We start from the raw sequence: 144179 nt of genomic DNA on the forward strand, positions 1-144179 counted from the left end.
GGGCAGGTCTAAAGACTGAGGGGCTCCCTCAGTGCGAACGCGGACGGACGGACAGACGCGGGAGGCCCAGGGAGGAGGCGGCCTTGTCCTGAGGGGCTGGCCGCAGGTCAGCAGAGGGAGGATTTCCAGGGCACGGGAGGAGTCAGGGCGAGGAGCGTCCTCCCCGTCGCAAGGGCACCTCAGAACCCCTCCCCTGTTGTCAGCCGCTTCCTTCTGGCCACACACGGAGGAGGGAGGGCTGCTGTCTGAGAGGGGAGGTGCAGGCCCGCAGCAGGCGCGTCCCTAAGCACTCCCAAGAGTCAGCCCAAGCCCCTGAGTGAGGGCCAGTGGGGCCGCCAGCCACAGGGCCTCGACTGTCTGCCGCACGCTGCAGGCCTGGCAAAACTCTGCCACGTGCGGCCGCGTGGTCACCCTCACCGCCTCCCAATGAGACGCAAGGAGGTGCCGGCACTGGTGCGAGCAGATGGCCCCCGGGGCAAGAGAGGAGCTCCAGGCTGCACCGGCCGTCCAGGGAGGACCCCGAGTGAGGACTGAGGGAGTCACCCACCCCGAAGAGAAGGGACAAGAGAGAATATGGCCCGTCCCCTCCTGTCAACCCTTAGACTCCCAAGAAAGGACTGTCAGGCTGAGACTGCCCGTAATTTCCTCTGCCAGGTCCGAGGGAGGTGAGAGCGTTGTTCTGAAGGGGCAGCCACCAGGCAGCAGAAGGGAGGGTCCCAGGACCCTTCGGTGGTGGGCTGAACGCTCCCTCCTTTCCTCCTCCTGGGTGTCGTGGAAGATGGTGGTGTCAACTTCAGAGCAGCAGAGGGGAGGGGGTGGGGGAGTCTTGCCAATAACCATCATCCGGACTCCGAATGGGAACCGAGGGGACCTACCTCCCCTGCCAGCCCCCACTGTCACCCCCGTACCGCCCAGGCAGGGCTGGCTGGCTGTGCCCCAAGGCTCACTCCACCGTCCTCCACAGGGGTCTCAGGGGACAGGCTGAGCAGGAGAACAGGAGCCCTGTGGGTCCTCGGGCAGTGCCCTCCAGGACCCTGCAGAGGCGGCCTTGGTTAAAGCCAGGGAGGAATCTCCCCGCTGAGGGTGCTCACAGCATCTCCTTGTCCCTCCCCCAGGTGCCCTCGTTGCCTGCCTTCCTGCGCACACTCCCGCCTGCTGGCCCTGACCTGTGTCATCATGCCTCGGGGCCAGAAGAGCAAGCGCCGTGCCCGCGAGAAACGCCACCAGGCCCGGGGGGAGACTCAGAGTCTCAAGGGTGCCCAGGCCACTGAGGAGGCAGCGGAAGAGATACAAGAGTCGCCCCCCTCCCCCGCTTCTGTTTCTTGGGGTACTCCCCCGAGCTCCCCTGTTGCTGGCACTCACCAGGAGCCTCAGGGAGCCCCAGCCACAAGCTCTCGTGATGCAGAGGTTTCATGCCCAGGATCTGAAGCAGGTGCCCAGAGCCAAGATGAGAGAAGTGCAGGTACCTCCCAGGCAGCACCTTCCATTCGCAGCAGTCGCAGAGATCCTCTGACCAGGAAGTCCAGAATATTCGTGCGGTTCCTACTAGAGAAGTACAAGACGAAGGAGCCCATCCTGCAGGCAGCACTGCTGAAGACTCTCAGCAGGAAGTACAGGAATCACTTCCCTGAGATCCTCAGGAGAGCCTCTGCGATCGTAGAGGTGGTCTTTGGCCTCGAGCTGAAGGAAGTCGACCCCAGCAATCACTCCTACGCCCTCATCAGCAAGATGGCCCTCCCCAGCGAGGGAAGTCCGAGTGATGACTCGGGGCTGCCCAAGTCCGGTCTCCTGATGGTTCTCCTGGGCATGATCTTCACGAAGGGCAACCGTGCCACCGAGGAGGAGTTCTGGGAATTCCTCAATGCGTTGGGTTTCTATGCTGGGAGGAGGCACTTGATCTTTGGGGAGCCCACGAGGTTCATCCGCAAAGATTTCTTGCAGCAGAAGTACCTGGCCTACTGCCAGGTGCCCGGCAGCGATCCTCCGCGCTATGAGTTCCTGTGGGGCCCGAGAGCCCACCATGAAACCAGCAAGATGAAAGTGCTGGAGTTTGTGGCCAAGATCATTGGTACCATCCCCAGTGCCTTACCAGGTCTCTATGAGGCGGCTCTGAAAGATGAGGAAGAGAGAGCAAGATTGAGAGTCGCGGCCAGGGCTGCAGCTGCTGCTGCGGGCAGAGGCCCTTTCATAGCCAAGATCCACAGCTGCCCCAGATGTAGGGGGGGAGGCCGTGGACACTTTGCTTACTTTGTTTTGGCAGGGAGCAGTCAGGCTCCTAAATAGTGCAGAGTAGTAGGGGTGGAGGGAACAAAGTATAGATCTTATTTATCTTCCTGTTTTAAACTAGTAACTTCTATATATTATTGATTGATTGATTTAGGTTTTTTCAAATGTTTTTTTTCTTCTAATAGTGTGTTTTCTTAAGAATAGGAATTCGTGAATGACATTCCTTGCATATTTATTGCTGTTTAAAGAGTTCTAAAGTTACAGTTTTGGTATATGTAAAAGAAATTCACGAACCATCTATATTTTCTGTATGATCCAGAAGTAGAAAACATGGCACTGCAATAGAGATTTTCATGGAAATGTGAAAGGCGACCACAGAAAATATTTAGGAACAAAAAATGGAGAAAACAGAGAGTAAAAGCCATTTAACTCGTGGTTTGCCTTACTTCCTTTAAACTTTCATTTGGTAGAAATAAAAGATACTTTGACTGATTTAGCTCATTTGTGAGTATTTGTTTCTTTTGCCCTAGTGCACTGCATATTCTCTGCTACCTACTGGATTAAAAATAAACTCTGATGGGAGGGTGGTGCTTTGGGGTTCATAATAATCATATCATAACTGCCATTCATCAAAAACCCAATATTGCGTAATGAGTATGCCACTGCTTTACATGTAGTACATAACATTCCAACATTCACGCAGGATAGGATTTAGCAGACTCCCTTTACAGGTGAATAACTTGCAGGTGTCTCAAGTTCACAAGACTGATTAAGTGACCTTGCTGGGTCTAGTCCCCTGGTCTGGAATAGTCTAGAGCCTACACTCTTCCACTCCTCCCAGCCTAAGCCAGACCTTACGTCTTTTAATTCATTTTTCTTCTCACCACTCCAAAATGTATCTCATGGGATGAAAGGGGCCCTGTTCCCAAAGCACTGTTCTGGAATACAGTAACATTAACGCTGAATAAGTGAATGGTATGAATAAAAAGAAAAATTTTCGGTGACAATGGGGTCTTCTACATATGCAATGTCAGATACCCCGAAAAGATCAGCATCTCCTCATTTACTCTTCAAGTTTCTCAGGGACATAAAAGCCTTGGTTTAAGAGCTGTGTCCTCAGGTCAGTGGAGGGAGGAGTCCCAGCCTCTGATAGTTACTCAAGGTGAGGACCTTAGAACAGAAGGGGGCCCCACAAAGTCTACCCTGCTTTCTCCCTTGTGTGGCCATGCGCAGAGCTGCCTGTCTGAAGGTACCCCTTCTTTTCCTCCGGGGCAAGGGTGGAGAGGTTCTCAGGGAGGTGAGTTCCTTGGTCTTGTGGCAGCATCTCCAATTCTGCCCAAGTAGGAGATCCTAACAGGCCTTAATTTGCTTCAGGGTGAGGACACTGGGTGCCGATGAGTGGACTCCCCATAACAAAGGGGACCACACAGAGGCCCCCGGCAGGGGTAGCCAGGGAATAGGTCTCTTATCTCCCCTTCTGGTGTCTCAGGAAGGTGAAAGCCTTGGCCTGAGGCTGGCAGACAGACAGTAGGGAGGGTGGAGTCCCATATGCTACCTGAAGTCAAGGTAAGAAAACAGAGTTAGGACTGAGGGGCCACTGACTCCAGAAGAGTGGGGCCTTGTAAAGTCCTGCTCCTCAGAAGACCCCAACAGCTTTGGACAGATCTGGTTCATCCTGACTTCCAATTCAGAATTCCCAAGAAGGTAATGCCTTTGTGCTGAGGAGCACAGCTTCAGGGGAGTGGAGGCTGGAGTCCTGGGTCTGGTCAGGCATCACGATGAGGACCCTGAATGAGGAGCAAGAGGACCACTCACTCCAGAACAGAGGAGAATGCAGAGTCCCGCCCCTGAGGTCAGCCCCAGGAGGCCCAGGACAAAGCTTTCTGGCTGACCTGCCCCCTCTTTCCACTGGGGGTGGTCTCGGGGAGGCGAGGGCCTTGGTCTATGGGGAACAGCCTCACTCAGTAGAGACTGGAAATCTAGTGACTCTAAATGAGGATAAAGGGACTCCACCTAGAGCAGAGCCCTGCCACTGGATACCTCCCCTTGGCAAATCCAGGAATGTTGACATGATGCGCCCCACGCCTTTCCTTTTAGAGCGTCTCAGGTAGATGAGGCACTTGGTCCCAGGGGCCAGCCTCAGGGGAGCACAGGGAGGAATTCCAGGTCATGCCAAGAGTCGAGCAGAGGACCATGAGGACTGAGGGAACCACCCAAATCATAAAAGCGGGGACGCCACAGAATCCCTCCCTTACTGTCGGCCATGAGTGACCACAGGCAGTCATGCCCACGTGAGGCAACCCTCACATCCTCCTAGGTGGTCTCGGGGAAGTAAAGGCTGTAGTATGAGAGCACAGGCCTCTCTAGGTCACGGGAAGAGCCAGCGTAAGGACTCCGAGTGAGGACCAAGGGGAACGCACAACCGAAAAGAGAGAGGAACAAACGCATAGCCCCACCACCCTTTCGGCCCGGGGAAGCCCCAGGCAGGGGTAGTTCCATGTGTCACCCACTTGCCTCCGGCTCTGGAGGACTCAGGTCGGTAGAGGGAAGAGTCCCAGATCCTGACAGAGTGAGGACTATTGAGGTCACAAACCCCAGAAGAGCGGAGCCCGGGGAATCTTGCCCTCTGTGTTAGTCCTCAGAAGCCCCTCAGAAATAGCTGTGGCTACACGTGGCCTGCTCTGACTTCTACTTCTGGGGACTCAGGGTGGTGAGGACTTTGCTCCGAGGCTGGCTGACTCAGCACAGGGGAAATTTCCAGGTTGTGCTAGGAGTTGGCGTGAGGACCTAAGGCTGGAGTGGAGCATGAAAACCATAACAATGGGGGCAGCACATCATCTCTCCCCTGCTGTCAGTCCTGGGAGACGCCTCGAGAGATGTCAGGCCGAGCAGAGGCAACCCTTAACTCCTCCCAGGGTGACAGAGAAGTGGGGACGGTAATAGGTGAAGAGAGGGAGAAATTACAGGTCTTCCCAGGAGTCAAACTGAGGAAGAGCCTGAGTGAGGACCGGCGCGGCCAAGCATAACAAGGCCTGGATCTGCCGGCCCCAGTTTCCTGCCTTCAGAGACCACAGGTAGACGTGGGACATCAGGCTACCCTCACTTTCTTCTGTTGGCTCTCAGAGAGCGGTGGGCCTTTCTATGAGCACATGTCCTCAGGTAAAGAGACAGGAGCCACAGGCCTTCCCAGGGGTCAAACTGAGAACCCTGAGTGACGACTAAGGGGAACATGCCCCACCCGCTGAGCTGTGGGGACGACAAAGAGTCTAGCCTTGCCCCTGCTTTCAGCACTTGAAGGCTCAGGACAGGGCAGTCGGGCCGAGGCTCCTTTACATCAGGTCTAAGGGAGGTGAGACCCTTAGCCTGAAGGTAAAGCCATCAGAGGGCAGAAGGGTGGGTCCCAGGCCCTACGTGAAGCCAGCTGAGAGCACTGAATAGGGACTGAGGACCCAGTGATCCCAGGATAGAAAGGACTCCACAGAGCTGTCAGCACGGTGCTCCCCGTCAGGCCGGTGAGCTGGGCCACCACTCGCTTCCTCCTCGTGGGCCCCCGGGACCACTGAGGTGTCAACTGCAGAGCAACGGAGGGGAGGAAGCCCAGGCCCTGGCTGCCGTCCACCTAAAGATCCTGAAGATGAACTGAGCAGACTCCCCGCCCTAGGACACGGAAGGTCCCACTGGCAGCCCCTTCTGTCACCCCAGTGACACTCAGGTAGGCTGGCAGCCTGTAGCCCAAGGCTCACTCTACCGTCCGCCACAGGGGTCTCAGGGGACAGGCTGAGCAGGAGAACAGGAGCCCTGTGGGTCCTCGAGCAGTGCCCTCCAGGACCCTGCAGAGGCGGCCTTGGTTAAAGCCAGGGAGGAATCTCCCCGCTGAAGGTGCTCACAGCATCTCCTTGTCCCTCCCCCAGGTGCCCTCGTTGCCTGCCTTCCTGCCCACACTCCCGCCTGCTGGCCCTGACCTGTGTCATCATGCCTCGGCGCCGGAGGAACAAGCGCCATGGCCGCGAGAAACGCCACCAGGCCCGGGGGGAGACTCAGAGTCTCAAGGGTGCCCAGGCCACTGAGGCGGCGGAGGCGGCGGCAGAAGAGATGGAAGAGTCGCCCTCCTCCCCCGCTTCTGTTTCTCGGGGTACCGCCCCCGAGCTCCCCTGCTGCTGGCACTCGCCAGGAGCCTCCGGGAGCCCCAGCCACGAGCTCTCGTGATGCAGGGGTTTCATGCCCAGGATCTGAAGAGGGTGCCCAGAGCCAAGGTGAGGAGAGCGAGTCACACACGAGCGGGCCTGCCCCATCCTGGACGGTTCGCCTTTCCCTCCCCTACCTGGACACTGGTGGTTGCAGCATGCCCAGAGATCCTCCCTCTCGTGGTCAAGGACCACTGCTAGGTTTCCAGCCATACCAGGACCAAGCAAGACAAAACCGGCAGCACAGGTTGACGCAGGCGCACCAAGACCTACAAGGTGACTCGAGGTACCCCAGGGTTCATTACGCCTCACTTGTAATAACTTAGCATTGCGGCTTTTGCTTCCCCGCCCCACCCCATGGGTTCTGCTTGGGTGCTTATGGGTAAGTGCCTGCATACTAGCAGGAAAGTTATATAGCCTAAAGCTGTCGATCGATTTGTCAGTCAAATAACACAGGACACAGGGAGGGACCACCACTCTACAAAACACAGCCCTACCCCATCGCGGGGCTGCTTCTGGTTTCCAGACAGCCCGCTCTCCTGCTTTCTCGGGAGCGTACCTTTGCTCTGCTTAACTGAACTCTTGCTGCTTAAAACTGCTCTACACCTCTCGACTGAATTCTTCCTCTTTGGGAGGGCAAGAGCCCAGGAAATCGCCATTCTGCCGGTGACAGTATGGATCGCATATTCATTACTTTTATCAGGTACAAGTTAAAGTTTTCATATTTCATAAAACAAATTTAGAAACCTTCCATTCCTTTTTGTGACCTAGAACAAGAAAACACAGCAATGGAAGAGGGATTTCCATGGAACTGTGAATAGACTCGGCAGTAAAATCATGTGGGTCAAGTAAAAAAAGGAAAGAAAAAGCGTACGTGGTGGTACATTTTTGGTTTGTTTTATTCTTTTAGTGCTTCTTTTTGTAAACCTGAAAGATGTTTTCTTAGATTATTCAAGATTGTGAGAGAAATTAAACAGTAATAAAGTAGACATCCTTATCGTTGCCACTCTTATTCCCAACCATTAATTGAGCAGCTACTCTTTGGAAGGCTCCGTGGCAGAACTGGGGATGGGAAGAAAAAGAAGACTGAGCCACTGTCCATAGACCTTCGGAGCCTAGGAGCTGCTGCCATGTCAAGACGGTGAGACACACTCTGAGACCTAAATAAATGGCAAGTTACAACAAGGGGTGAGAAAGAGAGGAGGTTCCAGACGAGAGCAGTCAAGTGGAAATGCTCTGAAGCAAGGAAGCCTGGAGCTTTGGGACACTGCAGTTCCCTCGAGGAGGTGACTTTAAGTTAGGCGGGATGGTGGGCTACATGAGGCCGAGTGAATTGTGGGGGGGGAGGGTGGGACCCTTAGATGGTGGGCCTCAGAGCTGACAGACTCCAGACTGGAATGGAAGCTTACCCTGAATTTTTACTTTGCGACTGTGGGTAAAACAGAGAGAATCTCCACCCGGGGCAGGAATAAAATGGCTTCCGTGTTCCTGTCCCAGTGCAGGTGAACACAGTGCACAAACTAGGTGTTTTAATCCCATCGCCTCCAGGGAGTTTCTGAGAAACAAGGATGATACTTCCTTGAAGTGAGATGTCAAGAAGCCACTGTGATAGCACTCTTTGCACTGGGGTCAAAGGGCCAGAGGCCACTCCCTTAAAGGGATGTTCTACTACTTACCTTAAGTGTAATCTGGGGAACTCCAAAGGAAGGCTACAATTTTTGGTGGTGAAAATAGGGGTGGTTTGGATGAAAAGGCACCTGGGAGGGAAGTTGTTGGTCCTTGACGCAAATTCTAGAACCTCTGAGTAGCATCCAGCTGGGAGAGATTCCTCTACACTCAAATGACATATTTACAAATGGGGAAATTTTACATAGTTTCACTGTCTAAGCAGTTTTGTTTGTTCCAAAGGTGCTGCGTAATCGTATTTTCTGACATCTCATGAGATTAAAGAAAAAAATCCCCAAGAGTTGGTATTATGGTCTGGGGTCATAGTTATCGTAGTAATAAATGCCATTCTTGAAAGACCATTGTTGCAAGTGCTTTACAAACATCACGTATATTACAACAGCTCTACAAGATAGGGCTTATCAGACTCACTTTGCAGATGATGAACTTGCAATTTTCTCAAGTTCACAAGACTTGTGACAGAGCTGGGAATAGACCCTTGCTCTGAATTCGTCTAGAGGCCACACTGTTCCACTCTTCCCGGCCTGAGGCAGACCTAGTATCCTTTAATTCACTTGTCTCCTCACTACTTCAAACTGTATTTCAGGCAATTTAAAAAATAAAAAGCAAGCAAGCAAGCAAAAAACCCTGTAGCCAAAGGACTATAAACAGTCCTGATGAAGGAAGGTTAATACAAGAATAAACCGTAATTTGGGGATTGTCTGTGGGCTTCATTTATCTAGAGTCCTCCTGCCCCTCGCGCCAGGGTTCCTTGAAAGCTCACCGCCCTGGTCCCAGCACGTGTGTTCAGCTCCAGCACTTTCCCACGTTAGAGCTCCTTTCTCCTGAGACTTCCCCAGTGTGCCCTCAAGTCCAACTCTGGAATCTGTTAATGGTGTGTTGAGACTGGCCTCTGAATAAATACACCAATGAGTGAGCTTACCTAGGAGGTCAATATCCAAAGCCTCCCTCATAAGTTGGAGATGAGGACCTGAATAGACATTTCTACAAAGAGGGTATACCAGTGGCCAAACAGTACATGAAAAGATGCTCAATATCATTAGTCACTAGGGAAATGTATACAGAAAAGACAGAGTGGGATACCATTTCAGTAGGTTGGTTATAAAAATGGAAAATAACAAGTGTTTGCGAGGATATGAAGAAATTGGATCCCTCATACATTGCTGGTAAGAATGTCAAATGGTTCAGCCTCTTTGGAAAACAGTTTGGTAGGTCCTCAAATTTAAACAAAGAATTACCATATGACCCAGCAATTCCATTCCTAGGTATATAACCAAAATAACTTAAAAACTGTATTCAAACAAATCTTTGTACCCAAATATTCAAAGAAGCATTATTCATAAAAGCCAAAAAATGCAAACAACCCAAAATTTCCATCACTGAATGAACGGACAAACAAAATGTGGTATATTCTTATAATGGAATATTATTCAGTCATAAAAAGGAATGAAGTACAGATAACTGAGAGACCAGGGATGAACCTCGGAGACATTATGATAAATGATAAATGACAGGAGTCAGAAACAAAAGGTCACATATTGTATGACACCATTTACATGAATTGTCCAGGATAAGCAAATTCATAGAGACACAAATCAGATTGATGGTTGCCTCGGGCTAGGGAGAGGTATGAATGAGAAGTAACTATTTGAAGGGTAAGAGGTTTTGTAAGCAGAGATAAGGGATTGGGAAGATGGCGGAGGAGTAAGACGCGGAGATCACCTTCCTCCCCACAGATACACCAGAAATACATCTACACGTGGAACAACTCCTACAGAACACCTACAGAACGCTGGCAGAAGACCTCAGACCTCCCAAAAGGCAAGAAACTCCCCACTTACCTGGGTAGGGCGAAAGAATGAAGAATAAACAGAGACAAAAGTATAGGGACGGGACCTGCACCAGTGGGAGGGAGCCGTGGAGGAGGAAAGGTCTCCACACACTAGAAGCCCCTTCGCGGGCAGAGACTGCGGGAGGCGGAGGGGGAAAGCTTCGGAGCCGCAGAGGAGAGCACAGCAACAGGGGTGCGGAGGGCAAAGCGGAGAGATTCCCGCACAGAGGATCGGTGCTGACCGGCACTCACCAGCCCGAGAAGCTTGTCTGCTCCCACGCCGGGGCGGGCGGGGCTGCGAGCTGAGGCTCCGGCTTCGGAGGTCGGATCCCAGGGAGAGGACTGGGGTTGGCGGAGTGAACACAGCCTGCAAGGGGTTAGTGCACCACGGCTAGCCGGGAGGGAGTCTGGGGAAAAGTCTGGAGCTGCCGAAGAGGCAAGAGACTTTTTCTTCCCTCTTTGTTTCCTGGTGCGCGAGGAGAGGGGATTAAGAGCGCTGCTTAAAGGAGCTCCAGAGACGGGCGCGAGCCGCGGCTAAAAGCTCGGACCCCAGAGACGGGCATGAGACGCTAAGGCTGCTGCTGCCGCCACCAAGAAGCCTGTGTGCGAGCACAGGTCCTATCCACACCCCCCTTCCGGGGAGCCTGTGCAGCCCGCCACTGCCAGGGTCCCGGGATTCAGGGACAACTCCCCCTGGAGAACGCACGGCACGCCTCAGACTGGTGCAACGTCACACCGGCCTCTGCCGCCGCAGGCCCGCCCCGCACCCTGTGCCCCTCCCTCTGCCCGGCCTGAGTGAGCCAGAGCCCCCGAATCACCGGCTCCTTTAACCCCGTCCTGTCTGAGCGATGAACAGACGCCCTCCTGCGACCTACACGCAGAGGCGGGGCCAAGTCCAAAGCTGAACCCCAGGCGCTGTGCAAACAAAGAAGAGAAAGGGAAATTTTTCCCAACAGCCTCAGGAGCAGCGGATTAAATCTCCACAATCAACGTGATGTACCCTACGTATCTGGAATACCTGAATAGACAACAAATCATCCCAAATAGAGGAGGGGGACTTTGGAAGCAACGATATATATATATATTTTTTCCCCTTTTTCTCTTTTTTGTGAGTGTGTGTATGCTTCTCTGTGTGATTCTGTCTATATAGTTTTGCTTTTACCATGAGTCGTAGGGTTCTGTTTTTTTTATTACTTAAAAAATATTCTTTTCTTCATAATTATTTTTTATTTTAATAAGTTTAATTTATATTACTTTATTTTATTTTATCTTCTTCTTTCTCTCTTTCTTCCTTTTCTCCCTTTTATTCTGAGCCGTGTGGAGGACAGGCTCTTGGTGCTCCAGCCAGGCGTCAGGGCTGTGCCTCTGAGGAGGGAGAGCCAAGTTCAGGACACTGGTCCACAAGAGACCTCCCAGCTCCACGTAATATCAAACGGTGAAAATCTCCCAGAAATCTCCATCTCAATGCCAAGACCGGGCTCCACTCGACGGCCAGCAAGCTACAGTGCTGGACACCCCATGCCAAACAACTAGCAAGACAGGAACACAACCCCGCCCATTAGCACAGAGGCTGCCGAAAATCATAATAAGGCCACAGACACCTCAAAACACACCACCAGACGTGGACCTGCCCACCAGAAAGACAAGATCCAGCCTCATCCACCAGAACACAGGCACTAGTCCCCTCCACCAGGAAGCCTACAGAACCCACTGAACCAACCTTAGCCACTGGGGACAGACACCAAAAACAACGGGAACTACGAACCTGCAGCCTGCGAAGAGGAGACCCCAAACACAGTAAGATAAGCAAAATGAGAAGACAGAGAAACACACAGCAGATGAAGGAGCAAGGCAAAAACCCACCAGACCTAACAAGTGAAGAGGAAATAGGCAGTCTACCTGAAACAGAATTCAGAATAATGATAGTAAAGATGATCCAAAATCTTGGAAATGGAATGGAGAAAATACAAGAAATGTTTAACAAGGACCTAGTGGACCTAAAGAGCAAACAAACAATGATGAACAACACAATAAAGGAAATTAAAAATTCTCTAGAAGGGATCAATAGCAGAATAACTGAGGCAGAAGAACGGATAAATGACCTGGAAGATAAAATAGTGGAAATAACTACTGCAGAGCAGAATAAAGAAAAAAGAATGAAAAGAACTGAGGACAGCCTCAGAGACTTCTGAGACAACATTAAACACACCAACATTCGAATTATAGGGGTCCCAGAAGAAGAGAAAAAGAAAGGGACTGAGTAAATATTGGAAGAGATTACAGTTGAAAACTTCCCTAATATGGGAAAGCAAATAGTTAATCAAGTCCAGGAAGCACAGAGAGTCCCATACAGGATAAATCCAAGGAGAAACATGCCAAGACACATATTAATTAAACTATCAAAAATTAAATACAAAGAACAAATATTAAAAGCAGCAAGGAAAAAACAACAAGTAACGCATAAGGGAATCCCTATAAGGTTAAGAGCTGATCTTTCAGCAGAAACTCTGCAAGCCACGAGGGAGTGGCAGGACATATTTAAAGTGATGAAGGAGAAAAACCTACAACCAAGATTACTCTACCCACCAAGGATCTTATTCAGATTTGACGGAGAAATTAATAGCTTGACAGACAAGCAAAAGCTAAGAGAATTCAGCACCACCAAACTAGCTTTACAACAAATGCTACAGGAACTCCTCTAGGCAGGACACACAAGAGAAGAAAACGACCTACAATAATAAACTCAAAACAATTAAGAAAATGGTAATAGGAACGTACATATCGATAATTACCTTAAATGTAAATGGATTAAATGCTTGAACCAAAAGACACAGACTGGCTGAATGGATACAAAAAAAAGACCCGTATATATGCTGTCTACAAGAGACCCACTTCAGCCCTAGGGACACATACAGACTGAAAGTGAGGGGACGGAAAAAGATATTTCATGCAAATGGAAATCAAAAGAAAGCTGGAGTAGCAATTCACATACAAGACAAAATAGACTTTAAAACAAAGACTATTACAAGAGATAAAGAAGGACACTACATAATGATCAAGGGATCGATCCAAGAAGAACATATAACAATTGTAAATATTTATGCACCCAACATAGGAGCACCTCAATACATAAGGCAAATACTAACAGCCATAAAAGGGGAAATCGACAGTAACACAATCATAGCAGGAGACTTTAACACCTCACTTTCACCAATGGACAGATCATCCAAAATGAAAATAAATAAGGAAACACACAAGCTTTAAATGATACATTAAGCAAGATGGACTTAATTGATATTTATAGGACATTCCATCCAAAAGCAACAGAATACACATTCTTCTCAAGTGCTCATGGAACATTCTCCAGGATAGATCATATCTTGGGTACAAATCAAGCCTTGGTAAATTTAAGAAAATTGAAATCGTGTCAAGTATCTTTCCCGACCACAACGCTATGAGATTAGGCATCAATTACAGGAAAAAACTACGTAAGGAATACAAACACATGGAGGCTAAACAACACAATACTTAATAACCAAGAGCTCACTGGAGAAAGCAAAGAGGAAATAAAAATTACCTAGACACAAATGACAATGAAACACGACGACCCAAAACCTATGAGATGCAGCAAAAGCAGTTCTAAGAGGGAAGTTTGCAGCAATAAAATCCTACCTCAAGAAACAAGAGAAATCTCAAATAAACAACCTAATCTTACACCTAAAGTAATTAGAGAAAGAAAACAAAAAAAGCCCAAAGTTAGCAGAAGGAAAGAAATCATAAGGATCAGATCAGAAGTAAATCAAAAAGAAATGAAAGAAATGATAGCAAATATCAATAAAATTAAAAGCAGGCTCTTTGAGAAGGTAAACAAAATTGATAAACCATTAGCCAGACTTACCAAGAAAAAATGTGAGAAGACTCAAACCAATAAAATTAGAAATGAAAAAGGGTAACGACTGACACTGCAGAAATACAAAGGATCATAAGAGATTACTACAAGTAACTCTATGCCAATAAAATGGACAACCTGGAAGAAATGGACAAATTCTTAGAAACGCACAACCTTGCGAGACTGAACCAGGAAGAAATAGAAAATATGCACAGACCTATCACAAACACTGAAACAGGAACTGTGATTAAAAATCTTCCAACAGGGGCTTCCCTGCTGGCGCAGTGGTTGGTAGTCCTCCTGCCAATGCAGTGGATGTGGGTTCACGCCCTGGTCCGGGAAGATCCCACATGCCGCGGAGCAGCTGGGCTCGGGAGCCATGGCCGCTGAACCTGCAAGTCCGGAGCCTGGGCTCCGCAATGGGAGAGGCCACAACAGTGAGAGGCCCGCGTATCGCAAAAAAAAAAAAAAAAAAAAAAAAAAAAAAAAAATCTTCCAAGAAACAAAAGCAAAGGGCCAGATGGTTTCACAGGCGAATTCTATCAAACATTTCGAGAAGAGCTAACACCTATCCTTCTCAAACTCTTCAAAAATACAGCAGAGGGAGGAACACTCCCAGACTCATTCTACGAGGCCACCATCACTCTGATACCAAAACCAGACAAAGATGTCACAAAGAAAGAAAACTACAGGCCAATATCACCGATGAACACAGATGCAAAACTCCTCAAAAAAATACTAGCAAACAGAGTCCAGCAGCACATTAAAAGGATCATACACCATGATACAGTGGGGTTTACCCCAGGAATGCAAGGACTCTTCAATATACGCAAATCAATCAACGTGACACACCATATTAACAAATGGAAGGAGAAAAACCATATGATCATCTCAATAGATGCAGAGAAAGCTTTCGACAAAATTCAACACCCATTTATGATAAAAAAAAAAAAAAAAGTCCATAAAGTAGGCATAGAGGGAACTTTCCTCAACAAAATGAAGGCGATATATGGCAAACCCACAGCCAACATCGTCCTCAATGGTGAAAAACTGAAACCATTTCCACTAAGATCAGGAACAAGACAACGTTGCCCACTCGCACCACTACTATTCAACATAGTTTTCGAAGTTTTAGCCACAGCAATCAGAGAAGAAAAAGAAATAAAAGGAATCCAAATTGGAAAAGAAGAAGTAAAGCTGTCACTGTTTGCAGATGACATGATACTCTACATAGGGAATCTTAAAGATGCTACCAGAGAACTACTAGAGCTAATCAATGAATTTGGTAAAGCACCAGGATACAAAATTAATGCACAGAAATCTCTTGCATTCCTATACTCTAATGATGAAAAATCTGAAAGTGAAGTTAAGAAAACACTCCCATTCACCACTGCAACAAAAAGAATGAAATATCTAGAAATAAACCTACCTAAGGAGACAAAAGACCTGTAGGTAGAAAATTATAAGACGCTGATGAAAGAAATTAAAGATGATACAAATAGATGGAGAGATATACCATGTTCTAGGACCGGAAGAATCAACACTGTGAAAATGACTCTACTCCCCAAAGCAATCTACAGATGCAATACAATCCCTATCAAACTACCACTGGCATTTTTCACAGAACTAGAACAAAAAATTTCACAATTTGTATGGAAACACAAAAGACCCTGAAGAGCCAAAGTAATCTTGAGAAAGAAAAACGGAGCTGGAGGAATCAGGCTCCCTGACATTAGACTATACAACAAAGCTACAGTGATCAAGATAGTATGGTACTGGCACAGAAACACAAATATTGATCAATGAAACAGGATAGAAAGTCCAGAGATAAACCCACGCACATATGGTCACCTTATCTTTGATAAAGGAGGCAAGAATATACAGTGGAGAAAAGACAGCCTCTTCAGTAAGTGGTGCTGGGAAAACTGGACAGCTACATGTAAAAGAATGAAATCAGAACACTCCCTAACACCATACACAAAAATAAACTCAAAATGGATTAAACACCTAAATGTAAGGCCACACACCATCAAACACTTACAGGAAAACATAGGCAGAACACTCTATGACATAAATCACAGCAAGACCCTTTTTGACCCACCTCCTAGAGAAATGGACATAAAAACAAAAATAAACAAATGGGACCTAATGAAACTTAAAAGCTTTTGCACAGCAAAGGAAACCATAAACAAGACCAAAAGACAGCCCTCAGAATGGGAGAAAATATTTGCAAATGAAGGCACTGACAAAGGATTAATCTCCAAAACATACAAGCAACTAATGCAGCTCAAAATGAAAAAAACAAACAACCCAATCCAAACATGGGCAGAAGACATAAACAGACATGGCTCCAAAGAAGACATATAGATTGCCAACAGACACAGGAAAGAACGCTCAACATCATTAATCATTAGAGAAATGCAAATCAAAACTACAATGCAATATCATCTCACACTGGTCAGAATGGCTATCATCAAAAAGTCTACAAACAGTAAATGCTGGAGAGGGTGTGGAGGAAAAGGGAACCCTCTTGCGCTGTTGGTGGGAATGTAAATTGATACAGCCACTATGGAGAACAGCATGGACGTTCCTTAAATATCTAAAAATAGAACTACCATACGACCCAGCAATCCTACTACTGGGCATATACCCTGAGAAAACCATAATTCAAAGAGTCATGTACCAAAAGGTTCATTGCAGCTCTATTTACAATAGCCCAGAGATGGAAACAACCTAAGTGCCCATCATCGGATGAATGGATAAAGAAGACGTGGCACATATATACAATGGAATATTACTCGGCCATAAAAAGAAAGGAAATTGAGTTATTTGTAGTAAGGTGGATGGACCTAGAGTCTGTCATATAGAGTGAAGTAAGTCAGAAAGAGAAAGACAAATACCGTATGCTAACACATATATATGGAATCTAAAAAAAATAAAATAAATAAAGAAAAAAATGGTCAGAAGAACCTAGGGGCAAGACAGGAATAAAGATGCACACCTACTAGAGAATAGACTTGAGGATACAGGGAGAGGCAAGGGTAAGCTGGGACAAAGTGAGAGAGTGGCATGGACATATATACACTACCAAACGTAAAATAGATAGCTAGTGGGAAGCAGCCGCATAGCACAGGGAGATCAGCTCGGTGCTTTGTGACCACCTAGAGGGGTGGGATGGTGGGGGGAGGGAGGGAGGGAGATGCAAGAGGGAATAGATAATGGGACATATGTATATGTATAACTGATTCACTTTGTTATAAAGCAGAAAGTAACACACCATTGTAAAGCAATTATACTCCAATAAAGATGTTAAAAATAAATAAATAAATAAATAAAACCAATATGGTACTGGCACAAAAAGACATGAAGATCAATGCAACAGAACAGAGAGCCCAGAAGTAAAGCCCTGCACTTATGGGTCAATTAATCTACAACAAAGGTATTCAGAACATACAATGGGGAAAAGACAGTCTCTTCAATAAGTAGTGCCAGAAAACTAGACAGCTACATGTAGAAGAATTAAATCAGAACATTTGCTCACACCATATACAAAAATAAACTCAAAATTGATTAAAGACCTAAATGTAACACTGGAAACCATAAAACTCCTAGAAGAGAACACAGGCAAGGGGCTTCCCTGGTGGTCCAGTAGGTAAGACTCGGTGCTCCCAATGCAGAGGGCCCGGGTTCAATCCCTGGTTGGGGAACTAGATCCTGCATGCATGCTACAACTAACAGTCTGCATGCATGCTACAACTAAGAGTCCGCATAGCACAACTAAGACCCGGCGCAGCCTAAATAAATAAATAAATATATTTTTTAAAGTGTTTAAAAGAAACACAGGCAAGCACTCTGACGTTAATAGTTGCAGTATCTTTTTGGATCTGTCTCTTAAGACAAAGGAAACAAAAGCAAAAAAAAAAACAAATGGGACCTAATTAAACTTAAAAAGATTTTGCACACACCTGAAACTAACACAACATTGTAAATCAACTATACTCCAATAAAATCTTTTTTAAAAATAAAAAGTAAAAATTAGGGGCTTCCCTGGTGGCGCAGTGGTTGAGAGTCTGCCTGCCGATGCAGGGGACACGGGTTCATGCCCCGGTCCAGGAAGATCCCACATGCCACAGAGCGGCTGGGCCCGTGAGCCATGGCCACTGAGCCTGCGCGTCCATAGCCTGTGCTCTGCAACGGGAGAGGCCGCAACAGTGAGAGGCCCGCGTACAGCAAAATATAAATAAATAAATAAAATAAAAATTAAAAAAAATTTTTTAAAGCTTTTGCACAGCAGAAAAAAATAATGAAAAATCAGTCTACTGAATGTGAGAAAATATTTGCAAATGGTATGACTGATAAGGTGTTAATACCCAAAATATAAAAACAGATCATACAACTGAAGAGCAAAAAACAACAAAAACCTGACTAAAAATGGACAGAATGGAATAGACATTTTTCCAGAGAAGACATACAAATGGCCCAAGAGGCACATGAAAAGATATTCTACGTTGCTAATCAGAGGAATGTAAATCAAAATCACAGTGAGATGTCACCTCACATCTGTCAGAGTGCAGAGTGGCTATCATCAAAAAGACCACAAACAACAAATGTTAGAGAGAATGAGGAAAAAAGGGGAAACCTGGTTCTCTTTTGGTGGGAATGTAAATTGGTACAACCACAATGAAAAATTGTATGGAGGTTCCTCAAAAAACTGAAAACAGAACTAGCACATGATCCAGCAATTCCACTTCTGAGTATGTATCTAACAGAAATAAAACAAACATGAATTCAAAAAGATACATGCACCCCAATGTTCATAGCAGCACTTTTTACAACAGCCAAGATACCGAAGCAACCTAAATGCCCATCGACAGATGAATGGAAAAAGAAGATGTGGTACATATATACCATGGAATATTACTCAGCCATAAAAAAAGAATGAAATTCTGCCATTTGCAGCAACAAGGCTGTAACTAGAGGGTATTATGCTTAGTGAAATAAGTCAGACAGAGAAAGACAAATACTGTATGTTATCACTTATATGTGGAATCTAAAAAATAGAACAAAACAGAAACGGACTCACAGATACATATAGAGAACAAACTAGTGGTTACCAGTGGCTAGAAGGAAGCAGGGAGAGGCAAAACAGGGATAGAGGGCTAGGAAGTACAAACTACTCTGTATAAAATAAGCAACAAAGGTGTACTGTACAGCACAGGGAATATAGCCAACATTTTATAATAACTTTAAATGGAGTATAATCTATAAAAATATTAAATCACTATGTTGTACACCTGAAACTAATATTGTAAATCAACTATACTTCAATACCAACAACAAAATGAAGGATTCTGTTCAATGACAGAGTCAGCAGATAGATGACAGAACAGGAGAAATAATATATAATATCTAAAATGACAGGGACTAACATCTAGAACATAAAAGGAACAGCTTCTAAACAAAGACCCAAAAGGAAATGGGCAAATAAAATGAACAGGCAATTAATTCAAGAAAGCAATTAACTCAAGCATAATATGAGATGCTCAAGGTCGCTAGTAATTAGAGAAATTTATCACTTTACATTTATATCAGATTAGCAAAAATTAGAAAACTGGCATTCCTGTTACTATCACTGTATAACAAATTAGCACAAAACTTAGTTGCTCAAAACAACCACCACCATTTTATTATTTTTCATGGTCTTTGTGGGACAGGGATTCAGGAACAATTTGGCTGAGAGGCTCTGGCCCAGGGTCAAAGGTGTCTGGAGCTGGAGAAACCAGGAGATGAGAGACATCTCTCTCTCCTTGTATGGCCTTCTCCTTGTGGTCTATAACATGGGCTACTTTGGTATTCCTCAGAGCATGGCCTCAGGGAAGTCAGATTTTGTACATGGTAAGCTCAAGGATTCATGGCAAGTCTTCTACCAAGCAAAAGAGAAGCTGAACCACCTTTCATAATGTGACCTCAAAAGTCACATAGTATTACTTTTGCCATATTATTTTCGGCCAAAACACTCACAAAAGCCTCCCTACGTTCAAGGGGAGAAGAACTGGACTTGACTTCCTGACAGTAAGTGGCGAGTTTTCTAGAGAAGAATGTGGGATGGGAGACATTGTTGCAGACATCTTTGGAAAATGCAGTATGTCACAGCTGGATAGTTCCAATTGTTAAGGAACATAGGGTAATATAGAGTATAGACAAGCATGAATATTCTAGAAAGCAATCTGACAGTGCTGAGACAGATTAAGTGTATCTATACCATTTGACTCAGAATCCTCACTCCTGGCTATATATCCCTGAGAAATTCTCTTACAGTCTCTAAGAAGACATGTATAAGGATGGTTATCACAGCATTGTTTGGGGTAGCAAGGAGTTGGAGATAAGCTACGTTTCATCACCAGGGGACTGAGTAAGTAAAATATGATCAATGCTTACAATGGATTATGCAGCAGTTTGAAGCAACAGAGTAGATGTACACACAGTAACATGAATAGAATATTAAAAATTATGGTGCTGAAAAATAAGAAACAGAATGAGATGCATAGCACAATGTTACTAACAGTTTTGTTTATTAAAAATTCACGCACTTAAAACAATGTACGTTTTCTAGAGCACAGAGAAATGAAGGGTAGACCTTACCAATTAAATGTTTGCCTGTGTCCAGGGGAGGAGACTGGGAGTAGAAATTGGGGAGAAAAAAGGAAAATGAAGCGACAAAACAAGAGAGGGACATTACACTGGCCAATTGTGTGCCTTGAACTGAGGAGTATAAATAACTCTACTCTTTTTTTAAATATGTTTTATTTATTAATTTATTTAGGCTGCCCCAGGTCTTTGTTGTGGCATGTGGGATCTTTAGTTGTGGCATGTGGGATCTTTAGTTGTGGCATGTGGGCTTCTTAGTTACGGCAGGCATGTGGGATCTAGCTCCCCGACCAGGGATCGAAACCGGGCCCGCTGCATTGAGAACGTGAAGTCTTAACCACTGTACCACCAGAGAAGTCCCTAACTCTACTCTTTACATCTGATTTAATAACAATCTCCAAGGGCAAAGTGAGAAGGGTTGTACTAGGTAGGACTTTAGTCAATAACCTTCTGAAAACTTAGAGTGACACATAGACCAAGTTACAGATGTTTCTGTAACTCAGTCTATTCATCTTTTAAAATGTGATTTGAAATAAAGTCTGTGATTGGAGATCAATGAAAGGTGTATTTTCAGGCAGAAAAGGTTTTTCAGAAATCTTCAACTAACAGATCACATAGATGTCACTTTAATTAAGGCTAGAATCTGAGTATTTGAAAAAAAATTTAACAAGGTTTCTAAATATATGGTGCTAAGGAAAAAAGAAATGAATTAGATTTTTAAATAGCCTTTGAAGTAAATTAAATTGACATACGTAAAACAGCAATACATACTTTGCAATAAAAACACATTAAAATGGCTGCCTATGGGGTAATGAGAAGGGAGTATGGGGGAGAAATACTTCATTAACTAGTAAGTTGTCATACCTACATTTGGATTTTAGATGAGGCAAATAAATATTTTACTGAAATAATTACAATTCTGAGAAAAATATATTTTAAACATTCCATTATTCCTATTATTAAAATATTTTAAGTTCTATGATGTCTCAAGGGATTGAATCTGATTTAACACAGTTAGGAAACAACCACAGGCCCAAGGGCAGAAAGCTGGGAAACAGTCAAAGGCCTTATTTCATTTCCTTGATATAACCTTGACATCTGAGTTCAGTGTCAGTTTGACTGGCGTGTGCCTCTTTTTGCTTGGCATTCTCATTTAATAACGTAGTTACAGCTATAAAACTTGAGATACTGTCACAAGAGACAGAGAGAGCTGAAGCTGAACTAAAAAGCTATGAGAATATTAGCCCTATGGGGTGAAAGAAATATTAAAATGTCAACCATGGCCCTAGGTTTCCACACCAGAATCCTTTACAGATTTAACAAAAGGCTACTTTAATTTGCAACCCCCAGAAGACACCCTTAATGAGACTGGAACAGAAAAACTGCCCTGCATCTCTCGTTCTCTCCCATTTGAAACCTGAGAAAAACTGAGCAATTTGCACATTTAACCTCTTTCTCAAGGTCACTGACAGTAACATTTGTTTACTGGTTTTTATTTTCTAGGATTTTGAAGGGGAGGGAGAGGAGAAAAAAATCATAGATCTGAATTAGCTATACTTATGAAATTCTTTTAAAACTGCCATTGCAGCCCAGTGCTTCTAAGTGCTCTTATCGGAACATTTGTGATGGGCCTCAATTCAACACAAGCAGACAGCAATCCAGGAGATCCAACTTCTATTTCCAATTAAAATTTAACTTTTGTTTAAACTGACCTCACACTTTGAGTTGCCTCCTTTTAAGAGATATTAATATTTAACAATTCCTTCAACATTGTAAAATAATTTGAGTTGATATAATGTATGAAGGAGAAATACATTTTAAAAAATCTCCCCAAATAAAAAAGACATTTTCCACAAATCTCTTTTTTTACAGTATGAATAACCCTACCTTCATTCTTTAGCCTTTACTTGAATTAAAAATATAATATATATATTAGGGTCTCCTCAGGAAAAGATGCATCAAGAGGTAGGCAAAGCGAAATTCAGCAACGTGCACTTTTCTCCTGGCTGGTAGTTGCAATTAGAGGGGGAATTCCAATGATGATAATATGAACAAATAAACATGTATTAACTTTGGTAAGTACTTAACTATGTGCTAGACACTCTTTTAAGTACTGCAGTGTATTAACTCATTTAACCCCTACAACAACCAATGTTATCCCCATTTTACAGACGCTTAGGAACTGAAAGATGAAGTAACTTGCTCTAGGTCGCAGTGTTAGTAAGTGGTAGAACAGGGATGCAGCTCTAGGCAATAACATTCTTAATTTTTCCTTGTCTTCTATAACCACTGTCTGAATCGTGTATCCAGTAAGTTACTTAAAAATCCCAGGCTTTAGTTTTCTTATATCTAAAATAAAGATATCGCAGATCCACAATCCACAGTTCCAAAATCCAAAATGCTCTAGAAACCAAAAGAATTTTTTCATTCGGCTAATTCATCTGACCTGAACGCATTTGACAGTCCCCTCACCTTTCCTCCCTCATCCTCCTGTCCAATCTTATTTTAGGAAGCTTTCTCTGGAGCCTCCTGCTCTTTCCACGTTGAGCCAAGTGGGCCTCCCCTGTGCTCCAATAGCATTTCAGATTAGATTTTGACTAGGTGGGAGTGTGTTTTAGTCAACAGTCTTCTTCACCTACCTACTCTCCTCCTTTCCTCATCCTTTTAGTTAGAAATCATCCACAATGCTCTCCTCAGAGATAAACGATATTCAAATTCAGAGTTTAAGTTATCTAAAGTACAAAAATTGTTAGAGTATAAGTAAGACAAAATGTGGTCTTAGAGAACCCTAATAAAGTATCCCTGGATGCAAGGGCATGTAGGGAAAGCATCGCTTCTGTCTCTGAAACTAGCAGTAATTAGTTTCAATGTTTAATATGGTCAGAAGCCAGGGCACAAAATTCATGCAGGCACATTTCTACAACTTACACCAGATTGTTGGGCGCTGATGGAAAAAGAATGACTATAATAGTCAGAAATTATTACAGAAGAAGAATTCCATATTGAATATTCAAGTAAGTCAGGTAGGTGATAACCATTTTATTGAGAAATATTGTTTTCATTTTTTCCTAGAAAAAATAAATTACTCATAATTGACATAATTAAAAGAAAGTACAAAAATATCACAGGTTGTTACAGTTTCATCTGTGGACTATATTAGTTTTTTTTTTTCTTGACGTGCAATGATTTTAAAATGGCAGTTTGTTTTACAACCTGTAGGTTTTGTCATTTAATACATGGTAGTTTTAGTTTGCAGCTCTCAGCATGATCAGCACAAAGAGAATAAACTATCAGCTTTCGAAATTGTGACTTCACTGTAGTTCTCAATGCCTCTTTATTTTTATTTTCTAATTTTGAAATAGACAAGCTGGTTGCTTTTTTTCAAGTACAACGTTAGCTCATAAGTGATGCCTGTTCATGAACAAACCACATGTAACACTAATAGCATAAGCTGTAAAGTTTGAAAAAGCCTTTTGAGGGGCTGAATGCTGAATTTTTCTGCAAGGTACAAAATGACTCAGGTAATTCGGTTTATCTTAGGGAACAGTTGTTCAAAGTTAGCATCATATGAGATGACAAGTCCATAAGATATGGTGGTATATGAAGTCAATTCCTTTTAATACTGTTTCATTAGTTACAACATGCCATTCAAGGGTTGACTGCAGTTTGAAATTTGGTTTGCTCAGCTATGACAAACAAATGGAAATAAAACAGACAAATCTCCTTAATGAATTCAGTGGTCTTGTCTAATTGAGAGCCTTCCCTCCTTTGTTAATGATAAAATTACTTTCATGCTATGTTTTCCTAAGTAATGTAGCCAGTATCTAACCAATACGGTGGTTCTACTCATTAATAATGGGCTTACCTGTCTTGAATAAGTAACCTTTTGGTCTCTTTTCTCCTTGCTTCTACTCATTTTTCCCTCAGTGAGGAAAAAAGTCTTTGCAACAGAATGTCAATTTGCAAATGCCTTGTTTATATCTTTATGCACATTTTCCTTTATGTCGTAGTTCTCCCACCACTATTTTCTCATTTCTACCATGGCTTATTCTCTCTTCTCTGGTCACACTTCAATGTGTCATATGGGTGACGCAAAGCTGAAGTGGCTTAGTTTATAGACCATAAAACTTTGATGATGGTTAAGTTAATTTTGCATGAAGATCAAGGAGCCAAAGCTGCAGAAGTCATTCACAGAAAACAACTCTGCAAGTGATAGGTTACTGTCTAGTTAAACTGGGCCAGGCTCTTTGCCCAATATTATTTCAAACAGCATTATTCACAGTGTACCTCCTGCTTGTGACAGTGTTTGCCTTTCTAAAACTGTTATGGTTTAAAAAATAACTGTTTCTGTATGACTGATTCATTTATTCAGTCATTGAAAATATAATACCGCTCTCTAAAATAAAGTCTGGATCTAACTTGATAGTTAAGCAGGTGAAAATCTTGGCTTTTCTTCTTACAATTACCAAATTTTATTTTCCAAACACCCATAGGCTCATGACTTTCCCAAAGACTCTGTGTAATTAAGTCTAAGAGAACCCATTAGTAATTCCAGAATAACGGTTCTCAAGATACAATCAAATGACAGTGATTCAGTCATTCACTGATTTGTTTACAAACAAGGAACACAAATAATGCCCTTGGGGAAGCAGCACCCTAGTGGGGAAAAATTCTTTTATCCGTCATATAAACAAAATATTTTATTAGGCATTTATTGCTGTATTACAAATTACTTTAAAACCCACTGACGTAAAAGTAAACATTTATTATCTCACAATTTCTATAGGTAAGGAATTCAGGAATGGCTTAGCTAGATGGTTTTCACTCAGTCTCTCATGAGGCTGAGGTCAAGCTGTCATCCAGGGCTGTAGTCATGTTAGGTTGACTGGAGATTCCAATTTACCTGAGTCAATCCTGGTTATGCCCCTTTTCCTGGCATAATTATAATTAGCATTCCATTTCATTTTCAAAAGTGTCCTAGATTGTAAAATACATTAATCACTGAACTAATTAAGAAGCTATATCCAGAGCGGACTATTCCTAACATGAAAAAAATGTCTGCTCTTTCAATTTCTTATCCTTTCACCCCCTCTGCACCCCAAACACATACAAAGTAGCTTTCCTTCCTTTCTGATTTCAAGTTATTTCACCCTTCCATTAATTCTGAGAGCATCCAATATCCATTTAATAAATTTCCATTTGTTTAAATTAACCTAAGTCAAGTTCTGTTGCTTGCAGCTGAAGAATCCTAAACTGATAATGACCATGTTGTGGTTATTCTGTTTTATGCTAATAGCAATGTATATTTATGAAAAGGTTTTAAATCTATTGAGGTGATGGGAAGAATTATATGTACACTTTTAAACAGTTGCTTATTTGCTATAGTGCAGAGAAGAATTAGAAGGATGAGATCAGAAATGGGAGAGCTAGTTAGGAGCTACTGCAGTAATCTGCTTGATACCAGATGATGTTGTAGACCAGGATATGGGTTATGAAGACAGGGAGATGTAATGGCTTTAAGAGATTTAAGCGGTGAAACTGACAGGACTTAATGGTGGAATCAATACAGAAAGAAAAGGACACATAGATACTAAGAATGATTCCTATGTATTTGGCCTGTCTAGGGGATGTGTGATGAGTCTATTAAATGTAACAGAAGACACAGGAAGAGAAACAGATATGTGAGTTTGAGGTTCCTCTGAGATATTCTAGAAGGGAAATTGAGCAGGCAGTTGAACATACATAAGGGTAAGCACTGAGGAGTGGTCTGGGCTACAGAAATATTTGCATGTCATCTTCCTACAGACAGTAAAAAAAAAAAAAAAAAAAAGCCATGAATAGGGTGAGATCACCTAGATCAGTGCTTAACCCTGGCTGAACATTAGAATCACCTGAGGAGTTTTTTGTTGTTGTTTTGCTTTGTTTTCTTAAGCTCATGCCTGGGCTCAGAGATTCTGATGTAATTGGTTGTGGTAGGACTACTACGTTTAAACACCTCCACATAAATAAAGATTAGAGTAGAAATAAATGAAATAGAGAACAGGAAAACAATAGAAAAGATTGAAAAAAAAAACCAAGAGGTGGGTTCTTTGAAAAGATAAACACAATTGACAAACCTTTAGCTACACAATCCACGGAAAGAAGAGAAAGGACCCAAGTCAAAATTATAAATGAAAGAGGAGACATTACAACTGATACCACGGAAATACAAAGGATCATAAGACACTATTATGAACAACAGTTGACTCTTAAACAATACGGCTTTGAACTGCATAGGTCCACTTATACATGTACTTTCAATAAATACATTAGAAAAATTTTTGAAGATTTGTGACAACTTGAGAAAACTTGCAGATGAACCACATAGCCTAGACATATCAAAAAAATTAAGAGAAGTTAGGTATGCCATGAATGTATAAAATGTATGTAGACACTAATCTATCCTTACATAGGCATAAGATGAGTAATTTAATATAAAACTAATAAGGTGTTAGTTTTCTTACTGTTTTATAACTTTGTTTTCAAAGAATTACCTTACCTCATAGAACATGTCTCTCATAATTGGAAAAACTGTGTATTAGCCTATGGTCACAGGTAAGTTTATTTTTAATGTAACAATGTTTCCAATACTGTATTATGAATATAACTGTAATACTATGTATCATAAACATTTTATAATGATTCATTCACCAGTGAATAGGCTAAGCTACCATGAAGCAACAGTATTGAGTACACTAGGGTGCTATAAAGCAATCATATTGCTGCCTCTTTCTTGTCAATGCATGAATCATTAGACATGTAAATAAACATGAATTTCTTTTTCACATTATCTTTCCATTTTGAGTGTTAGTGACACATATAACATCTACAGTGTTTTGTTTAAGAAAATATCGATGTCGTCATTGATAGACGGTTCATCTTGTAAACAGACAACATAAACTTACAGTATCAGTAAATACAATACAGTACTATAAACGTATCTTCTCTTCCCCATGACTTTAACATTTTCTTTTCCCTAGCTTACTTTACTGTAAGAATACGGTGTATAATACATATGACATACAAAATACGTGTCAATGAACTGTGTATGGTATCAGTAAGGCTTTCAGTCAATAGTAAGCTATTAGTAGTTCAGGTTGGCACGAGTCAAAATTTCTGTGTGGATTTTTTTTTTTTTTACTTTGTGAGGGAGTCAGTGCCCCTAACCTCCATTTTTTTCAAGGGTCAACTGCACATGTCAACAAACTGAACCTAGAAGAAATGTATAAACTCCTAGTAACATACAACCTACCAAGACTGGATCATGAAGAAACAGAAAATCTGAACACACCAGTGATGATTAAGGAGATTGAATCAGTAATCCAGAAGCTCCCAAGAAAGAAAAGACCAAGATCAGAATTCTTCTCTGGTAAAATTTTACCAAACATTTAAAGAAGTATTAATACCAATCTTTAGCAAACTATTCCAAAAAACCAAAGAGGAGGGAACACACTGTCAACCTCATTTTAGGAGGCCTGCATTTCCCTGGTACCAAAGTCAGATAATGACATCGTTAAGAAAATTACAGGCCAATATCCCTGATGAATACAGACGCAAAAATTCTCAACAAAATACTAGCAAACCAAATTCAGCAGCACATCAGAAGGACCATATACTATTTTCAGGTGGGATTTATCCATGGATGAATAAACAGGATGGTTCAACATACATAAATCAGTGTGATATATCACATCAACAGAACGAAAGATAAAAACCACAAGATCATCTCATTAGATACAGAAAAAGCATTTGAAAAAATTCAACATTCATTCACAATAAAAACTGTCAACAAATTACGTATATAAAGAATGTACCTTAACATAATAAAGGCCATATGGCATAAGCCCACAGTTAACATCATACTCAACGGTCAAAGGTTGAAAGCATTTCCTCTAACTTCAGGAACAAGAAAGGGTGCCGACACTCACCACCACTATAACATAGTAGTAGAAAAGTCCTAGCAAGAGCCATCAGGCAAGAAAAAGAAATAAAAGGCATCAGAATTGGAAAGGAAGGTATAAAATTATTTGTCTCCAGAGAACATGATTTCATACACAGACAATCCTAAAGACTCCACTCAAAAATTGTTAGATATGGGCTTCCCTAGTGGCTCAGTGGTTGAGAGTCTGCCTGCCAATGCAGGGGACATGGGTTTGTGCCCCAGTCCGGGAAGATCCCACATGCCGCAGAGCGGCTGGGCCCGTGAGCCATGGCCACTGAGCCTGCGCGTCTGGAGCCTGTGCTCCACAACAGGAGAGGCCACAACAGTGAGAGGCCCGTGTACCGCAAAAAAAAAAAAAAAAATGTTACATGTAATCAACAGTAAAATTGCAGGATATAAAATCAACATGCAAAAATCAATATAATTTCTATACATTAACAATGAATTAACTGAAACAGAAATAAAGAAAAGAATCCCATTTACCACAGCATCAAAAACAATGCTTAAGAATACATTTAACCAAAGAGGTAAAATATCTGTACACTGAAAACTATAAAATACTGATGAAAGGAACTGAAGAAGACAAATTAATGGAAAGATATCCCATGTTCATGGATTAGAATTAATACTGTTAAAATGCCCATGCTACCCAAAGCCATCTATAGATTTAATGCAATCCCTATCAAGAGGTCCAGTGGCATTTTTTCTTTTCTTTTTTTTTTTTTTTTTACAGAAATAGGAAATACAATCCTAAAATTTGTATGGAACCTCAAAAGACTCCAAAGAGCCTAATCAATGTTAAGAAAGAACAAAGCTGGAGGCATCACACTTTCTGATTTCAAACTATATTACAAAGCTTTAGTAATCAAAACAATATGGTATTGGCATAAAAACAGACACATAGACCAATTGAATAGAATCAAGGGCCCAGAAATAAATGCGTTCATATACAGTCAAATAATATTTGACAAGGGAGCCAAGAATACTCAATGGAGAAAAGACAGTCTCTTCAATGAATAATACTGGGAAAACTGGATATTCACATGCAAAAGAATGAAACTAGACCCCTAACTTACACACTCACAAAAATTAACTGGAAATAGATTAAAGACTTAAATATAAGCCCTGAAACCATATAACTACAAGAAAACATAGGGGAAAAGTTTCTTGACATGGGTCTTGGCAATGATTTTTTGGATGTGACATCTAAAGCACAAATAAAATCAAAAACAAACAAATGGGGGCTTCCCTGGTGGCACAGTGGTTAAGAATCCGCCTGCCGATGCAGGGGAAATGGGTTCGAGCCCTGGTCCAGGAATATCCCACATGCTGCGGAGCAACTAACCCATGCACCACAACTACTGAGCCCACGTGCCGCAACTACTGAAGCCCGTGCTCCTAAAGCCCATGCCCCGCAACAAGAGAAGCCACTGCAACGAAAAGCCCGTGCACCACCATAAAGAATAGCCCCTGCTCGCCGCAACTAGAGAAAGCCCGCACGCAGCAATGAAGACGCAATGCAGCAAAAAATAAATTAAATAAATTTTTAAAAAATAATACATATCTGATATTAAAAAAAAACAGTGGGACTACATCAAACTAAAAAGCCTCTGCACAATGAAAGAAACAATCAACAAAATGAAAAGATGACAAATGGAACAGAAAAAAATACTTGCAAACCACACATCTGATTAGGGTTAATATCCAAATTATATAAAGGCACTCATACGACTCAATAGCAAAACAAACAAATAATCCAAATTAAAAATGAGCAAAGGACCTGAATAGACATTTTTCCAAAGAAAATAATTAAATGGCCAACAGGTACATGAAATGGTGCTCAACATCACTAATTATTAGGGAAAGGCAAACCCAAACCACAGTGGTATCACCTCACACCTGTTACAATGGGTTTCATCAAAAAGACAAGAGATAACAAATGCTGTCAAGGCTGTGGAGAAAAGCAAATCCTTGTGCACTGTTGGTGGGAATGCAAACTGGTACAGCCAGTATGGAAAACAGCACATAAGTTTCTCAAAAAATTAAAAACACAAGTACCATATGATCCAGGAATTCAACTTCAGGGTATATATACAAAGGAAACAAAAACACTATCTCAGAGAGTCATCTTCACTCCCATGTTCACTGCAGTATTATTTACAATATCCAAGACAGAAGTGTTCATTGACAGATGAATAGATAAAGAAAATGTGATTACACACACACACACACACACACACACACACACACAGAGGTACATATATACAGTTCAGCCTTAAAGAAGGAAATCCTGCCAATTGTGCCAACATGGATGGAACTTGAGGGCATTACACTAAGTGAAATAAGTCAAAGACAAAGACAAATACTTTATGATCTCACTTGTATGTGGAATCTAGAGAAACCAAATTCATAGAAACAGAGGTCATATTTGTGGTTGCCAGAGGTGGCAAGTGTGGGGTGGGGGATGGGGGATTGGGTGAAGGTGGTCAAAAGACACAAACTTCCAGTTTTAGGTTAAGTAAGTTCTGGGGATGTAATGTACAACATGATGACTATAGCTAACAATATATTTTATATTAAAAAATATTTCCTAAGTACATGAGGTGGTGGGTGTGAACTAAACTTATCGTGGTAATCATTTCACAATACACATAGATATCAAATAATCACATTGTGCACCTTAAATTTATACAAGATTATATGTCAATTCTCAATAAAACTGGAAAAAATCTCTATATGATTTTAATAATCATCCAGGGTTGAGAACTACTACATAGTAAGCATATAGAATGAGAAAAGGGCTAAGACTGAATCTTGAAAAACCTCAACATTTACTGGCCAGTTAAGACAAGCTGGCAAGCGAGACAGAAAGGAAGCAGCCAGAGAGATAGGGGAAAAAACAAATGAACAGGAGGTGTCAAACTGAAACCCTGAAAAGCAAAGAAAGCATGGATATTTAAGCATGGAGAAAATGGTCAATTTTTCCAAATGACTGCTGAGGCGTAAGCTCAGATGATAACTAAGAAATGTCCTTCATAAATAGTGATATTGTTGCCCTTATGGACAAAAATTTTAATTTACTGATAACACTGAAAGCCAGATTGAAGTGGACTGGGAGTACGTTGGTGGTGAAAAATGGAAAACGAGGGTAGGGACAACTCTTACTTGGAGAGAGAGCTGGAGGTAGCTGAGTAGTCAAGTAAGGTGTTCTGCTTGTTACATATGATGGACCTGAATTAGTTTAAAAGTCAATGGAATGTATTGAACTAACGGAAAATAAATATGCAAGAAAGGGATAAATACAAGAGAGCATAAAGATCGTGAAAATATGGGATCCCAAGAACAAGTGCAGGGCTTAACCTTAAGTAAGGAGAACATCTTCTCCATGCATCTAGGAGGGAAGAGAAGTGTGTAAGAGCAAATACCAGTGAATATATTTTGCAGTAGAAAGATAAAGTTCCCATGTGATAACGTACTTTTTCTCTAGAGTAGAAGGCCAAGTATGGTTTAAGAATAGGGTGGGAGGGACAATGTGGTGGGCAAAAGTTTGTGGAGAGCAGCAAACTATTCGAATGGTTTTTATGGTGAGGAATTGAGCTGCTCAGAAAAATGGAGTGGAAGTGCCAAGCAGTGTGGAAGACCCTTTTAAGAAAAGTTATCATTAATTTATAGAGAAGCAAGTACAAGAGAACCAAGTTCATCCAGAGAGGGATTTTTTCTAGATAGGAGCAACAAAAAAGAATGGGGAACAAGAGAGTTCCATATGGTAATGGAACAGAGTTATGAAAATGGCATGCAGTGGAAACTAAGTTGGATGAGGAGAGAAAGAAAAAACACAAGTGATGGACTGGGGGAAAAAACAGAAGCCCTGATAGGGTCTAGGAAGAGACAAGGTCCATATGGTTGTTTTGGGTAACTTTTTAATTATAAACCTCAGCAGTATTTCATCAAAGCTACTGATATTTAATCAACAGAAGAGCTTTCCTGTTTTGTTGTGACTATGACAGTGTGAGGAAGGAATGGGCAAAGAGTCTTCACTACCTTTCATCCAAAATTAGTGGAACTTTAAATCTCTTGACCAAGAAAAGTAAAGGAAGGAAGAAAGAAAGTAACAGGGAGAGGGACTTCCCTGGTGGCACAGTGCCTGAGAATCCACCTGCCAATGCAGGGGACACGGGTTCAAGCCCTGGTCCGGGAAGATCCCACATGCCGAGAAGCAGCTACGCCCCTGCGCCACAACTACTGAGCCCACACACCTATAGCCCGTGCTCCACAACAAGAGAAGCCACTGCAATGAGAAGCCCGCGCACCACAACGAAGAGTAGCCCCCGCTCGCCACAACTAGAGAAAGCCCGCGTGCAGCAACAAAGACGCAACACAGCCAAAAATAAAGAAAATAAATAAAATTCTATTTAAAAAAAAAGAAACAGGGAAAAAAGAAGAAAACTACAGTCCTATAATTTTAAGTGGACAATTCCAAATTAAACCAAGTGTAGTATAGAAATAGCAGAGTATTGTGTTGCTGTAAGCAGCCAAATTGCTTATCAGTCAGCCATTAAATATGTGTGATGCTCCTATGGAGTGCCTAGTTACAGGCTCTGCCGTACAAGCTAGGTACACAACATCCCATCCTGACAGAGACACAGTTTCAGGACTGTCCAGGAACCTAGGGATCAGAAGGCACCCCAAGGCCCACTACCACTAAAAAATAACTTGGGGCCTCCCTAATCGGAGCCTGTAAGATCCAGGATAGCTTTGGAGCTTCGTAGCTATTTTTTCTGAATAGTTAGACGTAAGAAATATAAGTGAACCTTGAGAAAGGCAGGTAAATATTAGTTGATAAACACTTTCATAAAATTTTCTATATTCCAGTCTTAATACTAGGTGCTAGCAATACTACAGTTGACAAGACAGAAATGGTTATTTTGTTCATGGAGCCTAAGAAATATACAGGAAGACAAATATTAAATCATTGCAAATATTAAAGTAAATAATTAAGCTGTCCAAAGGGCTACAGTGAAAGAAGATATACATTCAACCGATATTTAGGAACACTGGGGATTTATTAGTCCTGGAGTAAGTGGAGGAGGTAATAGAAAGAATTCAACAAGGATGCCTGGATTTGGGGATCAGGCAACTTGGTGGTGTGGGTGGCATTTACTAACATAATGAATCTAAAAGAAGAGCCACTTAGGGAAAGGAAAGTGCTGAATTCAGTTTTGAACATGTTACATTTGAGATGTTTGTTAAACAACCAAGTGAAGATATATACTAAATAGTTAGATAAAAAGGATCTAGAGCTCAGCACAATGATCTGGGCTGGAAAGATAGATTCTCTCCTCATTGCCACTTTGCTCAAAGGAGCCACAGATCTAACTACCGCTGCCGTCAATGTCCAAATGATGAATGAAGGCAGCGTGGGCAAAGAAGGAAGAGAGCCTCTTTCAGAATTCCTTTTACCACATAACAGTCCAGTTGAATAATCAAAGCTAGTCTTAAAGACAATCATGACAGAGGCAACAGGTATCTCCTATACATCCTCCAAGCCGTACCATGGTAATCTTTCTAGAACATAAGTTTATGATGTTACTTCCCCTCTGATCCCCAAGATAAAAATGAAGTTTCTAAATGCTCGGTTCAGGATCCTTTCTCACCTGGCTTGTTTCCTTCCTTCCCCCCTAATCTCCAGGACCCATTTCATGTCACACACTTGTCTTCTACAACCACATCAACCTCCGCGCAGTCCATTTAACACTCCACGCTGGCTCAGGCCTTTTTACCTTGTTCATGTTGGTACTTCTCAAGTATCTTTTGCCCCCTTGTTCTGCCTAGAAAACTCCCAGTCTTCACTTAAGTTCCTGTTTCATTTATTTACTCTTTCAAAGAATATTTTTAGCCCTTCCGGTATGTCATACACTCTGTTAGATCTCTGGTATATAGAGCCATACACAAGAAAGCTATTATCCACCCATCTTATGTTGTACGCAGCCTACCAGAAAAGGACACACAAAAGGGATGTGCTATATACTTCAGTTTTTCCCCATTGGGAGATGGTAAAAATCCTTATATGATATACTCAGAAACTTACTTTATTCCATTGTTTGCTTATATGTTCTGGATCTGTCTTCTCCTTGCCTTGTCCAAATTCTGGTGATCTTTTTTCATAAGTTTTTGACTCATGCTGGTCTGCCCAGCTTTACCATTTTGTTTTACCGGGTCATTTAATCTTACTATTTGCTTTTTGAATTGCTCAAAGTCCACTCTGACTTCTATGAAAGTTTACTGATTCCAACTTAACAAATAAAATGCCTGCCACTACTTACCTAGGGCTGGCCTTTTTTTTCCCCTCTGTTTGCAAGACTGCACTGACCAATATGTCTCTCTCAATCTCTTTCCCTGTGTATGTGTGTATCTGTCTCTCTCTTCTAAGTATTCTGAATTATTTCCTCATTGGACAGACACACGGACTATATACATTTTCATATAGCATCAATAGCCCAGGATTTCCAGGGTAACCGTTCAATGTCCTGTCAACTATGTCCTCATATAGACCACTGCCTTCTTTACCTCCTAGTAACACCAGCCTTATCAGTGTTGACCAATTCAATACACCTTGGCTCCCCCAGCCCCCCACCTCTCAACTCTCTATATTGGCCACAGACATACTATGTGCTCTGCTTCCTGGCATCAACAGTTGGAATCTGTACCACACTGTAGAGAATCCTACTTCAGCATATCAATCATGGAAAAAAGCCAAATGTAAAGTGAAAAACTGACTTCATTCTGTTTTTAAAATTACTGTCACATATTAAGAAAGATATATTTGTCTCTTGGTTGCTTGAGAAGCCCTGAATCATCAAATAAATGAGCTATCTGAAATGTAACAAAGACCATGTTACTCATGCACATTAAGGAGCCAAAGTCTGCATGTCATCACATGGGTCTCTGGGAATTTTAATAACATTTATATTTCAATGATCTTCACATTATATCTCTTTAAAGGTGCTTGGAAATAAAACTACTACAGAGCTGAACTTACAGACTTTGCTTATAGATTACAGCTCTTCTTCCCAGTCTAGTTATGTGAGCAACTTAAGAAATGGCAGTGACAGGAAAACTGTAAACATAGGTAATTTGTAGGAGGAGAGAATGACAATCCTGAAGGTCAAAATGTGGCCCTTCCTAAATAAGTGAGATGTAGAGAAAAGAAGAAAGGACGTATTTAGATAAGGGGTTTGTTTAAAGCCAACACCAAGTCTCTTCATGAAACTCAAAAGTTGATTTCCATAAGTCATCCTTTATTTCAAAAATCTAATGCTGATTCATTAGTTAGAACAGATGCTATTGTGGCTAATGTCATGTAATTAAGCCCCTGAAATGAGGATAAATTTCATTCTGTTTCAGAACTGTACCCCGCACTGAGTCAGTCATCTTGAAATTACATATCTTTGATCATACAAAACTGGACAGAACTGTCTGAATGATCTAAGTCCAAATCACTCTGGCTGAGCTGGGAAAACGGTCAAAAGTACCCACTTCTCGGGCTTCCCTGGTGGCACAGTGGTTGAGAGTCCGCCTGCCAATGCAGGGGACACGGGTTCGTGCCCCGGTCCGGGAAGATCCCGCATGCCGCGGAGCAGCTGGGCCCGTGAGCCATGGCCGCTGAGCCTGCGCGTCCAGAGCCTGTGCTCCGCAACGGGGGAGGCCACGGCAGTGAGACGCCCGCGTACCGCAAAAAAATAAATAAATAAATAAAATAAAAATACATTTCTGTTTAAAAAAAAAAAAAGTACCCACTTCTCAAGGTGGTGTTTTTTAATAAAAGAGAAAAACACATTAAAAACTCGTCTATCTACAGATTAGGTGGTCATTTTATATAAGCAATAAAAATAAGTATATACCCAACACATAAAATGCTTATTCTATCATGCAAAGTAACAGCAACAATAAAAACTGAACATATACTATTATTACAATTATTTTTAAAGTATATATTCAGATAAATACTGAAAGGGCATATATAAATATGAAAATGTAAGTTGCAGTATTAAGGAGGGCAAAATTATGGCAAAATATCCTCTATCTTCCAAAATGTTTATAATGCTATTACTTTGTCTATACAGAAATAAGTAAAGGCCTGCCAAACTGACAGGGCTTAAGGGGTAATATCTGTATATACCATAGTACTTTATTATTGCCAAGGGAAGCAGTGCTGCCATTCTATTTCCTTCTAAACTTTATTTTAATTAAAACGGGAGAATGATCCTGCAACAGTCCAAGACCAAATAAATGTCAGCTCAGCATTTGTGGAAAATGCTAAGACTAGAGGACAACAATGAATTAGCCTAATTCAGAGACTAATAACATTATAGAGTGAACTGTCATCTTGGTGCTTCCATGTAACATGTCTCAGAGAAGCAAATGTGGATGGATGTAGTGGAGGATTTCTACCTCCATTACCAAATGGTTGAGGTGTTGGTGACGGTTTATAATCACAGACCCAGATTTTATTAGCTTTAGCTATCACAAGCATCTAAGGAATAATTAAAGCTCACTAGTAGGAAATACTTTAAATTGATGGATGCAAGACTGACAGCACTAAAAATGAGGATTCTAGGTTTTTATGGAAAGACAACAATGGAAAAATGAGCACAGAATTACAGCTTTTATAGTCTACATACACTTAATATAATAGAATGCACACATCTATAGTTGTGGTAAGTCAACAGAAATAATTGTATCACTCTCTGCACTTATTTTTTTCTTGAAAAGCATTTAAAATCCTAGATTAGTGCCCATAAAACTTAATTTTTTTACCATTTATAATGGTACTGATCACTACATTTTGTAGAACACTTTATAGTGTTTAAATATATACACTTATTTTATCCCATATGATCATTTCATGAACCCTTTGAGGACACAGGGCAAGCACTGTTATTTACATCTTACACAGAAGAGAAAAAGAATTTAACTGACCGGCTGCCACTCAGCTGGAAAATGGCAGAGTGCAAAGTTAAATCCAAGGCACCTGCCTCCCACAAATAACATTAAAGCAAATCTAATTTCCAGCAAAATTCATATTTAAGCCACAGCTTTGACGCTCCTCTCAGCTCTCTTCCTACTCAGAATTCCTATACGCTCAGTGAGGCTCCTCCCTCTGTGAGGGAAGAAAACTCATTCACGCAAATATGTTAGGAAGATACTATGTCCCCAAGTTTGCCTTTATACTGGGGATGCTAGGAGACAGCATTCTTTAACAGAATGAAATGAACTAATGGTGGAATTTCTAGAACTACTAAAGACAGAGGAAAAACACTTTGGGGGTCTTCAAATCATACAACTGCACAATCATTTGTTCTACTTAAGAAGCTGATTCTGTACAGCATTGTCATCAGTTTGGGATGCCAGCTGTGATAAAGTACCAAGAAGAAAATAAAGTTTAGCCCTACCACATACAAGCAGTGTGACCAACAATAAACAAAATCAAATGACTGCAAGCCTCCATCTACTCATCTGAAAAATGGAAGTTTTTATTTACACTGTTGGAGTGAAGATAAAATGAGATAAAACTTCATCTCAGGACAGTAGTGATCATTACTCTTAATATTTTCAGCCGGTTGTTTTTAGAGGCTTTTATCCTCTAAAATCAAGTTACTTCCTCTACCAATGTTGTTTTTCTAGAAGCAGCCTCATAAATTTTACAATTTACTGTTAGCATTACAAAGAAAAAGCAACTCATCTAATATAATGAAAGTGTTATAAAATCCATTTTTATAACTTTGAGAATTATCTAGGAAGCTTGGGAATTTGCAGGACTTCAAAGTATTCAAAACATGTGGGGTTTTTTTTTTTTTTGCAGTATTTCCTTATCACAAAGAAGGCACCTAGCTTATTCAGAATAATTTATGGTGCTACTGATTTAAATAGATACATGTAGATATTATTATGTATATGTATCATACACACATTCAACTTCTAAAGTATAAACCCATCAAGTGTATTAACTCCATCCCATTCCCCCCCCCCCCCGCAGTGATTACCATGCTCCAACAGTCCTTAGAGCACACATCTGGCAATCTGTCTCACAATATTAATGTTCTCCAACTTTGATGGTATGTATTCATCTGCCTGTGTGGTATAGATTTGAGGATCCCCAGGAGGTATGTCCTATCATATAATTTCTTCTGTCTCCTGGCCAGCATAAGTCTTGTACCTTGGGTTAACTACCATCTACATAAAAATACAAATATTCCTTGAAGGTATTATCATTTTTTATCATATCTTATCCTTAACTCACATAGTTTTTTCAGCTCTTAACTAAAAGAGAGGTCCTGTGAAGATGGGACACAGAGAGGTACCTTTGAAATTTGGGAGATTAGTGAGTTAGGTCTAGAATGTAGGACACTTACAAGAGTAGGTACATATGGGTGTTTTAGTAAGAGTGCAGCGAAAGAGACGGTAACATTAAAGGTTGTAATATACAGTGTTTCCTTCCTACTCAGCATCTAGTCCCTGTTCCACCCTCCAAACAGCACCCCAATTTGGTCCCTTCTCCTTACATAGCCCAGTGTGCCTCAAGGGGAGCCAGATCCACCCCCTCCCAGGTCTGGAAATAGGCCGAACTGGGCTAAAGGTAATCTAGTCTTCTTCCTTGCAAGTGATTGGTTCAGAAATGGGCACCTGACTCCTTGAAGGCCAGTGAGATTTCCAATGATGGGTCTTTGGTTGGGGGGGGGGATCTCAAGACAATTATTCTTCATTTTTCTGGGACAGCTTTCATAGGAACTCTTTCTTCTTTTCCTTTTGCAAGCTGTCATGCACAAATATGTCAAATCCAGGAAGAAGCCCACACTTCGAAGGAAGCAGAGTGAAGAGAATCACGGGGAAATGGGACCAAAGACACTGGATGAAGCGTCCCTGAAGCCTGTCTCACCTTTGCATTTCTCTATGCGTGAGCTAGTCTATTTCTTCACCGTACATACCTGGTGGAGTTGGATTTTCTGTGACTTGCTGCCCGTGCGGCCCAAATGATATGGAGCCAAAGACAAAATGTGTTGTGTGGGTCCCACAACTACCATGCTCTGAGGAGGTAGGTTTTTCAAAATTCACAGGCATCTATACTATCATTTGTCACTTGTTAAACGTAAAAGCTAGGGGCTTCCCTGGTGGCGCAGTGGTTGAGAGTCCGCCTGCCGACGCAGGGGACACGGGTTCGTGCCCTGGTCCAGGAAGATCCCACATGCCGTGGAGCGGCTGGGCCCGTGAGCCATGGCCGTTGAGCCTGCGCGTCCGGAGCCTGAGCTCCGCAACGGGAGAGGCCGCAACAGTGAGAGGCCCGCGTACCGCAAAAAAAAAAAAAAAAAAACAAGTAAAAGCTAGACAGAGAAAAGTCACGTGACTGTCCAAAGCACTGCTGTGCAACTGACAAAATCTAGGTTGAAATATTCCTCTCTTTCCTATCTTGACACTTTCAGTCCCCTGGATTGCATTGTTTTCCACCATTAATATCATCTATAAATTGGGGAAATGTTCTACAAAAATGTCACCTTCATTTTGCAATAATTTGAATATACAATTATTCATCCATCTAAGAAAAACAATCCATTTTAGAAAATTAATTATTGAGTGTATAAAGTGCTTTCATTCTTAGAATCCATAATGTGAATTGGCTGGATCATAATTAATGCTTTCTAGCATTATTCTTATAAAGGTGTCTCTCCAATCAGACCTAACAGCCTACTTGCCCAACTTGGCTCTTATGCCTTGAAGATCTTAATAGAACAGAAATGAACTTGACAGTTGTTCCAAATAGGAATGTAAAATTAAATATAGCATTCTTACTTGATACCTAATATTTTAATTTATGTGATATTGCTAATGTCATAAGAAGAAAAAATAGAATTATTTTAAGTTGTTTTTGCCTACAGAGCTATACATTAATCCCTTACTAAAGGAATAGTTAGATCCTGAATGGGGGTAACCTTAACACAATTGTATTTTGCAATCTCTATTTTTTTACTCTATTATATAAGTATGGCTTTATTTTTATAGTAAAAGAACATTTATAATGGTTGTACCAATTAACATTTTGCAGGAAAAATATATAGTATAATAAATTACTAATAGTATAGTAAGTATATAAAATTCTATCTTGGTCCACATCCAGGGGACTTTAATTTATTAAGCTATTGAAATTGATTATAAGACAGGATTTCTGAGTAGCTGATACTCTCGTCATTGTTAACTATTTGGGAAAAGACAAGCAATATTTCAATATGTATCTATAATTCATAAATTTTTAAAGTTTTTTTAACTTTGTATAAATGCTGCTATTAAAATATTACACTTCATTCCCAACACCTCTACGCAGGAGCCTACATTTGGAGCCTTTACCTTAAGAGCCTTCCGGAGGCAATTCCATCTGATAATATAGTTTCCACACTTATAGTAAGCTCTTCGACTAACATTGCTCATGTGAGTTTATGTTAAGGTTCTGGTGATCCAATGTGCTACCTTGTCTAATGAGGATTTCTCTCAGTCTGTTGCTGCAGGTTGTATTTGTCTGGTTGCCTGTTTCAGGTAAGGACATTATCGTCCATCAGATTAAGAGACAGATGTTGGTGCTCCCAAAGGTCAACAGAGAAGTGTGAACTCTTAAGGACACCACCCAAATAGGTCCTCTATATCTTTAAAACGCAGGGACTCAACCACAAGTAAGATAATTCATCTGGCCAGGTATCCATGTCATCCTTAGGCCAAGAACAAGGCCATATTGGTCTTAAGCAGTGTTTAACAGTAAAAGAAAGAGAGAAGCAGTAACCCTTCAGGTAAATTTCCCACATTTGCTTGCAGTTTTCATTCCCTGTTTACATTCTTTTGTAGACAAGCTCAGATAGACACACTGACTCAGCCTCAGGAGTGAGTTAGTGAATGAGGCTGAGTGATAAAGTTGCAAGAGAAAACTTGGGATTTAATGTATTTGCTTTCTGCATCTAAAAGTCCTAAGTAAGTAAGTGTCCACAAGCAAGGGCCTCACTCCACATTATTCTGAAGGTTAAGCAAAACAGTGATGGAAGAAAACCTCAGTTATTTAAAACTTATCTTTTAAACATATAAAGGTTTATCCTCCAGAGATATAAAACATTAATTGCTACAGTGCAGGTGGTTTCTCTGTTCTCTAACTACCACCATCAAAATGACTTTGACAAAAATACTGCAGTAAGGGAATCTAATTAATCTAAAACCAGAGGGATTGGGAGTTGGGTATAAAAGATGATCTGCTGACTTATGATTTTAAACACTCAAGATATTTCAGAGGAAGAGCTTTAAGGATAAAGATATAGAATTACCTATCCTCTAAGAGTTGGGTCTACTACTAATCTAAGAAATAATAAATGAAATAGGATTCAAGAAGGATACCGAGACACTGCTTATGAAAACCAACAAACAAAAGGGAAACAACTTTTTATATTTCTATGAAACCTCTAGGGGATGTTACTTGGTATCCAATGGAACATTATAATCACTGTAAAACAGGATTAGCGGAATTTGCAAAAAAAAAAAAAAAGGTACCTACCCTTTAAGAAGTGGGGGGCGGGGTGTCAAAAAGATTTAGATAATTTGCTGAACACATAGCATTTGCCTTTCTATTAAAATCTCTATCATGACATAATCCATTAGCATGAATGCAGAAACCAAAAAGAAAATATTTTCAGAGTCATGCGTCAAATCAAATTACATTCTTTGGACAAATAAGGTTTAGGAGAAAGAGTCTTGTGAAAAATGCCAGGAATTGTGAAAAGAAACCTTATTATCATGTAAAATACAACCAATAAAAAAACATTTTTAAAGACAAATGCTGGAAATCTGCCACGTTTGCAATACAGATGAATTCCCAAATACCTAATGGTCCAGGTGTTTTAAGGTAATCCAGTGGTACCAAAACCTGTCAAAACATTGGATTCCATACCATATGCCCATTCTCCTAATACTGTAAAGTGTTAGTTCTTTCCACCTGCCTCAAGTCTTACCTGAAACTAGACCATGGAGAAAGAAACAAGGGAGGAGTTATAAATCACTGCCCTGTCAAGTCCAAATTGAAAGGCAAGTGTGTAAATTGCTGAGGCTAAAAAACGATTCCTCCCTAAGGCAGAAGAAGAATGTTTGCTTACACCTTTATAAATAAAGTTCTGTCAAGCTGCGAGGAAAATATACTCATATCCATAGGGGTAGCCAGGGAGGCAGCCCTGTGAATCTCCAACGCCATCTATTTCCACACAAAGGACACTCTCACCAGCTTCCTCCTGGGACAGTAAATAATCGCTAATCATCCCAGATGGTGTGACTCTAAATTTATCAGTGACAGATAATAAATCAGAGCATTCTGATATGTGCCATGCTATTACAGTTCCAATGATTTCACACCAATGGGACATTCAAACTGCTAAGTAGCGTAATTAGTTACACATAATTCCAAGACATCAATCATGCTTGGGATAAATCCTTGGAATAAACATTGAAAATATTCTTTACCATATATACAACTAAATGCCTGAAAGGGACTAATTTGGTACCGGGCTTATAAGCATGCAGGCATTTAAGATGAACACCACCTTTTTTTTTTTTTTTTTAGTAGGTACGCGGCCTCTCACCGTTGTGGCCTCTCCCGTTGCGGAGCACAAGCTCCGGACGCGCAGGCTCAGCGGCCATGGCTCACGGGCCCAGTCACTCCGCGGCACGTGGGATCTTCCCGGACCGGGACACGAACACAGGTCCCCTGCATTGGCAGGTGGACTCTCAACCACTGTGCCACCAGGGAAGCCTGAACAGCACCTTTTAATACCCAGAATTGATATTCCACAATACATTTTATAAAATTAAGTACTCTTCCACAACCACCTTTTTAATTTCTCAAGTTTTGCTCAAACAAGACATTTTATATTCAAGAGAATTTTAATTCTAATTTTATTCATCTCAACTATTTCATTAAAAAAAAAGGAAATCAGCTGTTCTCTGATCAAGGAATGCAACACCCACCCCGGGAATATTTGTAAAAAATGGGTTTTGTTTTGGCATCTCCTAGTGCCTACTTCAACATTCTAGCTTACTTTTGTGAAACATGTCCTGTAAAGCATACCTGGAGTCCTTCCACCTAATGCTCCATGCAAACTTGCTTTCTCTGGAATAGACCTCTGATCATTTACTGTTCTCAGTCTGCCTTCGAAATTCACTGCTCCTATGCCCCATTCTCTCAGAATCTTGATCTTCACTAGCTACTCTCAGTAACCAAGCCACAAGGTATTAACAACTGAGAACAATTAAAGCGTCCCTTCCAATATTATAGCTGCATTTTAAACTGTTAGGCTTGAAAATGAGAAGAGAGTTTGGGATACTTTATATTGGTCTAGAGGAACCCCACAAATCATGATACTACATGAGCAACTACCTTATGTCTAGAATTGGTCATGAAGTTATAGGCGAACCCAGGCTATGTGAGTTACCGACGTGAGATGTTGCAAACATTCAAAAGCTCTACATGCTGAGAAAGCCATAGAGCACTTATGTGTGTTTCCTCTAGACGTTCCATAAATTGTCTACCGTCCAAAATCCTAAATCTACTCTTCCAGCTCATGTATCCTTTCATGTAATTTATGGTGATTCCCTAATCCAGAACATTTTAACTTTTATGAAATTAAATCTGTTCATTCTTCTTCTTTAAACTTTGGTGTTTTAGGTAACTGTTGTAAAAGTCTCCCATAAATTAATGGAAATATTCCCTTGAGTCATTTTCTAGTAATTTTACTTTTGTAATTAATATTTAAATCTTCAATCTATCTGGTATTTATTGTGGCTATGACACGAGCCAAGTATATAACTTTATATTTTTCCCAATTTGTAGCATATTGTGTTAACACCTTTAATTTTAAAGAAGTCAACCTTTTGTTCCAAATTCCCATCAATAGAATATAGAGTAAGTTAATTAAAGCTTATCTACATGATGAACTACTATGTAGCTCTTAAAAAAAATGAAGTTGTTCTATATGTAATAATGCCGACAACATAGAGCTTGAACAGTTACAATGAGAAAAGCGTATATTGAAGAAAAGCACGTATGATATAATCCTATTAAGAGTAAATCAGGGGAGTTCCGGGAAGATGGCGGAAGAGTAAGACGCGGAGATCACCTTCCTCTCCACAGATACACCAGAAATACATCTACGCGTGGAACAACTCCTACGGAGCACCTACTGAACGCTGGCAGAAGACCTCAGACCTCCCAAAAGGCAAGGAACCCCCCACGTACCTGGTTAGGGCAAAAGAAAAAACTGAACAGAGACAAAAGAATAGGGACGGGTCCTGCACCAGCGGGAGAGAGCTGTGAAGGAGGAAAAGTGTCCACACACTAGGAGCCCCTTCGCGGGTGGAGACTTCGGGAGGCGGATTGGGGGAGCTTGGGAGCCGCGGAGGAGAGCACAGCAACAGGGGTGCGGAGGGCAAAGTGGAGAGATTCCAGCGCAGAGGATCGGGCCGACCGGCACTCACCAGCCGAGAGGCTTGTCTGCTCGCCCGCCGGGGCGGGCGGGACTGGGAGCTGAGGCTCCGGCTTTTGTCGGAGCGCCGGGAGAGGACTGAGGTTGGCGGCGTGAACACAGCCTGCAGGGCGTTGGTGCGCCGCGGCTGGCCGGGAGAGAGTCTGGGGAGGGGTCTGGACCTGCCGAAGAGGCAAGAGACTTTTACATCCCTCTTTGTTTCCTGGTGCACGAGGAGGGGGGATTGGGAACGCTGCTTGGGAGAGCTCCGGAGACGGGCGCGAGCCGCGGCTAAGAGTGCGGAGCCCAGAGACGGACATGGGACGCTAAGGCCGCTGCTGCCGCCGCCAGGAGGCCTGTGTGCGAGCGCAGGTCACTAGCCACACGCCCTTCCGGGGAGCCTGTGCAGCCCGCCGCTGCCGGGGTCCCGGGATCCGGGGACGGCTCCCCCGGGAGAGCGCACGGCGCGCCTCAGGCTGCAGCGTCACGCCGGCCTCTGCCGCTGCAGGCCCGCCCTGCACTCTGTGACCCTCCCTAACCCCCGGCCTAGGTGAGCCAGAGCCTCCGAATCAGCGGCTCCTTTAACCCCGTCCTGTCTGAGCAAAGAACAGACGCCCTCCGGCGACCTACACGCACAGGCGGGGCCAAATCCAAAGCTGAGCCCCTGGGAGCTGTGAGAACAAAGAAGAGAAAGGGAAATCTCTTCCAGCAGCCTCAGAAGCAGCGGATTAAAGCTCCACAATCAACTTGATATACCCTGCATCTGTAGAATACCTGAATAGACAACGAATCATCCCAAATTAAGGAGCCCTGTGGATGAAAGGCTCTTGGTGCTGCAGCCAGGACTCAGTGCTGTGCCTCTGAGGTGGGAGAGCCAACTTCAGGACACTGGTCCACAAGAGGCCTCCCAGCTGCACATAATATCAAACAGCAAAAATCTCCGAGAGATCTCCATCTCAACGCCAGCACCCAGCTTCACTCAACGACCAGCAAGCTACAGTGCTGGACATCCTATGCCAAACAACTAGCAAGACAGGAACACAACCCCACCCATTAGCAGAGAGGCTGCCCAAAATCATAATAAGTCTACAGACACCCCAAAACACACCACCAGACGTGGACCTGCCCACCAGAAAGACAAGATCCAGCCTCATACACCAGAACACAGGCACTAGTACCCTCCACCAGGAAGCCTACACAACCCACTGAACCAACCTTAGCCACTGGGGACAGACTCAAAAAACAACAGGAACTACGAACCTTCAGCCTGCAAAAAAAAAAAAAGGAGACCCCAAACACAGTAAGATAAGCAAAATGAAAAGACAGAGAAACACACAGCAGATGAAGGAGCAAGATAAAAACCCACCAGACCTAACAAATGAAGAGGAAATAGGCAGTCTACCTGAAAAAGAATTCAGAATAATGATAGTAAGGTTGATCTGAAATCTTGGAGATAGAATGGACAAATTGCAAGAATCAGTTAACAAGGACCTAGAAGAACTAAAGATGAAACAAGCAACGATGAACAACACAATAAATGAAATTAAAAGTACTCTAGATGGGATCAATAGCAGAATAACTGAGGCAGAAGAACGGATAAGTGACCTGGAAGATAAAATAGTGGAAATAACTACTGCAGAGCAGAATAAAGAAAAAAGAATGAAAAGAACTGAGGACAGTCTCAGAGACCTCTGGGACAACATTAAACGCACCAACATTCGAATTATAGGGGTTCCAGAAGAAGAAGAGAAAAAGAAAGGGACTGAGAAAATATTTGAAGAGATTATAGTTGAAAACTTCCCTAACATGGGAAAGGAAATAGTTAATCAAGTCCAGGAAGCACAGAGAGTCCCATACAGGATAAATCCAAGGAGAAATACGCCAAGACACATATTAATCAAACTGTCAAAAATTAAATACAAAGAAAACATATTAAAAGCAGCAAGGGAAAAACAACAAATAACACACAAGGGAATCCCCATAAGGTTAACAGCTGATCTTTCAGCAGAAACTCTGCAAGCCAGAAGGGAGTGGCAGGACATATTGAAAGTGTTGAAGGAGAAAAACCTGCAACCAAGATTACTCTACCCAGCAAGGATCTCATTCAGATTTGATGGAGAAATTAAAACCTTTACAGACAAGCAAAAGCTGAGAGAGTTCAGCACCACCAAACCACCTCTACAACAACTGCTAAAGGAACTTCTCTAGGCAAGAAACACAAAAGAAGGAAAGGACCTACAATAACAAACCCAAAACAATGAAGAAAATGGGAATAGGAACACACATATCGATAATTACCTTAAATGTAAATGGACTAAATGCTCCCACCAAAAGACACAGATTGGCTGAATGGATACAAAAACAAGACCCATATATTTGCTGTCTACAAGAGACCCACTTCAGACCTAGAGACACATACAGACTGAAAGTAAGGGGATGGAAAAAGGTATTTCATGCAAGTGGAAACCAAAAGAAAGCTGGAGTAGCAATTCTCATATCAGACAAAATAGACTTTAAAACAAAGACTATTAGAAGAGACAAAGAAGGACACTACATAATGATCAAGGGATCAATCCAAGAGGAAGATATAACAATTGTAAATATTTATGCACCCAACATAGGAGCACCTCAATACATAAGGCAAATACTGACAACCATAAAAGGGGAAATCGACAGTAACACATTCATAGTAGGGGACTTTAACACCCCACTTTCACCAATGGACAGATCATCCAAAATGAAAATAAATAAGGAAACACAAGCTTTAAATGATACATTAAACGAGATGGAGTTAATTGATATTTATAGGACATTCCATCCAAAAACAACAGAATACACATTTTTCTCAAGTGCTCATGGAACATTCTCCAGGATAGATCATATCTTGGGTCACAAATCAAGCCTTGGTAAATTTAAGAAAATTGAAATTGTATCAAGTATCTTTTCTGACCACAACGCCATGAGACTAGATATCAATTACAGGAAAAGATCTGTAAAAAATACAAACACATGGAGGCTAAACAATACACTACTTAATAATGAAGAGATCACTGAAGAAATCAAAGAGGAAATCAAAAAATACCTAGAAACAAATGACAATGGAGACACAACGACCCAAAACCTGTGGGATGCAGCAAAAGCAGTTCTAAGGGGAAAGTTTATAGCAATACAAGCCCACCTTAAGAAGCAGGAAGCATCTCGAATAAACAACCTAACCTTGCACCTCAAGCAATTAGAGAAAGAAGAACAAAAAAACCCCAAAGCTAGCAGAAGGAAAGAAATCATAAAAATCAGATCAGAAATAAATGAAAAAGAAATGAAGGAAACAATAGCAAAGATCAATAAAACTAAAAGCTGGTTCTTTGAGAAGATAAACAAAATAGATAAACCACTAGCCAGACTCATCAAGAAAAAAAGGGAGAAGACCCAAGTCAATAGAATTAGAAATGAAAAAGGAGAGGTAACAACTGACACTGCAGAAATAAAAGAGATCATGAGAGATTACTACAAGCAACTCTATGCCAATAAAATGGACAATCTGGAAGAAATGGACAAATTCTTAGAAAGGCACAACCTGCCAAGACTGAATCAGGAAGAAATAGAAAATATGAACAGACCAATCACAAGCACTGAAATTGAAACTGTGATTAAAAATCTTCCAACAAAGAAAAGCCCAGGACCAGATGGCTTCACAGGCGAATTCTATCAAACATTTAGAGAAGAGCTAACACCTATCCTTCTCAAACTCTTCCAAAATATAGCAGAGGGAGGAACACTCCCAAACTCCTTCTACGAGGCCACCATCACCTTGATACCAAAACCAGACAAGGATGTCACAAAGAAAGAAAACTACAGGCCAATATCACTGATGAACATAGATGCAAAAATCCTCAACAAAATACTAGCAAACAGAATCCAACAGCACATTAAAAAGATCATACACCATGATCAAGTGGGGTTTATTCCAGGAATGCAAGGATTCTTCAATATACGCAAATCTATCAATGTGATAAACCATATTAACAAACTGAAGGAGAAAAACCATATGATCATCTCAATAGATGCAGAGAAAGCTTTTGACAAAATTCAACACCCATTTATGATAAAAACCCTGCAGAAAGTAGGCATAGAGGGAACTTTCCTCAACATAATAAAGGCCATATATGACAAGCCCACAGCAAACATCATCCTCAATGGTGAAAAACTGAAAGCATTTCCACTAAGATCAGGAACAAGACAAGGTTGCCCACTCTCACCACTCTTATTCAACATAGTTTTGGAAGTTTTAGCCACAGCAATCAGAGAAGAAAAGGAAATAAAAGGAATCCAAATCGGAAAAGAAGAAGTAAAGCTGTCACTGTTTGCAGATGACATGATCCTATACATAGAGAACCCTAAAGATGCTACCAGAAAACTACTAGAGCTAATCAATGAATTTGGTAAAGTGGCAGGATACAAAATTAATGCACAGAAATCTCTGGCATTCCTATATACTAATGATGAAAAATCTGAAAGTGAAATCAAGAAAACACTCCCATTTACCATTGCAACAAAAAGAATAAAATATCTAGGAATAAACCTACCTAAGGAGACAAAAGATCTGTATGCAGAAAATTATAAGACACTGATGAAAGAAATTAAAGATGATACAAATAGATGGAGAGATATACCATGTTCTTGGATTGGAAGAATCAACATTGTGAAAATGACTCTACTACCCAAAGCAATCTATAGATTCAATGCAATCCCTATCAAACTACCACTGGCATTTTTCACAGAACTAGAACAAAAAATTTCACAATTTGTATGGAAACACAAAAGACCCCGAATAGCCAAAGCAATCTTGAGAACGAAAGAAGGAACTGGAGGAATCAGGCTCCCTGACTTCAGACTATACTACAAAGCTACAGTTATCAAGACGGTATGGTACTGGCACAAAAACAGAAAGATAGATCAATGGAACAGGATAGAAAGCCCAGAGATAAACCCACGCACATATGGTCACCTTATCTTTGACAAAGGAGGCAGAAATGTACAGTGGAGAAAGGACAGCCTATTCAATAAGTGGTGCTGGGAAAACTGGACAGCTACATGTAAAAGTATGAAATTAGATCACTCCCTAACACCGTACACAAAAATAAGCTCAAAATGGATTAAAGACCTAAATGTAAGGCCAGAAACTATCAAACTCTTAGAGGAAAACATAGGCAGAACACTCTATGACATAAATCACAGCAAGGTCCTTTTTGACCCACCTCCTAGAGAAATGGAAATAAAAAGAAGAGTAAACAAATGGGACCTAATGAAACTTAAAAGCTTTTGCGCAGCAAAGGAAACCATAAAGAAGACCAAAAGACAACCCTCAGAATGGGAGAAAATATTTGCAAATGAAGCAACTGACAAAGGATTGATCTCCAAAATTTATAAGCAGCTCATGCAGCTTAATAACAAAAAAACAAACAACCCAATCCAAAAATGGGCAGAAGACCTAAATAGACATTTCTCCAAAGAAGATATACAGAGTGCCAACAAACACATGAAAGAATGCTCAACATCACTAATCATGAGAGAAATGCAAATCAAAACTACAATGAGATATCATCTCACACCAGTCAGAATGGCCATCATCAAAAAATCTAGAAACAATAAATGCTGGAGAGGGTGTGGAGAAAAGGGAACCCTCTTACACTGTTGGTGGGAATGTAAATTGATACAGCCACTGTGGAGAACAGTATGGAGGTTCCTTAAAAAGCTACAAATAGAACTACCATATGACCCAGCAATTCCACTACTGGGCATATACCCTGAGAAAACCATAATTCAAAAAGAGTCATGTACCAAAATGTTCATTGCAGCTCTATTTACAATAGCCCAGAGATGGAAACAACCTAAGTGTCCATCATCGGATGAATGGATAAAGAAGATGTGGCACATATATACAATGGAATATTACTCAGCCATAAAAAGAGACGAAATTGAGCTATTTGTAATGAGGTGGATAGACCTAGAGTCTGTCATACAGAGTGAAGTAAGTCAGAAAGAGAGAGACAAATACCGTATTCTAACACATATATATGGAATTTAAAAAAAAAATGTCATGAAAAACCTAGGGGTGAAACAGGAATAAAGACACAGACTTACTAGAGAATGGACTTGAGGCTATGGGGAGGGGGAAGGGTAAACGGTGACAAAGCGATAAAGAGGCATGGACATATATACACTACCAAACGTAAGGTAGATAGCTAGTGGGAAGCAGCCGCATAGCACAGGGAGATCAGCTCGGTGCTTTGTGACCGCCTGGAGGGGTGGGATAGGGAGGGTGGGAGGGAGGGAGACGCAAGCGGGAAGAGATATGGGAATATATGTATATATATAACTGATTCATTTTGTTGTGAAGCTGAAACTAACATACCATTGTAAAGCAATTATACTCCAATAAAGATGTTAAAAAAAAAAAAAAAAAAAAAAACAAAAAAAAAGAGTAAATCAGGACCTCCCTGGTGGCGCAGTGGTTAAGAATCTGCCGCCAATGCAGGGCACACGGGTTTGAGCCCTGGTCCGGGAAGATCCCACATGCCGCGGAGGAGCTAAGCCCGTGCGCCACAACTACTGAAGCCTGCGCGCCTACAGCCCGCACTCCGCACCAAGAGAAGCCACCACGATGAGAAGCCCGTGCACCGCAACGAAGAGTAGCCCCTGCTCACTGCAACTACAGAAAGACCGCGTAGCAACCAAGATCCAATGCCCCCCTCCAAAAAAAAGAATCATCTCTCCAGATAAATAACTATATATACAATTGTCTAAATGTTTTTAAAAATTCTAAAGGCATATAAACTGTTAATAGTTTTATCTGCGGATCAGGATTGGGGATGGAGGAGTCTACCAACTATTTAAACTTATATAATTTAATAAATGCATTTATAGAAGCATATACATCTTTTGCATTTTAATGCAAATTTTGCAAACCAGAAAAATTCGTTGAAGTTAACCAATAGTATAGTCAAAAATGTATACCCTCCACGCCACTACATGCATAGAAAATTTGATAAGAACCTCCTATCTCTTTCTTCCTCTGCTGGACTGTGACTTGAACGAGAAATTCACCTTTACTGAGTTTAGCCTCAGAGGTTTTGGAGTTGTTACTTCAGTTAGCCTATGGTGACTACTTAAATACGATGTAGGAAAATAAGATATGCATATGAAAAGTTAAGAGATCAAAGCAGTATATGTATATAACACTCCCGATAGTAAGGACTATAGGAATGAGATTAGGAAGAAACCCCCAGTAGAGTTTCATAGAAAGGAAGGGATAGAGCTGGTCAAGTTTTGGTGACACGAAAACGAATTGTGGAGAAAGAGTGTGAGAAAAGTTCAGAATCAGGAAAGTAAACATATTAGATATGTATGTGTATAACTGAATCACCTTGCTGTACGTCTGAAACTAACACAACATTCTAAATCAACTATAGTCCATATATAAAAATACAATTAAATAAAAATTTAAAAATGGTAAAACAAAAAACCCAAAACTCCATGCCCTCCTTATATATTTCAAATAAAATCCAAATTTCTTAATCAGAAAAAAAAACAGATGAGTCTCATTGGAGTATTTTTATTAAGAAGCAGTGGAGTTAATTCTGAAAATGTAGGTTAGAACTTAATTACAGAGAACCTCCAATGTCAGCCCAAGGGTGTTGAACTTTGTCATGCAGAACCAGTATGACAAATAGGTATTATTTCCTTTGTAAATGCAAATTGCTGCGTGTTGGGGGGGTGGGGTCTACCTTTCAACTAGGTTGAGAAAGATTCTCAAGTTATAACTCAGTAGGAAATATCTTCCTGATCAATTTAGCAAGGTCTGATATGGGCTAGTGAGAGGGGCGCTGCATATCTGCTAACTCCGCTGGAGGCAAGGAGGTTTCTGAGATGTGGAGAAATGGATGTGACAGTTTTCTTGAAAAATAAAATAAAAAGGACTTAACGTTGATGAGACAAGAGAGGTGGTATAATAGGACCTGACGAGGCTTGAGGAATCAAAGGTGAGCCTAGGGTTTTGAGCTTCGAGTCCTTAGAATGTTAGCAGCATTTTAAGAAATAGATAATTTAGAAGAGTTCATTTTCAGGGAGAAGGTAAATGAATTCATGTTTATTGAGCTGGTGGCCTTGTGAAAATGCCTTGCAAGACGTTTGGTGCAGGATATTGAAAATGCAGAATGAAGAAAAAGAGAAACTTTTTTTTTCCTTTCCTCTTCAGGAAGGCAGATTGTTGGAAGAGAAAAAAATTCACAACCTACTTACGAATCATCCCAATTTCGAGTTCCAAGGAGGGGATGGTTTAGCAATCCACTGGGTAGAATACAATAGAAGACTGTATTTTTCCCTCTCAAAAAAAATTTTTAAAGGATCACAGTTTTGCAATGCAATGATAGTTCTTTTTAAATTTTACTACAAAAATTACAAATAAGCTGTTTTTATAATTTCCCAAGTTCATATTACTTAAGTTTAGCTTGGCTTCCTTTTAATCAAATTGAAGATTTATCTCAATTTTAAGTTTACAATTGGAAGAAAAATCCATCTGTAATTAGGCCATATATGTGCACGGTGCATGGTACAATTCAAAGTCCTTCCACAATTGCTTGTGTGATCTTCACAAGTCTCCATGAGGGAATAAGCCTGCAGTTATAACCTCCACTATACAGATGGATTCAAGTGGTACCTCGAAAGGGGATATTGTTCACCTAAAGTCTACAAAATAAGTTAGTGATGGAATCAGGTAAGAATTGAGGTCTCCTAACTCCAAATCCAGTGTTGTTTATAGAACATCACAGACTTTCTTCCATATTGAAATATTTAGTTTCATATTGGCCTTTTAAAATGTTATATATTCTTATTTTTCATAAATAGGCTGATAGTGGGTTCCTCTTCTAATTTTTCTATTAAATTGTGTTTACTTGCCCCCATAAGAATAGTTATGCCCTTTATGAAGCTTGAGGCATAGTCTATAATGCTCTCAAGAAAGATTTATGATCTCACACAATATTTAACTGCTATCATTAAAAATAAGTGGTGAGATAGAGCGGTTTCAATTACACAATGAAAGCGTTGCCCTATTTCAAAGGCAGACTGAATTCAAACTGCTTGAAACAATCAAGTTACTGTTTTCTCTTCTGTTCCAAAATATCTAACACAATCAGAATGAATGATTTTTTTTGTTTCTTCTATTGTTTATAGTCAACAAATACTGCATATACTGGAAAAATAGTAATTCACTACCAAAGCGTGTTTTTTTTTTCTTTTTGCCGTTACACCATTGCTCTATGGCTAAATGGTACAGTTAGGAATCTCCAAGGCTGTTTTTCTACAGGTTTTTAAGTGGTCTGTTTTCCTCATATCATAAGGTTTATTTAGAATCTCTTGTACTTTACCTGACAGGATGTGACCCAGGGTGAAGGACAGAAAAGCTGATTGAAATTATATACCTGAGACCTCCAGAAGACTGACACCTATTTTCAGATTTGTTTACAGTTGACTCTGAGAAATAAAATGCTTCCATTTTTCTCTGGGGTTAAAAATATCATCTACAAGGGCAGAGACCATTACACATGTGCCTTTGAGGATTATTTTTAGTTTCTAATACAGTCCTAAATATATGGTGACCACTCAATAAATGCTTATTTAATTGATTTCGATAATAAAACTTAAAAGCTTTTGCACAGGAAAGGAAACCATAAACAAGACCAAAAGACAACCCTCAGAATGGGAGAAAATATTTGCAAATGAAGCAACTGACAAAGGATTAATCTCCAAAATTTATAAGCAGCTCATGCAGCTCAATAACAAAAAAACAAACAACCCAATCCAAAAATGGGCAGAAGACCTAAAGAGACGTTTCTCCAAAGAAGATATACAGACTGCCAACAAACGCATGAAAGAATGCTCAACATCATTAATCATTAGAGAAATGCAAATCAAAACTAAAATCAGGTATCACCTCACACCAGTCAGAATGGCCATCATCAAAAACTCTAGAAACAATAAATGCTGGAGAGGGTGTGGAGAAAGGGGAACCCTCTTGCACTGCTGGTGGGAATGTGAATTGGTACAGCCACTATGGAGAACAGTACGGACGTTCCTTAAAAAACTACAAATAGAACTACCATACGACCCAGCAATCCCACTACTGGGCATATACCCTGAGAAAACCATAATTCAAAAAGAGTCATGTAGCAAAATGTTCATTGCAGCTCTATTTACAATAGCCCGGAGGTGGAAACAACCTAAGTGTCCATCATCAGATGAATGGATAAAGAAGATGTGGCACATATATACAATGGAATATTACTCAGTCATAAAAAGAAATGAAATTGAGCTATTTGTCATGAGGTGGATGGACCTAGAGTCTGTCATACAGAGTGAAGTAAGTCAGAAAGAGAAAGACAAATACCATATGCTAACACATATATATGGAATTTAAGAAAAACAAATGTCATGAAGAACCTAGGGGTAAGACAGGAATAAAGACACAGACCTACTAGAGAATGGACTTGAGGATATGGGGAGGGGGAAGGGTAAGGCTGTGACAAAGCGAGAGAGAGGCATGGACATACATACACTACCAAACGTAAGGTAGATAGCTAGTGGGAAGCAGCCACATAGCACAGGGAGATCAGCTCGGTGCTGTGTGACCGCCTGGAGGGGTGGGATAGGGAGGGTGGGAGGGAGGGAGACGCAAGAGGGAAGAGATATGGGAACATATGTGTATGTATAACTGATTCAGTCTGTTATAAAGCAGAAACTAACACACCATTGTAAAGCAATTATACTCCAATAAAGATGGGAAAAAAATTAAAAAATAAAAATAATATATAAGTAGGTTCAGGGTAGCAGCACACTCTACTGGGTATGGGTGGAGCTGTTCAGGAGTGGTAGATCCATTGTAGAAACAGTCCCAAATCTCTGTCTTTTACTCTATTCCCACCCTTTGCAACGTGGTTTGGAAGCTTCTCCAATCCAGAGGTGGTGTCTATTTCCCTATTCTTTGAGTCTGAGTTGCCCCTGTGACTGGATTTGGCAAACAGAAGGTGGCAGAAGTGACACTGTGCCACTTCTGAGCCTGGGCCTTGCTCTCTTGCAAGTAGTTACCACCTGAGCAAGCCTGGGGGCTGAGAGACCTCATGGAGCAGAGACAAGCTATCCCAGCTGATGTCCTCCCAGACCAGGCAGCAATCACCCAGTTGACCCAACAGCTAACCACAGACACGAGAAAACTCAGCTGAGACCAGCCCAAACTGCTGACCCACAAAATCATGGTTTTTGTTTTAAGCTCCTAAGTTTGGAGGTGGTTTGTTACACTGCAAAAGCTAATTAACGCATAGGAGAAAGACTGGCATAAGAAGAACCCAATATTGCTGTTCAGAAAAGAGCTTCTGCCAAGAATTTCACACTTTCCCAAAGGCCTTAGGGAGGAAACCACCATCTTTCTCTCTATCCTTTATTCATTCCTTCCCAACAGGCATAGCTAGCCTAAATGGTGAAAAGCTTGACGTTGGGCTACATTTTCCGGCAACAGGAATAAGAAAGTTAAAGATGGCTGGTCTGTGCTACTGCTTTCACCAGCTTCCTCTCAAGTGGAACAAGCCCTCCTTCTCTTCTGCTCCCTAATGCTTTACGACACATCCTTCTGTGTTTGTCGGTAAGGGCAGGGGTCCACCAGTGTCACTCACTGTCCTGCTGGTTATGGTGTGTGGAGCAGGCCTGTGGTCCTTCCCAGTGGCCTCTGAAACTGCCCTACAAATCCAGGTCTCTTCACAGGCAAGTCCAGATTCAGGGTGGAAGCAGGAGTGACCAATAAACTTCAGGTACAAACTACATTTGCTAACACACATCAGCAGCTGGATGCCATTATGTCCATTCTGACCAACAAAACCCTAAGAGGAGAAGGGACTGGACTTAGCACTTCCCTTTTAACATCCAATAGCTATGAATATCAACCTGAAAATTTTAAATGTATAATGAAATGGAATTATTGCTTGGATTTTCTAGGTTACAATTCCACTATTTTTCATTTTAGGTTTTATGGGATTATTATTATTAGAATATAACCTTAATTCTTTTATATTCAATTTTTCTATAAAATGTCTAGGTAAGAACCACACAAATTTCCAATCACTCTATTTTGGCCCTTTTATATGTAGAGATGAGAAGTTACTTCGATCAAACAAAAGCAGCTCTTCCTTTCCAATTGTCAGATTTCTGCTCTATTTTAAAAACTCAGCACTTGGTAGCGTAACGTGATTTTTTTTTCCCAGAAAGAGAATAGCATATAAAATTAGGTAATGGATAGCAACTCAATTTAGCATGTTAAAAATGTTTGTTTCACACAGGAGCACGCACACACACACGCACATACACACACAGCGTTCTTTTGGAAAGTGTACTAATGAACAATACAAAAATAGACCTTTATGTATTTTTGTTTCACCTTCCAAAAAGTTTAAGGATATGATGTAAGGAAATAGTTGACAGTGTGGAATAGATGACACCAATATCGGGAGAAAAGTAGCCTAGATTCCCACTTCATGTTCAGTTCAAAATTGGACATTTTCTACATCCCAAGAGATGCTACTTTTGGTCTTTTATAACCTCTGTGCATATGGAATTCAAAATAGAGCCATCAGAACTTCCTTTTAAGAAAGCAGTCGCATTTGCAAAACCAGCCTAAGCATGTCTACTTCTCTCTACTGTTTACATTTCTTTAATATTGACGAGTCTATTTTTTTCTATTTCTTCCTCAGTTTTGGAAAACTTAAGTTGTTCATTCTAATATTCAAATTTACTGACAAAATTGTTCAAGTGTACTTTATCTCAATATTATTAGTAATTATGTCTTCTTTTTCTTTCCTAATATAATGGATTTAGGTTTTTCTCTTGTTCATTATTTTTGTCAATCTTGGTTGAAGTTTATATATCTATTAATCTTTTAAAGGAACTAACTTTGGATTTTTTGATCCCTAATGAATTGCTGTTTTCTCTTTCATTAAATTATACAATTATCCATATATTATTTCCTTCATTCTACTTCCTATAAGATTATTCTCTTTTTAAAAAATCTTATGTTGTCTTTAGATGCTTAGTTCATTGATTCTCAGCCTCTTTTTCTAATATAAGCATGTAAGGCTGTACATTTCCTTTTCAGTATCTATTCAGCTGCACCTCACATTTTTGATGTATTCAACTTTTATTACATTTTATTTGTAAGTATTGGTAAGTTTGATCCATAATTCTTTTTTAACCCAATAATCATTCAGAAGGATATTTAAATTCTTGAAATAGAAAAAGGTTTTTTAAATTATCTTTTTATTTATCCTTAACTTAATGGCATTGTGATCAGGCTTGTTTTATGAATTAGCAGATAGTCATTTTGTTTAAATTGTATTCTGCAGGACTATATTCTGCAATTGTTGAGTGCAGGATTTTAAATATGTCTATTAGATCAAGACTGTTCACTGTGATGTTAAAAATTCTCTATTGTTAACAATTTGTTTGATCAATTACTGAGGGAGTTGTATTTGTCAATTTGTGGAACTTTCATTGCATTTCTACCCACTTTTGCTATATTGAGGTCATGTCGTTAACTGCATATATTGAGGCTTATATATTCCAGATGAACTGAACACTTATGCTTATGTAATGATCTTCTTCACGTAAGGCTTTTTGTTTCAAACTGTCAGACGTTAATATATGTACTGTCCAGTTATTTTAGTTTATATTTGTCTTATGTCAGGTAGTAATACATGCTCTGGAAATAAAACAGAGTAAGAGGATAGAGAGTTATGGAGGTGTGCTCTGGGAAGCCTCCCTGCTAAGGTGAGTTTTGAGCAAAAAATCTGAAAGAGGTCAGGATAAAAGCCATGTGAATATTTGGGAATAAAAGGTTTCAGGCAGAGGGAACAGCACAGGCAACTGCTAGAACATGCTTGGTGTGTGTGCAAGCCAGCAAGGAGGGTAGTGTGGATGCAGAGGAAGAAACAAGGTAAAGATGCCATCAGAAAGGAAAGTGGGCTCAATCAGGTAGGGACTTGCAGGCAACGGGAAGATTTGAGAATTTATTCTAAGAGGCAAAGCTGTTAGAGTGTTCTGAGCAAAGAACAGACATGACCTGACTTACATTTTAATATTATCAACGTGACTGTCATGTTTAGAAAAGATTATGGGGCTGGGGTAGGGCATGGGTCAAGAGTAGCATCGGATTAACTAGTTGGAAGACATCTGAAATAATTCAAATGTGAGATAATGATAGTTTAGATCAGTGCAGTAGCAGCAAAGATGATGAAAAATAGTCTAATTTGGGGGGTATATTTTGAAAATTAGAACTGGCTGGACTTGCTGATGGACTGATATGGAGTATGAAAGAGAAATCAATCCTATATGCTTGATATGAACAATGAACACCACATGGCACTGACATTTACTAAAATAAGGATGACTATAATAGGAGCTGGTTTGCATAAGGGAAATCAAGACTTTATTTTATAACCTGCTAAGTCTGAGATGCTTATTAGTCATCCAAGTGGGGATGTCTGGTTGGCACTGGAGTTCAGTCTAGAGATGCAGGCTAAAGATACAATTTGGGAGTCATCACATATAGGAACAGTCTTTAAAACTGTGCAATGTATGAAAAGCACCTAGGGAATGAGAGAAGATAGAGAAAAGAAGAGATCTAACGATGGAGCCCTAGGGCACACCAATGCTGAGAAGCAGGAAGATGAAAAGAACACAAAGGCAAGTGAGAGAGAGCCATGTCCTGAAGGTCAAGGGGAGACAGTGATTTAAGAAAAAGAAACTCCACTACGTCTGAACAGAGATGATAGGTCAACGTAAGATGAGAACTGAGAATGTTTAATTCTCGGGCTGGCAATGTGAAAGTCACTCAGGCAACTTGAACAAAGTCATTTCAGAGGAGTGATTAGGAATGACCACCACACTGCAATGTGTTCAAGTGAGAAAGAAGAGAGAAAGGAAGGATAGAAAGTAGAGAAAACAAGTTTTTGGTTTTGGTAAAGGGGAACAGAAAAATAGAAGAATCAAGATAGGTATTTTCGGGGCTTCCCTGGTGGCGCAGTGGTTGAGAGTCCGCCTGCCGATGCAGGGGACCTGGGTTCGTGCCCCGGTCCGGAAAGATCCCACATGCCGCGGAGCGGCTGGGCCCGTGAGCCATGGCCGCTGAGCCTGCGTGTCCGGAGCCTGTGCTCCGCAACGGGAGAGGCCACAACAGTGAGAGGCCCGCGTACCGCAAAAAAAAAAAAAAAAAAAAAAAAAAAAGATAGGTATTTTTGTTTCAAGACAGCAGAAACTACAGCCTGCTATTGGCAATGATGGGAAAATTGATTATGCGGAAAGAAAAATAATTACAGGAGTGAAGTCCTTCTATTCCTAAGGTCCAACTGTTTCCTGCTAAGGGCCAAATAGTAAATATTTTAGGATTTATGGGCCATACTACTTAACTCTGTCACTGCAACCCACAAAAGCAGCCACAGACAATATGTAAACAAATCAGCATGGCTATGTTCCAATCCCACTTTATTTTCAAAAACAGAAAGCCAGCTCGAATTGTCAGTAGTTTGCCAACCCTTTTCTCGTCAATAAATATTTTCTGGAGTGGAATTAAATTCCTTTGAGTAAAATGGAAAGCTATTTACTATATTAGATGAAACTAAACTCTGTTTTATAAGATTCTAGATTAATGAGTTGTTGTCACCCTACAGGGAGGTTCCTAGATCTGGACCACATCACTCTTAGTCCAATTCAGTTTAATTCTCATCAGTACCTATCATAAAGGTAAAGAAAATGCTTAAGATTACATACAGCTGAGAAGAACTTTTTTTGACACTAGAAATATAAAGAAGTCAATTAAGCAGAATACTAGGGCAGAAACTAACATTGTAGAATAAAACTTAAACTAAAAAATAAATCACACAATTTCAGTAGACTTAACATAGAAACCCCTATACAAAATACATGATGGTCTCAGCTGACTGGAATTTAAGCTCCATATTACTCAAAAGAGTGACCTAATTTCCAAAACGGATCACATTCAAAATTTGCCTACACTGACAAGTATCTAGCATCCAGGACAAAAGAGAGAATCATCCCAATGTGGAGATTTACACAGTATTATAGAAAGTACATTTTAAGGGGGGGGAATCTGATTTGTTAGAGCTCATTCACAGGTGAATGGGTCAGAATGGTGAGAGGTAATAGGTGCACAATAAATGTTAATATCACTAAGATTGAAAAACAGGCACAACATATATTGTCTACCTCTTAAGGAATTTGCTAATTGATTTGCAGAGGCTCTTTTGATTTTTAAAAGGGACTCCAGAAAGGTTAAGATTGGATTTAGGCAGCCCCTAGGAAGTAAACAAACCATGGAAAATAAAACACTCAATTTTTCTTTTGTCATTCAAGAGGCTCTTCCATCATGATTTTGTTCTGCTCGTTTTTTAGATCTTTCTGGAAAACTCCACTGGCTGGAGCTCTGCCTGGGCTGTCTGCCGTAGAGTTCAGCAACGCAACCACCATGCCATCATTTTTCCAACTCATTAGACCATATTATTAGAGCCTTTGCCACGATGGCTTTCATACCTTAGGGCATAAATGTCTGAGCCTAAGTTTGGGAACTTAGAGCTTATCCTTTGTTTTCTTCAAGTTTATTTTATTTTACAACACAGGAGGAGGATATTCTCTCAAGGCTTGAAATTATGAGTCTTTTGTCTTAACATGTTTTTGCATAACCAGACTATTTCTAGGAGAGGCAGAAGCAGCATCTTCTTGGTGCTTCTCCATTAAAGCAAAGGGCAGCTCATATATTGCTGGTAGCCTAAGGTGGCTCTGAAATCATCTGTCAAGCGCGCAGAACGCCAGGCTTTGTTTTAACATCACAGAAAAGCGAAGCTCCAGTGGGCTCTGTTTGGCACTTTCCTGTTCCAAATGCTTTTCTTACCGTTTTATTTTATGGCTGAATTTTATAACAAGATGCAATTGTAAGGGCTGACTTTCTTCAGGGGACTTGCTTAGATGTTCACGTCTCACCGTTATTTGCTTTGCCCCTGGAATCACCCAGGGTAAAAATCTAATTGCAGTTGTTGACACTCCTCTGACCACTCAGTTTTCAGGTACCCAACTATAAAACTATACTAACACAATCGTAACTAACAGTTGCATGGAATTTTATCACTGATAAAGTTCTTTCATGTACATCATCTCATGCGAAATCCCAGAGGTCGGAGCTCATTCGATCAATGTTATCATCAGAAAAGCATTTGTCAGAAGACCCCACAGCAGAAATAGTTGAGGGTATTTTAAGGACAAGCTAGTGAGATGAAATCTGTACTACCTATCACAATAGTTCACATTAAACAACATATAAAAGGCCAATGTGCCTAGACAGATTCTGAGTCAATGCAAGTGTTTATTTTATGTGTGTCAGCCATATGTCCCAGCTATATTAGTTTCCTAGAGCTGCCGTAACAAAATACCACAAACTAGATGGCTTAAAACAACAGAAATTTGTTCTCTCACAGTTCTGGATTCCAAAAGTCTGAAAACAAGGCCTTGGCAACGTGGGTTCCTTCTGGAGGCTCTGAGGGACAGTCTAGCCCATGCCTTCTCTTAGCTTCTGGTGGTTGCCAGCAATCCTTAGCACTCCGTGGCTTACAGATGAACCATTCTCATCTCTGGCATTGTCCTCACATGGCCTTCTCCCCGTGTCTGTCTGTTCTTCTTATAAAGGATACAAGTCCTATTGGACTAGGGCCCACTCTAATGGAGAACCAACTCATCTTAACTTGATTAAATCTGCAAAGATCCTCTTTCTTAATAAGGTCACATTCACAGGAACGTAGTTTGGGACTTCAACGTGTCTTTTGAGGGGACGCAATTCAACCTACAACCCCAGCCTTACCAGTGACAACAAAGTTCTCTCTTGTTATACTCCAAGTGTTATAATCCCTTCTTGCCACAGACCTACTTCTTGTGACTGCCCTGAGTCCCTGCCATCTTTGTATTCTGGAACACAGAATACTCTATCAAGAGCCCTCGCGTTACTTCTGCTCTCGCCTTCCCATCCTGTTGCCATTTGGCTACCCAGGGTTCTGATGATCTTTGTGAGAAGACCATTCTGCCCCACACAGCTCCATATGCTGGCGATTGCTACCAAGTCTCATTCTACCTCAGGTTTGGGCATATTGTTGATAGGACTGGAGCTCAGATGCACCTGCTTGAGGCTAGAGGCTCCAAAATTTCTGCCTTGCCAAATCCTTTTGGGCATATTGCTGCTACTGCTACCTTTGCCTTCAGTGACAAATAGAGGCGGAAGGTTGACCAGCCTGGGTCTATCTCTTTATGTTCAAGGTAACTTGACTTACAGCACTGAAATCGCACCTGCCCTCTTTACACCTTAGAGTCTGCGCCAAGTTAAGGCTCCTTGCATACCAGAACAATAACCCACTTCATTTCTTGTCCTAGGATAAACAGCTTTTCAGGGGGACAGACACTGTGAACATCAGTTGCCCTTGGAAGAAGCCACCACTCCCCATCAGGATGTGATCTTCTCCCATGGTCTCAATCAGAAATGAATCTGCTATTTTGTGATTTAGACAGTGAGTTGGCTATGCAATATACATTCTTCCGCTTTGCTTGGTAACAGAACAATTATTTTGTTGGGTGTGGAAAGAGGCCCAGCAATAAAATATGTATCCAAGCTTCCATTGCAGATAAAAGTGGACAATGAGATGTAGACACAAGTCTTTCAGCAGGGCTGCTGGGAAATGTCTTTATAGGGGCCTGACTCAGCTCCTTCTTTTTCTCTCCTGGAACATATGGCTGGAGCTGCAGCAGCCATCTTCCCACTATGAGGTAACCTTGAGGATGAGAATACCACATTAAGGATGGCATAGTAAAAATAAATAAATAAATAAAAGGAAACTGATTATCAGTGACATTGTGGAGCCACCAAAAGGAGCCCTGAACTTCATTTACATTGTCCCCCAGGGCACATTTAGCAATGTCTGTTAACATTTAACAATGTTTTAATTGCCACAACTTGAGGGGAGGGGTGGGTGTTATTGGCATCTAGTAGGTAGAGGTCAAGATGAAGCTAAACATTCTGTAGTATACAGGACAGCCCCCACGGCAAAGAATCATCCAGCCCAAATTGTCAATAATTCTGAGGTTGAGAAGGCTTGCATTTAAATATTAAAAACCTCTGTTATGTCAAACCTATGTTGTTAGCAGTCAAATGTAATTCCTGGTACGCACTGGAGCAATTCTCAAAATCGAGGTTGTTTCATCTTTCTTGCTGTTATGCTGTCACATACATAAGAACTAGAGTGAATGTTAAACAAAATGTTTGCATTGTGTGACTCAGGCTTCTTTTATTTAAATTTAGTATTTCTACTGCCAGGAGAGAACAATAATTATGAACGCTTTAAAGTGCTGCCAGGTAAGGCATCATTAATAAAGTTATTGTATCACTGCTCTCTGAGTTCAAAGCAATAGGCTTGGTGCCTCAACAAGTTAAACATAGCATTACCATACAACTCAGCAATTCCACTCCTAGGTTTACATCCCAAAGAATTAAAAACAGGTACTCAGACAAATACTTGTACACGAATGTTCACAGCAGCACTATCCACAATAGCTAAAAGGTAGAAACAACCCAAATGTCCATCAATGGACATCTGATACATACATAGAGTGGGATATTATTCAGCCATGAAAAGGGATGGAGTATTGACCCATACTACAACATGGATGAATCTCAAAGACATTATGCTAAGCGACAGAGTCAGTCACATATTACACCCTTCCACTTGTATGAAATGTCCAAAATAGCTAAATCCATAGAGACAGAGAGCAAATCAGTGTTTGCTAAAGGCTAGAGGGAAGGAGAATACGGAGTGACTGAGTAATAGGTACGGGGTCACCTTTTGGGGTGATGAAAAGGCATTGGTATTAGATAGAGGTGATGGTTGTACAACACTGGAGTGTACTAAAGGCCACTGAATTGTATACTTTAAAGTCGTTAAAACAAGATCCTACTGTATAGCACAGGGAACTATATTCAATATCCTGTGATTAAACCATAATGGAAAAGAACATTAAAAAAGAATGTATATATAGGTATAACTAAATCACTTCACTGTACAGCAGAAATTAACGCAACATTGTAAAACTATACTACTTCAATAAAATTTGTAAAAAAACAGTTAAGATGCTCATATTTATGTTACATGTATTTTACCACAGTTTTTAAAAAGCAATAGGCTAATACTGGTTGCCTCTGGTTCTCAGAAATAGTTATTTGGGACCCACCAAATTTCCTAAGGGACCAGAGTCTTTGCCTAGAAATTAGATTGACTGAGGGAAAATTCAGAGTAATAGCATTTCAACTTGAAAAAATTAAAAGGTCTATAATAGCAGTAATTTGTAAAGTTTGGGAATTGGTCATCTCTAATTCCCAAACCTTATCACAATAACTGCTTCTTCACTGAAGGGCTGACGGGCAGAAACTGGTGGAGTGGAAATTTTGAACCTGAAACATATTAGCGGCAGAATCTTTGCTGGGAGACTGGGTGAGGGTCCCAAGCACCTCCTTCTACAAGGGTCTTCCAAATTCCAGCAGACTCACACTGTAACTTGGTGATATTAAGGTCATCTCAGTCTAAATAAATCATGCTTTTTATCATTCTGGTAAAATTCCTTCATGTTATAAGAGCTCTATTTAAAGGTTCTGTTGAGCACATTTCAGAAATCTATGAATAAGCTAGGTTTGCATGTCAATCTATTTGAAACTAGAATTAAATTCACTTTTCAAAGAGCTTTTTTCCAACTAGGTTGTTGGCGTAACTCTTAATTTGAACTGAAGTGGGAAAATGCGTAAACCTTCTAACTTCTTTTAGTTATTTATGGATAAGGAATCATGGGAAGAATGTTCATTTCCTCCAATTCTGCAGAAGAAAAAACACCCCCATGTTGACCTCAGGATTTAATAACTGATTTATGTTTCTCTTCTTTCAGAATGTGACTTCAAACAGGAACACCTTGCATTTTGAGTTTTTTTCTGCCTCCATCCAGTGACTGGTTGTGGCTACATTCATACAGGAACAATTAAAAAGAGCAACGAAAAAAAAAAAGAGCAGAGGGGAAGATGGAAGGAGTCTGGATCCCTGAATGACTGTGTGGAGGAGAGAAGCATGCCTTTCTTAACCCACGTGAACTGTAATGTGATCTTACAAATTAACTGTGCCACTTAGATCTAGAAGTTTCTTAGCATTATTAGCCTACATTGACTAATAAAATCAGAAATAATGAAAAAAATAAAAAGAGCAATGCTCATATGAATATATAAAGGCAAATTCTAGTTTTCAAACCAGCCCACATGAATCACAATTGACCAAGTATTGCTATTGCCTATGATTCTTGGAAAGAATTTAAGTATTAATTGGTCATACCAAACACTGTATACATACATGTATTTCTAACCTTAAAACAGTTTTAATTTTACCAAACTACATTATGAGCTGGAGATAAATGAGTCATCAATTAGTTACTTTAATGAAGTTTAAAAAAATGAAGAACCAACCAGCACTGAAACTAAATCTGAGATAGTTTTTACCACCCCATCTTTTGAAAATTCCTTTTAAGTAACTCAATTAAATCTGTCAGCACTCAACCACTCAGCCCCAATTATTTTGCACCCATCCTCATTTAAGTAAAGCATGTGAACCCAGATTCAAATTTTTAAGTTTAATTTTTGTTATATAATTGGTCACTTTCATTTTAAAACCAAGAGTTTTTATGGCTCTAGGTTGTTTAAGGGCAGAATATATATTTGTCTCTTCACCGTTTAACATTTAAGGTTTGGTGCATGAATTGCTGGTAGTTGACACAGGAAAGCTGTAAAATCAATGGTATGCCAACAACTTGGGAGGTAAAATGCTGTACCAGATGTTGTCAGTGTCCCACCCATAATGGCCACCCTTATCAGTTCCGACTGCCAGCATCTACATTTCTTTGCCTGAAGGCTTTTTCTGGCCTCTAAAGCTCACACTTTCCGTGTGCAGAAAAGAAGTCAGAAGTGTCAAGGAATTAGCACTTCACCAGGAACAGCCCTCAAATAATGGCTGTCAGGAGTCGGTGTGTAAACACCCCTGCTCTCTTGTCTCTCGGATGTTATGTTGGAGGCATGTTCTATACTGCTAGTTACACACATACGCAAACATGACTTGCCACAATAGAGTCCACATTTCCCAGTCTCCCTTGTGGATAAGTGCGGCTGTTTCCACAAGCTGTCTTTCTTCCTCCCTGCCAACAGTAACATGGATGTTCCAGAACCCAGCTTCAACCAAGCAGATGAGGACCATGTTTTAGTTGACGGAAGAGGAATGACATCAAAGGTCCCTGAAATGATGACATAGAACAAAAATGTCTTGCAACTGTATTTTGTTCTCTTTGTTAGAGTCACTTTTCTTTTACCCTAATACAGTATTCCAAGAACAGAAGAAATCTTCATCCACAAGATAGCATTTCAGGATATGACATCATTATAGGGTGAACCTCTAAGGAAACGCCACATCTACACAGTGATGCCATCAGCTCTGTGACTCTCATTTCTCACTGTCATCACATCTTGACTCTTCAATAGTCTCCTAAGTGTCACCTCCAGCTCTCAGGAGCTTTGACATGCTGAGGGAAGCATGAGGCCCTTTGCAGGTACTTTAGCCACTCAGTACAGACTTCAGGCTTGCTTACAATCCCCCAGATCCCCCAAGGAGCTAAGCACAAGTAAGAGGACGATATGGAAATGTACTTCAACTTGTTAAACATTTCTCTAATGTGCTCATAATGTCAGTTCAACCGAATTAGCCACATGCTAACACTGACATCATCTGAAATGATGTCATTCTCCCCACTAAAAGCCTGCATCTGAGTGAAAGGCTATACTCATCGAGATAGATGGCTAAGGAGGAGAGAAGAGATATTCATCAACAAAACTGTTTTCTAAACTAGACCAGAGGACTTCTGGTCGCCCAAAAGAGGAGAGTTCCAAAAGGCAATAAGGAAGGATACGTGAAATATGCCGAGCAGGTACAGTACTCTTCTGTAAAGTAAGGATACAGTTCACAACTGTACTATTTATAAGTAATAGCTTTAATATTGATAAATTGTGTACTGATCTCTCTTCCAACAGAAGAAAATAACCAAGCCAGTTTGATGAAGCATAAATACTTAATGAAATTCAACTAAGAAATTTGTTTAAGTTACAGTTCCTCCCAAGATTTAGTGTCACGCTTTACTCTCTTGACCAAACCTACGCCTTTCTACAATTACTCTATATGATTAAGGTACAAAAAAACAGAACCTATTTGCTTACTACAAATACCAAATATTCCAACACTGTACGGACACACAGACCTAGCCCCAGTGCCACTGTATCACAGCTCACTAGGTACTAATGACAGAGACTCAAGCTTATACTCCTGAGTGGTTTCAATATTTTGCTCATCCTGGAACCTAGTAATTCAATTATTCAAAAAGCTTTTTGGAAGATTATTTCTAGGGCAACAGGTCTCAACCTTGACTGTACATTAGAAGAGAAAATTTAAGTTGCTACTGCCCAGGTTACACCTTATTCTAATTAAGGAAAAATTTCTATGAGTGGGTAGTAGCCAGGTATCAGTATTTTTTTTAAATCCTCCCAAATGTTTCCAATGTACAGCAAAGGCTGAGGATGCCTTGAGTAGGTGAAGTTCTATATTTAGTTGGCTGTAACTCCTGGGCTTCCTAACATTTCTAAATGAGGCCTTTTGACTAGATCTCCAAGCACTGAGAACCAATTCATCAGTCAGTAAATAATCATAAAGTTCCAACTATCCTCGAGGCTCTGTGTTCAGTGCGAGAAATGCAAGAAGGAAAAGATGTCTTGGGTGAGATAGAAAGAACAGAGCTTCTCAAACTTTAATGTGTACATGAACTTGGGGAACTTGTTAAAATGTAGGTTCTGATTCAGTAGGTCTAGGGTGGAGCCTGAGACTTTATTTCTAACACGCTCCCAGGTGACATGCCAGTGCTGCCGGTCCATGGACTCCACTTTGAGTAACATGGAGAACTGCAAGGTGAAGCAATGAATACTATAAAAAGCACAGGGTGCTCTGGCATGCCTAAGTATGAACAGAATCTACAATTCCGTGAATTGCTAGTCTCCTGCAGTTATCACCTTTACCTTACAGAGTTTGCAAATCTTCTTTTAAATTCATTTGTATACTATCCCTGGTCACCTTTAGAGAAGGTTGTAAGGATTTTATGAGTTGCTCAACAGTAAGTCCACATACATTTCCACAAGGAATATTTTAGGAAACAGTGTAAGAAGTTAAGATTTGCCAAAGCCAACATGTGTGAAATTCAAAAGGGAAAGGCAGGCAGGCAAGATTTGGAAAGAGGAAGTGTGTGGCACAGAAACACAGAGCTGGAGGGTAGCTGGAAAGTCAGCCTGCCCATTTCCTTGTCCTGTTGGTGAGTCCATAACTCATACTTTCCCCTTTGTCTAAAGGAAATGAAAGGTCATTTGCACCTGAAGGCGACACTTAGAAATGTGCCTTCAAAATCCCCAACAGCTAGGTTTTTGCAGTAACTTTAGAGCGATGCAAATTTTTCAAGAGTTCAAACTAACATTTCAATTAGAGTGAGAATTCTTAATAACGATTCACCTTTTTATATTGATTCTTCAGGCAAAGGAATTGCCTGATTGATAGAATTGGATCCTTAGTATCAAAAACTGAAAGCCAGATGGGAGAGGAAAAGGAGGAGGGGGAAGAGGAGGAAGGAGTCCAAGAAGATGAAGACCTCTATAGGAAAAAACTCTTTTTCTAAGGAAAAAGATTCTCGTGGTGTTTGTGGTTGGAGAGTTCTCTTTTGGCACACAGATTTGCAAGTTAATATTAAATTCTTGTAACTTGTCATTAATGAAAAGAGATTCCTTCCTGACTTGTACTTAGTATTCACTGGATTGAGTTCTAGCGTCAAGGGCAGTATGACGTGGTAGAAAATGAGTGATCTCTGGTTCTAATTCCAGCTCTGTGTCTTCCTAGATATGTGTGGTTTGCACTTGAGCCAATTAGTTAAATTAATTCCCTGCGCTTCAGTTTCCTCCACCATAAACTGGGGGTAAACATAGCTGGATTGTTGTAAGAACTAACAACTCTACATTTAAAGTGTCTGACACTTAAAGTTCTTTAAAATTGTTATTACTATTTTCTAATAAAGATCATAAGCTTGTTTGTTTTGTCATTGTAATGCCCTTTGCATCAGGTGAACGTAAGGAATTAATGATGTGGATAACCCAAGCATGTGTCTAACTATGATATCCTCCTATTGTCTCTCCACTCTCACTGACATGAAGCATTTAGGCACCGAAGCAGGCAAACAGGAGGCTTATGGGCCCAGTACGGTAAATAAGCTTTGTTTGATTTGCACAGTGCTCATTACAAATGTTAAGGTAGTTGATGGCATTCGAAAATCAGAAGATTTATTATCAACGTCTACATTTCTAGCTTCTTTTGAAAAATCAGAAAATCGGGCAACATTTCTCTAGCAATCATGTTTGGCTGTCATCGGTTGGAGCTGAATAACAACTACTGACCCCTTGAGATAGGACACGGTTTCTCCAATTTGCCCCTGTCTCCACGATTCATTTTATTCAAGTTAGGTAAGTGGCCCCTGTAACAGTCATTTGAGTTTGAGACCCTTAGTCTAGAGAGAAAAAAAAATATTCAAAAAGCCTATAAGACAATTTGACAACAAAAGTGCTTCTCTGATATGGCCCAGTTTTAAGGTGAGTTTGGAAACACGGGGGAATTTTGGAGGAGTATGTTTTAAGAGGAGCTAAGGAGTTCCACAACAATAGGAAGAGAGACTCGAGTATTGTCTATCAATTCAAATTATCTTCCCTGGCCCTCCATCCCTATACTCACGGCCCACATTAGAGTGAAGATTGCTTATAAAGAGAGGGAAATAGTAAAAGAGCTGCAGAGCAGGCTGTCAGCCGTTTTGATGCCATTAATCTCAGTAGCAACAGAGGCTAATGCCCTTAGTACAGATGACAGCACCTCGACAGCTATCATGGCCACCCTTGAGGTAGACACCTGGCCGAAGCAGAAGGGTGTGACCTCTTTGTGGGCACTAGAAGCTCCAGAGCCTTCAGTGAGCCTTGTTAGCAATAGCTTTTGACATTTTCAGCAGTCACCATAAACGAGAGAGGAAGAAGAAAATGGCAGATGGGACAGAGAACTCAATGGGTTTGTATTTGGTGCACACGGTCGACATCCTGAACCCTTTCAGAATTATTTGGGCTGAATCTGAGAGCTAGATGCCATTTGACTGGGGAGGGGACTGGAGCTAGAGAAATGCTGCTCAGTGATTATGATCCAGGCTCTAGGCTCACCCACAGGATAGGGTACAAAATTAAGATGCAGTTCAGCAAATTTTATCAGTTGCTTTGCTAACTTGTCACTTGATAATTACCAATCTCCTTTGTTTTTAAGTGTGCTTAATGAGGAGTGACTTAAGTATTAATCAGAAAAATTCTGACTTTCAATGCCTAATGGTCCATCCTAGATCGTCAATACACTGAAGGTTTTCCCTTGTTCTGTACTGGCAAAGGGCTCCACTTGGATTTTGGTCAAGTTCAAGAGTAAACACTGTGCCTTTTCTTCCAGTTCTTTCCTTAGCTTGTTGGAAAGAAAAAAGAGGAAAAGGTTTGAGTCCCATTGCTTCGTAGGAAGTATCCTTGGTGGAATTCTTGAGAGTTTCCTTCTAAACAAGTCTTTTTGACCCAAGTCTGCCTAATTCATTGTGACCAGCATCTACGGAAATTCTAGGAATAGGAATAACTAAAGGGTAAAAACTACCTCACAAGCTGGGTGAATGGTATAGAGGAACTCACTGTACTATCTTCTTTAAGTTTACAACTCTTCTGTAAATCTAAAACTATTTCAAAATAAAGTTTTTTAAAACTTCAGTTACTTCCTGTTTATGTTGGCAAGGATAAGATTTACAGCAATGGAGAGACTAAAGAAGCTGGTTAGAAATTTTTTCCCAACCAATGTTTAAATGATGTATTTTCATTGTCTAACAACAAAAATGTATCTGCTATTATCACTCGCATTATATTTTAAATTATACTACAAATCAATCTTTGAGACTCCATCATAAAGCAAACTCCCTGTGGTTGATGAGTTTAACAGTAGATTAACCCTCAACTGGGGGAGGGGAACTGTGGGTGCAGGGGGGCCAATTGTAAATTATACGACAATTTTCGATTATATGGAGCGTTGATGCCGCTAATCCCCACGTTGTTCAAGAGTCAACTGTAATATTTGGAAAAGCCTTACACAGAAACTTTTTCCTTTTGGACTCTTGGCAGATACCACCACATTTTGAAAAGCAATACTGGAGGGGCTTACATTCATTTAACACTGGAGCAAAGTATGCACATTACTAATCTATCAAGGCACAGGGCAAAGACTGAAGGGCCAAGAATTAAGATTCAGAAAAGACCTAAGCTATGGAAGGAAAGTGCTGGATACAACAATTTTATTTTAAAGTAGCTGTTCTAAGGAGAGCTCTAAGGATATTCTGAAATTTCTATTTAGTTCTCCCCTGTCCTGATGAGGGTAGACATATTTGAGACCTTAAGTATATTAAGGGACAGACATTGTGCTAATGGTGTCAACTACATTATTTCATTTAGCTCTTGAGACAAACTATGAAGTCGGCAATGTTTATCGTTCCTATTTTATCTAGTAAGAAACTGAGTCAGTAAGATTTTGTTGCATGACATGTGCAAGAATGCCACATTCCTTTATTTTTCTAAATCAAATTAAGTCTGGTTCTGAATGTCCATCTGTATGGTCAATTTGTGGGTCCACTGAGGCTTTAGTGGAGCCAGGAAAGAAAAGGAAGTCCCAGAACCTTCATTCACTGTGGTGGTATCTATGATTGTCACTGCTTCTTCTGCTTCAGTAGGGCTCTGCCAGCTGCTGGCTACTGCAGAGATCGCCTTGTTGACCACAGGCTCCTACAGAGATCTTCTCAGCATAGGGTTGGCAGGTTAACCAAAGGAAAATACAGGATGCCTGGTTAAATCTGAATTTCAGATAAATACTTTTTAGCATAGGTATGTCCCATGCAATATTTGGAACGATTACTTGTTTATCTGAAATATAACTGGGCAACTTGGATTTTATGGAACGACCCTGTCAGCAGCCATCAAGGCCAGAACGCTTAGCTTCCAGCCTCTTCTTCATGCACCTCTCAGCCATTTCGCATCGAGGGACAGATGCAGGAAGGGCCATGTGATTCGGAAAACACCCGGGCTGTATCCAGTGCTCTGTCCCCCACCAGCACAGCCATGAGGAGATCAAAGGCCTGATCAATACTGACTAGCCAGCTACGTGCTGAAAAAACAAAGTAGCAATGGAAGGAAAATCCCTCTGTTGAAGCCTGGTGTCAAGGGGTTAACTCTGTGAGTTTGCAGAGGCCACATGGCAGAGAACTCAAGCAAACCTGCCTGAACCAGATTCAGGTCTGATCCCCTAAGGACTCTCTGCTGGCGGCTCTCAGACTAGGAACATTCTGAGTGTCGTCTCCATCCCCCACCCTGAGAGCTCACCTGGAAGCTCAGCCCTGCAAATGCACTTGCTGAAGACCCCAGCTGGCCATTTAAAGCAACAGCGACTCAAAACAAACCATTTTTCCTACTGCCGAGTAGTAGATGTGTGGAAGTTTTTAGTATTTGGTTTCCATCATGTTACTCTTTTATCCCTGTGTGTGTTCTTCTAGCGTTCCTTTAAAAAGCTTTTGCCTTTCACATTTAAATCGGCCCAACAGAAAGTACTTATATAAAGGATGCATGAGAGGGATCCTAATCAAGGGACGCTAGAGAAATACTTTCCCTCATATCGCTCTCGGGTGCTGCTCCGGGACCATGACAATTCCATCCCTAGATAAATACATGGACACTAAGACTAACCACAAGGACAGGCCAAAAGGATCATCACAAGAATCACCTTCACTTACTAATCTATAGAGGGAAGCCCTAGACTTCAAACTAAATCATGATAACAATGCTCTAAATAAAATTTGGCTGATTTCTTAAATACTAATAAATATACGGACCACATAGCTCTAGCTACAGGACAAATACTGTAGCCAGTCTCTCCTTAAAGACAACCTAGATCATAGTGTAATGACTGTTGATCTAGTGATGGCAATTTGCTTAACCAAACTGGAAGACTTTGCAATCATCTGGTCAACTGTTCATACAAACTACCTTTTAAAAAATTATCCCAACAAACGTAATTTATTGTATTCAGGGAATCTGTCTCTAAGGACTTGATTCAATCTCTTTCTTAATCAGATTCTTTAAACATTTTGGGGGAAAAAATGGCCAGTAGTAATGAAATCTTTCCCTTGTAACAGAAAAAATGATCCATCTTCTATTTTGTCTCTTTTATCTTATCATTTTTGGCCTTTTCGGTTGGAGAACAATGGCAGACAAGAGGAGGCGATTTGGCAACTTCAGCATGTGATGAATATATTGTGCATTTATAGGCCCCTTTAACGTGTGTGCTCTGGTTTTGAATCAGGTGGTGATGACCATTCATGTAAGAGTGATAGAATACTCGTGCAGGTTTTTTTTTTTTTTTTTTTTTACCAGAGTTCGTCATTTCAGGCATTATCCATCCTTGCTATTCTGTTCTAGATTCCAAATGGCAACTTCAAACAAAACGTTGGGAAAAAAAAAAAAAGCATGTTGGAAAATAAATTAGAAGGCAACAGAAGGAAAAGCTGAGAAATTCAGCTGTTAAGAGTTCACCACGTTTTTTTTTTTCCTTAGCCTTTCTTCTCTCTCAGCCATGGTGGGATCTGACTAAAGTCCATTATTTACTGTCAATCACAAAACTTTTGTTAAAATTATCAATTAGGTAAGGAAAAAAGATAGGGGGAAGATGGAAGGAATTAGAAAAACACTTGGACGATTTACATACCATAAATCTTTCCAATTTTATCTCTAAGCAGAAATCCTCTGCAAACTTCCTGAACCAAATTTCTAACTGTTGATCCTCATGCTTCGTGATGATCTAACAAAAGCTAGAAGGGCATCTCAGTTAATCATTTCCATGTACAGTTTTATAATTCATTGATTTGACAATTTTACCGTAATCAGTGATGTCATGATAATTTAGTATAATAGAGGAATCAAAACCTGAACTATTAGTCTCTGTAATTATATTTATTGACTTGAAATCTATTCTAGAAAAAAGTCTGGGCCTTATACTAAACATGTATCACTTGGTAATTAGTCAAGATTATTGTTACTATCTTCAAAACAACTAAAATCAAGCTGATTTGTTTCTTTCAATAATAGCTACATTTCCAGCTAACGGTAGCCTGAGAAAATCAATTTAGCCTCTAATAGTTTGCCAACTTCCTCCAAGAGTCTGCCAAATTCCAAATTCCTGGGGGAAGGGTGGTCCTTCAAAATTTTTTAAAGCCCTGGAACACCTGCTTTAAAAAAATGTACACAGGAGGCCAAAGCATAAAATAAGTAAAGCAGGCCCCTGTGACTGAGATGGGGAAGCGGAGCAGAGCAGATGCTAGTAGCGCCCAACCCTACCTGCTCAGCCTCCCTTCAGGTCCCTCAGAAGGTTCCCATATACTCAGTGGCTTCCTGCATATCTCCACTGGTCAACATTTTCCACCCTCAGCAACATGTTTGGTCCATGCATGGGGCAGCCTGGAGATGCTCAGCGACTAATACCCCAGGAGCCCCCTCCACCAGTGAGGGATGCGGGGTGGGTGGGCAAATACCCCACCTTCCTCACTCCTCAGTAGAACAATTCTGAGGTGTGTTCTCTAGAGTTTCTCAGAGACCGCCCAGAGGAATTGAGCCCAAGTTTTCCATAGCAGCATCTTGCTCATTAATGTACCTTTTATTGGCTTCCTCTCTGCCGCATCTCACCTCTCCCAGGATCACCTTACAAACAAATGGGGAAGTAGACAGAGCCATACCCATCCTACTATCACACCCCAGATGGCCCCTAGGAGTCCTCCGCACTTTGAAAATCAGAGCTGCTCTAGGTCACGTCCTTCATCTTACAAGTGGAATCAGGCCTGCTACCCCGAGCACTTGCCAGGTTCACAGCACAGGCCCAACTAGTATGCAACCTTGCTGTCTGTTGGCAGGTACACCCTCCTCAAGTCCCATCACTTCTCTGGAGGTAACGAGTGCCCTACATCCCTCAGCTACCTCCACTGACAGGCTAGAACAGGCCAAGCAATCAAATGAAACAGTTATGACCTTAAAGGAATACAGACATCTACCTCAACATCAGCAATAAATTCCTCAGTTTCCCATTATCTGTTCTAGGACTTTCTCATTATTTTAAATGAGAAAATAAGTCACATGTTACATTTCAACCTAAAAGCCCAACCAATTTTTTATAGCATACATGAAACACAGTAAAATGCATACACACAAACGATAGGATGTACAATGCTCACACTCTTGCTTTATGATCACCAATTCACAGAGTTGTTAGCACATATTTTCTCTGCAGTAACACTGACCTCTCTCAGCAGAGGCAACACAAAGCCAGCACATCTCTTTCTTGACATTTTGGTGCATGTTTTCAAACTTTTACATGTGATCCTGACATTCTACCATATTTTTGGCACCCAACTTTGGCTACCTATTAGGATAACCTGGGGACCTCTTAAAAATCCCAATGCCCAGGACACATCCCAGAACAACTGACTCAGCATCTCTAGGTGGGGTCCCAGGCATCCACATTAAATGATTCCAACGTGCAGCCAAGGCCAAGCACCACCATGCCGGATGAATTTGGAATGCAACTCAAATCCTGCACATCTTTTGTTAACAATGCCGTATTGGGTTTGGAGGACAAGATGTAAATTTTGCCAAAGGGATCACTGCTAGCAAAATATTGGGTTGAGAGATCCATGCATTCTGTGAAATGCTGTAATAAAAAGCAGGAAGTGTTCTACCATGAAAATAGTAACCAGGACGCCTTCTGTGGGGTATGTCTGTAATTGTTCTATGGAGGCTTTAATTAACTGTAGCAAGGGATTTTGATTGTGGTTATTATAAATTACTAGTAAATCTTTTTATTTTTTTTTGCTCCAAACTCATGTTTGGCTTATCTCTTCTCTATTTTATTCAGTCTCCTTTTTAAAATAAGTTTTATCTGAGTGCAACAGTAAACTACTATACTTGAAATCTTACAAATGGGCCATATTCTCTCTCACTTCCAGGCCTTTCCCCTGCTTCACTATCTCCTTCTCCTAGACCACTCCTGCTCATCCTTCAAGCCTCTGCCTACAACGTACCCACAAGGGAAAACTTTCCCCAAAACTGAATGTTAGATTAAGTGCCCCTCTCATGGGTTCCCACGGCAGCCTGCACTCACCTCACTGTATGATGATTGCTTTATCACCTTTAAGCTCCATGTGGTCAGGGCTTCGGGGGCCTGGCCCACAGGAGGCATCATGTTTGTTAATAACTGAATCAAGGGCTATTCATCTCCAGCACCACTACCACCAAACCCCAACCTCACCAACATCTCAATCAAATAGTGCCCCTTGAGTCACATGTCCTGGCTACAGTTAAATCACACGTTATAACATTCAAACGCTTAATCACTCATCTAGGTAGTATGATTCTTGCTGGGGATGTGTCAGCAAGCAATGATTTGAAACTATACTTCTACATATCACTAAAGTATTTCTTCCACTCCCCAATTTGTGTTAAGTCCCTTCTGTAAGACTCTCCATGACCAATGTCTTATTGCTATCTTTGGCTCAATTGTCCCAGCCCTGGGTAAGATGGACAGCCTTGGTACTTATTATTCCAGGACATCATTCCTGCCGAAGCTTTCCCACCACACACGCTAGTTAGTACAAACCCCTGACCCTCTGTCAGTTCTTGACTTGCTCAGGTGGGACATAAAACACAAATACTAATTCATTTTGTGCTTGATACCATCAAAGCCCATCTGCCTTTCTTAGGATAAAAGAGATTTCATCCTTAAATTCTTGATGTCTCTGGTGATTACAGTATTGTAGTCAAAGGCAACATCAGGCCACTAACAGCGCTGAGCTGTACCCAACAATGAAATTCTTAATAATATAATGGTGAAGGAAAAACTGAGGAAAAAGGCAAAAGGAAGACATGAATGAGCATGGAATAAAGGAACATATTTTCCCAAGTTGAGAATGAGTTGGAACTCTGCAATATTTAAGTTCATGATTCAAATAAAGTATTTAGTGCTCAATCTTATTTCTTGCTGACAAATTCTGCCTCTTCAAACTAAGGATAAAAGCTGGAAAAGCTTTTTCACAAGTTAACTGCCTACGCAAAACATCCTAGCCAGTGGGCCAACTCGGCAACAAAGTCTTCATCAGGAAGAATATCATTTGTACATATACATTTGTTATTTGACTCATGGATTCCTTTTCTCAAAAAAACCACAAAACAAAACAGGAGGGGCTTCCCTGGTGGCGCAGTGGTTGAGAGTCCGCCTGCCGATGCAGGGGACACGGGTTCGTGCCCCGGTCCGGGAAGATCCCACATGCTGCGGAGCGGCTGGGCCCGTGAGCCATGGCCGCTGAGCCTGCGCGTCCGGAGCCTGTGCTCCACAATGAGAGAGGCCACAACAGTGAGAGGCCCACGTACCGCAAAAAAAAAAAAAAAAAAAAAAAAAAAAAGGAAAAGATGGAAGGGAAAGGGGGCTTGGGAACAGGGATTTAGCTCTATCTATCATGTTTTATTTCTTTAAAAAAGAGATTTGAAACAAGAATGGCAAAATAACATCCATCAAATCTGGCTGGTGGGTATGTGTGTGTCTATTTTATTATTTTCTATATGTTTGAGAATAACAAGTTTTTGATAAAAGCATGCAAACAATATATCATGGTAAATAAGACCATGGGACTTGGTTTCAGTTATCTGGTTCAGCTGTTTACTAGTTCCATGACCTTGGCAATCTAAGTTTCAGTTTCCAAATCTATAAAATAAGGAAAATATGAACTGATTCCCATCCGAAGGGTCAGTGCTATGTATTATTTGGAGAAAAGACGTGTGTATATGTCTTAGGTTACATTCCCCTTAAAAGAGACTTTCAGACAGATTTGTGTGGGACTTTCACTGGGCAGTGCTCTCAGAAACACCACCAGTGGGAGCGTCAAGGACACCAGAGGAAGACAGACAAGTTGAGCTGCAATGCTCCTGCAACAGAGGCCTCAGCCGATCCCATGGGGTGACAGTGGAGCTGAAATGGCCCTTCAGAATTAGCTAGAATCGAGGTAAGGGGGCCATACCTTTGTACCTCTATGTCAAGCTCCCAATCATTGGATGAAGGCTACCCGTAGGGAAAGGACATAACCTTGGGTGAGGCAGAGCCCGTCAGCCAAGTACAACGTCTAGAGAGGAAGTAAGATGACAACCATCAGCAACCACCAGCTGGGGAACGAGGGCCTCAACCCTGAAGGCAGGATCTCGGTGAAGCACCGCAACATCCACTACAGTCAGTGACTGGGACTCATCCTCAGTAATGGAAGGAACGTGGTGCAGAAGTGGAAGAACAAAGAGCCAAGGGATGAAAGGGGCAGGCAGTTAGGTCCCTGGGCCCTAGGTGACACGGGACGGCGTCTGAAAGCCTGCGAGAGAAGGTTGGCTATGACAGGATCACAGTCTTGTGTAAGTCACACTCTTCACATTCCTTGTATCTGTGGTATCTCCCTGCTGTCCTCTACTATCAAATTTACGTGCAAATTCCAGCCAATTGTTCCTCTGGCCACAGAGTTGAAGAGAGAAGCACCAGACACACCTACTGTCAGTGTAACAGTGTCAACCAGAAGCCAAAGCAAAGAACCCAAGAGAAAGGTGAAATTCGGGAGACCAAAGCAGGCCACTGAGTTAGCCATCCCTCCTCCTCCCACCACACCCATCTGGGGAGAGACACTTTCCAGAGCTAAGCCTTGGAGTCCTGCCTTCTGTATTTAACAAAGAGGGGGCTCTATTTATAGTACTCCGTTGTCATTGAGAATTTTATCGGTAAACTGGGGCAACCATTTCACATTTCAGGAGGAATGGAGTATTTCTCATTTTTTTAAACCACTTTGAAACATTCATCCTTTTCAGAAAAGAAAAAGATATTTAAAATTTAACGCTAGACTATATTTAGCCAAAAACTCGCCTCGAAAGTCAGGGCTGCTTTCTCAAGCAGACTGTGGAATCAAAGATAGCATGGCTTCCAAGGAAATAATTTGTACATGAAATTCAGAAATTGCATTTAATTCGGTTTTTAAACACCATATTTGAACCTACCAGTTTTATTGTAACTAATGCCTGTCACTTACTTCAGACCAATGTCATGTGCTCATTTGATTGCTCATAAATTGATGACTCCATTTGGATTCAGTATGTTTTATTTATTTGTAAGGCCTCTGAGAACTTTGGAATTAAAATAACGAAACATCTGAGAGAAAGGCCATGGAATAAAGAGGAGGTTCTGAACCAGTCAACTAGTGTGCAATGTTTCCAGGGGCTTTTAACTAATTATGCAATCCACTCAGTCCACACTACTGATTGAATAGACTTCAGTTTAGTATTTCATTCCTGATAACACAATCGTTAGCCTGTCATCCAGCTTGGGTGACTTAATTACCTACACAATTCAAAGCCAAATACATTGCATGCCTGTTCCTGTAATTCATTCATACAAATGAGAGGAAACAAATAAGCCACCATAAATTTCACTTTCTCAAGATGACCCATCTACTCCCCCTCCCACCTCCACCACCACCACTGGGAGAAGCTCGACAAATCCACAGTAAAGCTTTTGTCAAAGAGAACTATGCTTTCCAGCTCTGCTGAAGCTAAGCTGCACATGTACACACAAGACTATCTAAGAAGAAACACACTGGAAAATTCTTTCCCCTCCTTTAGCTTTTCAAAAGCTTTGTAAAAGCTATTGTTCTTATCATACTCAATTATGGTTTTCCGCTTTGCTAAGAGAAAGCAAGGATGTGGGTGGCTTGTTCTCACTAATCTTTTCAACATTAAGTGTCTGACCTGACATGCTCATACACAATCAAATACAGTGGCCATAAAATCCGGTTACCACACTGTCCCTTTCCCTAGGAGCTACAGTCTTATAACACCACTGATTATAGAGAGCTGTCATCAAGTAGTATTCTTCTCGGGATATTTTTTCAACCATTTAGAAATGTAAAAACCATTCTTAATTTGCAGGCTATCCAAAAACAGGTGGGCAATGGGCCAGATTTGGCCCATGAGCCATGATTTGCCAATCCCTGATCTAAACCACTGATTCCCCAAGTCTGCCCACAGAATCACTCATGGAACATTTTAAAATTAATACTCAGGTCACACACCAAACAAATTACATTAAGTCCCCTGCATATGAAACTTCAAGTCGAAAAGCAGCAGTGATGAAGCTGGTACTGCTAAGAAACACCAGCTGTTGTACTGTACTACTGTACTTTAAGGTACTAAACTGTAAGATTAAAAATGTTTTCTTTATTTTTTGTGTTTTTTATGAATCATTTGTGTGAAAAGTATTATAAACCTATCACAGTACAGTACTGTATAGCCGACTGTGTTAGTTGGGTACCTAGACTGACTTTGTTGGACTTACGAACACATTGGACTTAAGAACTGCGCTTTCTGAATGGAACTCATTCATATGTAGAGGACTTACTGTAAATCACAATCTCTGGGGGATACAAGCAAGCATCGATAATTCTGAAAGCCCCTCAGGTGATGCCAGGGTGCAAACAATTTGGGATGCACTGATCACTAGATGATCCCTTCAGGTGCTAACCATGTAGACAGTTTGCTTTGGCTTCCTTTGTCATTCCTAATATCGCAAACAAAAGACCCTGTGTTACCCCAGTTTCACCAATGGACAGATCATCCAAAATGAAAACAAATAATGAAACACAAGATTTAAATGATACATTAAACAAGATGGACTTAATTGATACTTATAGGACATTCTATCCCAAAACAACAGAATACACTTTCTTCTCAAGTGCTCATGGAACACTCTCCAGGATAGATCATAGCGTGGGTCACAAGCCAAGCCTTGGTAAATTTAAGAAAATTGAAATCATATCAACTATCTTTTCCGACCACAACGCTATGAGACTAGATATCAATTACAGGAAAAAATATGTAAAAAATACAAACACATGGAGGCTAAACAATACACTACTTAATAACCAAGAGATCACTGAAAAAATAAGAGGAAATCCAAAAATACCTAGAAACAAATGACAATGAAAACACGATGACCCAAAACCATGGGATGCAGCAAAAGCAGTTCTAAGAGAGAAGTTTATAGCAATACAATCCTACCTTAAGAAACATCTCAAACAAACAACCTAACCTTATACCTAAAGCAATTAGAGAAAGAAGAACAAAAAAAAACCCAAAGTTAGCAGAATGAAAGAAATCATAAAGATAAGAAATAAATGAAAAAGAAATGAATGAAATCATAGCAAAGATCAATAAAACTAAAAGCTGGTTCTTTGAGAAGATGAACAAAATTGATAAACCATTAACCAGACTCATCAAGAAAAAAAGGGAGAAGACTCAAATCAATATAATTAGAAAAGAAAAAGGAGAATTAACAAGTGACACTGCAGAAATAAAAATGATCATGAGAAATTACTACAAGCAACTCTATGCCAATAAAATGGACAACCTGGAAGAAATGGACAAATTCTTAGAAACGCACAACCTTGCGACACTGAACCAGGAAGAAATAGAAAATATGAACAGACCAATCACAAGCACTGAAATTGAAACTGTGATTAAAAATCTTCCAACAAACAAAAGCCGAGGACCAGATGGCTTCACGGGTGAATTCTATCAAACATTTAGAGAAGAGATAACACCTGTCCTTCTCAAACACTTCCAAAATATAGCAGAGGGAGGAACACTCCCAAACTCATTCTATGAGGCCACCATCACCCTGATACCAAAACCAGACAAAGATGTCACAAAAAAAGAAAACTACAGACCAATATCACTGATAAACATAGATGCAAAAAATCCTCCGCAAAATACTAGCAAACAGAATCCAACAGCACATTAAAAGGATCATACACCATGATCAAGTGGGGTTTATCCCATGAATGCAAGGATTCTTCAATAAATGCAAATTAAGCAATGTGATACACCATATTAACATATGGAAGGAGAAAAACCATTTGATCATTTCAATAGATGCAGAGAAAGCTTTTGACAAAATTCAACACCCATTTATAATAAAAACCCTCCAGAAAGTAGGCATAGAGGGAACTTACCTCAACATAATAAAGGCCATATATGACAAACCCACGGCCAACATCGCCCTCAGGGGTAAAAAACTGAAACCATTTCCACTAAGATAAGGAAAAAGACAACGTTGCCCTTTCTCATCGCTATTATTCAACATAGTGTTGGAAGTTTTAGCCACAGCAATCAGAGAAGAAAAAGAAATAAAAGGAATGCAATTCAGAAAAGAAGAAGTAAAGCTGTCACTGTTTGCAGATGACATGATACTATACATAAAGAATCCTAAAGATGCTACCAGAAAACTACTAGAGCTAATCAATGAATTTGGTAAAGTAGCAGGATACAAAATTAAGGCACAGAAATCTCTTGCATTCCTATACACTAATGATGAAAAATCTAAAAGTGAAATTAAGAAAATACTCCAATTTACCATTGCAACAAAAAGAATAAAATACCTAGGAATAAACCTACTTACGGAGACAAAAGACCTGTATGTAGAAAATCATAAAACACTGATGAAAGAAATTAAAGATGATACAAATAGATGGAGAAATATACCACGTTCTTGGATTGGAAGAATCAATATTGTGAAAATGACTGTACTACCCAAAGCAATCTACAGATTCAGTGCAATCCCTATCAAACTACCAATGGCATTTTTCACAGAACTAGAACAAAAAATTTCACAATTCGTATGAAAACACAAAATACCCCGAATAGCCAAAGCAATCTTGAGAAAGAAAATTGGAGCTGGAAGAATCAGGCTCCCTGACTTCAGACTATACTACAAAGCTACAGTAATCAAGACAGTATGGTACTGGCACAAAAACAGAAATATACATCAATGGAACAGGATAGAATGCCCAGAGATAAACCCACACACATATGGTCACCTTATCTTTGATAAAGGAGGCAAGAATATACAACGGAGAAAAGACAGCCTCTTCAGTAAGTGGTGCTGGAAAAACTGGACAGCTACATGTAAAAGAATGAAATTAGAACACTCCCTAACACCATACACAAAAATAAACTCAAAATGGATTAAAGACCTAAATGTAAGGCCAGACACCATCAAACTCTTAGAGGAAAACATAGGCAGAACACTCTATGACATAAATCACAGCAAGATCCTTTTTGACCCACCTCCTAAAGAAATGGAAATAAAAACAGAAATAAACAATTGGGACCTAATTAAACTCAAAAGCTTTTGCACAGCAAAGGAACCCATAAGTAAGACCAAAAGACAACCCTCAGAATGGGAGAAAATATTTGCAAATGAATCAACTGACAAAGGATTAATCTCCAAAATTTACAAGCAACTCACGCAGCTCAATATCAAAAAAAACAAACAACCCAATCCAAAAATGGGCAGAAAACCTAAACAGACTTTTCTCCAAAGAAGATATACAGATTGCCAACAAACACATGAAAGAATGCTCAACATCATTAATCATTAGAGAAGTACAAATCAAAACTACAATGCAATATCATCTCACACTGGTCAGAACGGCCATCCTCAAAAAATCTACAAACAATAAATGCTGGAGAGGATGTGGAGAAAAGGGAACACTCTTGCACTATTGGTGGGAATGTAAATTGATACAGCCACTATGGAGACCAGTATGGACGTTCCTTCAAAAACTACAAATAGAACTACCATACGACCCAGCAATCCCACTACTGGGCACATACACTGAGCAAACCATAATTTAAAAAGAGTCATGTACCACAATGCTCATTGCAGCTCTATTTACAATAGCCAGGGCATGGAAGCAACCTAAGTGTCCATCGACAGACGAATAGATAAAGAAGATGTGGCACATATATACAATGGACTATTACTCAGCCATAAAAAGGAACGAAATTGAGTTATTTGTAGTGAGGTGGATGGACCTAGAGTCTGTCATACAGAGTGAAGTAAGTCAGAAAGAGAAAAACAAATACCGTATACTAACACATATTAATGGAAACTAAAAAATAAATATAAAAAAAAAAAGATGGTCATGAAGTACCTAGAGGCAAGATGGGAATAAAGACGCAGACCTACTGGAAAATGGACTTGAGGACACGGGGAGGGGGAAGCGTAAGCTGGGACAAAGTGAGAGAGTGGTAGTGTATATATGGACATATATACAGTACCAAATGTAAAATAGATAGCTAGTGGGAAGCAGTTGCATAGCACAGGGAGATCAGCTCGGTGCTTTGTGACCACCTAGAGGGGTGAGATAGGGAGGGTGGGAGGGAGGGAGACGCAGGAGGGAACAGATATGGTGATATATGTATATGTATAACTGATTCACTTCGTTATAAAGCAAAAACTAACACACAATTGTAAAGCAATTATACTCCATTAAAAACGTTAAAAGAAAAAAAAAGACCCTGTGTTAGTGGAAGGGTAGGTTACACGATCAAAATGTCATACTTACAAAGTAAATTCAGTCAAGTTTGAAGTATGGTAGGTGGGGAGGTTGGCACATTTTTTGTCTTAGCCTAGCTGTCCCTCTGCAGTGCCCCTCAGAAAGCAGAATGTGAGACAAGGTAGTTCATTTGGGGGCATGATTCCAGGCATTAAGAAAGGGGGACTGAGCAGAGTAAAACAGAGAAGGAAAAGAGCCAAAACAAGGACAAGTTATCCAGCTGTTCACTGCAGTGGGCAACTGACCTTAATCCCACTGAGATCCAGTGAGAAGCTGTGTAAAACACATTTCAGAATTTTCTGTCTGGGAAAGGGAAGAGAGGAGCAGTTACCCACTGACTCCTATCCCCTACTTACCAAGGGCTGCCCCAGGGATTAACTCCTTTGTACTTCCTAGTTGTACAGACTAGAGTGCAACACAGCCAAGTGCCAAGCAGCAACCTCTAGGCAGCCAAGGCCACTTGCTGTAGGGTTACATGTGCCAAAAGCAATGGCTGGAGAGAAGATGGGCTAAGAGGATAAGGGAGGTTCACGAGAGGAGTACAAAATACCACTCAAAAGTCATCAGAAGCCAATGTTTTAGAAACTTATGAGTACTGCGATACAGGACTCAATATAGGCTTAGTACAATGCCATCTTAAATAAATCCTCTTTCTCTGAAGAAAACAATGTCAACAACGATACACCTCCAATTTTAACATGAAAAAAATGTGAACGTCAGACACAATTTATCCAAGTTGAATTTAAACTCTTCCCTAAATGCCCCTGTCTATTGTCATTATGCCACTTAACAGTCATATCAAGCTTCAGTCCAAATCAGATCATAAAGTCAAAAGAACATAAAATACACACTCAAAATCCTTGCACATGAAAATAACTACTGTTAACAATTGGCCTTTTTTTCTTCCAGTCTTTGCCCAGATATGTTTACATGGTTGAGATAATTGTGTGTCTGTATACATTCTTGTTGATTTCCATTTTAAAACATAATTAAAGTTCTTAACTTTGGATCTTGGCAGACACATCATTTCCCTCGGTACTTCCTAACTGCCCCCTCCCACATCTCCAAATGTGTTGACCATTCCTTCCTCCATAGGAAATCTACACCCTTTTAGACTCCTACCTCCCTTTCAAGACCCGGATAAGCTATAACTTCCTAATGATCGTTTCTTCCAGCTCCCTCCTCTTTGGTTATTTCTCTCTCCTTTTAATTCCCACCGTCTTTTAAACTTTCTGGTTTTTATAATTCTATTCCAATCACAGAACACACAAGATTGCTGTATATATTACAGTGTCTGTGGACTGTATCCTCTTCCCACGCCCAGTCCCCCATCTGTATCTTAATTGATTGCATTTCTGTGAGGGCAGGACTTGTATTATCCACCTCCTCTTTTCCCCCCACAGTGCTTTAGTGCAGTGTCCTGCCCATAAAAGCACCTCCATAAATCCTTGCTGAATTAATGAATCAATTTTAAAATTGTCTCAGCTGTAAGCAGGCATTGCCAGCCTTGATACTTGTTAGCTATACCCAGGCAAATATTAAAACCCTGAGGGACAGTATCTGTGTGCCACTGTAGATATGAAAAGCCACAGGGTTTCCAAATGCATTTCACTTAAGAGGGTTCCTGTGGTAATATTACAGTATGCCATGGATGCCATTAGGACAAAAGCATTCAGAGCAATACTGCTTATACCTGTTTTAAATGAACTATTTCCCCACGTATAAAGCCTAGATGTACAAGGGCACTCTTCACAGATTTCAAATCAGCAAGCAAGCTAGGCAAGACCACTTTCTTCTCCCACCTTCCAATCTCCTATAGGGGCCTCTCTTTTGCAGAAGCCAGCCAGCAAGGGAGTCTGGGTGGTACAGTTCAAAGAGGTCCACCTCCGTGGGGCACACAGCAGGGCAGATAGAAGTATAGAAGCTATTTTTGGACAGAGGGAACGCAAAGAGATTAAGAGCATAGTTGATTGTGGGATTCATGGCTTCCACAGTTGCATATGAGCTGGAGCTTCTCATCTGGATAAGACATCTACCGTGGTTAGACTCTACTGTAAAGTGGTTAACACAGGACCTGTGTGTCTTACGTGCCAATCCTGTCTCTCTCAGGTCAGTATATGGTCATACTGATGCTTTACATCGGGTCATGACTATTGTCATGCAGAACAAATTCCGGTCATGTACCTATTCAGTTTTCAGTATTACAACTATGTGATCCTAAACCCAGAAACACATCACGACACACTCTATTCTGATTGTTCATGATCCATCAGGTAAGGAAGAACACATGAACATTCCTGTGAGCCGAAGTCATGGCCTTAGTTTGGAGTGCAGTAACTTGCTGTATTGTAAGTTCAGCATGTCAGCTAGCTCTTCATGGTTTTGACACAGCCCTTGCCCCAATAGAAGTTTCTCCTAATCATTCCTCCCTGGGTTTTCCATTTTCCAGTCATTCCATCAAACCCATTTTAACAGCCAAGATACCTGGATATCATGGTGTTATGATTTCCTCTTAACTGGTTTCTTCACAGGACTGTAACAATTATCTCTGTCCACTAAACTGGTTTCCTTGTCCTCCTATCTGTCCTGGGGCATCAAATTATTGAGCAGTTACAGCCTTCCAATAACATGCACTCTGAAGATGCCTTGTTGCCTCATCAGTAAACCATGCTAGCTCTTGCTGTTCCACAGCCAATGTCATTTGGGGGGAGGGGCTTAAGGAGGAGGAGACATGGAAGGCTCCAGTGCTCTTCCATTGATATATTATCTGGCACTTTTCTGGAAGGCACAAACCTCTGTAGGAACAGACTTAGCCAGTTCCTGGGCATACCATTTCTTCTTGGTCATGGAAGGCGTTTAGGTCTGGTCAACCTTGAGTGAGAAGGCTCCTGCATTGCCTAACCCAGAATGGAAATATCCAACTGAAAGGCTATGGAATACCATTAGTATTCCTTCCCACAGAGACCCATAACCAACAACATACTCAACAGCTCTCTCAAAATCTGAGTTTCCATGATGTGTCAGATTCAGCACTCTAGGGGTCACTGGTTTAGCTCTCCTTACTGGATTTACCAAAAAGTCAAGTAGGCCTGATTGATATCCACTTAGAGCTGTGAAGTCATGGTGTACATGTATGTACACTCTGCTTTAATTTTTTTTCTAGAGCAGTGACCTGTTCCACTACCCACTCAGATTCATGTCTTTTCAAAAGAGGTCAGTGATGGCGGCCAGGAGTTCCCCAAATGGGGTTATGTGTTCTCCAGAACTCACAATCAAACGTGTTTTAAGGTGGGTACTATTAAAGCTCTTAATTTATTCCAACTGGTAATAGTTTGCTTTTCCTATCCACTGAATTTCAATGAATGTAACAAAGCTTGAATTTATTTAATTTTCCATTCTCTGCACTGTATATGGTCCACCACTATGCTAGACTGTGTAACACCGTTATCTCCACCTCTCCATTGATTAGAAGTTCACTGGTGTGGTGACAGACTTATCTAACGGAGAGTAGTTTGTGTCCTCTAAGTCTCAAAGAATGTTTTCATAACCCTGTGGCATAATGATAAAAGGAATATTGTATACTTTCCCATTTAAAGGCAAAGTGAGGCTGTCTGACCTCTAACATTGAGACAAAGTAAACATTTGCCAAGGCAATTACTTCAGGCTGTGTACCCAGGCCTGGGTGACCTGGTTCTCAACCATGATCACGTTGTCCCTGCAATTAACAACATTCAAGAGTAGAAGATGAGAACAGCAATACATCCTTTCCAACTTGTCCATCTGTTTGCTCAACAGCCAGTTTCTCTTTCTTAAATTTAGGCTAATGAAATATAAGCCAGTAACTCCTGGGCAGAGAGAAGAATGTTTATTTTCAAAGTTTTCTGTGAATACTGGAATCTTCCTTACATAAACCACATGAAATCGCCGGTTTTCCAAGTTAAAGAAAAGTGTTTGAATATTGGCAATTACATGTAGCTCAACTATGTTCTCATCACAGGAGACTGACTACTTCACCCAACATGCATGGAAGTATCAATACTACAAGAATGGATTTGTTCCTGAGAAAAAGTAACGATTTACGATTAACCTGTTTAATTAACGATTAACCTGTTCCAGGCTCCATGTTTTAAATACGTTACCTGTTTTGTTTTGTTTTCAAATAAGTGTTGGGAGAAGGGGATACTTTTTGAAGAAGGAAGTACGGATAGTCACCATAAACTAGATATTGATTATAAAAGGGTAGAAAATCGCTAACTGGAAGTTTTTCTTCAACAGTAATTTGGTCTTTGGTTATTCTATTGATAGTTGAGGTTATTACATCTTATCAGATACATATTTGGGAGGACTTCCCTGACAGTCTAGTGGTTAGGGCTCCGTGCTTCCACTGCAGGGGGCACGGGTTCGATCCCTGGTGGGGGAACTAAAATCCCACATGCCGTGTGGTGTGGCCAAAAAAAAAAAAAGAATTAAGTGATTTAATGAATGTGCTTGGTACAATGTAAGCCCTCAATAAGTGGTAACTATTATCATTATTAGTGTTTTATTTTGGAAATATGCTCAATCCTTATTATTCATGGATTCCATATTTACACATTTGCCTACCTGCTACAGTGTATCTGTAACCCTAAAATCAATACTTGTGGCATCCACAGTTATTTGCAGATACGTGCATACACAGAGCAGTGAAAAATTTGAGTTACCTGAAGTGCATTCTTCAACAGTAATTTGGTCTTTGGTTACTCTATTGACAGTTGAGGTTATTACATCTTATCAAATACATATTTTGGCCTAACAAAATGGATGAAAATTATGCTACATCACGTCTAAATGTATTGGCTCAGTGCAGCCCATATACACATTTTCTCCTCACTGGAACGGCAATTTTAGTAATTTTGACTTTGCGCACCTTTAGGTCGGGCATCTATTTTCCACTTACCCCTAGTCCTTACCACTCCCTATTGCCTTATATGTAGCCACTTTACATACTTGTTAAATGTATGACCCATGAAAGCATTTGAATTTGAAATCCTGCTATTCATAACGATGTGCACATTATGTAGGAACTATTGACTTGATTAAAGTGCCAATGCCATTCACTAAGCCAAAGAAAATACGAAGAGCTTTTCCTTAAACAGCAAGCTCCTCCACTGATTTACAAATTGGTTCAACTTGAAAATGATTTGTTTCACACAGAACTTCTTAGAAACACAACTACTGCATGAAGTGAAATACTTGGGAAAGGTAATCAAGAGAAAAAATAAATTTGAAAGTCAGAACTGATGTGTTATCAAAAAAAAGACAAAGACAAAAGCATTTAGAAAATCAAATTTTACTTGCAATAAAATACAAGTCAGACTTCAGAAGGAATAGTTTGAAGGGGTGTGTATGTGTTGTGTGTGTGTGTGTGTGTGTGTTAAAGAGAAAAGATTGCCATTAGTCTGTTCATGGTAGAAAAATAGCAACTTTCTCATGTGATTATCATATCCACAAAGGTTGTACCATTTCTTCAGACATCAGTGTTACTAAAGTCAAGGCTAAAGTTCTAGCCAGATGAGTCCAGTCTTACAGGTAACGTGCAAGATGTCATTCACTGGGGGATCAGAACTAGACAGGTAATCTTATTTTGGGCTTATTGCAGGGAACAAAGTGGTTTTTCCCCATAACTGCTAAGCATGTTGCACATGCTTATTTATAAGGGAATCAGGGCAAAATGTCAGTTTTGACTTCACAATGAAGAGGGCTTTTGAATTAGATAACTGCGAGTTTGGGTCCCAACTCTGCTGCTTACAAGCTGCTAGTATTCAAAAATATCCTTGCTCTCCTCTCCTTCCCAAGTCCCACATCTAGACCGCTTTCCTCAGCCTCCATCATAAGTCTACTGTGGCGCTGTGACCGAGTTCTGGAATAGAAGTGATGTGTCCCTTTCCAGGTCTGGCCCATCAAAACCTTCCAAGACCCAGAGGAAGGTGGAGACAAGAGGGAAAGAAGCCTGAATAGCTGCATGGAACATAACTCCATTTCCCTCAGTCCTCCCATCCCTACTAGCCTGCATGGGGCTGGATATGAGCAAGAAATAAACCTTAAGGCCACAGACATACTGGGGTTGTTTGTTACAGCTCTTGGCCTATACTGAAAAATACATTGTGTGATAGTAGTAGAGTTACTGAACTTCTCTAAGCCAAGTATCATCATCAATAAACTGAGAACAACAGTGTATCTAATTTGGGGGGTAGAGGAGGATTTACTAAGAAATTGTCTAATACTGAGCATAATGCTTGGCACACTGAATAGCCAATAAATACTACCTACTAGAATGGTTCTAGATAGGTGTTAGCTATTACAAAGTTACATGAATTGCAAAAAAAAAAAAAAAAGGACGTCATTTCTTCTGCTTGGTAATCTCCCTCTATACTTGGTCACATACAGAACCCAGTCCTTACATGTAGCCAGTTCTAATATACCATATACATACATACATACATACACACACAGAGACACATACATGCTGATTAAGTACTCCTTTGAAGATCTGGAGTCCCACAGGGCTGGGATTAATTTGAACTGGATAAGTCACCATTACAATAGCTGCGTGAACCACCAGAGTGCACGCAGTCACTCTCCAAATTGAAAACTCTGAGAGGTCACTATTAGGCATTATATCCTCAAGCACAAAAGCTCCCATAAGCTTCAGGCCACCATGGAGTCAACAGAATACCAGGCTACCCTGAGACAGCACCAACTAGAAAGATGCTGCCTCTGCTGTCATCAATTACAGTGTATTAAGGTCCCACAGGGTGCAGTACTTAATAAATGGCCTTGCTTAATAGATGTTAACTAATTACACCTAGAAAATCCCCATCCACCCAAGGCAAGTAATACAATATGTCAGGTGGGGAAGGCTGGATTTCTCATTTGGATCCTTTGAATGCCTCTGTGTGTCCCTGAGGTAGGGAATGGAGGCAAAGGAAGAGCTTTCCTTCTTCGAAGGTTGCCCTAATCTAATCCCTACATCAGGCACCTGCACGCCTTGATGCAAACTTCTTTATCACCAGGCTCTAAAATCAGTTTTTAGAGAATGGAAATCAGGTTAAATTCCTAAAAGAGGAGGAAAGTAAGCTACACCCCAACTTGATGTGGTTCTCAGCTTGATTTCATCTGACTTCTCAGGTAATGGGCTGTTCACGGCCCATTATGATTTTACTTGGGCACAGAGTTCTGATCCTCATAGTGTAGAACATAAGGGAATGATTTTAGCTTCTAGTGGGAAGCAGGATCAGATTTTTTTGAGCACTTGATCAAAGTGAGGAATCTCTCTAGAAAAAAATTCAAGGAGTTTACAGACCCTCCCATTCTCATCTGTAACTGGCAAAAGACGATCTCACGCTTAAGCATGAATGTGAATGAAAATCTCTGGAGGGCTTCTTATAAGAGAGGGCTGGGAGCCACAGCTCACGATTCACTGAGTGGCTGGGTGCGGCCTGATAATTTGCATCTCTAACAAGTTCTCAGTGTTGTTGCTGCTGCTGCCATGGCCCTGGGAACCATCGCTCTAGGACTCTGCAGGCCAGGTTGCAAACAGCTACTCCAAGGAGGCTTCTTGAGAGCATTCCAAATGCTGAGAGCAGGGACCCATCAAAAAGTAAGTCACAGGGCGGAAGATATAACATGCAAACTCTCAGCAACACTGGGCTCTGATCTGTGACCTCCTGGCAACACACCCCTTAGTTAAAAGTGAAATCTGTGGCTTTGCCTCTGATTCCTCTCCTTCCCCTCTCCCTGTCCTCCACCTTTCTTTCCCCATTTCTGTATCAGGGCTCCTTCTCCTCCCCCCATCTGTCCTAGTGTGTGCATGTGTATGTGTATCTAAATGACTGAGTATGCTTCTGTCCCTCTGTTACTCTCCCTGATTTCTCTCCCTCTGCACATTATTATAATAGGAAATGAGTTTCAGATTTTACGATTTGTTGTAGCTATTCAATAAAATTTTATGACTCATATTCTTAATTTTGAAGCAAGTAAATGGAATATTTTATATTCCTCTCTAAGGACATAAAATTCTAAAGGCTCTTGATATTTTTCCTAGGCTAACTCACATCTTGCTTAATGGAGAAAAATACTCGCATCTCTCTATATCCAACAGAACTTTCTGTGATGGCAGAAATGTTTTGATTATGCACTATTTAACCCAGTAGCCATTGGTCACATGTGGCTACCGAGCGCTTGAAATACGGCTAGTATGACTGAGAAAGTGAATTTTTAAGTGACGTTAAGTAAGCCACATGTTGCAAATAGATACCATATGGAAGAACACAACTCTGCTTTATATACCTTAAACATTATAGAGGACCTTCAAGATGGCAGAGGAGTAAGACATGGAAATCAGCTTCCTCCACACAAATATATCAAAAATACATCTATATGTGGAACAACTCATAAAGAACACCTACTGAACGCTAGCAGAAGACCTCAGACTTCCCAAAAGGAAAGAAACTCCCCACGTACCTCGCTGTGTAGCTGACAGGGACTTGGTGCTCAAGCCTGAGTCTCTGAGGTGGGAGAGCTGAGTTCAGGACACAGGACCACCAGAGACTTCCCAGCCCCACGTTACATCAAACAGCAAGAGCTCTCCCAGAGATCTCCATCTCAACGCTAAAACCCAGCTCCACACAACGGCCAGCAAGCTCCAGTGCTGGACAACCCATGCCAAACAACTAGCAAGACAGGAACACAACTCCACCCATTAGCAGAGAGGCTGCCTAAAATCATAAATTCAAAAACACCCCAAAACACCCCACCAGACATAGCCCTGCCCACCAGAAAGACAAGATCCAGCCTCATTCACCAGAACACAGGCACCAGTCCCCTCCACCAGGAAGCCTACACAACCCACTGAAATAATCTTAGCCACTGGGGGCAGACATCAAAAACAACGGGAACTACGAACCTGCAGCCTGCGAAAAAGAGACCCCAAACACAGTAACATAAACAAAATGAGAAGACAGAGAAACACAGCAGATGAAGGAGCAAGGCAAAAACCCACCAGAACTAACAAATGAAGATGAAACAGGCAGTCTACCTGAAAAAGAATTCAGAATAATGATAGTAAAGATGATCCAAAATCTTGGCAACAGAATGGAGAAAATACATGAAACGTTTAACAAGGAACTAGAAGAACTAAACTGCAAATAAACAGTGATGAACAACACCAAAAATGAAATTAAAAATTCTCTAGAACGGATCAATAGCAAAATAACTGAGGCAGAAGAACGGATAAGTGACCTGGAAGATAAAAAAGTAGAAATAACTAATGCAGAGCAGAATAAAGAAAAAAGAATGAACAGAATTGAGTACAGTCTCAGAGACTTCTGGGACAACATAAAACTCACCAACATTTGAATTATAGGGGTCCCAGAAGAAGAAGAAGAAGAAAAAAAGAAAGAGACTGAGAAAATATTTGACGAGATTAGAGTTGAAAACTTCCCTAATATGGGAAAGGAAATAGTTAATCAAGTACAGGAAGCACAGAGAGTCCCATACAGGATAAATCCAAGGAGAAACACACCAAGACAGATATTAATCAAAGTATCAAATTAAAAACAAAGAACAAATATTAAAAGTAGCAAGGGAAAAACAACAAATAACACACAAGGGAATCCCCATAAGGTTAACAGCTGATCTTTCAACAGAAACTGTGCAAGCCAGAAGGGAGTGGCAGGACATATTTAAAGTGATGAAGGAGAAAAACCTACAACCAAGATTACTCTACCCAGCAAAGATCTCATTGAGATTTGACGGAGAAAATAAAACCTTTACAGATAAGCAAAAGCTAAGAGAATTCAGCACCACCAAACCAGCTTTACAACAAATGCTAAAGGAACTTCTCTAGGCAGGAAATACAAGAGAAGGAAAAGGCCTACAATAATAAACCAAAAACAATTAAAAAATGGGAATAGGAACATACATATCAATAATTACCTTAAATGTAAATGGATTAAATGGTCAATCCAAAAGACAGAGAATGGCTGAATGGATACAAAAACAAGACCCATATATATGCTGTCTGTAAGAGACCCATTTCAGACCTAGGGACACATACAGACAAAGTGAGGGGATGGAAAAAGATATTCCATGCAAATGGAAATCAAAAGAAAGCTGGAGGAGAAATTCTCCTATCAGAAAAAACAGACTTTAAAGACTACTACAAAAGACAAAGAAGGACACTACATAAGGATCAAGGGATCAATCCAAGAAGATATAACAATTGTAAATATTTCTGCACCCAACATAGGAGCACCTCAATACATAAGGCAAATGCTAACAGCCATAAAAGAGGAAATTGACAGTAACACAATTATAGTAAGGGACATTAACACCCCAGTTTCACCAATGGACAGATCATCCAAAACGAAAATAAATAAGGAAACACAAGCTTTAAATGACACATTAAACAAGATGGACTTAACTGATATTTATAGAACATTCCATCCAAAAAAACACTTTCTTCTCAAATGCTGATGGAACATTCTGCAGGATAGATCATATCTTGGGTCACAAATCAACCCTTGGTAAATTTAAGAAAACTGAAATCATATCAAGTATCTTTAGCGAACACACCGCTATAAGACTAGATATCAATTACAGGAAAAAAACTGTAAAAAATACAAACACATGCAGGCTAAACAATACACTACTAAATAACCAAGAGATCACTGAAGAAATCAAAGAGGAAATCCAAAAATAACTAGAAACAAATGACAATGAAAACACGACGACCCAAAACCTATGGGATGCAGCAAAAGCAGTTCTAACAGGGAAGTTTATAGCAATACAGCCCTTCCTCAAGAAACAAGAAAAATATCAAATAAACAACCTAACCTCACACCTAAAGCAATTAAAGAAGAACAAAAAAAAAACACCCCAAAGTTAACAGAAAGAAAGAAATCATAAAGATCAGATCAGAAATAAATGAACAAGAAATGAAGGAAACAACAGCAAAGATCAATAAAACTAAAAGCTGGTTCTGTGAGAAGATAAACAAAATTGATAAACCATTAGCCAGACTCATCAAGAAAAAAAGGGAGAGGACTCAAAACAATAGAATTACAAGTGAAAAAGGAGAAGTAACAACTGACACTGCAGAAATACAAAGGATCATGAGAGATTACTACAAGCAACTCAATGCCAATAAAATGGACAACCAGGAAGAAATGGACAAATTCTTAGAAAAGCACAACCTTCCACGACTGAACCAGGAAGAAACAGAAAAAATAAACAGATGAATCAAAAGCACTGAAATTGAAACTGTGATTAAAAATCTTCCAACAAACACAAGTCCAGGACCTGACTTCAAAGGTGAATTCTATCCAATATTTAGAGAAGAGCTAACACCTATCCTTCTCAAACTCTTCCAAAATATAGCAGAGGGAGGAACACTCCCAAACTCATTCTACGAGGTCACCATCGCCCTGACACCAAAACCAAAGATGTCACACACAAAAAAGAAGACTACAGGCCAGTATCACTGATGAACACAGATGCAAATATCCTCAACAAAATACTAGCAAACAGAACCCAACAGCACATTAAAAGGATCGTACACCATGATCAAGTGGGGTTTATCCCAGGGATGCAAGGATTCGTCAGTATACGCAAATCAATCGATGTGGTACACCATATTCACAAATTGAAGGATAAAAACCATATGATAATCTCAAAAGATGCAGCAAAAGCTTTTGACAAAATTCAGCACCCATTTATGATTTTAAAAAACTCTCTAGAAAGTGGGCATAGAGGGAACCTACCTGAACATAATGAAGGCCATAAATGACAAACGCACAGCCAACATCATTCTCAAGGAACTTTTAGCCACAGCAATCAAAGAAGAAAAAGAAGTAACTGGAATCCAAATCAGAAAAGACATAAAACTGTCACTGTTTGCAGATGACATGATACTATACATAGAGAATCCTAAACATGCTACCAGAAAAATACTGGAGCTAATCAATGAATGTGGTAAAGTAGCAGGATGCAAAATAAATGCACAGAAATCTCTCGCATTCCTATACACTAATGATGAAATATCTGAAAGAGAAATTAAGGAACCACTCCCATTTACCATTGCAACAAAAAGAATAAAATACCTAGGAATAAACCTAACTAGGGAGACAAAAGACCTGTATGCAGAAAACTATAAGAAAATGATGAAAGAAATTAAAAATGAAACAAACACATGGAGAGATATACCATATTCCTGGATTGGAAGAACCAACATTGTGAAAATGACGATACTAGCCAAAGCAATCTACAGATTCAATGCAATCCTTATCAAACTACCAATGGCATTTTTCACAGAACTAAAACAAAAAATTTCACAATTTGTATGGAAACACAAAAGACTCTGAATAGCCAAAGCAATCTTGAGAAAGAAAAACGGAGCTGGAGTAAGCAGGCTCCCTGACTTCAGACTATACTACAAAGCTACAGTAATCAAGACAGTGTGGTACTGGCACAAAAACAGAAATATACATCAATGGAACAGGACAGAGAGCCCAGACATAAACCAACACACATATAGTCACCTTCTTTTTGATAAAGAAGGCAAGAATATACAATGGAGAAAAGACAGCCTCTTCAGTAAGTGGTACTGGGAAAACTGGACAAATGCCTACATGTAAAAGAATGCAATTAGAACACTCCCTAACACCATACACAAAAATAAACTGAAAATGGATTAAAGACCTAAATGTAAGATGAGACACTATCAAACTTTCAGAGGAAAACATAGGCAGAACACTATATGATAAAAATCACAGCAAGATCCTTTTTGACCCACCTCCTAGAGAAATGGAAATTAAAAAAAAATACGGGCTTCCCTGGTGGCGCAGTGGTTGAGGGACTGCCTGCTGAGGTAGGGGACACGGGTTCATGCCCCAGTCCAGGAAGATCCCACATGCCGCGGAGCGGCTAGGCCCGTGAGCCATGGCCGCTGAGCCTGTGCATCCAGAGCCTGTGCTCCTCAATGGGAGAGGCCACAACAGTGAGAGGCTCCCGTACCGCAAAAAAAATAAAAAATAAAAAAAAAATAAATAAACAAATGGGACCTAATGAAACTTAAAAGCTTTTGCACAGGAAAGGAAACCATAAACAAGACCAAAAGACAACCCTCAGAATGAGAGAACGTATTTGCAAACGAAGCAACTGACAAAGGATTAATCTCCAAAATTTACAAGCAGCTCATGCAGCTCAATATCAAACAAACAAACAACCCAATCCAAAAATGGGCAGAAAACCTAAAGAGACATTTCTCTAAAGAAGATATACAGATTGCCACAAATACATGAAAGAATGCTCAACATCATTAATCATTAGAGAAATGCAAATAAAAATTACAATGCGGTTATCATCTCACAATGGTCAGAATGACCATCATCAAAAAATCTAGAAACAATAAATGCTGGAGAGGGTGTGGAGAAAAGGGAACCCTCTTACACTGTTGGTGGTAATATAAATTGATACCGCCACTATGGAGACCAGTATGGAGGTTCCTTAAAAAACTAAAAATAGAACTACCACATGACCCAGCCTTCTCACTACTGGGTATATACCCTGAGAAAACCATAGTTCAATAAGTGTCATGTACCACAAAGTTCATTGCAGCTCTATTTACAATACCCTGGACGTGGAAGCAACCTAAGTGTCCATCGACAGATGAATGGATAAAGAAGATGTGGCCATTATACAACGGAATACTACTCAGCCATAAAAGGAAATGAAATTGAGGTATCTGTTGTGAGGTGGATGGAACCAGAGTCTGTCATACAGAGTGAAGTAAGTCAGAAAGAGAAAAACAAATACCATATGCTAACACATATATATGGAATCTAAAAGAAAATCGTTCTGAAGAGCCTAGGGGCAGAACAGGAATAAAGATGCAGATATAGAGAATGGACTTGAGGACACAAGGAGGAGAAAGTTAAGCTGGGACGAAGTGAGAGAGTGGCATGGACATATATACACTACCAAACGTAAAACAGATAGCTAGTGGGAAGCTGCTGCGTAGCACAGGGAGATCAGCTTGGTGTTTTGTGACCCCCTAGAGGGGTGGGATAGGGAGGGTGGGAGGGAGATGCAAGAGGGAGGGGTATGGGGATATATGTATACGTATAGCTGAGTCACTTTGTTATATGGCAGAAACTAACACAACATTGTAAAGCAATTATACTCCAATAAAGATGTTATTAAAAGAAAAAATAAGATTGTAATGAATTTTAAACAAAAGTTTCTTAGTTAAATAATATCAAAACATGTACTAATGCCTAATGTTAGTTTGTTTTTAAAGAAATTATCTTTACAATGAAAATAAAAGTATATATATAGGGTACTGATGCCTTTTAAAATGTCTCAAGCTATGCTAGATCACCTTGACATCAAAAGAGAAATTGGAAGTGCATCCATTTCTGTAACACTTTCATGAATCTAATTCATAATTGCACAAGGAATTATTTTTTGATTTAACATAAGACTTCTAGTAGTAGTACTACTAATAATGTAACTGTAAATAAAGCCATTTCACATGATGAAGAGATTTTTGTACCCAACCCATCGGAACTGAAATCCTTTTCTCCAGGGAGTAATATAAGCATATGTGTGCATCAGATGGACCAGCTCTGATTGTTCCACTTGAACAGGGCCTGGGAATTGGCAGCACGAGCAGCCCAGTCATCCATTAGTACACACAGCCAATCACTCTGAAACCTGCTGGTCACTAACCAGCGAGTCTTGTTGTAGTCTCTAAACAAGTGACCTCAATTCCTGTTTTGGTGATGCCCTGGGCTCTCAAGGGATGTCAAAAATTCTAAGAACTCCTCAAAACAAAATTACTTTGAGTTCACTTTACTTTCAAGGTAAATAAATATACGCCATGCAGCCCCTTTTCAAAGTTAATGTGAGAAATGAGGTGAACTGAAAAGATGTTATAGTTTCAAAAGGATAGTGGAAACACTGTCCAGTCTCACTTAAAAATTCCTCAAAAAGCAACAAAATGAGAAAGAAGTAAAACTATCACTATTTACAGATAACATGATATTATATATAGAAAAGCCTAAAGATTCCACCAAAAAAACTGTTAGCAATAAATGGATTCGGTAAAGCTGCAGGATACAAAATCAATATACAAAAATCTGCTGCATTTCTATACACTAAAAATGAACTCTCAGAAAGAGTAATTAAGAAAACAATCCTGTTTACAATGGCAACAAAAGAATAAAATATCTAGGAATAAATTCAACCAAGGGGGTAAAAGACCTATACATTGAAAACTGTAAGACATTGAGTAAAGAAATAAAGACACAAATAAATGGAATAATATTCCATGCTCATGGACTGGAAGACTTAATATTGTTATAATGTCCATACTACCCAGAGCCATCTACAGATTCAATGCAATCCCTAGCAAAATTGTAAAGGTATTTTTCACAGAATAAACCTTCCTAAAATTTTATGGGACCACATAAGACCCCTAATAGCCGAGGCAATCTTGAGGAAGAAAAACAAAGCTGGAGGCATCGCACTCCCTGATTTCAAATATCACAAAGCTACAGTAATCAAAACAACATGGTTTGGGCATAAAAACAGACCCATAGAGAAATTGAACAGAATCAAGAACTGAAATAAACCCACACATACATGGTCATTTAATTTACAACAAAGGAGCAAAGAATACAATGGGGGAAAAGACAGTCTCTTTAATAAATGGTGTTGGGAAAATTGGACAGCCACACGCAAAAGAATGAAATGGGACCCCTATCTTACACCATCAACAAAAATGAAGTCAAAATGGATTATTAAAGACCTACACATAAGACCTGAAACCATAAAACTCCTATAAGTAAACATAGGCAGGAAGCTCCTTCACATTGGTCTGGATCAAACTAAAAAGCTCTGCACAGCAAAGGAAACCAACAAAATGAAAAGGCAGCCTTCCAAATGGGAAAAAAATATTTGTAAATCATGTATCTGATAAGGGGTCAATATCCTATATATATAAAGAACTCACACAACTCAATAGCAAAAGAAAAATCTGATTAAAAAATGGGTAGAAGATCTCAATACTTCTTAATACTTCTCAGTACTTCTAAAGACAACATACAGATGGTCAACAGGCACATGAAAAGATGCTCAATATCACTAATCACCAGGCAAATGCAAATCAAAACCACAGTGATTCCCTCACACCTGTTAGAATAGCTATCGTCAGAAAGACAAGAAATAAATGTTGGTAAGGATAGGAAAAAGGCAATCCTGGTGCATTGTTAGGGAGAATGTAAATTGATGCAGCCACTAAGGAAAACAGTATGGAGGTTTCTTAAAAAAAAAAAGTGAAAACAAAACAACCATATGATCCAGCAATTTTCCTTTTAAGTTTTTTACTCAAAGGAAACAAAAAACACTAACTCAAAAACATGTGTGCACCCCTACATTCATTGTGGCGTTATTTACAATACCCAAGACGTGCAAGCAACCTAAGTGCCCATCAATGGACAGATGGATAAAGAAATTGTTTATATATATATATATATATCATGGAATCTTAATTAGTCATAAAAAAGAAGGAAGTCTTGGCATTTGCAACAACATGGATGGACCTTGAGAGCATTTTGCTAAATGAAATATATCAGACAGAAAAAGACAAACACCAAATGATCTCACTTATGTGAAATTGCAAAAAACAAACAAACAAACAAAAAACCCCAAAAAACTCATAGATACAGAGAACAGGTTGGTGGTTGCCTGAGGCAAGGGGTGGGGGGTGGGCAAAACCAGTGAAGGAGGTCAAAAGGTACAAACTTCCAGTTACAAAATAAATCCTAGGGACATGATGTACAGCACAGTGACTATAGTTAATACTGTATTGTGTACTTGAAAGTTGCTAAGTGAATAGATCTTCAAGTTCTCATCACAAGAAAAAACTTGTAACTATGTATATGATGGATGTTAACTTGGCTTTTTCTGGTGATCATTTCCCAATATATAAACATCAAATCACTATGTTGTATAACTGAAACTAATAATGTTGTGTGTCAATTATACCTCAATGAAAAAATTAAAACAATAGAAAACCTCTTAGATGGTGCAGGTTCCGATTCTCAGTCAAGCAACTGCAATTCTTCCTGTCCCTTGAGTTTTGAGCTCGTTTAGAAAATGTAAAAATTAAATCTTGTTAGAGACTACACCTACCTGTGAAGGCCTTGAAATCCATGCCATGAAGATGAAAAACAAATCAGATCTCACTCCCTATCTTTAATTGTTGTCCAAGAGTTCTGCCCACACCAAGGATTCACACCACTGACCAAAGTTATTTGGGAGAAAGCTGAGTTTTCCCAATGCTTACCAGAATATCTCTGTTTATGGTAAGACCTTATGCTTGCATCGCACTTAACTTATTGATCACTGTCATCTCTGCTGACCTTCAAACCTCACCACAATTCTGGGAGGTGGGTATTACAGCCTCACTTACACAAATGAGGAAATTTAGGCTCAAAGGGTCTAACTGATAGGGAAATGATCCAATGACATAGACTGGTAGTTAGAAATGAAATCTAGTTCTAATTTACAGAAAACTAAGCTTGGGTTAGAGGGCTGAGGAATCATATCAAACTCCTCACTGTCTTAAACATAATACGTTTTGAGAAGTGGAATTGCCATTTCACATCGAATTAACCACATGGAACCCAGCCCAGGTTATCCCAAGGCAGATTAATGGAAGCAGAATTTGTTAAAATGCGTTTGAGGCTTCTTGAAGTACATATTATCGTATGTAAAGCTTTTACAGATTTTTTTTTTTTTTTTTTTTTTTGCGGTACGCGGGCCTCTCACTGTTGTGGCCTCTCCCGTTGCGGAGCACAGGCTCCGGAAGAGCAGGCTCAGCAGCCATGGCTCACGGGCCCAGCCGCTCCGCAGCATGTGGGATCTTCCCAGACTGGGGCACGAACCCGTATCCCCTGCATCGGCAGGCGGACTCTCAACCACTGTGCCACCAGGGAAGCCCAAGCTTTTACAGATTTTTGCTTTTAGTTTTTTGGTTTTTTCGTAATCAAGGATTGGCACATTGTATGATCTTTATATAAAGGCAGGGCTCTTTTCCCTGATAAGAGTCAGAAGCCTAAAACTTCATTAAATATTTACCATAATAAATCGCTTTAACATATCTCAGTTTGCTAAGTTGTTATCCATTAGTGTAATGTAAGCCAAATCTGTGGAAGGAGGTAGCTGAACTCAGTTTAAACCTATTAAGAAAATTTACTTACCCCTGAATTGACCTGTTTTGAACACTGAGCCCTATTTTCGGGAACAGACTAAGAAACAGATTCCAGCCTGAATATAACAGACTCTTTTTCCTTTAAATCTATGTGAGAAGCATAGAACTTTTACAGCTTTTATTTGAAGTTGCAACATGAAGTGATATTCTGTTGAACATTTTTCGGGTAGCTATGGCAACAATAATTATCACCACATACTACCAACCAAAATACCACCTGCATCCACCGTCTATTCTAAACTCTTAATTAAAAAGAAAAGCCCAGTTCAAATTTCCAGTTGGTAAATTTGGGAGAAAACTTCAAAAAAATGTTGGGAAACCTATTTAGGCTTTGCTTCTGTGTTTGGTTCATGGAGGTTTTTTTTTCGTCTCTCCCTTTCAGGACAACTTAAGTCTGACTATCTCTTCCTGCCCACACCAGGCCCACCCACACTGTTAAGTTTCTGGAGAAATATAGGTTTCAGCATTTCCTTTTCTAAGGAGTTAATCAGTAATGAAAGCTCCAGGCACCAAAAGAAAAGTACTCCTTTCAAACAATTATCTATGTGCATATGAATTTTAGGTATGTTTTTAGTTTCTCTGTAGGAAGGAAGGAGAGAAGGTAGGGGGATGGAAAACAGGAAAAGGAGGTGAAGACTGAAGAGAAAGGAAGCTAGGAAAAGGAAAATAGAGAGAAGGCAATAGGGTGAAGGCAACAAGGAAAAGGAGCCCATGATCAAAAAAGGGAGCAAGCTGTTTAAATCTGTGAGGGCAAGGCAAGGGGGGAAGCATGCACGATCCATGGCAAGTCACAACAGGCTTCAGACAGGCTGAGAATGGAAGATTCTACACCAGACTGATTGCAGAAACTGGATCTCGTTCTTCACTCCACCCAATTTCTGTGCCCTTTGCTCCGTAAGTTTCCAGTACCCACCTACTCCTACTCACTTTGACTTGCATTCGCCAATAGGATATGAACAAACATGATGCAAGCAGATACTTGACAAGTGCTTGTGCAAGTAGGCTTGCTTGCTCCTGTCCTTTGCCATTGCTTCAAGAACATTCTTGGGCCAGCCTGCTGGAAAATGAGAGACACGTAGAGCAGAGCTGAAGTGCTCCTGTCTTTCCAGCCAAGGCCATCTTAGATCAGCTAATAGCCAGCATACCAAGATATCTCTGAGCAAGCCCAGCCAGTATCAAGAAAGCTGCCTTGGTTAAATGTCACCTGACTAGAGACACAGGAGCAAGCCCTGCCTGGATCAGCTAAATAAATGTATGTTGTTGTATGTCACCAAAAACTTTATTATGCAGCATTACTGTGGCAACAGATAACTGATTCAGGTACACACCCTGTTAATCAAGGACTTTCATGCTATCCCCAGTACATTAAATGCTTTCTCATGCATAATGTTGTAAATCAGTGTCAGAAGTTCATAGGGGAAAAATAGAAGATAGAATGATCCCAAAGTAAGTACAGTAAATGCAAATTTTTGAACATGATAGGTGTTGCTAGCCACCAAAATAAAACCCAGGGCATTCTCCAAAGTAAGGTCATTAAGATTCTAGAACTACATACAACTTGGAAAAGACCCAGCCAATCCTGTTGGAGGTTAAATTGAATTTAAGTAATTAAAAAGATACAAGCAACCTTTACTCGCAGACACTAATGCCGCAGCAACTAATGGACTGAAGAGTTCACAAATTCTCAGGTGCCCTCTTAATTGCAGCTGAATAGCTTTAACAATAAAAGCAGTTTTCTCCAACTGTGGGCTTGAGGGTGAACAGGGTAGGTGATCTCTGGTGAATGTGCGCTGCCAACTGCAAGAACAGAGGGTAGCAGCTGTGACCAACACCACACTCCCGAGCTTACCGTATAAGAAACAAGTGAATTGTCATTGGAGCAAAAACATACCTTGAAAATATATGTGGAAGAGCACCTGCATTCACCTTCCAGAAAGTGTACTGTACAAAGAAAAACACAGCTGAAAATAGACAATATAAGCAAGTAGGATGAAAGTGTTTCTTTTCCTATAAAGCTGGGTTAAATTTTCTTTCAAGTGAGAAGTGCTTCTGGGGGTTGGGGGGGGATTAGAGGGTCATCTGCAAAGGGGAGGTCTGTGTACGAAGTACGTAAGACAATATTCGCTCAATCCCAGACCATGTGCTTAATCAAAGACCCTCTTAGGTATGCAGCTGAATAAACCAAGCACCATCGTGTTGCAATAACATAAAATGGATTTTTGATTGACTGCAGTAATCAGGGAACAGTGGCATGAACAATCCCTGCATCATTTTATTATGACCTTGGAATGCACTTCTTTGATTGACAATAACTTGAAAGAAGGAAAAAAGACCTTCGGAGAATCTAAAGCATTTCCAATTTTGTATTCTGAGCCTTGTACAACTCATATGTGGCCCCCATGGCATGGGAGAAATCACCAGTATCTCTCCTCAGCAGCTGGAACCCTACTCTGTCTTACACCTTCCTTGGGTAGGTGGTAGAGGATGGAGAAGCTAACTGTTGGGTTTACAAGGTCTCTTCTAATGTTGTGACGGGTGGCAAGACGGCTGACTCTCACTCCTTGAACCCCTTTCCTTCTTCCCTAGTTATTAATGGTTTCCAGATACCAGCAAAATAGTTCAGAGGACATCAGAGGACTCCACTGAAAAGCAATGAAGCTTCAAACCCCTTAAGATTTGTTCATTCTTCCATCCAACCATTCAGCAAACTCAGTTCAAACACTGAACACCTACTGTGTGCCTACCACGTGTAAAGTGCTGTGGAAACACTGATGGACAAAGCTTATGACCTTTTTGGAGGACATACTAGACAAGTGTGTGTTTGTGCCGGGCTGGGAGAGAGACAGCAAGAGAAAACTAAGTACTTACAATACAGTACTGGGGTACCACAGTGGAGAGTGTATAAGTGGTTATGGAGGCATTAGGGAAGGACTCCCCAAATTCACCTGAGGAGTGGCATTAGGGAGTCTTCAAGGTGGAAAAGAGAAAAGAGGGCAGGCCGTTCTTTAAGAGTAAGCAACAAAATCAGGCAGAAAATGAAAAGCTGACATAAATGATACATTAAAGTGGGTCTGGTCTCAGAAGTCCAACCAACTGACCAACCCATATTGCCCTTAGACCTCCATTAATAGGCTCTAAAACCTCAAATTTTATAACTTAGAACTATGGATGTATGTGAATATAGAAAAGTTTTAGCCTGAACAACTGCTACAATTACGTCGGCCTGATTTATTTGTTGGGGATCTGTTAGATTCCAGAAACTGTGCTAGTTATGGTGCCTTATTTGTTTAAAAGAAGGGTGGGTGTTTTGTTTTACTTCCTTCAATTCACATGAATGAGATTTACAATGATAGATTTAGCAGCCTTTTCATAACTATTTGAACAATGAAATACTTTAGATTTAAATTTTGCTCTCTAAAAATAAGATACTGCTTTTATTTTGGGGGAAAAAGGTAGGTTAGTAAAGAAAACTAAATGAGGAATTTTCTTGCCGCTGAAAGTATGACTTTAAGGTTGTTACAGGGCTAGTCAGGTAGACTTTTAACCCCAAATATTTCTTTTTCTTTTTCCCCGGTGAATAGGTTTTCTTTTTTTGCCCTTAATAAAGGCCAAGGAAACTTGCCACTGGCTAAGGAGAAGGCACACAGACTCAAATACAGTGCCTTTTCTTAAATGAGGTCCTTGGATTTATGGGTTAACTGCATTACAGGGCCAGGCAAGTGCATTTTGTCATTACCACCTGACTTTTCTGCTTCTTCACTTTGTGGAGAGCAAATTCAAAGCTGACTACAAAAAGCCAACTGCGACACTTTCAAGAACATTCCCAAAATACACTATGGACCATAAACAAATTTAAGCCAAGGAAAAGATAAGAGGCCATATTTTACAGAGTAGAGACTATAATTTAGTGTTTATGGGATTTCTCTGAAGTTGAAAATGAAGAGTAGTCAACCTGTGGATGCCATTTAATCCATCCAGTAATCCCGTGACGTAGGCATTATCACTATTTTACAAGTGGGAAAACTAAGGCTCAGCCAACATTAGGCGAAAGCCGTTAAGTAGCCAAGACTGAGCTATAGGACTGATAGGCTTCAAAAACCATTCTTTTTCTAACATTCCCTATGATTAAACCATTTTCTGTTTGATTTGATAATTAACTTACTCGATTCTGGGGATGTTGACGAACTAGTTATAAGACTACTACAGCTGGAGATTGATAAAACAAAACATAGACTGAGGAGCTTCAAGATGGCGGAAGAGTAAGACGCAGAGATCACCTTCCTCCCCACAAATACATCAGAAATACATCTACATGTGGAAAAACTCCTAGAGAACACCTACTGAACACTGGCAGAAGACCCCAGACCTCCCAAATGGCAAGAAACTCCCCACGTACCTGGGTAGGGCAAAAGAAAAAAGAAAGAACAGAGACAAAAGGATAGGGTCGGGACCTGCACCAGTGGGAGGGAGCCGTGAAGGAGGAAAAGTTTCCACACACTAGGAAGCCCCTTCGCGGGCGGCGACTGTGGGTGGTGGAGGGGGGGAAGCTTCGGAGCCACAGAGGAGAGCACAGCAACAGGGGTGCAGAGGGCAGAGCAGAGAGATTCCCGCACAGAGGATCCGTGCCGACCAGCACTCACCAGCCCGAGAGGCTTGTCTGCTCACCTGCCGGGGCAGGTGGGAGGTGGGAGCTGAGGCTCGGGCTTCGGAGGTCGGAACCCAGGGAGAGGACTGGGGTTGGCTGCGTGAACACAGCCTGAAGGGGTTAGTGTGCCACAGCTAGCCAGGACGGAGTCCGGGAAAAAGTATGGAGCTGCCGAAGAGGCAAGAGACTTTCTTCCCTCTTTGTTTCCTGGTGCACGAGAGGGGATTCAGAGCACTGCTTAAAGGAGCTCGAGATGGGTGCGAGCCACAGCTATCACTGCGGACCCCAGAGACGGGCATGAGACGCTAAGGCTGCTGCTGCAGCAACCAAGAAGCCTGTGTGCAAGTACAGGTCACTCTCCACACCTCCCCACCCGGGAGACTGTGCAGCCCGCCACTGCCAGAGTCCCGTGATCCAGGGACAACTCCCCTGGGAGAACGCAGGGTGCGCATCAGGCTGGTGCAACTTCCCACCGGCCTCTGCTGCTGCAGGCTCACCCCGCATCCGTATGCCTCCCTCCCCCCGGCCTGAGTGAGCCAGAGCCCCCGAAGCAGCTGCTCCTTTAACCCCTGTCTGAGCGAAGAACAGACGCCCTCAGGCGACCTACAGGCAGAGTTGGGGCCAAATCCAAAACTGAACCCCAGGGAGCTGTGCGAACAAAGAAGAGAAAGGGAAATCTCTCCCAGCAGCCTCAGGAGCAGCGGATTAAATCTCCACAATCAACTTGATGTACCCTGCATCTGTGGAATAACTGAATAGACAACGAATCATCCCAAATTGAGGAGGGGGACTTTGGGAGCAACGATACGAATTTTTTTTTCTGTTTTTCTATTTTTTGTGAGGGTGCATGTGTATGCTTCTGTGTGTGATTTTGTCTGTACAGCTGTGCTTTTACCATTTGTCCTAGGGTTCTGTCTATTTTTCTTTTCGTTACTTAAAAAATTTTTTTCTTAATACTTGTTTTATTTTTTTAATTTTATCTTCTTCCTTTCTTTTTTTCCCCTCCCTTTTATTCTGAGCCGTGTGCAGGACTGGCTCTTGGTGCTCCAAACAGGCGTCAGGGCTATACCACTGAGGTGGGAGAGCCAAGTTCAGGACACTGGTCTACAAGAGACCTCCCAGCTCCACATCATATAAAATGGCAAATATCTCCCAGAGATCTCCATCTCAACGCCAAGACCCAGTTCCACTCAACGACCAGTAAGCTACAGTGCTGGACACCTCATGCCAAACAACTAGCAAGACAGGAACACAATCCCATCCATTACCACAGCGGCTGCCTAAAATCATAATAAGGCCACAGACACCGCAAAACACACCACCAGACGTGGACCTGCCCACCAGAAAGACAAGATCCAGCCTCATCCACCAGAACACAGGCACCAGTCCCCTCCACCAGGAAGCCTACAGAACCCACTGAACCAACCTTAGCCACTGGGGGCAGACATCAAAAACAGCGGGAACTACGAACCTGCAGCCTGCGAAAAGGAGACCCCAAACACAGTAAATTAAGCAAAATGAGAAGACAGAGAAACACACAGCAGATGAAAAGCAAGGCAAAAACCAATCAAACCTAACAAATGCAGAGGAAATAGGCAGCTTACCTGAAAAAGAATTCAGAATAATGAGAGTAAAGTTGATCCAAAATCTTGGAAATAGAATGCAGAAAATACAAGAAACGTTTAAGAAGGACCTGAAAGAACTAAAGAGCAAACAAACAGTGATGAACAACACAATAAATGAAATTAAAAATTCTCTAGAAAGAATCAATAACAGAATAACTGAGGCAGAAGAATGGATAAGTGACCTGGAAGATAAAAGACTGAGAATAACTACTGCAGAGCAGAATAAAGAAAGAAGAATGAGGGCTTCCCTGGTGGCGCAGTGGTTCGGAGTCCCCCTGCCGATGCATGGGACACGGGTCTGTGGCCCATTCCGGGAGGATCCCGCATGCCGCAGAGTGGCTGGGCCCAAGAGCCATGTCCGCTGGGCCTGTGCTCCGCAACAGGAGAGGCCACAGCAGTGAGAGGCCCGCGTACCACAAAAAGAAAGAAAGAAAGAAAGAAAGAAGAATGAAAAGAATTGAAGACAATCTCAGAGACCTCTAGGACACCATTAAACACACAAACATTCGAATTATACTGGTCCCAGAAGAAGAGGAAAAGAAAGCGACTGAGAAAATATTTCAACAGATTATAATTGAAAACTTCCATAATATGGGAAAGGAAAGAGTTAATCAAGTCCAGGAAGCACAGAGAGACCCATACAGGATAAATCCAAGAAGAAATACGCCTACAGAGATATTAATCAAAGGATCAAAAATTCAATAAAGAAGAACAAATATTAAAAGCAGCAAGGGAAAAACAACAAATAACACATAAGGGAATCCCCATAAGGTTAACAGCTGATCTTTCAGCAGGAACTGTGCAAGCCAGAAGGGAGTGGCAGGACATATTTAAAGTGATGAAGGAGAAAAACCTACAACCAAGATTACTCTACCCAGCAAGAATCTCATTCAGATTTCACGGAGAAATTAAAATCTTTACAAACAAGCAAAAGCTAAGAGAATTCAGCACCACCAAACCAGCTTTACAACAAATGCTAAAGGAACTTCTCTAGGCAGGAAACACAAGACAAGGAAAACACCTACAATAATAAACCCAAAACAATTAAGAAAATGGGAATAGGAACATACATACCGAGAATTACCTTAAATGTAAATGGACTAAATGCTCCAACCAAATACACAGATTGGCTGAATGGATACAAAAACAAGACCCATTTATATGCTGTCTACAAAAGACCCACTTCAGACCTAGGGACACACAGACTGAAAGTGAGGGGATGGAAAAAGATATTCCATGCAAATGGAAATCAAAAGAAAGCTGGAGTAGCAATTCTCATATCAGACACAATAGACTTTAAAACAAAGACTATTACAAGAGACAAAGAAGGACATTACATAATGATCAAGGAATCAATCAAAGAAGAAGACATAAAAATTGTACATATTTATGCACCCAACACAGGAGCACCTCAATACGTAAGGCAAAAACTAACAGCCATAAAAGGGGAAAATGACAGTAACACAATCATAGTAGGGGACTTTAATACCCCACTTTCACCAATGGACAGATCATCCAAAATGAAAATAAGGAAACACAAACTTTAAATACCTAAAACAAGATGGATTTAACTGATATTTATAGGACATTCCATCCACAAACAACAGAATACACAGTCTTCTCAAGTGCTCCTGGAACATTCTCCAGGACCGATCACATCTTGGGTCACAAATCAAGCCTTGGTAAATTTAAGAAAATTGAAATCGTATCAAGAATCTTTCCGACCACAACGCTATGAGACTAGATATCAATTACAGGAAAAAATCCGTAAGAAATACAAAAACATGGAGGATAAACAACACACTACTTAATCAACAGATCACTGAAGAAATCAAAGAGGAAATCAAAAAATACCTAGACACAAATGACAATGAAACCCGATGCCCCAAAACCTATGGGATGCAGCAAAAGCAGTTCTAAGAGGGAAGTTTACAGCAATAAAATCCTACCTCAAGAAACAAGAGAAATCTCAAATAAACAATCTAACCTTACACATAAAGCAATTAGAGAAAGAAAACAAAAAAGCCCAAAGTTAGCAGAAGAAAAGAAATCATAAGGATCAGATCAGAAGTAAATAAAAAGAAATGATAGCAAAGATCAATAAATTTAAAAGCAGCTTCTTTGAGAAGACAAAATTGACAAACCATTAGCCAGACGTATCAAGAAAAAAAGTGAGAAGACTCAAATCAATAAAATTAGAAATGAAAAAGGGTAACAACTGACAATGCAGAAATACAAAGGATCATGAGAGATGACTGCAAGCAACTCTATGCCAATAAAATGGACAACCTGGAAGAAATGGACAAATTCTTAAAATGCACAACCTTGCGAGACTGAACCAGGAAGAAATCGAAAACTTGAATAGGCCTATCACAAGCACTGAAATTGAAACTGCAATTAAGAATCTTCCAACAAACAGCATCAAAGGGCCAGATGGCTTCACAACGAATTCCATCAAACATTTCGAGAACAGCTAACACCTATCCTTCTCAAACTCTTCCAAAATATAGCAGAAGGAGAAACACTCCCAAACTCATTCTACGAGGCCACCATCACTCTGATACTAACACCACACAAAGATGTCACAAAGAAAGAAAACTACAGGCCAATATTACTGATGAATATAGATGCAAAAATTCTCAACAAAATACTAGTAAACAGAATCCAACAGCACATTAAAACGAACATACACCATGATCCAGTGGGGTTTATCCCAGGAATACAACGATTCTTCAATATATGCAAATCAATCAATGTGATACACCATATTAACAAACTACAGGAGAAACACCATACGATCATCTCAATAAACGCAGAGAAAGTTTTCGACAAAGTTCAACACCCATTGATAATAAAAACCCTCCAGAAAGTAGGCATAGAGGGAACTTTCCTCAACATAATAAAGGCCATATATGACAAACCCACAGCCAACATCGTCCTCAAAGGTGAAAAACTGAAACCATTTCCATTAAATCAGGAACAAGACAGCATTGCCCACTCGCACCACTACTATTCAACATAGTTTTCGAAGTTTTAACCACAGCAATCAGAGAAGAAAAAGGAATTCAAATAGCAAAAGAAGAAATAAAGCTCTCACGGTTTACAGATGACATGATACTCAACATAGAGAACCTTGAAGATGCTACCAGAAAACTACTAGAGCTAATCAATGAATTTGGTAAAGTAGCAGGATACAAAATTAATGCACATAAATCTCTTGCGTCCCTATACATTAATGATGAAAAATCTGAAACTGAAGTTAAGAAAACACTCCCATTCACGATTGCAACAAAAAGAATGAAATATCTAGGAATAAACTTACCTAAGGAGACAAAAGACCTGAAGGCAGAAAATTATAAGACACTGATGAAAGAAATTAAAGATGATACAAATAGATGGAGAATATACCATGTTCTGGGACCGGAAAAATCAAACATTGTGAAAATGACTCTACTACCCAAAGCAATCTACAGATTCAATGCAATCCCTATCAAACTACCACTGGCATTTTTCACAGAATTAGAACAAAAAATTCCACAATTTGTATGGAAACACAAAAGACCCTGAAGAGCCAAAGTAATCTTGAGAAAGAAAAACGGAGCTGGAGGAATCAGGCTCCCTGACATTAGACTATACAACAAAGCTACAGTGATCAAGATAGTATGGTACTGGCACAGAAACACAAATATTGATCAATGAAACAGGATAGAAAGTCCAGAGATAAACCCACGCACATATGGTCACCTTATCTTTGATAAAGGAGGCAAGAATATACAGTGGAGAAAAGACAGCCTCTTCAACAATTTGTGCTGGGAAAACTGGACAGCTACATGTACAAGAATGAAATTAGAACACTCCCTAACACCATACACAAAAATAAACTCAAAATGGATTAAAGACCTAAATGTAAGGCCAGACACCATCAAACTCTTAGAGGAAAACATAGGCAGAACACTGTATGACATAAATCACAGCAAAACCCTTTTTGACCCACCTCCTAGAGAAATGGAAATAAAAACAAAAACAAACAAATGGGACCTAATAAAACTTAAAAGCTTTTGCACACCTAAGGAAACCATAAACAAGATGAAAAGACAGCCTTCAGAATGGGAGAAAATATTTGCAAATGAAGGCACTGACAAAGGATTAATCTCCAAAACATACAAGCAACTAATGCAGCTCAAAATGAAAAAAACAAACAACCCAATCCAAACATGGGCAGAAGACCTAAACAGAAACGGCTCCAAAGAAGACATATAGATTGCCAACAGACACATGAAAGAATGCTCAACATCATTAATCATTAGAGAAATTCAAATCAAAAGTACACTGCAATATCATCTCACACTGGTCAAAATGGCCATCATCAAAAAATCTACACACAGTAAATGCTGGAGAGGGTGTGGAGAAAAGGGAACCCTCTTGCACTGTTGGTGGGAATATAAATTGATACAGCCACTATGGAGAACAAAATAGACGTTCCTTAAAAACCTAAAAACTATCATATGACCCAGCAATCCCACTACTGGGCATATACCCTGAGAAAACCATAATTCAAAAAGAGTCATGTACCAAAATATTCATTGCAGCTCTATTTACAATAGGCAGGACATGGAAGCAACCTAAGCGTCCATCAAGAGATGAATGGATAAAGAAAATGTGGCACATATATACAATAGAATATCACTCAGTCATAAAAAGGAACAAAACTGAGGTATGTGTAGCAAGGTGGATGGACCTAGAGACTATCATACACAGTGAAGTAAGTCAGAAAGAGAAATACAAATACCGTATGCTAACACATATTAATGGAACATAAAAAATAAATATTAAAAAAAAGATGGTCATGAAGTACCTAGAGGCAAGACGGGAATAAAGACATAGACCTACTGGAGAATGGACTTGAGGATACGAGGAGTGGAAAGGGTAAGCTCGGACAAAGTGCAAGAGTGGCATGGACATATATACAGTACTAAACGTAAAAGAGAGAGCTAGTGGGAAGCAGCCGCAAAGCACAGGGAAATCGGCTCGGTGCTTTGTGACCACATAGAGGGATGGGATAGGGAGGGTGGGAGAGAGGGAGATGCAAGAGGGAGGATATATGGGAACATATGTATACGTATAACTGATTCACTTTGTTATGAAGCAGAAACTAACACACCATTGTAAAGCAATTATACTCCAATAAAGTTGTTTAAAAAAAACAAAACAAAAGCAAAAAGATAATACACAATAGACAAAAGCAAAAATATAAAAAACATACCTAGAAAGAAACCATACAAAAATGTATATATTCTACATGGAGGCAACAATAAGAATTTCCTCATTGACTTAGGAAAAAAAAGTCTCAACCAGAATAGTATGTTATGTGTATTCCTGAGGCACAGATATTGTAAGAATATCAATTTTCCTTAACTTATTTACAGATATAGTACCTCATCCATAGCAGGTGATAACAATCAAACATGGGCTACTCTTTCCTGTACCCAAAATCAACCATGGAAACATTACAGAAGGAATAAAGAAAAAACATTAACAAACGCAAAAACACAAAACTAAATAATCCCTGAGGGACAATAAGTCTCCACTGAACTAGAACCTGAGTGTGGGCAGGTAGGGGGATGCCCTGAATTCGAGACAGGTCTGTAGCCTGCAAGAGAGGCAGGTGACAGGATTGATTAGAGAAAAGCCTATAACGTTGAGCCCTTGATTCTTCCACTGTGCTCTGGGACCATGAGTCTCTACTGCTTCACTGAAGGAATCTGAGGCAGCATTTCAGAGCCCGCATGCCACGACTGTGGGACACCAAAGATTGGGCTGGATGTGGCAGTATGGTCCACAGGCTGTGAAATAACCATCTGAAACTTTCTTAGTGCATGACAACTGGCCTTTTTAAGTGATCATCTTAATAGACTATCGCACACGGACTAAAAGAGAAAAGCAAGTAACACAGTAGTTGTACAAAAGGACAGAAATTCATTTCTGAACTTTTGGGCAATGCCCCTGATGTCAACAAAGAGAGACCACAGTGGGAACTGTCAGGCTAAGGCGCCCCTTCACTAACTCCTCTGGGATTCTGTGGGGCATGGCTGGGGACAGGGATGGATTCATACCAGAGAAGGAAGGAATCGCAGGCCCCGCCAGCAGTCGATGTGAGGACCTTGAGTGAGACCTGACGGGCTCCAAACCACAGAAGAGAGTCTCGCCTCCTTTCCCCTCAGCTCATCTTACCTGCAGCAGCCATGTCTGGGAGGCTCCAGGCAGAAGAGTCCAGATGAGATGTGCCTGCACTTCACACCAGCAGTCTCAGGGAGTTGATGTCTTTGATGTGAGACCTTGGCCTCAGGTCAGCAGACGGGAGGTAGCCCAGCACCTACAGGGAGTCAAGAGAAGACACTGAGAGAGGATTGAGAGCAGCATCCACCGCAGAAGAGGGGGCCCCAAAGCGCCCTCACTGTCAGTCTCGGGGGACCCAGGCATGGCTGTGAGGCTCAGGGCCCCAGATACTTCCGGCTGAGGGCGCCGACAGAAATGAGAGCCAAGGTGTGACGCCTGCTGACTCAGCTCAGCAGAGGGAAATGTCCCAGGACCCGCCAAGAGTCAATGGAAGGCCCTCGTGCCAGGCCTACGGGAAGCTCCCCCGGAACCACCCCCCACCCCCAGTCCCGCCCTGCCCCGGCCCGGCCCCGCCCCGGGCCCGCCCCTGCTGTCCTCCTGGACCCCAGATGCGCATGACCGGATGTGACTTCCTCGTAACCGCGCTGTGGGGGCGCGCCATTTTTGAGAGCTGCCGTCCGGCGAAGGTGAGCCACGGGAGGAGTGCCACGTCTAGTCAGGTGTCAAGGTGTGAGGTGACCCCAGTTAGAAGTGCGGGGACACGCCCCCGACACCCCCAATCCCCATTCCCTCCGAAAAGAGGCGGCCACACAGGCCCCGCCCACCGCGCCCCTGCTCTCGGCCCCAGAGGCTCGGGCCTGGCTGTTAGGCCCAAAGTCCATCCGCTTCCCCCGCGGGGTCTCGGGCAAGGAAGGCCTCGCTCTGAGGCTGGTGGACCCTGGCTCAGCTCAGTAGAGGGAGCGCCCCAGGCCCTGTGGCGTGAAGGACGGGACCCTCGTGGGGACCGAGGGGCTCCACACCCCAGAATGGCGGCCACGCGGACCCCGCCCCTGACGTCGGCCTGGGAGCCTCCGGGCAGGTCTAAAGACTGAGGGGCTCCCTCAGTGCGAACGCGGACGGACGGACAGACGCGGGAGGCCCAGGGAGGAGGCGGCCTTGTCCTGAGGGGCTGGCCGCAGGTCAGCAGAGGGAGGATTTCCAGGGCACGGGAGGAGTCAGGGCGAGGAGCGTCCTCCCCGTCGCAAGGGCACCTCAGAACCCCTCCCCTGTTGTCAGCCGCTTCCTTCTGGCCACACACGGAGGAGGGAGGGCTGCTGTCTGAGAGGGGAGGTGCAGGCCCGCAGCAGGCGCGTCCCTAAGCACTCCCAAGAGTCAGCCCAAGCCCCTGAGTGAGGGCCAGTGGGGCCGCCAGCCACAGGGCCTCGACTGTGTGCCGCACGCTGCAGGCCTGGCAAAACTCTGCCACGTGCGGCCGCGTGGTCACCCTCACCGCCTCCCAATGAGACGCAAGGAGGTGCCGGCACTGGTGCGAGCAGATGGCCCTGGGGGCAAGACAGGAGCTCCAGGCTGCACCGGCCGTCCAGGGAGGACCCCGAGTGAGGACTGAGGGAGTCACCCACCCCGAAGAGAAGGGACAAGAGCGAATATGGCCCGTCCCCTCCTGTCAACCCTTAGACTCCCAAGAAAGGACTGTCAGGCTGAGACTGCCCGTAATTTCCTCTGCCAGGTCCGAGGGAGGTGAGAGCGTTGTTCTGAAGGGGCAGCCACCAGGCAGCAGAAGGGAGGGTCCCAGGACCCTTCGGTGGTGGGCTGAACGCTCCCTCCTTTCCTCCTCCTGGGTGTCATGGAAGATGGTGGTGTCAACTTCAGAGCAGCAGAGGGGAGGGGGTGGGGGTGTCTTGCCAACAACTGTCATCCTGACTCTGAATGGGAACTGCGGGGACCTACCTCCCCTGCCAGCCCCCACTGTCACCCCCGTACCGCCCAGGCAGGGCTGGCTGGCTGTGCCCCAAGGCTCACTCTACCGTCCGCCACAGGGGTCTCAGGGGACAGGCTGAGCAGGAGAACAGGAGCCCTGTGGGTCCTCAAGCAGTGCCCTCAAGGACCCTGCAGAGGCGGCCTTGGTTAAAGCCAGGGAGGAATCTCCCCGCTGAAGGTGCTCACAGCATCTCCTTGTCCCTCCCCCAGGTGCCCTCGTTGCCTGCCTTCCTGTGCACACTCCCGCCTGCTGGCCCTGACCTGTGTCATCATGCCTCGGCGCCGGAGGAACAAGCGCCATGGCCGCAAGAAACGCCACCAGGCCCGGGGGGAGACTCAGAGTCTCAAGGGTGCCCAGGCCACTGAGGCGGCGGCGGCGGCAGAAGAGATACAAGAGTCGCCGTCTTCCCCCGCTTCTGTTTCTCGGGATACTTCCCCGAGCTCCCCTGCTGCTGGCACTCACCAGGAGCCTCAGGGAGCCCCAGCCACGAGCTCTCGTGATGAAGGAGTTTCATGCCCAGGATCTGAAGAGGGTGCCCAGAGCCAAGATGAGAAAAGTGCAGGTACCTCCCAGGCAGCACCTTCCGTTCGCAGCAGTTGCAGAGATCCTCTGAGAAGGAAGTCCACAATGTTCGTGGAGATCCTGCTGGAGAAGTACATAACGAAGGAGCCCATCCTGCAGGCAGCACTGCTGAAGACTCTCAACAAGAAGTACAAGAAGCACTTCCCTCAGATCCTCAGCAGAGCCTCTAATATCATGGAGGCTGTCTTTGGCCTTGAGCTGAAGGAAGTCGACCCCAGCAGTCACTCCTACGCCCTCATCAGCAAGATGGTCCTCCCCAGCGACGCAAGTCCGAGTGATGAGTTCAGGATGCCCACGTCCGGCCTCCTGATGACTGTCCTGGGCGCGATCTTCATGAAGGGCAACCGTGCCACCGAAGAGGAGCTCTGGAAATTCCTCAATGCGTTGGGTTACCATGCTGGGAGGAGGCACTTGATCTTCGGGGATCCCGGGAGGCTCATCAGCAAAGATTTCGTGCAGCAGAAGTACCTGACGTACCGCCAGGTGCCCGACAGCGATCCTCCACGCTATGAGTTCCTGTGGGGCCCGAGAGCCCACGCTGAAACCAGCAAGATGAAAGTGCTGGAGTTTTTGGCCAAGATCATCGGTACCGTCCCCAGTGCCTTACCAGATCTCTATGAGGAGGCTCTGAAAGATGAGGAAGAGAGAGCCGCGGCCAGGGCTGCAGCTGTTGCAGAGGGCAGAGCCCCTTCCAAGGCCAAGGCCCGCAGCTCCTCCCACATGTAGCGGGGGAGGCCGCGGGCAGTTAGCTCACTTTGTTTTGGAAGAAAGCAGTCAGGCTCCTAAATAGTGCAGAGTAGTAGGGGTGGAGGGAACAAAGTATAGATCTTATTTATCTTCCTGTTTTAAACTAGTAATTTCTATATATTATTGATTGATTTAGGTTTTTTCAAATGTTTTTTTCTTCTAATAGTGTGTTTTCTTAAGAATAGGAATTCGTGAATGACCATTGCTTGCATATTTACTGCTGTTTAAAGAGTTCTAAAGTTACAGTTTTGGTATATGTAAAAGGAATTCACAAACCATCTATATTTTCTGTATGATCCAGAAGTAGAAAACATGGCACTGCAATAGACATTGTCATGGAAATGTGAAAGGCGACCACAAAATATTTAGGAACAGAAAATGGAGAAAACAGAGTAAAAGCCATTTAACTCGTGGTCTGCCTTACTTCGTTTAAACTTTCTTTTGGTAGAAATAAAAGATACTTTGACTGATTTAGCTCATTTGTGAGTATTTGTTTCTTTTGCCCTAGTGCACTGCATATTCTCTGCTACCTACTGGATTAAAAATAAACTCTGATGGGAGGGTGGTACTTTGGGGTTCATAATAATCATATCATAACTGCCATTCATCAAAAACCCAATATTGCGTAATGAGTATGCCACTGCTTTACATGCAGTACATAACATTCCAACATTCACGCAGGATAGGATTTAGCAGACTCCCTTTACAGGTGAATAACTTGCAGGTGTCTCAAGTTCACAAGACTGATTAAGTGACCTTGCTGGGTCTAGTCCCCTGGTCTGGAATAGTCTAGAGCCTACACTCTTCCACTCCTCCCAGCCTAAGCCAGACCTTACGTCTTTTAATTCATTTTTCTTCTCACCACTCCAAAATGTATCTCATGGGATAAAAGGGGCCCTGTTCCCAAAGCACTGTTCTGGAATACAGTAACATTAACGCTGGATAAGTGAATGGTATGAATAAAAAGAAAAATTTTCGGTGACAATGGGGTCTTCTACATACGCAATGTCAGATACCCCGAAAAGATCAGCATCTCCTCATTTGCTCTTCAAGTTTCTCAGGGACATAAAAGCCTTGGTTTAAGAGCTGTGTCCTCAGGTCAGTGGAGGGAGGAGCCCCAGCCTCTGATAGTTACTCAAGGTGAGGACCTTAGAACAGAAGGGGGCCCCACAAAGTCTACCCTGCTTTCTCCCTTGTGTGGCCATGCGCAGAGCTGTCTGTCTGAAGGTACCCCTTCTTTTCCTCCGGGGCAAGGGTGGAGAGGTTCTCAGGGAGGTGAGTTCCTTGGTCTTGTGGCAGCATCTCCAATTCTGCCCAAGTAGGAGATCCTAACAGGCCTTAATTTGCTTCAGGGTGAGGACACTGGGTGCCGATGAGTGGACTCCCCATAACAAAGGGGACCACACAGAGGCCCCCGGCAGGAGTAGCCAGGGAATAGGTCTCTTATCTCCCCTTCTGGTGTCTCAGGAAGGTGAAAGCCTTGGCCTGAGGCTGGCAGACAGACAGTAGGGAGGGTGGAGTCCCATATGCTACCTGAAGTCAAGGTAAGAAAACAGAGTTAGGACTGAGGGGCCACTGACTCCAGAAGAGTGGGGCCTTGTAAAGTCCTGCTCCTCAGAAGACCCCAACAGCTTTGGACAGATCTGGTTCATCCTGACTTCCAATTCAGAATTCCCAAGAAGGTAATGCCTTTGTGCTGAGGAGCACAGCTTCAGGGGAGTGGAGGCTGGAGTCCTGGGTCTGGTCAGGCATCACGATGAGGACCCTGAATGAGGAGCAAGAGGACCACTCACTCCAGAACAGAGGAGAATGCAGAGTCCCGCCCCTGAGGTCAGCCCCAGGAGGCCCAGGACAAAGCTTTCTGGCTGACCTGCCCCCTCTTTCCACTGGGGGTGGTCTCGGGGAGGCGAGGGCCTTGGTCTATGGGGAACAGCCTCACTCAGTAGAGACTGGAAATCTAGTGACTCTAAATGAGGATAAAGGGACTCCACCTAGAGCAGAGCCCTGCCACTGGATACCTCCCCTTGGCAAATCCAGGAATGTTGACATGGTGCACCCCACGCCTTTCCTTTTAGAGCGTCTCAGGTAGATGAGGCACTTGGTCCCAGGGGCCAGCCTCAGGGGAGCACAGGGAGGAATTCCAGGTCATGCCAAGAGTCGAGCAGAGGACCATGAGGACTGAGGGAACCACCCAAATCATAAAAGCGGGGACGCCACAGAATCCCTCCCTTACTGTCGGCCATGAGTGACCACAGGCAGTCATGCCCACGTGAGGCAACCCTCACATCCTCCTAGGTGGTCTCGGGGAAGTAAAGGCTGTAGTATGAGAGCACAGGCCTCTCTAGGTCACGGGAAGAGCCAGCGTAAGGACTCCGAGTGAGGACCAAGGGGAACGCACAACCGAAAAGAGAGAGGAACAAACGCATAGCCCCACCACCCTTTCGGCCCGGGGAAGCCCCAGGCAGGGGTAGTTCCATGTGTCACCCACTTGCCTCCGGCTCTGGAGGACTCAGGTCGGTAGAGGGAAGAGTCCCAGATCCTGACAGAGTGAGGACTATTGAGGTCACAAACCCCAGAGGAGCGGAGCCTGGGGAATCTTGCCCTCTGTGTTAGTCCTCAGAAGTCCCTCAGAAATAGCTGTGGCTACACGTGGCCTACTCTGACTTCTACTTCTGGGGGCTCAGGGTGGTGAGGACTTTGCTCCGAGGCTGGCTGACTCAGCACAGGGGAAACTTCCAGGTTGTGCTAGGAGTTGGCGTGAGGACCTAAGGCTGGAGTGGAGCATGAAAACCATAACAATGGGGGCAGCACATCATCTCTCCCCTGCTGTCAGTCCTGGGAGATGCCTCGAGAGATGTCAGGCCGAGCAGAGGCAACCCTTAACTCCTCCCAGGGTGACAGAGAAGTGGGGACAGTAATAGGTGAAGAGAGGGAGAAATATAGGTCTTCCCAGGAGTCAAACTGAGGAAGAGCCTGAGTGAGGACCGGCGCGGCCAAGCATAATAAGGCCTGGATCTGCCGGCCCCAGTTTCCTGCCTTCAGAGACCACAGGTAGACTTGGGACATCGGCTACCCTCACTTTCTTCTGTTGGCTCTCAGAGAGCGGTGGGCCTTTCTATGAGCACATGTCCTCAGGTAAAGAGACAGGAGCCACAGGCCTTCCCAGCAGTCAAACTGAGAACCCTGAGTGACGACTAAGGGGAACATGCCCCACCCGCTGAGCTGTGGGGACGACAAAGAGTCTAGCCTTGCCCCTGCTTTCAGCACTTGAAGGCTCAGGACAGGGCAGTCGGGCCGAGGCTCCTTTACATCAGGTCTAAGGGTGGTGAGACCCTTAGCCTGAAGGTAAAGCCATCAGAGGGCAGAAGGGTGGGTCCCAGGCCCTACGTGAAGCCAGCTGAGAGCACTGAATAGGGACTGAGGACCCAGTGATCCCAGGATAGAAAGGACTCCACAGAGCTGTCAGCACGGTGCTCCCCCTGTCAGGCCGGTGAGCTGGGCCACCACTCACTTCCTCCTCATGGGTCCCCGGGACCACTGAGGTGTCAACTGCAGAGCAACAGAGGGGAGGAAGCCCAGGCCCTGGCTGCCGTCCACCTAAAGATCCTGAAGATGAACTGAGCAGACTCCCCGCCCTAGGACACGGAAGGTCCCACTGGCAGCCCCTCTGTCACCCCAGTGACACTCAGGTAGGCTGGCAGCCTGTAGCCCAAGGCTCACTCTACCGTCCGCCACAGGGGTCTCAGGGGACAGGCTGAGCAGGAGAACAGGAGCCCTGTGGGTCCTCGAGCAGTGCCCTCCAGGACCCTGCAGAGGCGGCCTTGGTTAAAGCCAGGGAGGAATCTCCCCGCTGAGGGTGCTCACAGCATCTCCTTGTCCCTCCCCCAGGTGCCCTCGTTGCCTGCCTTCCTGCCCACACTCCCGCCTGCTGGCCCTGACCTGTGTCATCATGCCTCGGCGCCGGAGGAACAAGCGCCATGGCCGCAAGAAACGCCACCAGGCCCAGGGGGAGACTCAGAGTCTCAAGGGTGCCCAGGCCACTGAGGAGGCGGAGGCGGCGGCAGAAGAGATGGAAGAGTCGCCCTCCTCCCCCGCTTCTGTTTCTCGGGGTACCGCCCCCGAGCTCCCCTGCTGCTGGCACTCGCCAGGAGCCTCCGGGAGCCCCAGCCACGAGCTCTCGTGATGCAGGGGTTTCATGCCCAGGATCTGAAGAGGGTGCCCAGAGCCAAGGTGAGGAGAGCGAGTCACACACGAGCGGGCCTGCCCCATCCTGGACGGTTCGCCTTTCCCTCCCCTACCTGGACACTGGTGGTTGCAGCATGCCCAGAGATCCTCCCTCTCGTGGTCAAGGACCACTGCTAGGTTTCCAGCCATACCAGGACCAAGCAAGACAAAACCGGCAGCACAGGTTGACGCAGGCGCACCAAGACCTACAAGGTGACTCGAGGTACCCCAGGGTTCATTACGCCTCACTTGTAATAACTTAGCATTGCGGCTTTTGCTTCCCCGCCCCACCCCATGGGTTCTGCTTGGGTGCTTATGGGTAAGTGCCTGCATACTAGCAGGAAAGTTATATAGCCTAAAGCTGTCGATCGATTTGTCAGTCAAATAACACAGGACACAGGGAGGGACCACCACTCTACAAAACACAGCCCTACCCCATCGCGGGGCTGCTTCTGGTTTCCAGACAGCCCGCTCTCCTGCTTTCTCGGGAGCGTACCTTTGCCCTGCTTAACTGAACTCTTGCTGCTTAAAACTGCTCTACGCCTCTCGACTGAATTCTTCCTCTTTGGGAGGGCAAGAGCCCAGGAAATCGCCATTCTGCCGGTGACAGTATGGATCGCATATTCATTACTTTTATCAGGTACAAGTTAAAGTTTTCATATTTCATAAAACAAATTTAGAAACCTTCCATTTTTTTTATGACCTAGAACAAGAAAACACAGCAATGGAAGAGGGATTTCCATGGAACTGTGAATAGACTCGGCAGTAAAATCATGTGGGTCAAGTAAAAAAAGGAAAGAAAAAGCGTACATGGTGGTACATTTTTGGTTTCTTTTATTCTTTTAGTGCTTCTTTTTGTAAACCTGAAAGATGTTTTCTTAGATTATTCAAGATTGTGAGAGAAATTAAACAGTAATAAAGTAGACATCCTTATCGTTGCCACTCTTATTCCCAACCATTAATTGAGCAGCTACTCTTTGGAAGGCTCCGTGGCAGAACTGGGGATGGGAAGAAAAAGAAGACTGAGCCACTGTCCATAGACCTTCGGAGCCTAGGAGCTGCTGCCATGTCAAGACGGTGAGACACACTCTGAGACCTAAATAAATGGCAAGTTACAACAAGGGGTGAGAAAGAGAGGAGGTTCCAGACGAGAGCAGTCAAGTGGAAATGCTCTGAAGCAAGGAAGCCTGGAGCTTTGGGACACTGCAGTTCCCTCGAGGAGGTGACTTTAAGTTAGGCGGGATGGTGGGCTACATGAGGCCGAGTGAATTGTGGGGGGGGGAGGGTGGGACCCTTAGATGGTGGGCCTCAGAGTTGACAGACTCCAGACTGGAATGGAAGCTTACCCTGAATTTTTACTTTGCGACTGTGGGTAAAACAGAGAGAATCTCCACCCGGGGCAGGAATAAAATGGCTTCCGTGTTCCTGTCCCAGTGCAGGTGAACACAGTGCACAAACTAGGTGTTTTAATCCCATCGCCTCCAGGGAGTTTCTGAGAAACAAGGATGATACTTCCTTGAAGTGAGATGTCAAGAAGCCACTGTGATAGCACTCTTTGCACTGGGGTCAAAGGGCCAGAGGCCACTCCCTTAAAGGGATGTTCTACTACTTACCTTAAGTGTAATCTGGGGAACTCCAAAGGAAGGCTACAATTTTTGGTGGTGGTGAAATTATAATGAAACTAGGGGTGGTTTGGATGAAAAGGCACCTGGGAGGGAAGCTGTTGGTCCTTGACGCAAATTCTAGAACCTCTGAGTAGCATCCAGCTGGGAGAGATTCCTCTACACTCAAATGACATATTTACAAATGGGAAGTTTTACACAGTTTCACGGTCTAAGCAGTTTTGTTCGTTCCAAAGGTGCTGCGTATCGTATTTTCTGACATCTCATGAGATTAAAGAAAAAAATCCCAAAGAGTTGGTATTATGGTCTGGGGTCATAGTGATCGTAGTAATAAATGCCATTCTTGAAAGACCATTGTTGCAAGTGCTTTACAAACATCACGTATATTACAACAGCTCTACAAGATAGGGCTTATCAGACTCACTTTGCAGATGATGAACTTGCAATTTTCTCAAGTTCACAAGACTTGTGACAGAGCTGGGAATAGACCCTTGGTCTGAATTCGTCTAGAGGCCACACTGTTCCACTCTTCCCGGCCTGAGGCAGACCTAGTACCCTTTAATTCACTTGTCTCCTCACTACTTCAAACTGTATTTCAGGCAATTTAAAAAATAAAAAGCAAGCAAGCAAACAAAACACCCTGTAGCCAAAGGACTATAAACAGTCCTGATGAAGGAAGGTTAATACAAGAATAAACCGTAATTTGGGGATTGTCTGTGGGCTTCATTTATCTAGAGTCCTCCTGCCCCTCGCGCCAGGGTTCCCTGAAAGCTCACTGCCCTGGTCCCAGCACGTGTGTTCAGCTCCAGCACTTTCCCACGTTAGAGCTCCTTTCTCCTGAGACTTCCCCAGTGTGCCCTCAAGTCCAACTCTGGAATCTGTTAATGGTGTGTTGAGACTGGCCTCTGAATAAATACACCAATGAGTGAGCTTACCTAGGAGGTCAATATCCAAAGCCTCCCTCATAAGTTGGAGATGAGGACCTGAATAGACATTTCTACAAAGAGGGTATACCAGTGGCCAAACAGTACATGAAAAGATGCTCAATATCATTAGTCACTAGGGAAACGTATACAAAAAAGACAGAGTGGGATACCATTTCACTAGGTTGGTTATAAAAATGGAAAATAACAAGTGCTTGCGAGGATATGAAGAAATTGGATCCCTCATACATTGCTGGTAAGAATGTCAAATGGTTCAGCCTCTTTGGAAAACAGTTTGGTAGGTCCTCAAATTTAAACCAAGAATTACCGTATGACCCAGCAATTCCATTCCTAGGTATATAACCAAAATAACTTAAAAACTGTATTCAAACAAATCTCTGTATCCAAATATTCAAAGAAGCATTATTCATAAAAGACAAAAAATGCAAACAACGCAAAATTTCCATCAGTGAATGAACGGACAAACAAAATGTGGTATATTCTTACAATGGAATATTATTCAGTCATAAAAAGGAATGAAGTACAGATAACTGAGAGACCAGGGATGAACCTCGGAGACATTATGATAAATGATAAATGACAGGAGTCAGAAACAAAAGGTCACATATTGTATGACACCATTTACATGAATTGTCCAGGATAAGCAAATTCATAGAGACAGAAATCAGATTGATGGTTGCCCGGGGCTAGGGAGAGGTATGAATGAGAAGTAACTATTTGAAGGGTAAGAGGTTTTGTAAGCAGAGATAAGGGATTGGGAAGATGGCGGAGGAGTAAGACGCGGAGATCACCTTCCTCCCCACAGATACACCAGAAATACATCTACACGTGGAACAACTCCTACAGAACACCTACTGAACGTTGGCAGAAGACCTCAGACCTCCCAAAAGGCAAGAAACTCCCCACTTACCTGGGTAGGGCGAAAGAATGAAGAATAAACAGAGACAAAAGTATAGGGACGGGACCTGCACCAGTGGGAGGGAGCCGTGGAGGAGGAAAGGTCTCCACACACTAGAAGCCCCTTCGCGGGCAGAGACTGCAGGTGGCGGAGGGGGAAGCTTCGGAGCCGCGGGGGAGAGCACAGCAACAGGGGTGCATAGGGCAAAGCGGAGAGATTCCCGCACAGAGGATCGGTGCCGACCAGCACTCACCAGTCCGAGAAGCTTGTCTGCTCACCCGCCAGGGCGGGCGGGGCTGGGAGCTGAGGCTCGGGCTTCAGTCAGAGCGCCGGGAGAGGACTGGGGTTGGCGGAATGAACACAGCCTGCAAGGGGTTAGTGCACCACAGCTAGCTGGGAGGGAGTCCGGGGAAAAGTCTGGACCCGCCGAAGAGGCAAGAGACTTTTTCTTCCCTCTTTGTTTCCTGGTGCGCGAGGAGAGGGGATTAAGAGCGCTGCTTAAAGGAGCTACAGAGACGGGCGGGAGCCGCGGCTAAAGCGCGGACCCCAGAGATGGGCATGAGACGCTAAGGCTGCTGCCGCCGCCACCAAAAAGCCTGTGTGCGAACACAGCTCACTCTCCACACCCCACTTCCAGGAGCCTGTGCAACCCGCCACTACCAGACTCCCGGGATCTAGGAACAACTCCCCCGGGAGAATGCACGGTGCACCTCAGGCTGGTGCAACGTCACGCTGGCCTCTGCCGCCGCAGGCTTGCCCCGCACTCCATGCCCCTCCCTCCCCCCCCGGCCTGAGTGAGCCAGAGCCCCCGAAGCAGCTGCTCCTTTAACCCCGTCCTCTCTGAGCGAAGAACAGACGCCCTCTGGCGACCTACACGCAGAGGTGGGGCCAAATCCAAAGCAGAGCCCCGGGAGCTGTGAGAACAAAGAAGAGAAAGGCAGATCTCTCCCAGCAGCCTCAGGAGCAGCGGATTAAAGCTCCACAATCAACTTGATGTACCCTGCATCTGTGGAATACATGAATAGACAACGAATCATCCCAAATTCAGGAGGTGGACTTTGGGAGCACGATTTATCATTTCTTTCCCCTTTTCCTCTTTTTGTGAGTGTGTTATGTGTATGCTTCTGTGTGAGATTTTGTCTGCATAGCTTTGCTTCCACCATTTGTCTGAGGGTGCTATCTGTTTTGTTTTTTGTGTTTTAAAAAATTTTTCTTAATGTTTTTTATTTTAATAACTTTATTATATTTTACTTTATCCACAAGAGACCTCCCAGCTCTATGTACTATCAAACGGTGAAAATCTCCCAAAGATCTCCATCTCAACACCAAGACCCAGCTTCAGTCAATGACCAGCAAGCTACAGTGCTGGACACCCTATGCCAAACAACTAGCAAGACAGGAACACAACCCCACCCATGAGCAGAGAGGCTGCCTAAAATCATAATAAGTCCACAGACACCGGAAAACACACCACCAGACGTGGACCTGCCCACCAGAAAGACAAGAGCTAGCCTCATCCACCAGAACACAGGCACTAGTCCCCTCCACCAGGAAGCCTACACAACCCACTAAACCAACCTTAGCCACTGGGGACACACACCAAAAAACAACGGCAACTACGAACCTGCAGCCTGCAAAAAGGAGACCCCAAACACAGTAATATAAGCCAAATGAGAAGACAGAAAAACACACAGCAGATGAAGGAGCAAGATAAAAACCCACCAGACCTAACAAATAAAGAGGAAATAGGCAGTCTACCTGAAAAAGAATTCAGAATAATGATAGTAAAGATGATCCAAAATCTTGGAAATAGAATAGACAAAATGCAAGAAACATTTAACAAGGACCTAGAAGAACTAAAGAGGAAACAAGCAATGATGAAAACACGATAAATGAAATTTAAAATACTCTAGATGGGATCAATAGCAGAATAACTGAGGCAGAAGAATGGATAAGTGACCTGGAAGATAAAATAGTGGAAATAACTAATGCAGAGCAGAATAAAGAAAAAAGAATGAAAAGAACTGAGGACAGTCTCAGAGACCTCTGGGACAACATTAAACAACACCAACATTCGAATTATAGGGGTTCCAGAAGAAGAAGAGAAAAAGAAAGGGACTGAGAAAATATTTGAAGAGATTATAGTTGAAAACTTCCCTAATATGGGAAAGCAAATAGTTAATCAAGTCCAGGAAGCACGGAGAGTCCCATACAGGATAAATCCAAGGAGAAACACGCCAAGACACATACTAATCAAACTGTCAAAAATTAAATACAAAGAAAAAATCTTAAAAGCAGCAAGGGAAAAACAACAAATAACACACAAGGGAATCCCCATAAGGTTAACAGCTGATCTCTCAGCAGAAACTCTGCAAGCCAGAAGGGAGTGGCAGGACATATTTAAAGTGATGAAGGAGAAACACCTGCAACCAAGATTACTCTACCCAGCAAGGATCTCATTCAGATTTGATGGAAAAATTAAAACCTTTACAGATGAGCAAAAGCTGAGAGAGTTCAGCACCACCAAACCAGCTTTACAACAAATGCTAAAGGAACTTCTCTAGGCAAGAAACAAGACAAGAAAAAGACCTACAGTAACAAACCCAGAACAATTAAGAAAATGGTAATAGGAACATACGTATCGATAATTACCTGAAAGGGAAAGAATATTTGTCTCTACACTTCTATTCCCAAGCCTGTTGACACCAAATGTATGGGCTTTTTGTTTTCTTTTGCTCACACAAACCAATTCTCTACCACCAGCTGAGTATCCTACAATTCAATTCAATTCTGACAATACCTACCTGCAGTTAGCATCAGATCCCACAAGGTAAGGGCTCATTCCCAAAGGATTGCCCCACACTTAATCCAAACCCAGGTCTCCCATAATTCTGACTGACTGGCTATAAATTGGGGGCTCCCACAACCCCCTCCCTGGGTTTGGTAATTTTCTAAAGTGGCTCAAAGAACTCAAGGGAACAGTGTACTTACTAGATTACTGGATTATTATAAAAGGATGTGACTCCCTAACAGCCAAACGGAAGAGATACTTAGAGTGAGGTGTGGGGAAGGGGTGTGGAGCTCTCATGCCCTCTCCAGCTGCATCACCCTCGTAGCACCTACGTGCCTTCCGCAAACTGGAAGCTCTCCAGACCATTTTGGTTAGGATTTGTATGCAGGCTTCATTACACAGGCATAATTAATTAAATCATTGGCCACTGGTTAATTAAGTCAATTTCCAGCCCTTCTTCCCTCAGAGAGTAGGACTGAAAGTTCCTAGCTCCTGATCACATGGTGGGTCCCCCAGGCAGCCCCCCACCCTTAGGGGCTTTCCAAAAGTCACCTCGTTAACATAAACTCAGGTGTGGTTGAAAGGGGCTTGTTACCAGCAACATGAAACACTCCTTTCACCTTTCTTGCTCTTTTCACTTAGGAAACCCCAACAGTTTTAGCAGCTCTGGGGACGAAGACCAAATATATATTTCTTGGTATAAATCACAATATCACAATTTAATTATATGCAGGGGTAAAGAAAGGGCCTTTGATAAAAATTTTACACCAGTCCATGGTAATAACTTTTCGCAAACTCACATCAGTAGGAAATTTCTCTTCTGTAAAATCTATACGTATTAAGCATACTTAAATGTGGAATGTTACCAGAATTCCCAATAAAATAAGAAACAAGTCATGGATATATGGTACCACCTCTACTATTTGACAAGAATTTTCCTGCTCTGCCCCGTGAACATCTTGGAAGTCATCACTCCCATATTCACAATGACAAAAAGCTGAACAAACTGAAAATCAACAATTCTTCTTAGATCCATCAGAGAATTGAAGTTACAGGGAAAACCAATGCTTCAAAACTGAAGATGCAGGGAAATACAGGGAATCACAGCTCACTGGGAGCAGAAAGTCCTGGATCCAGGAAGGAGTAGAAAAATATGCATTGTACTTGATGCAACACTGGAAGCTATGTGTGACAGCTTCAGAGCCCAAAACTCCTAGGAGCCTAGTCTTAGGGGAGCCCACACACTTCTGTGAGTTTTACCTTCTGGGGTCCTAACAGGTTCTCACGGTGAAGATCCAAGAAAAATGTCCTCATGCTTCTGGCACGAGGGGGACATAAACCCTTTTGAAATACACCTAGGAAAAAGTAACCATTTTGAAACACAGGCCCAGATGTTTCTGTTCTGTGTACTTTCCTACACCAACTACCTTGGATGAAGGGAAGATCCTAACTCCAGCCCCCTCCAGACTTCCTATGTCACATAACAGGGGGGATAAAAGCTGAGAAGCATTTGTAAAGCAATAGCCCAGGGGCACAGAGCCACTAAAACACAGACAGCTAATCACAGGATTATAGAACACTTCCCGGACACCTTACCACTGCATCAACAAGGTTCCAATATAATACCAGAGGATTCCTGCTGAAAGAACTGCAAGGCTTAGACCACTTATGAAGGTGTTCCTAGGGAAAACCAAAGACAACAAGAACACTCAAGGAAATTGAAATCTCAGGCGCCTAGAGTAAGAGCAAACAGTAAACACGACATAACTCTTATGCAGATAAACACAATCTCTCATGCTAAAGGCCCTTTAAATCGGTTCCTATTATCCAATACATCAAGTCCAGCCTTCAATGAAAAATTGTAAGATATGCTAAAAGGCAGAAAAGCACAGTCTGATTAAACAATGCAATTAACCACACTCAGATATAGGAGATAATCTGGAATATCAGACTAGAATTTTAGAATACTTATGATTTATGCGCTAGGCCTCTAATGGAAAAAGTGAACAACGTGCAAGAATAGTAGGTAATGTACATAGAGAGACGGAAACTGTAGGAAACCATGAAAAGGAAATGTGAGAAATCAAAAACATCGAAACTGACATGAAGAATACCACTGATAGACTCACCGGTAGACTGCACATGGCCAAGGAAAGACTCAGTGAAATTAAAGATATACGTTGGTAGAAACCCCTCAAACTAAAAAGCAAAGAGAAAACAAAATAATTTTTTTAAAAAGTAAAGAGTAACCAAGGATTGTGGAACAACTACAAGAGATGTAACATATGCATAGTGGGAATAATCTGAGAAGAAACAGAGAAAGCAGCAGAATTTTCAAAGTAATAATGACTGAGAATTTCCCCAAATTAATGACAGACACTAAACCACAGATCTAGGAAGCTCGGAGAACACCAAGCAGGATAAATACAAAAAAAAAAAAAAAATCTACACCTAGGCATATCATACTCAAACTGCAGAAAACCAAACAAAAAGATAATTCGTGAGACGAGCTAGAAAAAAAAAGAACTTACCATAGAGGAACAAGGGTAACAATTACCAAGATTTCTCTTCACAAACGATGCTATCAAGAAAAGGCTACAGTTAAATTTAAGCATTGAAATGAAAAAACCCAACAACAACAACAAAAACACTACCACCAACCTAGAATTCTGTAGCCAAGGGGAGAAAATCCTTCAACGTAATGAGAAATAAAGACTTTCTCTGACAGACAAAAAACTGATGGAAATTTGTCACACAGATCTACTTTGCAAGGAATGTTAAAAGAATTTCTGTGAAAAGGAAAATGATATAGGTCAGAAGCTTTGGCCGACATAAAGAAAGGGAGTAACACAAGGAGTAAATGAAGATAAAATAAAGCCTTTTATTTTTATTATTTTCAACTCATCAAAAACGATAACTATTTCTTCAAAATAATAATATGACAGCAATGCATCCAGTGATTATGCATTATGGATAAGAGAAATAAATGGCAGAAACGGTATACTTGCACTGTTACGAGATACTTGCGCTAACCGTGAAGCAGGATGGGGTTATTTGAAAGAGGATTGGAATACGTTTGAAATGTATAACGCAAATGCTACAGAAACCACTGGAAATTTTTTTTAAATTATAACTGATATGCTAAAGAGGAGAGAAAATGGAATAACATTAAATCTTGAATTAAAACTAGAGAAGGCAGAAAAAGAGCAGGGGATTAAAAAAGAAACAAAGAGTAAGCTCAATGAGTAGAAAACAGTTACAAATATGGTCAATGTTAATCCAACTGTATCAATAATCACTTTTAATGTGAATGGTCTAAATATACCAATTGAAAGGTAGAGATTGATACAAAGAATGAAAACAAAGGAGATCTAACCCTATGCTGTTTACAAGAAACCCACTTTAAATATAAAGACATGAAATGATTAAAAGTAGAGAGATGGATACAATAGCTGGTCATGGAACCTAAGTGCCCATCGACAGATGAATTGGATAAACCAGATGTGGTACATATATACAATGGAATATTACTCAGCCATAAAAAGGAACGAAACTGGGTCATTTGTAGAGACGTGGATGGACCTAGAGTCTATCATGCAGAGGGAAGTAAGTCAGAAAGAGAAAAACAAATATCGTATATTAATGCATACATGTGGAATCTAGAAAAATGGTACAGATGAAACCAGTCTGCAAGGCAGAAATAGAGACACAGATGTAGAGAACAAATGTACGGACACCAAGGGGGGCAAAGCGGGGGTGGCATGAATGGGGAGATTGGGATAGACATATATACACCAATATGTACAAAAGAGTTACCTAGTAAGAACCTGCTGTGTAAAAAAATAAAATTCAAAAAAAAAAGTAAAGGGATGGAGAAGACTCTATCATGTTAATACGAGTGGAAAACAAAAACACCTGCTCTAGCTATATTTATTTCAGACAAAGCAGTATTCACAACAAGAAAGTCAGGAATAAAGATGGGCATTACTTAATGATTAAGTGGCCAATTCTCAAAGAAATCATGGCAACCCTTAATGTGTATGCACCAAAAAATTCTGTTAAGATACACGAGGCAAACACTGATGAGACACATCTACTCTTATATAGGAGATGTCAACACATCTCTTTTCATAATTGACAAATCCAGTAGGCAGAAAATCAGTAAGGTGCAGTTGAACTGAAAAGCAACATCAATTAACTAGATCTAAATGACATTCATAGAATACTTAACAGCAGAAAGCGCATTATCTTCAAGTCCACATGGAACATACACCAAGATAGATCACATTCTATGCCATAAAACACACATCATCAAACTTAAAAGAATATAAATGATACAAAGAATAATCTTCTGCAATGGAAATAAACTAGAAATTGATAACAAAAAAATAGCAAGAAAATCAAGGGTATTTGGAGATTAAACAATATACTTCTAAATAACACACAGGCCAAAGAGAAAATCTAATCAGAAATTTTAAAATATGTTTAAGAAATGAAAACAAAATTACAACTTATCAAAAGTTATGCAAAATAGCAAAACCAGTAGTTAAAGGGACATGTATAGCATTGAATGTCTATACTAGGAAAATCTAAAATCAATAATTTAAGCTTCTACCTCAGTAAACTGGTGAAAGAAGAGGAAAAAAGCAGAGGAAAAATAAATAATAAATCAAAGCAGAAATCAATGACACTGAAGAAAGGGGGAAAAAATACAGAAAAACAACAAAACCAGAAGCTGTTTCTTTGAACATATCCAAAAGAAAAAACAAGATAACGTTCTAACCAGGCTGATGAAGGAAAATAAAAAGAGAGAAAACACCAATTAAATCGCTAATAGCAGAAATGAAAGAAGGGCCATCACTACTGATTCCACGGACATTAAAAGGATAATAAATGAATATTATAAACAACTCTATGCCTACAAATTTGCAAAGTTAAATCGACAAATTGTTTGAAGATACAATTTCCCAAAACTACACGAGGAGAAATAGATAATCAGAATAGGTCTGTATCTATTAAAGAAATTTAATCTATAATTAATAAGCTTCCAGTAAAGACAGCACCAGGCCCAGATGATTCCACTGATGAATTCTAACAAAAATTTAAGGAAGACATGAAAACAATTCTCTACAATCTCTTCCAGAAAACAGAAGCAGAGGCAACACTTCCTAATTCATTCTATGAGGCCAGCATCACTCTAATGTCAAAACCAGAAAAAGAAATTAAAAGAAAGGAGAATTGACCACCAATATCTCTGATGAACATAGATGCAAATTCCCCAACAAAATATAAGCAAAACAAATCTAACAATGTATAAAAGGAATTACATACCACAACTAAGGGGACTTTATTTCAGGTGTGCAACATTTGAAAATCAGTAATGATTACTCATCATATCACTAGGCTAAAGAAAATAATCACATGACCATATCAAGAAAAAAATTTTGATAAAACCCAATACCCATTCTTCATAAAATTTCCCAGCAAACTAGAAGTAGAGAGGCATTGGCTCAGCTTCATATACTGAATAGAACATCTAAAAATAAGAACAACAACAACAGGTAAAACATCCTACTTCATATTGAGAAGATAGATGCTCTCACACTAAGATCAGGAACGAGGCTAAGATATCCCTTCTCACCATGCCTATTCAACACTGGACTGGAAGTCCTAGCCAATGCAACAAGATAAGAGAAGGAAGAAAAAGATATACAGATTTGAAAGGAAAAAATAAACCTGTTTTTGCTCACAGATGACCTAACTGTCTACGTAGGAAATCTCAAATAACCAACAACAAGAAAATTCCTGGTATCAGTAAGCAAAGGTTAATATTCAACAGTCAATTGTTTCCCAATAAACAAATGGAATTTGCAATTGAAAAACCTAATGCCATTTACATTACCACCAAAAAAAGACTGATTATAAATAATTCTTAGAACAATGTAAGATTCATATGACAAATACAAATGTCACTGAAAAAAATTAAAGAAGATCTAAATAAATAGAGAAACACTCCATGTTCATGGATAGGAGGATGCAAGATTGTTCAGATGTCAGTTACTCCCGACTTGATTTATATACTCAGTACAATTCTGCTCAAAACTGCAGCAAGTTATTTTGTAGATAGCAACAAACAATCTAAAGTTTATATTAAAAATGAAAAGATCCATAATAACCAACTCAAATCAATACCGAAGAAGATCAAAGTCAGAGAACTGATATTACTGGATTTCAAAACGGACTTTAAAGCTACAATAATCAAGACCACATACTATTAGCAAAAGAAGAGACAAACAGACCAGGGCACAGAATAGAAAACCTAGAAACAGACCCCTCATACAGTCAACTGATCTTTAACAAAGGAGCAAAGGCAATTCAATAGAGAAAGGGGTCTTTTAACTCACTGCTGGGACAACTAGACATCCACATACAACAAAAAAGAATGTTGATACAGACTTTACATGTTGCAAAATAATTAACTCAAAATGGATCACAGACCTAAATGGAAAACTCAAAATTCAAAAAATCTAGGGACTCCCCTCGCGGTCCAGTGGTTAAGACTGCACTTCCACTGCAGGGGGCATGGGTTTCATCCCTGGTCAGGGAACTAAGATCCTGCCTGCCATGCGGAGTGGCGAAAAAACCAGAAGGTAATATAGGAGAAAATCTTGGGTTTGGGAACGAGATTTTAGACACAACTCCAAAAGCACAATCCATGAAAGAAAAATGATAAGCTGAACTTCATTAAAATTAAAAACTTCTACTCTGTAAAAGGTACTATTAAGAGAATGAAAAGACAAGCCACAGACTGGGAAAAAAATAATTGTAAGACACATATCTGATAATAAACATCAAAAATATACAATGAACTCTTAAAAAACTCCACAATAAGAGAACAAAAAAGTCAATTTAACAGTGGTTAAAAGAGATGAACAGACGCCTCACCAAAAATATACACAGATGGGAAGCAGCATACGAAAAGATGATCAACATCACGGGTCTTCACGGAATTTGGGATTAAAATAACAATGAGATACCTATCAATATGGCTAAAACAGAAACAAACACCAGACAATACCAAATGCTGGCAAGGATGGGGACCAATAGCAACTCTCTTTCAGTGCTAAAGGGAATGCAAAGTGATAGAGACACACTGGAAACTGTCCGAAAGTTTCTTTTAAGCTAAACATAATCTTATCATATGATCTAGCAATTAAACGCCTAGGTGTTTACTCAAAAGAGTTGAAAACTTATGTCCATCCAAAAGCCTTCAAACAAATGTTAATAGTACACTAATTCATAGCTGCCAGAAACTGAAATCAACCAAGATGACCTTCAGCAGATGAATGGGTACACAAACTGTGGTAGTCCACGTGATGGAATGCTATTCAGCCATGAAAAGAAATGACATTTCAAACCACAAACAGATATAGAGAAACTTAAATGTATATTGATTAGCAAAAGGAACTAGTTTAAAAAGCCTACATATTGAGTTATTTGTAGTGAGGTGGATGGACCTAGAGTCTGTCATACAGAGTGAAGTAAGTCAGAAAGAGAAAAACAAACACCGTATGCTAACACATACATATGGAATCTAACAAAAAAAAAATGGTCATGAAGAACCTAGGGGCAAGATGGGCATAGACTTACTAGAGAATGGACTTGAGCATGTGGGGAGGGGGAATGGCAAGCTGTGACAAAGTGAGAGTGTGGCATGGACATATATACACTACCAAATGTAAAACAGAGAGCTAGTGGGAAGCAGCCACATAGCACAGGGAGATCAGCTCGGTGCTTTGTGACCACCTAGAGGGGTGGGATAGGGAGGGTGGGAGGGAGGGAGACGCAAGAGGGAAGAGATATGGGAACGTATGTATATGTATAACTGATTCACTTTGTTATAAAGCAGAAACTAACACACCATTGTAAAGCAATTATACTCTGATAAAGATGTTAACAAATAGATAAAAAATAGAAATAGGGCTTCCCTGGTGGTGCAGTGGTTGAGAGTCCGCCTGCTGATGCAGGGGACATGGGGTTGTGCCCCGGTCCGGGAAGATCCCACATGCCGCGGAGCGGCTGGGCCCGTGAGCCATGGCCGCTGAGCCTGCGCGTCCGGAGCCTGTGCTCCGCAACAGGAGAGGCCACAACAGTGAGAGGCCCCTGTACCACAAAAAGAAAAATAATAAAAATAAAATAAAGAACACAGCCACGTCCTCACCACTAATAGTTCCTTCTAATTAACGTATTTTTATACTTTTAAAAACTTTTGGTAATTCTACATAGATTAGATATTCAGCATTTTTTTCTTTTTTCACTTCAACATATGGCATTTTTCTCTGTTGTTATCAAAGCAACAACATACGTTGCTTTTAATTCTAGGAAACATTCCAGTAAATTTTCTTAACCACATTTCACTTTAAACAATTAGCTTGCCTTTTGTTATGCTAATTACGGCAAGACAAATATCTTTGTGTTTTTTCCAATTCACAGATAATCTCCTTAGCCTAAATTCTAGCAGTGAAATTACTAGCCAAAGTCATACAATCAGTGAATAGCAGGGCCTGGGCAAAGACATGTGGTAGACAACAAGTGCTTATTGCTAAACTTTCAGGAATTTCCTAAGCCAGTTGTTACAGACATCATTAAAAATTAAATTTTGTAAATGTATTATTAAATAAATTTTAAATAAAACAAATACTCAAAATTCAAAAAAAAGATGAACCATATATATATATACATACACACACACACACACACACACACACACACACACAATGGAATATTACTCAGCCATGAAAAGGAACAAAACTGAGGTATTTGTAGTTAGGTGGATAGACTGTCATACAGAGTGAAGTCACAAAGATAAAAACAAACAGCATATGCTAACACATATATATGGAATCTAAAAAAGAAAAAAGAAAATGGTCAGAAGAAACTAGGGGCAAGATGGGAATAAAGACGCAGACCTACTAGAGAATGGACTTGAGGATATGGGGAGGAGGAAGGGTAAGCTGGGACAAAGTGAGAGAGTGGCATGGACATATATACACTACCAAACGTAAAATAGATAGCTAGTGGGAAGCAGCCGCATAGCACAGGGAGATCATCTCGGTGCTTTGCGACCACCTGGAGGGGTGGGATAGGGAGGGTGGGAGGGAGGGAGACGCAAGAGGGAAGAGATATGGGGATATATGTATATGTATAGCTGATTCACTTTGTTATAAAGCAGAAACTAACACACCATTGTAAAGCAATTATACTCCAATAAAGATGTTAAAAATAAATAAATAAAGGATTTGGAGTTAATAATCAACTGAGAAAAAGTACTTCATTGTATCTCAGAATATGATTAATACTTTTCTCTAAAACCCATTTTCTGTTTCCCCATTGCTTGATGTTAGATTTAATAAAGTACTAAACATACAGGAGATACTTAATGTGTCCCTTGAGAATGAGGCCCTAAAAAGGCCTGCATAAGAATTTTATTATTATATTTAGGCAAGCTTGGATGTGCCATCTATATTATTAGGCAAAATTCCTATGGTTCAGAATTGTATAATACCATGATGAAACCTCAATTTCAGGAGCTCACAGTAACAAATCTATTTTTCTTGCCTATGGGTTTGTGAGTAGGGTGCATTTCTTGACCAGGCGTGGCTGAGCCAATTTAGACTCCAGGCTTCATATCAAGTTCATGTGTGTAACACGTGTCTTCAACATTCTGGGGCCAGAAACTACTTGTGAAATGTTCTTCTCATGTTCTCTCTCCAGCAAAACTGCAAGAGACCAAACCAACCTATCTGAGCACACTGAAACCTTTTGCTCATCTACCAGCTGATATTCCACTGTCCAAAGCAAGACACATGGCCTGACATCAATGCAGTGGGAAATAAACTCTGTTTCCTCTATTGGGAAGTACCACAAGGTAGGCGCATTGATTTATAATTCTATTACAAGAAAGGAGTGATGAGCTGGGAAACTTAATTGTAGCTACAAATGGGAAATTTTTATGTCAAAGCTGCAATAACTACAGTTATTAAATAACTGTTTCCTTATTAAGTAACTTCGTTTCCAAAAATACTATTTCAAAATTTGTTGTTCCAGTGTTGTAGTGTAAGGGAAGTACCCAGAAGTGAGGTTAGAAAAGTTAAGTGTCAGACTGTGAAAGATCTTGAGTATCATGCCAAAAAATTGAGCCTTCGCCCCAAGGATAATGGGAAGCCACTGAAGCTACCTGTACTTTGTACTCAGAAATCTCAAAACACACCACCTCCTATATCCCGTAATACTGCCCCAGGAATACATCCCAACCACGTTTGTTTCATCCTCCTTGCCCATACCTGGACCTGGTGGGGCTTTCAGTACACTGGGAAGATAGCAGTTACACAGCCAATTTTGCTGGTTTATTTTAATTAGAATTAAAATAATAAAATTCAATAAAAATTATTTTGTTATTTGTGTTTTAATTAATTTATGTGAATGATTTTCAATGATTTATTTTAATTAGAAGTTGAGTGGTAGAACTGAGGGAAAATGATATTTTGAACGGTGTCTGCCCTATTTCTACTGAGATCTTGCCTCAGAGGATTTTTACTTTGTCTTTTTTTCCCTCCTTTTATCTGTTCCAACTTTGCCTGTCTTCATTCCCTTTCTCATCTCACTACTGCCTGTTATATAAACAGGCCGATGTACATGACTCAGAAGGTCTCCAGGGCCCAACTACCAAGCATCCCACTGTTCCTGTCTACCTGAATGCTATAGCCATACGTGTGATAGAAAATATAAAGAATTGTATATCAAGCACATATGCCATACTCTCTATGCCAGTAGTACTCCCTCTGTCTTCTCCTGATACCCTGACAAATGTAGTCTCTTTGCTTCCCTAAGGTTGTGATAAGGACATGGGTGAAAATCAACTTGCTGAGTTTAACCCTCATAAAACAGAATGCATTTTGATTGGCAGAGCAAAACTGGGAAGGTCCGACAATGTAAGCATCTATTCATTTTATACTTGAAAAGATTAGGAAAGCTTTGACCCTCTAACTACAGATATATTTCTTGAGTCCTTATTCAGTCATTCAACATACTAATTAAATGTCTACAATGTTCCAGGCATGGTAGTCCCAGGCTAAGACCTAAAAATTCTATTATGACCCCAGACAGACAGCTTTGTAGCTGTAGGACCAAACTAATTGGTATAGAAGGGTGGGGGGGAGGACTTCGAGACAAAAAGAGCAATGGTCTCTCAAATACTGGCCAAAAAAGCTTAAGGAGATCATTTTAGCTCTCTGATATTCTATTTTCTAGTGTATAAAATGGAGATAATGATATTTAGTCTCCCTTCCTACCAGGGAAAACTGTATCAATTGTCATTTATGGGCGAGCACAGAACAAATGCCTTATATCAATATTATTTTGAATTTTGAACAACAGAATGCCTTAGAGAGATCACTCTAATTTAAGGACTTTGATGTAATATCCATCACTATTTCTGTGTAACAGAAGACCACAAAATCTCAGTGGAAGAGAACATGGCCATTCATCTTTATTCTCATAGGACTAGGGTCAGCTAGATTAGCTCTACTTCAAGCTGCAGGTTCACCAGAATGATTCTGTTCCATGTATCTCTTATTGTACTGTGGCCAGTGGGCTACTAGGATGGCATGCTGTTTTCAGGGCAGTGGCAGAAGCATAGTAAAGATAAGGTGAAAACATAAGATGCTTCTTAAGGCTTACACTCAGAACTAGTGCACTGTCATTTACACTCACATTCCATTGGTCAAAGACAATCGTGCGGCCAAACCCAACATCAGTGAGATGGAGAAATATATGTCCACAGTGGCAGGGAAAAGGGAGTAAATATTTTCTGTATAATCTAAATCATTCCAATTTTTCTTTTCTCTAGTTAAGACTTTTCTGAGAACAAGCTTGAGTAGGATGTATGCTGTGAACATTCCATTTTCCTGGTCAAGAACCACAATTTTTCTGCAGCATGTGTTTACTAACTAACCCAGCAGCCATTACTAACTCCTTTCTAGCTTGACATCTCCATTAGAGAAGCTGAAAAGCCCAATACTTCCTTCCACAGCTTCCTTTACCCCCAAGTGTAGGCATGAGGCCCAGTTCTGTCCAATGAAACAAAACAAAGTCTGACATAGACTTTTGGAAAAGCCTTTGATCCCTTTAAAAAGGGACAGGTATGAGATGAGAGCTGGCTGGCATCACCATTTCCATTTTCCCAACATGAATGTAGAAGTGATGCCTGGACCTATAGCAGCCATCTCTTGACTATGACGTAGCAAGCATGAGAACAGAAAGCCAACATGTTCAGGCCTGGTTCCCTGACAGCATCAATGGGCATGTCATCATGTAAGCAAAGTAAACCTTTATTTGTGAAAGTCACTTCTGTATTACTTTCAAGTGAATTCATCCTACACCGGCTCCCAATTGTCTCCTAGATAAAATCCAAACTTCTGCCTGGCTTTCTATAGCCTTACTAACTTGGTCCACACCTGCCTACCCACCCTTTGCACATGTGCTCCCTCAACTCAAGCCAGACTGTTCTCCTCATACATCTCACTTCACATTTGCCAAGTACAATCCATCCTTCAACACCAATTCCATATTCAACTTCCTCCATGAAGTTCAACTCACAGTGAACTCCTCCCTTTTCTGAAACCCACTATGCACTGATTTTCTAGCAAGAACCCAGCTTAGCTTTTGTGTTCTCAATATTACTTAGGTGACTGTTTCTTAACACATAAGAAGAGTGGGGAACTTCCCTTGTGGCACACTGCTTTAGACTCTGCACTCCCAAAGCAGGGGGCCCGGGTTAAATCCCTGGTCGGGGAGCTGGATCCCACATGCATGCCACAACTAAGGAGCCTGCCTGCCGCAGCTGGGGAGCCCATATGCTGCAACTAAAGGAGCCAGCAAGCCGCAACCAAGACCCGGTGCAACCAAATAAATTAAATATTAAAAAAAAAAAGAGGGAGCATTTCTTATGGATGGATGCCCATGGTTTCAAATGGTACAGGTCCTATAGCATAGCACAATGTACATTTATTATTACATATAGGACATAGTCTCCAATTTACAAACAGACTGGTGTCCAAGTAGGTTTTGGTTGGTCAGTTGTAAGTTAGGATATATTTTCCATAAAATATCCAATCTACTTACCTAGATATGCAAAGAGCATCTCCTCATCTTTCCTTTGCCCTAGGCCAGCCCTAAGCAATATTCACCTGTTTGTCCATTCATCCACCAATTAAATAATTATCAGGTACCTACATCGTGTAGCAACTTATTTTGATGAGCTATCTTAACACATCTATCTCCCTCTCTACTGCTTTCTAGAACACCAGCTTTTTACTGCCATCCTAAACTGCAACTACGACTTCCTGTCTTCAGTGCTCCTACACTGCCAAAGTGATCTACATCTCCTACCCTACAGAGCCTTTTTTTCCATACAGTGATCTTGGTTACACATTAGGAGAAAAGCACTCTAACTGCTCATTCACACCAGCTATGAATCACTGAGAGCCCCTTATGGGTCCCCTGTGCTCTGGCCTCTCTTGTTCACATAAAATAATCTTTCAATTCTGAAGAATTTCACTCCAGGTGCAAATCAAGAAAGTTCAGACAATGTGGAAGAAGGCATCAGGAAGCAGGTAAAATACCTCTAGTCTGAACCCAGGGGCAAGTCAAACATCTATTATCCCTCCACTTCTGAACCTAAGATATCCTTTTAAAAAGGGTTTTCTTAGACTTCCGTCGTGGCACAGTGGTTAAGAATCTGCCTGCCAATGCAGGGGACACGAGTTCGTGTCCTGATCCGGGAAGACTCC

At 41.4% G+C, this 144179-nt stretch overlaps 1 protein-coding gene across 1 annotated transcript; it reads left to right on the forward strand.

Moving 5' to 3' along the window:
• Positions 1-1176: 1176 nt before the first annotated feature.
• LOC309978085 (melanoma-associated antigen B4-like) lies at positions 1177-119829 on the forward strand (the record flags this gene model as incomplete). Its single annotated transcript, XM_082864427.1, has 2 exons — positions 1177-1227; positions 118843-119829. 2 exons carry the CDS (start codon positions 1177-1179, stop codon positions 119827-119829), a joined length of 1038 nt encoding a protein of 345 aa, XP_082720553.1.
• Positions 119830-144179: the final 24350 nt, after the last annotated feature.

The sequence above is a fragment of the Leucopleurus acutus genome (assembly GCF_964270905.1).
Source record: "Leucopleurus acutus genome assembly, chromosome: X".
Lineage (NCBI taxonomy): Eukaryota > Metazoa > Chordata > Mammalia > Artiodactyla > Delphinidae > Leucopleurus > Leucopleurus acutus.